Source organism: Lygodium microphyllum, chromosome 16 (genome assembly GCF_053477565.2).
Source record: "Lygodium microphyllum isolate KBCC chromosome 16, Lygodium_microphyllum_v1.1.10, whole genome shotgun sequence".
NCBI lineage: Eukaryota > Viridiplantae > Streptophyta > Polypodiopsida > Schizaeales > Lygodiaceae > Lygodium > Lygodium microphyllum.
Window position 1 is genome coordinate 71986145 of NC_141150.1, and position 144179 is coordinate 72130323.

General features: G+C 41.1%; 1 protein-coding gene across 7 annotated transcripts; it reads left to right on the top strand.

The window, feature by feature from the left end:
• Positions 1 to 21524: 21524 nt before the first annotated feature.
• Positions 21525 to 113173, top strand: LOC148022976 (uncharacterized). Of its 7 annotated transcripts, XR_015693575.1 has the most exons (18): positions 21525 to 21717; positions 21868 to 21927; positions 22022 to 22131; positions 66096 to 66215; positions 84209 to 84301; positions 84869 to 84911; positions 86627 to 86736; positions 87300 to 87433; positions 90746 to 90818; positions 90925 to 91008; positions 91687 to 91785; positions 92494 to 92579; positions 100064 to 100202; positions 100319 to 100522; positions 100869 to 101051; positions 101191 to 101394; positions 104505 to 104554; positions 108617 to 109537. XR_015693575.1 is itself a non-coding variant. In XM_087695926.1 (16 exons), exons 1-16 carry the CDS (start codon positions 21576 to 21578, stop codon positions 101323 to 101325), a joined length of 1815 nt encoding a protein of 604 aa, XP_087552052.1. In that variant the 5' UTR covers positions 21525 to 21575; the 3' UTR covers positions 101326 to 101811. The 7 variants fall into 7 exon arrangements, 3 of the variants coding, with proteins under 3 accessions (XP_087552052.1, XP_087552053.1, XP_087552054.1); XR_015693576.1 differs by lacking the exons at positions 104505 to 104554; positions 108617 to 109537 and adding an exon at positions 109600 to 113173; XR_015693573.1 differs by lacking the exon at positions 108617 to 109537 and having other exon boundaries at positions 104505 to 104796.
• The last annotated feature ends 31006 nt before the right edge of the window (positions 113174 to 144179 follow it).

Consider the following 144179-nt stretch of genomic DNA (forward strand, 5'->3'; position numbering starts at 1 on the left):
TGTAGAGGGAGCTCATGCTCAACCGCCAAGACCCATGGACCACTTATTCGTTCAAGCATTTCAAACAAGCATCTATGACTATCTCTCACCTAGCCGATGTGCCTTCGATCCTACCAGGGTGTAGTGATCTTACCTTGCTACATAAATGAGTTGCCTCCTCCATCAAGCACACCGGTAGCTCCAGGATTCTTGATGCAAGCTCAAGCATCCTCAAGCCTCCACCTCCAAGCTCCATCCTCCATGGCTACGTGCGAGAGAAGAGAAGAGAAGAGAAGAGAAGAGAAGAGAAGAGAAGAAGAAGAGAGGAGATGGTGAAGAGCTTCACCTCCTTGATCCCTCACCCTCACACACTCACTCCCTCACTCTCACACTCCCTCTCTCAAGCACACACAAGCAAGCAAAGAGAAGAGAAGAAGAGAAGAAGAATAGTCTCTTGTTGCCACACACCAAAGAATGAGCTCTCATTCACTTTTTGGAGTTTATATACATGGCCTAAAATCCCTTGGGCGATCATCCAATTTTTTACATGATCGGCCATTCTAGCAAGGCTCTTTTTTCCATTCCCTTCTACTTGGCCTATTTCTTTAGCCTATGTCCATCTATCCTTTTACAATTTGCACGAGGGATCCTGGCGCTCTTTTACAAAAGTCATGGGGCGTCTTTCACTTAAAATTTCACTTTTGCCTTTAACTTGATTTTAGAGACCGCCCTTGTGCCTTTTCTTGTTCTCTGTCCTACTTCTTCCATTTCATCCGCATTTCACTTCTTTTGCTTCTATCTTGAGTGGGGGTTATAATTACCCCCCTCCTAGACGAGTGCTAGTCCCATGGCACTTGCAGGGCTTTGTTGTTGTGAGGGTCTAGTGTTTCAAAGGGTGGTTGCCTAAGTGGATGATGGGGCCTTGTGTTGATTGGTAGCAGTTGAGGAGCTTGGCAATGATTGCATTGTTGGAGATCGAGGGTATGCTGAGTGGATGGTGGGGCCTCTGATTTTGGTGGTTGTAGCATCCGGGAGTACCCGAAAAGAGAAGATGTGCTCTACCTAGGGGGAGTGTCTACCTCACCGTGTAGTGCATCGTGCTTGTGTTGGTGAAACAGGGAGCTCGCTCTAAAGCCTGGGTGATGTCCCACACTTGAGGACCCCATGCGTGCAGAAACGAGGTGTGGTGGTTGCAACTCGGGGAGACAAGTCTAACCGTAGAGGCGAGTGTTACCTCCCTAGGTATGTCCTGCCCTTGAGGTGCCCTAAGCATGCGTAGTGGGGGATCAAAAAGGGCTAGGGGGTTAGCCACCGATCGACCAAGGCCATCGAACACGCCTAACTTGAGAACCCTTAGGTGCAATGACTGTGGTCTATATGCAGCTCATTGTGTCTTCATGTGATTCTCTTTTTCTATTTCCATTCTCTTATTTTTTTCCTTTTTTTGGAGTTACATAGTCATGACAGAAGCTAGTCTTCATCATCAAAGTGAGGTGGAGAAGGAGGCTTAATAGATTTGTTAAGGAATTGGCGGCTTTGGAGATAGCTCTCGAGGTCTAGGCAGACTTGAAGAGTGGTGGTGGAGAGAAATGGATGATTGCAGCGGGTGAAATGGCTATCCTTCATATCCTCTAGAAGAGCTAAGCAAAATGAAGGTAGTAGTATAGCTCTCATCATTAGTCGAGCCATTGCACAACTATCTATAGTATTAGGATCAAAATGGAGGGCTGGGAGGCCGCGCTCTTGCGGAGTGGGGTCTTACTTAAGGAGTATCCTAAGCAATCTAAGGTAATTACAGGTGGTAATAAAGGCGGGTTCAGGGCATGAAGAGAATTCATTGATGAAGTGGACCATGGTATCATACAAATTTTCTAAGGTGAAAATAAGGGCATCTTCAATACAATGCAGATTATAGATTATCGAGAAGTCATACCGTGGCCGTGGACATTGTGATCAAACCCTTCGAGGGTATGGCATGAACATTGGGTTGTTTCGCTTGAAGGGTTGAGTGTTGCAAAAGGCCATCCAAGTGTCCATGTTGACGTCGCATATCTGCCTTCTCCATGTAGGTTGGCCTTCGTAACTAGGCATCAACCTCAGCACTTCAAAAACTTTGTTTGGCCAAAATTTAGCATCTTCAATGCCCCATAGAGTGGGGTTTTGTTCTCTCTCCTTTAGCCATTTCTCCCCGAGCCTGCCTCCAATATTAATCACCTCCTCCACCACCTTGATGGGAAAAACTCTATGCAAGTCGATGGGAAATTGAAAATTAAGATCGAAGGGGTTCCTAGCCGTTTCTTGCCGTTCCTAGATCACAAGGTCGATGTGGAAGCTTGCTGGGAATTCGTCCTTGCATGGTGGGATAGGTATAGGTGGTGCTATTGCTGGTCTAGCATTCTGTCTTCTTCTTTTTTCCTCCACTATTTGTTTTCTCCTTTCTCTCAATGCCACCTTTCTTTTTGAGGAGGTATCTACTTGTTGCTGCTTATCTAGTCGTGGGAAAGGAGGCGGTGGGACAAGCTCTTCCTCCTGCAATCCCATTTCAAAGTTTATTTCAGCCTCCTCCTATTGCCTTGGCTCTTGTTGTGCCCTTCTATGAATCCAAGTGCTTCAACTTCTTGTGGTGTTAGGCCTGTCAGCAAGAGATAGTGGCGTTATTCTTTAAGGCTAAGGCCAGCTCCCACAAGTTGTGGTGGCATCTGCAAATTCACTTTCAGGGCATGCATGCTATCCCTAGCTTCTTCTTTATGGCTTCTATGGATTCTCCTTCCTTTGCTTGTGTGACATCTAGTAAGGTATTCAAGAAGGCATGTTGCTGAGTTTCAAAGCCCACTTGGGCGGCCTCTGCTCTACTTTCAGTGAGTACTTTGTCTTTCTCCACTTGAGCCAGACGACACGCCAAAGTTTTCACCCTCCTTTCATTGCGGGTTGCCCACTCTTCTGCTCTCATTGTCATCTCCTTGAAGCTTTCCCTTTGCCTCTGTGCTAAGGCTATTATTGCCAATTCATGTTCTTTCCACTTCTGAGTTATCCCCTCCTCATTTTCCAGGTGCTCGATCTCTCTCTCCAACCTCTCATGCTCATCTATCCCTAGCATCACTCTTACTGCCATGTCTTTGACCTCTTGATGATGTTCTTCCTCTTTGCTCTCTTTCTGCTTCTCTTGCAGCGAGCTCATCCATGCCCAGTTGGACTCCTCTCTTCAACTGAGCTTCCATGTCCTCATGCTACATTATTGAGAGTTTATATTCACGTTGTAGTCCAATCAGCTCTTGGTTCTCATCTTCGAGCAAGAATACTATAATTGTGGTGAGAATATTCATATTGCATATGACCATCTAGAAAAGAGAAGATGTGGAAATAATATAAATGAAAGAAGATAACATAACAATTATATGTCTCCTAGTAAAATCTAGTTGATAATGAGAATTTGTTGATTACATAGCACATGATGGATCTAGTATATGCAAACATCATCAGGAATGATTGAGGATATATGGTATGTGGATTTAGGTGTCTCCAACCATATGATGTCTCATATTAGAGAATAGTTCGGATTAATGAAAAATCCTAAAATTCCTAGTTTTGAGAAAATATGTGATAATATAGCACTCATTTGCTCATGTTAGGAGTGTCCCATTGTATATGCAAGATGGAAAAGTTGTGTGTTTAGTTGATGTGCCGCATTTGCCTAACATCACAAAAAACTTGGTTTTTGTTGAGCAACGATTGAAAGTAAAGTTTAACCAGAATGGCTACTTTGTAGACAATTTTAGGAATGGGTATAAATGGTTACAAAAGACACGCGTGTGGAAATGATACTTACCTTGGATGCAAATGTACCCAACCTAAAGGCCATTATGTTTGCACAAGGTGGAGGAGTTGCGGTTGATATTAACATTTAGCATAGATGTATTGGCCATGTAAATGTGCAACGGTTATGCAGTCACATTAAATTGTGACAAGCTTGTCTAAGTTCAAAGTGGCTAATATGTAGAAAGTAAATGGAGCATACCAACTTGGAAAATAGACAAGGCATGCATTGCCCCATGATAAACATGTAAGTAGGCATTTAATAATGTTGTACATTCAAATGTATGGGGTCCTAAAAATACTAGATCAATGGCTAGACAGAAGTGTTATGCAACCTTTATTGATGATCATACAATGAAGATATGGGTATATACTATGAAGGGGTAAAGTGAGGTATTCTCTTACTTTTAAGATTTTAAAAATCTAGTTTAGAAACAAATAGTTGTGTAGAGTAAGTGCTCAAGGGTAGATAGAGGGGGAGAGTGTCTCTCTAATGAATTCAATAATTTTCTGAAATATCATGGAATTCACAGGCAATTTACATGTAGGTAAACTCCATAATAGAATGGTGTTGCTAAAGGAAAGAATAGGCACATTGCAAAAATTGCACAAGCCTTGATGGCTGAAAAGAACATGCCTCATTATTATTAGGTTGAAGATGTCTCTATAGCTGTGCATATTATAAACAAGACTCCCACTACTACTACAATGCATGATGTGATACTTGAGGAGTTGTTTACTAGCATGAAACTAGATTTGTCACATGTTAAAGTATTTGGATGCATTGCGTATGTACATGTTCCTGTTGAGCTAAGGAAAAATTTGGATCTGCAAGCTAAAAAGTGTATATCTATTGGCTAGTCCTTGAGCAAAAGGGTTGCATGTATTATAATCCAGTTACACATAAGTGATAGGTGAGCAAAGATATTGTCTTTAATGAGATGAATAGTTTTTGTACTACTAACTTTTTTTTGTTGTAGATGATGTAAAAAAAGAAAAGGTGATTGTAGAAAATGTGAGTCCACAGTCACAGACATTGAGTGGGCTAGAAGATTTCTCTTCTAGTAGGTCTATTGAGAGACTATGGAGTGGTAGATTACATGCAAATAACACTCTTACAAGTGCAAAAAATGTATCGGGCAAGAAAAAGAAATGTGCTTGATTCACTTGGTGTACTATTTTTGTAGGCTATTCATATGTAGATGGTAAGTTTGATGGCTCGTATCAAAGTATGGATGAGAAGTTTGGTATTACAGTTGTTTGTATGCCTAGTGTAAGGAAAACCAATGCTAATGTAAAGCGATCACATAATACTCTACAAGTGCATATGTCAACGAGAGTAAGCTATCTCATTAAATAGGTTAATATATGATGGCTATATTACTCGCCATTATGCATATATGACAAAGGTTATAAGATCAATTGAGGCCACTTATTTTGAGGAAGCTATTGGTCATGTGCATTGGGGAAAAGCTAAGAATGAAGAAATGGTTGCACTGAATGTAAATCAAACTTGGGATCTGGTACCATTGCTTGAGGAAAAGAAAGCTATAGGCTACAAGTGGGTTCACAAAGTACAGTGTAATGTAGATGGAAGCATGAGCAAGTACAAAGTGAGACTAGTTACCACAATTTATGCACAAACTTATGGGATTGATTATGAGGAGACATTTACTCTAGTGGCAAAGATGGCAACTATAAGAGTTGTCATTGTAGTGGTTGCAACAAAAGGTTGGATTTTGCATCAAATAGATGTGAAGAATGTATTTTTGCATGGTGAGTTGCAAGAAGAAGTGTACATAGAGTAGCCTTTGGGTTATGAGAGTATGGTTCACCTTGATTATGTGTGTAGGCTATGCAAATCTTGGTATGGGTTGAAACAAGTATCAAGAGCGTGGCATGACAAGATAGCATTGTATCTCGTCTTTATTGGTTTTCATGTTGGAAATGCAACTTACTCGCTTTGTTGGCATCAAAGAGATAGAGGCATTGTTGTGATTACTTTTTAAGTGGATGATTTGATTGTCAGGGTTGATAATGTGCAAGAGGTGGAGCATGTGAAGAGTATTCTCAAGAAAAAATTTGACATGAAAGATTTGGGAGAGATAAAGTACTTTCTTGGCATTGAGGTGATAAGAACAACTAAAGGGATATGTCTCCCACAAAGATACTACATCTTAGATATGTTGACAAAGTATGACAAGGCTAATTGTAAACCAATCTTAATGCCATTAGATCAAAATGTGAAGCTAATTGTTGATATGGGTAAGATGTTGGAGGATCCTACAATGTGCATGAAGATGGTGAGAAATTTGATCTTCATCACTATCACTAGGCTTAATTGTAATTATACAGTTGGCTTGGAGAGTCAATTTATGGAGGTGCCTTGTAAGCCTCATTTGGATAGTATGAGACATACCTTGAGGTACCTTAAGGCCACATTGGAGTATGGTCTCTTTTATGAGACCGACTTGGTGGTGTAGTTATTTGGTTACATTGATATAGGTTGGGCAAGCACTGTGTCTGACAAGAAGTCCACTAATGGCTATGTATTTTCCTTTAGAAGCAAGGTTGTGACTTGGAGTAGTAAGAAACAAACCAATATTGTATTATCAAGTACAAAGATAGAGTATAGAGGTGTTGCTATGGCAACATGTGAGGTAGCTTGGATGCTAAAGCTACTTGATGATTTGAGAATACAGATAAACAAGAGAGTTGTCATTTATTGTGACAACATGAGCAACATACAGTTGGTGAGAGGAACCTAGTATTTCATGCATGCATGAAACACATTAAGATTCATTACCATTTCATTAGAGAGCTGGTCTTGACAAGTGATAGTTATCTCATATATGTGAGCATAGAGGAGTAGGTTGCAAATACTTTCACCAAGGTCCTAGGAGCAAAAAAAGCTTTGGTGATTTCAAAGCTTACTTGGAGTACAGATCATGGAGTTGAGCTTAAGAAGGAGTGTTAAGATCCCAAGCTCAACATGAACTGACAGTCACATGGATGATTGTTTTGGCATTCATATCACTGACATAGTTAGTACCTGTATTAGCATATCATTCTAGTAATAGTTTACAATTGGACATTAGTTATCCATGTACTCGAGTTACAAGATATCTATCCAATCATGTCTCTACTAAGCATGTTCGCACTATGGAATATCTTATGAATGTTGTACTCTCTCTTGTTCTTAGCAGACTATTATAGTGGAGAAAAAGAAGAAGAAGAAAATTTAGGATTTTTAGCTTTCTATCTTGTGTGCATTCTCTACGTGTTATGTGTCTTTGAAGAGCTTAAGCTCCCTCTCTCTTCCCTATATTTTCACTGCTCTACCTTGTGGCATTCTCTCTCGTGTGCATTATCTATGTGTTATGTGTCTTGGAAGAGCTCAAGCTCCCACTCTCTCCTCCCACATTTTCATTGATCTACCTTTTAATTGGTATTAAGGCATGCATTCAAGGAGCTTCTTCAGCATTGCATTCAACCCATGAAGAAAATCTTTGCAGCTTTCATGGTAGCCACACTATTGAGTGTAAATGCACATGTGCCTACCCACTCGTGTATTTCTATACTCGCATACATGTACACTATAGGTGGTGGTGACTATCACTATCATTTCATTCTTTATTATTTCAGTGACATTTGAATAAAGGAAAGGCTGGTCACACATTGTGACTGTTGAAGTTCCCATATCTTATGTGTGTATCTCTCTCTCTTGCTCTTGCTCCTTCCATCATAGCTCTTCCTTCTGCTTGTGTGTTTCCACTCTAGGCTCACTCCCTTCAATTGGTATTAAAGCCAACCATTTCAGGAGCTTCTTCATCCTTTGCTTCAACCCGGATTCAAAGCTTCAACTCAAGGTTTCATGGCAACCATTGTTTCTTTCTCTTGAGGCATGCATTGAGTATTTCCTTCTTTCGACTTATTCCAACTTGCTTCACGCTTGTTGAGGAGATTCTGGTCATAGATCAAATGTTGTATGCGCGCGTAGTGAGCACCGGAAGGTCCCCAAGAACAAAACAACTCTACTTTTGCACAAAAAACAAGAGAGAAGACTTGCATGACATGAAGCAAAATACTAATTGGGTACAATCTCCCCCCACTCCTTGTGTGAGTGCTCCATAAAGCATGTATTTGATATATTATTCATCTCCAAGCTATAAAAAAATAGCCCAATTTACAATTAGCACACTGTAGCTTTTGTGTTTGCTTTTGTCCCACTAAAGAATTAAAGCTATTGGACACCCAAAGAGTTGGGCGGTGCCCAAATACAATGTCCAATAACAAATACCTAAATCGTGCACCCATGCGCATACAAAATAATAAATAAATGTTAGGCGCTTCAATAAATAAGCGCGTCAAAATAAATATTGGCGCCACGCCTAAGATGCGCTCCCATCAAAAATGATAATTTATTCTAAATAACTTGAATGCACGCTATCGCCCAGTGCTTCCCAACGCCACTGCTGCCTGCTCTACACATCAACTGAAGCATTCACAATTGTTAGAAAATAATAAAATTAAACCGACAAAAGTGAATACCTAGCAGTCTTTAACTACAAAATAAATAAATTGGTTAGAACTCAATCCTAACCTTAATTTATTATGAGTGCACACTCTAAACTCATAAATGTCTATTAATTTAAATATGTATTTTGCGAAATCACCCGCTATGGAATCACCCACTTGCACATTAAATTAACAAGATGCCCAAAAAGGACAGGCGTCCCCATCGACTTTTTGCACAAGGAATCCACCTTGTGTATGAGCCCCGAAAATAAATAAAATTTTACGGAATCCACCGTGGAATATGCCTCCTAGCATTAGATTTCCAAGGCTTAACTAGTCTTTTTGAGTACATATTGAGCTGAGAAGCAATCATTTTATCCATTTTGGGTGGATATAGACCACATTGTAGAAGTCATGGACAACTATGGCAGCTTGATAACACTATCGTATGTTGACCATAACTTCTGTATACGGTATCAGATTTAGGTATTCTATAGCTAGCAATGAAAGAGCTCAACGAGATTAAAAATTAGGGCACTCGCAAAGTTGATTTTGTGCAATGTTTTATTCTTTGTTTCACATGGAACAAAATTGTTATGATTTGGATAGCAAATAATAAATTCCGTAATGTATGTTTGATGCTTCAAAGATGTTATTTTGGTGCTCACATGGTATGATTAAGCTTTTGAGACTGATTTGAGCTTGAAATAGCTCAAATTTCACTATCATTTCAAAGCTATAATAATAGGACAACAAACACTTATCATTGAAAAGCTTATGCTTAATGTTCATTGATGCTTTACGGGATACTCTGTGGATGTACCACTACTTGATTGTTATGTATACTTTCCAATATGCTATGGCATGCTTTTGAGTTGAAATTTGAGCTCCGTTACAGTGATATTGGCTATGGTTACATGACTTGGATACTTAAGTGGCTTATACAATTATGAGCTTGAAGAATATATTAGGTTTTATGCTTCTAGATGTATGCTCTATGGATCTTGGATGTCATTCACATGATGTTTTGAGCTTTGCTTGTTCCTTTGGCATACGACTTTTGCTTTAGTGGGAGCTACTTGGCTTTATGTACTGAGCTACTTTGACACTTGGATGTACTACAGAGCATTTGGTTTATGCAATTGAGCTTGAGCTTATCATAGTGAGATAGTAGCACTAATTGTGCCATGCACATGCTCTCTTGATAGTTATTGGATGCAATTATCCTATCGTGGGGGTTGATTTGATATCTTGGCTTGGACCTACTACTTATGTTTATTAGGGTGTTGTCAGTAGTATTTATACTAGGCGCTCCGCGCCTAGACTTGCCCCAGGCATGATACTTGTGGGCGGGGGCAGGTGCTGGATGCATGGCACCCGCCCCCGCGTTCTCTTTTTTTTCTTGTGGGGGAGGTGGGAGGCTGCCACGTGGCACCCACCCCCCACCTCTCGTTAACTAATAGTATAGATGCTTCTGGTTTATGTATTGAGCTTTTTACTTGGTGTATTATCCATCTAGCAATTCTTTTCATTTACCCTTGAGACCTACCCTATGCATGACGTCTATGCCTATTGCATGTATGGCTTCTAACACATTGCAATTGTGATAGTCTTTGGTGTTGGTCGTTCCTAGCTTCTTCCTTCTTGGTTACTCACAATTGGTTGTTGGCATATTGCTATAGTTTATTACAAGAACCTATCATTTTAGTTTTATGCATTCTATTTGTGGGCAGTCACTTGCACTTGACTGTCTTTTGCTTATAAGTTGTGGATAACTTGTTATTTTAGCAGTATCTTTAGTCTCCCAAATTTGCAGAGTACTACATCAACCCGTCGTCTTGCCCTTCTTTGTACTTTCTTAATCTCATTATGACTAGTGGTTTTTGTGATAGTGCTATCTTCAATATTGAAAAACTGGATGGGACTAATTACAACTATTGGAAGACCCAGACATGGTAGGTTTTAGTGTAGAAATTGCAAGTTTGACCATTCAAAAATGGGATGCCAAACCCGAAAACTGTGTAGGTGACAATTGGGATAAACTAGATGAGCTATGCAAGTCTACAATCATTTTATCGCTCTCTAAGCAGGTTCATTACAATGTAGTTGTTCTAAGACATGTCACGAACACGAACCATGCAGCCAAAAAGAAGTAGAGGAAGACCAAGGAAGCCCAAGTCAAAAAGTAAATGGAGAAGCTCATTCTGCCTAGGCAAGAAAAGTGGAGGAGAAGGCAAGCTCAGAAAAAACGTAGGAGAGCATCGAATATTCTAGCAAAGTTCTCTAAATGATGAAAGAAAGCATTGAAGATTCTAGCAAGCTGCTCTGAAGGATGAAGGAAAGCACTGAACATTCAAGAAATGTGCTCTCTCAGGGATGAAGGAGAGTCTCCGAAGGCTCTTGCAAGGAAAGCGGAAGGGGTGGAATGTAATTCATTTTATAAAAGATCCAGGCTCCCTCTTATGCAAGTTGTAAAGTCTAAATAGGCATAAGTGAAGTCTAAACAGACATAGGTGAAGGGATGAGGCAACTAGAAGGGAAAGATGCCTCATCCCTTCTAGTTTTTACATGATCATGTCTGTTTAGACTTCACTTCACTAGGGATGAGGCAACTAGAAGGGAAAGATGCCCGATCATGTAAAAAAGGAGACAGGTGCCCAAGGGATTTAGGGCTTGTATATAAACCTGAAAAGTGAATGAGGAGCTCATTCTTTGGTGTGTGGCCAAAGTGGTCTCTTATTCTTCTCTTCTTCTTGCTTACTTGTGTGTGCTTGAGAGAGTGTGTGTGTAAGGGTGAGGGATCCGGGAGAAGAAGCTATGCATCATCTCCTCTCTTCTTATTCTCTTCTCTTCTCTTGTGTGTGGTTATGGAGGTGGAGGCTTGAGGTTGCTTGAGCTCACATATTGAATCGTGGAGCTACTAGTTTGATCGTGGGAGGAGGATACTCATTCGGACATGAAGGTAAGTTCACTACGCCCCCGTAGGATCGAAGGTGCATTGGCTAGGTGAGAGATAGCCATTTTTTGCTTGCTTGAAATGTATGAAGCAATAAGTGATCCATGGGTCTTAGCAGATGAGCGTGAGCTCCCACTATATCTTGGTTCCATTGTCGGGACACCAATTCAAGCTTGAGCACTTGCGCGCCTCAAATCAAGGGTCGAAGTAGGGTTGCATCCCCGAAGCAATGCTTGATATAGGTAGGAGATTCGGGGTTTTTAATCTTCAAAACAAGTAAGTATTTTGGGTTTTTGATGAGTAGCCAAGTTAGTAAATCATTTCAGTATTTGGGTTTTGATTTTTGTTGTATTTAGAGTAGGATAGGATCAAGAAAACGAAGCGAATCGACTTAGGATTTTTACTGTAAAACAGGCCCGAACAAGGCATAAACAAGGGAAAAAAATGGGAAAAAACAGAGCTTAGATGTATTAATACCACAAGGGGAGTGATCAGAGAGGTCAAGACTAAGCAGAACAAGGGTATAAGGCCCCAACGGGCAACGGGGAAGTTCATTTGCACCTTCAACAGTTTGAGAGAGAGAGCTTGAGAGAGAGAGAGAGAGAGAGACCTTAAACTTTGGGCAAATAAATCGGCTTCCACAAGAGTTTGTTGAGCATATCAGGTGTATAGAAACCTTCAGGTGTATCCATTCTTGTATTTTGAAGCTCCTTCATGTTGCTGTGATCGAAATCATCACCATGAGTCAATTTTTTTGTCATTACTATTTGTGTGCCGTCAGAATTAGACACCGTCCGATTCCCAGAATCGAACAATCGAACATCTGATTATGTCCAATCAGACGTTTGGATTTCCTCTACATGTCCGATCAAACGCTCCACATCCAATTCCGTCTGTCGATAGGACATTCACCCTATCCAACTCGGAGGATTGAACATATCACAATCGGACACTTCAAAAATTAGACTCAGGCACTTGGTCATCAGCCATTCAAACATTCTAGAATCGGACTAGTCTAAATCGAATGCCAAAATCGAGCTAGCTTGAATCGAATGCATGAAAATCAAACAATTGAAAATCAAACGTCCAATTTTAAGGATAAAAAAACATTGCAAAATCGGACACTACAGAATCAAATCAAAAGTTTGATAGGAGAAATTGATAAATTTAGTGCATCCTGGGCGAAGCAGAATATCTCTTGCAATTAAGAAAGGCTCCGAAAGCCTTACACGTGCAATTGATCTTAGAAATTGCAATCAGACGGCTAGACACGACGATCACGTCATCTTTTAGCCCCTTTTAAATCAGTAAACTGACCCTTAGACCCCCATTTGACCTTGATCGAGTTGAGTAGCATAGTAGGGACCCTAGAGACTAGAGAGAGTGACCAGTGACTGAGTATAAAGCCCTATTCAACCGAGAACTTAGACCGGAGTGCAGAAGCTACATTCATTATCTTGTGTTTGCACCCATATTGTTTTCAACACTTGAAGTATACTTGGAAAAATAGAAAGCTTGATTTCGCACAGTGCACAGAAAAGAGCACCATGCACACACTGAGTGAACGTAAATTGAGGATTGTCTGTAAATGAAAAGGAACACACTCAAACTTAATGAATAGAATGAACCCACCAATAGGAGATGACCCCTCAAACCTAGATGGGTGATCAAGCAACCCCAATTTGTAGGACCAAGTGATCGGCACAACACTGAAGGCTAGACGCATTGAAGGAGCAATACCATTGGAAACGCGACGCTGCCCGACTTGATCGACCTCATCAATAATTTAGTGGAGCAAGAGATTGTAGATATCGCAGAATCATGTATAAATTGCGGAAATGACGAGCTTGACCCATGAGATTTCCCAATCGAAATCCAGCAGATGGTGGATGAATATGACACACAAACCAGGTTGTGGATCACCATGGCTAACTATCGAAAGACATCATAGCGGACCTCAAGGAGGAAAGAAAGATTGCGCAGAGAGCCTTGCAAAGCATAGTGGCATACAACCTGTTAGAAGATGGGCATAGAAACCCAATGTAAGCAAGGGAGTATAAGGACAGATGGGTGTGAATAGCCCTAGGGGCAGGGGAAACCCTAACCCTAACTGGCAAAGGGCTATATAAACAGTCTATGGGTCACTATCATTTAAGAGAGAGTGTACCCAAGTTGTACTCTAAGCAACTTAGTAAGCAAGATTTCATTCTTGTACTTTGAGCTCTTCTCTCCCTCTTGTGCACACATTCTACTATTGCAAACTCTAATTCTCAACATGGTATCAAAGCCATCTCTGATCTCCCTAGCTTCCCTCAGCATCAGTCATCACTAAGTGCACATTAGCTATCATTTTCTTCACTCTATCCTTCTTTCCTCCATAGCTGCCTACAACCTACCTCCATTGGAGGACTTGAGGAGGACAAAGGAGGCCATATTAGCCTGAGATTTCTTCTAGAGATCTTTTCCCCACATCAGGGGGCAGCTCCCTGTCAGTTCAAATACTGACGTTGTCCACGTGTGAGGCCAGCATTGTCAAGATTCGAAAAAACGGTGCAGTCTGGAAAGGCGCAGATCTCGGGCTGAAACACGGGCAGTAGGAGGCGCAATCTCAGCCACTATCATAGGGGTTTGATAGCCCCCCAAGTGGGCTATCTTTAGCTAAGAGGGCTCTGGGAAATTCTTCTTCTGCTGGCTGCTACAAGCCAAACCCTAACTGTGTTTTTTTGGGCAGCCATAGCCAACAAGCTCTAAGCTTGACATTTTGGGATTTTTACACTCTGAGCTTCATTAATAGTGATTCTAATCACTGAAGCAGAGTCTCTGAATCCTATTCCAGAGTCTAAAGCTCTTGGACATGATTAATGGACATCACCAAGCATCGGGAAGCCGACTTCCAATCGGGTTCCATTCAAGCACTTCACTAAGCTTGACAATAGTGTTCTCTTAACACTAATCATAAATCATCAGTTGAATAGCTTGCTGGGCAATCACTAAACCCAGTGAGTTTTGTATTCCTCTTCATATATTGTTGTAAGGTTATGTGTAAAATGAACACATAGACCATTATGCACAAGAAGTGTATTGCATACCATAAATGACATTGTCTCAAGTACTTTGGTCAGTAAAATCAATAGCATGAGTGTCATTATACTCTCCTCGGAGTCATCAACAAACAAGCATTGAGATCATAGACAAACCGTGTCCAACACAAGCTTCATCCACTAAGCCGTACCACAAGGAGGAGCCTGAAGTCCAGTCTAGGTTTACTTCATTAAAACCTAAAAAGACTATTAAACCACGGAAGAAGCTTACACATAAGAAAGGACCACCAAAGTCATACCTGGAAATATTACTCTTATAGATTTTTAGCCTTTCTCTTCATTGCACCTTTGACTTCACTTTGTCTAAATTGCTTCCGCATTCAGTGAAAGGTTTGTAAGGGACTAGACATTGCCCTTGTCCTAACAAGTGGTAAGACCTTCCCAATGACCACAACATATGCTGATGTTCGTCCTCAAATTCGAAAGTTTGATGGTAAGGATATCCATCCATGGCAGGTACTCATAAAATACAAAATGATGGAGAGAGGGTATTGGCCTCTTATTCACGGCAGTAGAGTTGTAAACTCTGCAAATATGATTGATATAGAGGATGACCAACAGGCTCAAGCAATCATAAATGCTACACTTAGATGAATCCATGATTCATCATGTTGATCAACTAAACACTGCTAAAGAAAAATGGGATGAACTTGAAAAGCTCTATGGAGCCACTGGCAAGAATACTAAAATCTTCCTTAAAATTGAATTCTTTAGCTTGGAATATCGTTCAAGAGAAGATTTGGGAAAATTCATTTCTCATATGAAGGGACTTATGGCACAGCTTACTTCTATACAAGCTCCAATACTTGAAGAAGATGCTATTGCTATTCTCCTAAAAGCTGTAAAACATGTGTTTCCTACTCTTGTAACCACTCTCACCAACATTCCAGATCCTACTTTGGCAAGTACCATTCAGTCCTTTTTGGATGAAGAAAAGAGGAACCACAAAGAAAGCAGTAACAGTCTGGCAACTTCAAATTCCCGTGAACAAGTATTGGTTCGTACAGTTCTCACTAAATGTTCTTTCTGTAAGAAAAAAGGACATCTTGTAAACAACTGCTGGAAGAAGTATCCCGAGAAGATGAAATGTAACAAATGCAAGAAGACAAGGCATATAACAAGTAAATGCCCCAACACTCCTGAAATACCCAAAGAATTGGTGGCCAACTATGTCTCCAATTCATCTGAAGTTCGACTGTTTTGACTATTTAAATCATCTACCTAAAACAATCTTGTAAGCCTGATTTATAAAGGCATCCCAAAAAGGGGGGGATCTTTTACATGCCTTGTAATCTAATGCCACCCTGGCATTGAGGGGGGTGGTTAGAAGATGGGCATAGAAACCCACTGTAAGCAAGGGAGTATAAGGGCAGATAGGTGTGAATAGCCCTAGGGGCAAGGGAAACCCTAACCCTAGCTGGCAAAGGGCTATATAAATAGCCTATGGGTCACTATCATTCGAGAGAGAGTGTACCCAAGTTGTACTCTAAACAACTTAGTAAGCAAGATTTCATTCTTGTACTTTGAGCTCTTCTCTCCCTCTTGTGCACACATTCTACTGCTGCAAACTCTGATTCTCAACAACCAGCAACATCAAACTAGGAGATTGCGGTAGGACATAGAAATGAGAGAAGTCCAGGCCTAGCAAATAGAAACCAAACAGGACTGAACACAAAGAAGGAAAGAGCGCTAGAGGTAGATTTAACGTTGAGGAAGCTTCTCAAGAAGTGACTAATAAACAACGCATTGGTAGAACAAAGTGCAGCACACTAGCAACATCATTCCTTGCAAGATTAGGAGTTACCCAGGGCTTTAAGAGCCAATTGAGAATCCTTGCACTTACGAAACAACTAGACAAGTACAAGCTAAGCAATGACTTGTACGGTTTCATAGAGCAGTTCGGCTAATAGCCTCACAGATCTCGCTCAACTCTCACAACCTTTGGCCTATGCTTAGGCAATAAGGGTAGGATGTGATACACAAGCTTAGATCCTGCGGAGCACAACAATTTCAATGACCTTAAGAGTCTCTTCATTAAGAGATTCTCGGAGGGTGGGTACTCAAATAATATTATAGTGCAGTTGATGAATGTCAAGCAGGGGGACAAAGAGGACATCAGAGACTATGTTACTCATGTGTAGAGTCTTCATAAGAGGATTCCCACTAACAAGTGATCCACCGAGAGAGCGTTGTCCGCAATACTCATCAACGGAACACACAGTGATGAACTCTACAAGGCCTTGGCAGGCAACTCAAGCTTGTAGAGAGATGCACTAGCTAGGGTCTTTGAAGAGGTCATACGAGTGGACGACCAACTTAAGGAGAAAAGTTCCAGGAGATCGAATCGAGACAAAGCCAGCTCTAGAATCCCAGAAAGGGTAATGATATTTAGCGAGTGGTTAGGCCCAAGTAACCAAGGTAAAGGAAAGGGCAGTGACCCAAGCCCGGAGCTACCAGAGATGAAAATGGAGCTGGCTGGACTACAAGAAATGATGAAGAGACCTACACAATCACATGTCCAATGCATGTATTGTGGTGGAAACCACCTTCCAATTAAGTGTTAGGACCCTAGGTCTCGATGTTGCGACAATTGCGGTAGGTTCGGCCATGATGCCATGCATCACTGCACACTGCCGAGAAGACTCTCATACTCATAGCGTTACAACCAGCCCTACCTAGGGAATAGGCCTCTCGAGCATTTCAAGCTCGTGAAAATGATTTGTTAATTAGAGATTGTATGAGAGAGATCTCCATAGGTGTACTCCATAATAGGGCTTCCTTGTAGACTCTTGTGTTTGTAGCTCACAACTCCTTACGTGAACACCACTTTGATACCATGAAAAGATTAGAGAAAGAGGTAGGGATCTTGAACTCTTGCAAGACACTCAACACACAAAGGATGCACACAAGATAGGAACCGTTTCAGCTCTTCTAGTTCTTGCGTTGTTGCAAAGACTTTGATCTCGCTATAGGAGATGAGCAATCACTATTTGAGAGCTTGATCTTCGAGAAATCTAGTTGGCAATCAAGTCCTTAGCTGCCTCAAGAAACTTGACAAACATGAATTCATATTTCTCCCAAGTGCAAGGCAGAGGATGTACTTCCATTGCTAGTGGCTTATCAAGGAGGCCTAAATCCAACCATTCGTAGCTTTTAGCAAACGTGGTGAAGGTAGTGTCTAAGTGTTTGATGTAGGTGACGAAGTCATCCCCCGTATTTGCAGCTAAGTTCTTATTCTTCTCCACTATAACATCTACCAAAAATAAGAGAGAGTACAACATACATACTATACAAGTGGTCCATAATGTGAACACGCTAAGTAGAAATATAACTGGATAGACATCAGTGGACTAATTGATGTTCAGCTCTAAAGTATCATTTAAATAATATGCTGATATAGGTATCAACCATGTCAGTGATGTGAATGTAGAAATGACCATCCAAGTATGTGAGTATCAGCTCATGTTCAGCTTGATATCTCAAAAAGTAGAAGTGAAAGCATCCAAGTATGTGAGTATCAGCTCATGTTCAGCTTGATATCTCAAAAAGTAGAAGTGAAAGCATGAGAGCTGAAGTAAAATAGAAGCAAGATCTATGGAGGTTCAGGCAAGAGAGAGCAAGGCGGTATGTGGAAACTCCAAGAGCCACAATGTGTGACTTGCCTTCCCTTATTTAATTGTCATGTTAAGAATAAAAACCTCTTTCATTTTTTGCACATTCATTCTATTAGAGCCCATATGTTGGCTGCAATGAAATATATAAACAATCATCTCCAAAAATATATATAGTAGCACTTTGATGCAATCACAATTAAAGAAACTATCTTCCATACCCATGCGAATGGCTCCAAGCTGGCAAGTGTCGAAGAGATGATGTCGTTGCCGTTTTGTTTAATTCAACTGAATCCACTACATTCAATGGAGTCAAAAGCACTATGTCGGGAATATCTCCCATGGCTTCACTTTGTTCCATGGCTACACCAAACTTTAAAGAGAACATAAGAGTTGCACAACAAATAAATCTCAAAGCTATTCTCACACCAAACTTCAAGACATAAGCGATAGACACATTCGCAACCACAAACCCTAGATGCATGAAAGAATATATGTACGCTATGCATGAGTGCTATCATGCACACATGGCACTTACCAAGTACTAGCCACGCATTGCCTAAAGGCCCTGCCAATGGATCTTCATTCATGTACATCTACACAATCTTGAGAGAAAAGAACATGTCCTATACAAGAAGGTGTCCCCAATCTCGAAATACTTATTGGTGCCAATCCCATTGGACTATATTTTGAGATGGCTTACAATAACTTACCAACTCACAATAATGAAGAGAGAGAGAGGCATATGTACCTTGATTGCTCAAACCAAACTACACAAAGCGTCCCAACATCACAAAGAAGAGGAGGACGAAAAATACGAAGAAGAATGAGAGGAGAGAGTGTATCTGTATGCATGTGAGAGAAGAATGAGAGAGTGAGTGAGACACCGTGAGGGAGCCACACATAAGCCACCTAAATATGAGAGAGAGAGAGAGAGAGAGAGAGAGAGAGAGAGAGAGAGAGAGAGAGAGAGAGAGAGAGAGAGAGAGAGAGAGGAGGGAGGCATATGTACCTTAATTACAAAACCAAACTATACAAAACGTCCCAACATATCAAAGCTTCAATCATTCTATGTATCTAATCCAATCGAAGTTACAAAAGTACATTAGAAAAATTGTTTAGTAATCAAGAGAGAAACATAGAGTAATAGAGAGAAAGAGGGACTATTAAAATGGTTTAAAAGTAGTTTTATAATTTGCAAGTTATAGACGATGTGTTTCAAAATGGAGATTTTCATCAACAATTCATTTAAGAAGTCTTGCAGGGATTACATATACCAAGCAAACCATGGCAAAGAAGCATTGGTTAACATTTCCAAAAACCTATTGTGAACCACTCTTCAAAGAAGCAACGTTTTCTAGTGCATATCAAGGGCGTGCCAGAAGATAAGCATGAACAATTATTCATCTGCGTTAACATTGCTGATAATCTATTAAGATAAACTTTCAAAGAAGTTGCATATCAAGAGCAATGTTCTTCGATGCAACCAAGCTCTCGTTCTTGTGAGCAATCAACTCACATACTCCATCCTCTATACGACCTACACTATTAAGAAGATCTTTCAACTTTTCTTCTTGATCGTCCGAAGATCCAGCACGCGGCCACCAATTTTTCTGGATATGTTCATAAATGTCACCTATATAACCCTTGATCCCTTCTAACTCGCCCTGTATCGTTACTCCATTAGCAAGGTACTCTTCATATTTCTCTTCCAACATTCTCTCAATCCTATGTAGACGGCCACCAATGTTCTCACAAATAGAAATCATAGCTTTTTGATGTCGAAATAGTGTCTTCACTTGCTTTTCAATCCCATCCAAGCGACGAATAAACCTCAAGAAACCAATGGAACTATCATGCCCTCCAACATAATTAAGTGCACGATGAATTGCATTCTTCCTTGTGACCTCCTTTATTTTGTGTACATTCATTTGCACGTTAGGAGTGCACTGTATAATATCTTCTACAAACATATTCTTCTTTCAGAAGCCTCCATACTAGGCAAAAAGCACGTGTTAGCCTTGAGGGATATATAAAATATTCTCAAAATTTACAAACAACAAAAACTCCCATATCTAATACTGCCAAAGTTCAACTAACCCTCTCTCTCTACTTCTCCCTCTCCCTCTCTGAAACCCTAACCAACCAACCAATGCACTAACTAACCAACACAACCAACCTACTCTCTCTCTCTCTCTCTCTCTCTCTCTCTCTCTCTCTCCACCAAACTAAATAACCAACTATTAATAGACAATAATAATGTAAATAACTAAACTAACCAACTAACCCTAAACTAAAGTAACCTACCAACTAAACTAATTAAACTAAGAAAGAAAGACATTGAGAGAGAATAGGGGGATAAAGAAAAAAATGAAGAAGAAGAAGAAGAAGAAGAAGAAGAAGAAGAAGAAGGAGAGATAGAGGAGGAAGAAGGACAAGAGAGAGAGAGAGAGAGAAAAAAAAGAAGAAAAAGAGAAGAAGTGAGTAAAAGTAACCTACTAACCAATTGAGAGAGAGAGAGAGAGAGAGAGAGAGAGAGAGAGAGAGAGAGAGAGAGTTAGAGAAGAAGTAGAGACAAAGGTGAGAGAAGAAGATGGAACCTGCTAATAGCTAACCCAACTAAGTAATATCATATAGATTTTTCTGTAACTACTTGACCAACTAACATACTAACTAAACTAACTAACCAACTAAGAAGAAGAAGAAGAAGAAAAAGAAGAGAGGGAGAGGAGAGAGAGTGTGAGTAAGTGAGTGAGAGGAAGAAGAACACGAAGAAGAATGAGAGAGAGAGAGGTTCTAACTACCCCAACGACCAATCCCACAAACAAAATTGTACCAAGCAAACAAAAGCACCAATAAATTAAACTGCACCAACCCATAACTAAGAAAGAGAGAGTCAAAGAGAGAGAGAGCAAGGGAAGAGAGAGAGAAGAAGAAGAAGAAAAAGAAGAGAGGGCAAGGAGAGAGAGAGTGAGTGATAGGAGGAAGAGCACGAAGAAGAATGAGAGACAAAGAGAGAGATCTACTCTCTCTCTCTCTCTCTCTCTCTCTCTAACTAACCAACCTACTAATGTATGTGTGTGAGAGAAGAATGAGAGAGATAGTGGGGAGAGAGAGGGAGAAGAAGAAGAGAGAGAGAGAGAGAGAGAGAGAGAAGAAGAAGAAGAAGAAGACAAAACCTACTAACCTAACCATCCAACTAACCAACTCTAAGAAAGAGAGAGTCACAGAGAGAGAGAGAGAGAGAGAGAGAGAGAGAGAGAAGTTCTAACTGCCCCAACGACCAATCCCACAAACAAAATTGTACCAAGCAAACAAAAGCAACCCATAAATTAAACCGCACCAACCCAAAATTGTTAAATTGTCCCCAATCATGTGAGAGATAGCAATTAATAGCACTTTGATTTGGCTTTCGGGAGCTCCATAGTGCTTCCACACTTTCCCGAACCTATAACTCAAATAAATATAAATATAGATATAGATATAGATAAGGGGCATTTTGATAAAATTTCAAAAAATAAATATAAGCAATTAGATACTCGTAAGGCGGACTAGAAAACACGGCAACACAAACCACCTGGGAAGAGAGAGGGAGAGATGGTCGTGTGGGGGACGGCGGACTGCAGCTTGTGTTCCTCATTCTCTTCATCATTTGCTATCGGGCCATTCCAGTATCCATCTTACCGCCATTACAATGGAAACCTTACCGTTCCAGCAGTCACAGCTTCTCTTCCTTCAGGTGATCACTACTGTGTCTCTCCCTCTCCCCCCCTCCCCGCCAGCACTAGCGATTCCTTCCGCTACAACGATGCTCTGAGATTTTCTTAATCTGTTGCACGACTGTGCCCCTTTCTCATCCGTTTGTGGTTCCATTCATCTCCATTGGCAGCGGTGCAAGCGCGAATATCAGTTGCTGCAAGCACTGGACGACTCGACCTTAGCCATTGTGGTAACATAGTTTGGTTCTCATTTCTTTTTCCTTCCTGTCCGTCTTTCTTTCGACGTGCCATACGCAGGAGCCTTGTTTTGTTCCGTGACTACAGGATTGGACGAAGTCCCTGCTCAAGTGTATTCTCTCACAGACCTGGTCGACCTCTCCTTGGCTGGCAACAATATCACGCACATTGAAGAAGAGATTCAAAGGCTGAAAAGCGTAAGTCTTACATTCTTCCATGAGCCGTCCAAACTGCAGGAAGATAAAATGAACTGAAAACCAACGGCTTAGAAGCCAAAACGCGATCCTCACCAACGAGTCGAATAACTGATAAGTATGGCAAGTGGTTCATTTACAGCATTTGAGTAACGTTGATGGATGTGAAAATGACTGAATAGTTCCGCCCTCATGCACAAATTACAAAATAACAGAACGCAAGTGTGGCTGTCTAAGTCTGGAACATATCCGAGTCACATGCAGCTTGCTGGCAATGTTTGGCAAGGCTGTACCAATCTATGGGTATTGCAGGACTCTATTAGTAGAAATACAAATTACTGCCATTGCGGGAATTGCTGAGTTTCCTCTAGAGAGGTTTCTTACCAAACATCTAGAAGCAATGCAATCACCACCGGGCGTATAAAAGAGCGACCTTAACTAAGAGGTCTAACAGGAGCATTGTGTCCTAGGCTCTTCCAACTGAGGTATGTCAGGTTACCTTCAGCATCAGACTCCATTTCCTCTTGGTTCTTGTGTTAGCAGATTAGTGAGCTCATGAGTGAGTTTGTGTGTGTTTGTGGGCTGGGCACAGGAGAGTGTTTTAGCTATTTTTTTGGTGTTTCATTTATGAGGTTTTGGTCATTTTATGCTGGCTGACTTGATTATTATTACTATATTCAGCTGCCTGACCTGATGCATTATTGGCATTATTTTATGCCTATGTATTCAGGCACTCTCCTCCTCAGTCATTATTATCCACTTGCAGAATTCCAATGCAAGTTCTGTTGGAGAGGGAGCCAGTGCCAATGCCTACACAGCCATTGACTCACTATTGCATGCGATTGTCTTGTGTTTGGTATATGCATTCCATTTGCCAAGCATATATTTGAGTTCTCTCTTTATAGTGTTCTCGTGATATTCTCTTTTTTCTTCTCCTGTGTTGTGTAGTCTATTATAGCAGCCTTCTACTCTTTCATTGCTGTACCCGCTTCTAACATGGTATTAGTGTGTGTTAGGCCTTGTGGTGCTGTTTTTTGCTGCTGCAGGTCTGCCATCATCTTCAATTGCTATTGTTGATCATTCTGATTGCTGCCCTCAGTTTCCAGCCTGGACGACCCCTAATAACTGCTGTATGCCCTGTTTCCTGCCCCAAAAACCTGCTCTTTGACCAGTTCTACTTGCGTTTTGATTTCCAGTGTCTGCCTGTTCAGGTTTTTCGGCTTCTCTAGGCTGGGCAACAGTATTTTCAGGCTGCTTTTGTTGTCTTTTGTCCTTTTCTGGCTAGTTTTGGTTGATTTCACCTTGTCTATTCAGATATTGCATTCTTGCAGCAGTCATGTTGTGATCAACTGTTTCTCTACTGTGTGTAAACTCATAATCAGTGCAATTTGTGCTGTGTTTGATTGTACTCTCCTATTTCTCTTCGTATTACACAAGCACATGTAGCTTGTGCTTCGTGAGGCTCATCTTGTGGGGATTGTGCTCTATAAACTCCCTTCGGAGTTTGATGGAGTAGCCACTACTGTGAAGAAAACTGCTAGGGTTTGCATTGAGGACACATAGAGTGTATGACCATGACAGAAACACAAAGAGACAGATACAGACACAGAGGGCAAAACTCAAACCCTAAATGCAAAACTCAAAACTCAAACACAAATAGAAGGGAGAGAGAGAACGCAACTCTGAAGTGGATGAATGCTGTAAATGAATGTAAGAGTGTAGAGTGTGCTCAAGGGCAGAGCAATGTTAGAGTGTGACGTCCACCGGAGACGGATCCCATGTCTGTGACCACTAGTTGGAGTGTAGGAGTGTTGAATAGTGAATGGCAGCAGACTGGTCACCAAAATGCAGCAATTTGGAGGCTGGAAACTGGTAAACGCAATAGTGTACTGCTGATCAAAGGCTGGAAATTGCGCATAGTCTGCTGTAAACAGCAGGTTGAAACAATGTTTGATGTAGCTGGCGATGATGGGATGATCAGATCGCAGCAGATAATGATGTTGCCAGCAGCTGACGTCAACATGGATGAAGGCACCAACAGTAGGAGCAAACACGGATGGAGTGGCAGCAGTCTCGAGGGATGGACAGCCATGTGGGAGAAGGCTGATGGTTGAAATTTGCACGTGAAGTGAGAAACCTGCATAGATGGAATAAGGCTGAATGGGGGCAGCCTGTCTATTTATAGATGTGGAAGGCCGCCCCAAAAATTAGGGTTTCCATTGAACTCTCTCGAACCGCTCCTTGTTTTAGGGTTTCCACTGAATTCTCTCGAACCGCTTCCCATTTTAGGGTTTTTACTCTAAAGAGTATTTTTTAGTGTGTTTTGGGGCTGTTTAAGAGGCTAATCAGCAAGTAATGCATATTTTAGCTCAACATGCCTTGTGGGCCGAGACATCCTTGACATTAGTAAGCTTTATATATATGTCCTCGATGTTGCTTGAGCATGAGCCATCATTGAGATTAGAGGGGAGACTTCCATCTCGGTACGGTGGCCATGATGAGGCATTTGTAGCTCCAGAGAGGGGTGATAGGAAGAAGAAGTCGAAGGCCCAATGTTATCATTGTGATAAGAAGGGTTCTTTGCACAAGGACTATAAGGAGTTAGTGGCTTTAGAGAAGACAGGAAGAGAAGAAGAAGCAGGGTAAAGACTCCTCTAATGCGTCATTCTTTTCCTTCTCCTCCTCCCACTTAGATCCTTTGGCCAAGACTAAGGCTAAGGCACGAAAGGGATTATCTTCTTCAAATTGAGGGAAGGCTCTAGATACTCCTCTTCTTGTTGCTTTCTATTGTGAACGATGTGGCCATCCCTCACGACTCTTTGGTGCCAGAGAGGGAGTGTGAGAGTGGTGAAGTGGGCAAGTGTTGGGGTAAGGGTCTATTTGACCTCCGTGTATAGTACACACACACAATTCAATTGTACATGTGAATGCACCCTTATATGCCCTAAGTATAAATACATTTTATACTTTGTGTACCAACACATATAGTTGGTACACTCAAATCTAATCGTACTTTCACTCACTCTCTCTCTCTCTCTCTCTCTCTCTCTGTGTGTCTCTCTCGTCACTCTACTCGAACTGCTGCACATCCCCAGCTAAGCTCCAACAACTGGTATCAGAGCATAGAGTGCACGTTTTCCGAGACCATAGGCTCTAGTTGTCAGTTGCAAGATTGACATGCGACAACTATTAGCTTGCGAACACCTCGATGCTGAGGAAGGTCAATCGAGCAGGAGTCGCGGGTTCTCAGCTCAGGTGACATGTAGACAGTCTGTGGCAAGCTTAGCTTGTGACCAGCGCGAAGGCGCCGTCTGAAACGAGGCGACCTAATGATAGACCCAATAGGAAACCGGAGCTCGTGTTGGGTAGCAGCGGGCCAGGCGGGCAGTTTGGGCGCGTCATGTGCAGGGCAGTTTGGGCGCAGGCGAGTAGTCGGGTGCAGGCAACCTGACGCCTGACAGTCAGGCATAGGTGATGGACGGTCAGGTGCAAGTGACGTGACGCTTGATAGGTCATGCGACCCTCCTGACGGGTCAATGGGCCCTCCTCCTACCATTTTTCATCAAATCAAAAACTTTATTTTCTTTCAAATCTCTTTTGAAATTCTTTCCTTGGACCGGGGTTCACACGTTGAAGCACGGGTCACAGATTTGTGCAAATCTAGCCCAAAAATTTGGGGCTTTTCTTGGTTTTGATCTCATCGATGCTTGACAGCGACATTCAGGTTAGAAATTGCATATTGAGTATGGTGACCTCAATTAAATTGGGGATTTTGCCAAATTTGTCAGAATTTCGCTCTTTTGAGTAAAATTTCTTGACATTGGATCCCAGAAAATTAAGGCTTTTCATGTATTGGTAAATTTTTGCTCGGCCTTTAGTTTGGCTGACATTTATGCACTTTTGGACTTGAAATTTTGGGGCTTTGTGTAGAATCTCGTAAATTTTTGCATTTTTTACCCGTGTGGTGGCTAATTCATATACAAATAGCAAAGATTTATTACTGTTTGAGGAAGAACTGTAGTGTGTTTGCTGGCTCAGCTTGTGCTTTTATAGTCCAGGGCATTTAGTCTTGTGTTCGTGATAAAATGGCTACAACTTCTTCCAATTCAGACATCAAGAGTTTGATGGAAATCAAACGGTTTGATGGTCATGGCTTTGACCTTTGGAAAGACCGTATGTAGGGCATATTGTTCCTAAAGGATTGCGAGGATGCTTTGCAGGATGATAAACCCGCACAAATGTCTGATGCAGATTGGGCTAGAGTAAACAAAAAAGCTGCAGCTTACATTACATCTTGACAGACATTAAGGGTTTAGATATATGTTATGCTGTATGGGAGAAGCTGAAAACTACCTATGAGATCACCACACCTGTTAATCATGTGCATTTAATGCGCAAGTTGGTGAATATGCGATTGGATGAGTCAAAGCCTGCACAGCTGAGCACTTGAGTGCATTTATAGGCATTTTAAATGAGCTCAAGGATGCAAATTTGGACTTTGATGATAAGTTGCGGGTGATCTTTTTGATCATGACACTACCTGATTCTTGAGAGACCTTGTGTCAGAGTGCAGCGATGCGGAAGCGTAGGACAAAGACTGAGAGAGAGAGAACACAGAGAGGAGAGAGAGAAAAGGAGACAGTGTAAACGCAGAAAATCTGCGGTGTAGTATGTTATATAAGAGTGCAGAAATACACAAGGGGGCAGAGGAAATATCTGCGTATGTCTCTGACTTGATGACCTCGATCTCCTTCAGCCTGAGCACAATCTGTTTCAGCCAACAGATCTCAAGATCAGAATCTGAATAATGAATGCTGGAGTGAGCCACGAAACCGGCTATAAATAGTCGAAAAAATAGGAAATAATTGGACCAAGTCAGTTGCATTAAATGCAGCTGACTGCATTAAATCTGATCGACTGTACCAGCAAATCTGGCCGACTGTACCAGTGCCTTGTCATACTGTTGACGTGGATTGCCATATTGCTGACGTGGATCTTGCTGTCCACCAACCTATTGACGTGGAACCTGTTGTCTGTCATGTGTCCAGGAATTGATTGCCTAACATCTCCTCTCAGATCTTGGACGGGTCAAAACCCTGAGGGATTTGGAATATTGCTGAAGAAGAGCCTGGGGAAGCGCCTTCGTAAACAAATCTGCAAGATTATTCTCCGTCTTGCAGTACTCCACATCAATGGTCCCATCTAGAAGCTTCTCCCAAATGAAGTGATACTGGATCTCAATGTGCTTCGTCCGGGCATGGAACACTGGATTCTGTATCAAGGCAATGCAACTCTCATTGTTGCACCGCAGAAGAGTAGGACGAGTCTGGGGGCAGCCAAGCTCCTCCAACAATCTTCGAAGACACACAACCTCACATGTGGTGGAAGACGCAGCCCGATACTCCGCTTTAGTAGAAGAAAGGGCTACTGTGGGTTGCTTCTTGCTACTCTAAGAGATAACGCTTGTACCCAAGATAAAACAGTAGCCTGTAGTAGACCGTCGGTGGTCCACATCTCTAGCCCAATTTGAGTCACTCCAACCTGCAAGAACAAGAGCAAAAGCATCTGTACCTATTGGATAATAAATTTCTAAGTCAGAGGTCCCCCTCAAATATCGAAGAATCCTTAGGGCAGCTTGCCAATGCACCTGTTTGGGTTCACTCATGAACCCCGCCAAAAGACCCGCAGCAAACAAAGGTCAACACAAGTGTCGAGAAGCCAAATCAAGGACCCAATCAATTGATGGTAGCGGAAAGCATCTGTCACAGGAGAATCGGAGTGTGAAGTGGCCTTCTAGTTCGGATCCATAGGAGTAGTAATGGGCTGATAAGTCTCCATCTCAAAAGTCACCAAGAGTTCTTGAATGTACCTCTGTTGAGAGAGAGATGAAATTCCCCTCTTAGACTAATAAATCTTGTGACCCAAGAAGAAATGAAGAAGCCCCAAATCTGTCATCTTGAACGTCTGATGTAAAGCTATCTTGGTCTCTCGGACCTTCTATGCATGATCCCTTGTCAGAATCAAATCATCAACATACAACACAAACAACACACGACCAACCGCGGAAGTGTGCACATAAAGTTGCGGATCGGCCTTGGAGCGTCCATATCCCAACTTCGAATGAAGAAATGAGTTTATCTTCTCGTTCCATGCACACAGAGCCTACTTGAGGCTGTACAAGGCCTTCTTCAACCTGTAAACTTTTCCATCCGAGGATCCAAAGCCAGGAGGCTGCTCAACATAGATCTTCTCCTTCAAGTCACCATTCAAAAAGGCCGACTTCACATCCAACTGATAAACATGCCATCTCCTATGGCCAGCTAAGGCAAGAACAGCTCGAATAGTCGCCATACGAGCAATGGGGGTAAAAGTATCATGGAAATCAATGCCTGGGCACTGAGCAAAACCTTTAGCAACAAGGCGAGCCTTGTGCTTGTCCAAAGAACCATCGCTAAGGTACTTGGTCTTGAAGATCCACTTGACACCAATCACCTTCTTGTGAGAGGGACGAGGCACAAGAGACCAAGTGCCATTCCTCCCAATAGCCTCCAACTTGGCTTCCATGGCCTTCTGCCAATGATCAGACTGCAAAGCCTCCTTCAGTAAAGTGGGCTCTCGATCTTGCATAACACGGGTCAGTAAACAATAGTTGGAGCAGACAAGCTCCGAAGAATGTGCCTGGTTCCTCCGTGACCGCTACAGTCCATTCTGCGGTTCTCACTCCTCAGGGACCCCCTCGATCCTTGAATCTCGGAGGTTGGCATAGGCCCAATGAGGAGGAGGATGAATCTCTCCCTGTCGCCCTCCATCTGCTGAAGACTTAGGAACATCCATCGGCGGAAGCTCCTTGAGGGTGGGCGGTGGAAGAGAAGACTCTGAATCTGAAGAAGAATCTCCATCAAGAGGCTCTGGCTCCAAAGAAACTGTCTCGGGAGCCCAACTCTCCCTCGAATCTCCAAGGACAAGGTGCTCCTCACCCCCTTCTGTGGCTAGTACTTCTACGAACCGAACATCTCGGCTCGTGTAGACATCCCGCTTAACGGGATCAAACAAACGATAACCTTGGGATTGGGAGCTATAGCCAATAAAAACCTATCGTCGGGAAGCAGCCCCGAACTTATCACGCTGCGTCTTCGGAATGTGCACATAAGCGTCACACCCAAAGATCCTGAAATAAGAGACATCAGGCTTAGTCCCGGAGTAAGTCTCAAAAGGTGTCATCCTGTCAACGGCCGAAGTGGAAGATTGATTAAGGATGTGAACATCGGTAGCCACTGCCTCGGCCCACAGAAACCGAGGTGTCTTGCGGTGCTCCATCATGGTGCGTGCCATCTCGATCACACTTCGGTTTTGTTGCTCCAAAATGCCATTCTCTTGGGGAGTATTGGTGTTAGCAAACTCCTGGTGAATGCCCCTATTTGCACAAAAACGAGCAAACTCATAAGACATAAATTTACCTCCCTTGTCTGAACGCAAGGTCTTCAGTCTCGCCGGCCAGAACGGTTCTTCTCAAAGAGAAGCCAATCCTTGAAATGAGAGAAAGCTTCCGACTTCAAAGTCAAGAAATAAACCCAAGTCATCTTGCTGTAGTCATTTACGATCAATATGAAGTACAAGCTCCCCTTTAGGGGCTCGGTCCTCATCAGGCCACAAAGATCCGTAGATACAAGCTCTATGGGTGAAGTAGACCGTCTAGAAGCTTTGTTGGGAATTGCATCTCGATGCAGTTTCCCAAGAATGCAGGAGACATATGGCTGATGGCTCATCACTATGTTCGGCAAGCCTCGGACAAATGACCCTCGCGACGCCTTCCGAAGGTACTCGTAGTTCACGTGGCCAAACCGAGCATGCCAGAGCTCGGACTGTGTCTGAGAAGTAAGAAGAAGAGAAGTAAGAGCTGAAGAAGACTTTAATTTATAGACTCCATTTTCCTCATACCTTGTAGAGAGAACCTTTCTCGATCCACGATTAAGGACGCGAACAGTATCACTGTCAAACTCCACCAAGAGGCCAAGAGCACAAATCTTCTGAACTGAAAGTAAATGATACCCCAATCCTGGCACATGCAACACCTCAGAGGTGTAGATACCACCATGTCCATTTGGAATAAGCTGCATCTCACCCTGCGCAGCAATAGATACAGAAGAGCTGTCTCCAATGAGAATATGCCCATGCGAAGGTCGCAAATGGGCAACACCAACGGAAGAAGGAGTCATGTGCTGTGAGGCACCACTGTCCACAATCCACTCTCAAGCTTGGGGAGCTGTCATCGCAGCATCAGAAGTTGTCGATGTAGAGTCCTCAATGACTGCTAAGTGTAGAAAAGCTGCTGATGAGGGTGCAGCCATCGCTCCAGAGTCCTTGGTGTCCTTCTTCTTGGTATCCTTCTTGTCTTTGTCAGGGCAATTCTTCTTCCAGTGACCGGTCTTTTCACAAATATGGCAAGTTGATTCCTTCTTCTTGTCCTTCTTGGATTTGTTGTCCTCGTTCTTCTTCTTTTGGTCCTTCCCCTTCTTCTGAGAGGCTTGACCAACCAATGCCTCCGATTTGGAAGCATTCTGTCCCTTCAATGTTCCTCCTGGTCCAAGACTATAGGAACCAACTCTTTCCACCGAAGAGTCGACTCCCGCCCTAAAGCAATAAGAGCGGAATAAAAAGTACCGAATCATGGCGGCAACTGGGATAGTAAAGTGATCGCCATGTCTTTGGAGGAAATAGGCTTCCCCGCGTTTTGAACGTGCATTTGAAGCTGACGAAGCTTGTTGATGTGTTCCCGAAGCGAAGAAGACTTATTCATGAACAAAGTCCGCATCTGCATCTCCAAAGAAACCCTCTTCATCAGGGTCAACCGGTTGTACATCTAGTCGAGCTCCAACGATATCTCACGAGCCACCGTCAAGTGCTCGATGTGAGCTATTACGGCTGTGGTGCAAGACAGAAACAGAAAAGATCGAATCGTGGCATTCAGTTTGTCCCAATGAGACTCTGCCTTGGTCAACTTCGCACAAGCATTGGAAGAGAGTTTGGACTCATCCCTCACTGAGGGACTGTTAATCATAAGACTCTAAAATGGCCAACATCATCACCCGCCAGATGCGGTAATTGTCTCTATCAAGCTTTTGATCTGTTGGAAGAGCCGGTAGGACAGGCACCTTCCTGTCCATGATTGCCTGGAACTCCGAATCAGTGTCTGTAGACATGTTAACTTGCAATACCTACACAAACGCAAAAGCAGCCCCCTCTGACTATGAAAACGCAGCCTTCTAGGAGTGATTCCTCTGTTGCCCAAACCTTTTTCACCCGCCGGAGGCGATGAAAAGGTAAAATCTGCAATGGAAGGCCTCAAACGCAGTCTTCCTCACCTTCAAACAGCAATAACCTGAAGCAAATTCACCGATTAGACTCCTTTCCCGCATGCCCACGCTCGCTTGAGCCTTGATCCGGTGCGTAGCCCTCCTGTCCGTCCTCGAAACTTGGAAATGCAGCCTTGTGTTGCGATGAAATCTCCTCTTTAGATAGGTTCAGCCCTTAGTCAGTCCATCTTCACCGCTTTGATACCATGTTAGAGTGTAGCGATGCAGAAGCATAGGACAAAGACTGAGAGAGAGAGAACACAGAGAGGAGAGAAAAGGAGATAGTGTAATCGCAGAAAATCTGCGGTGTAGTATGTTGTATAAGAGTGTAGAAATACACAAGGGGGCAGAGGAAATATCTGCGTGTGTCTCCGACTTGATGACCTGGATCTCCGTTAGCTTGTCTTAGCCAACAGATCTCAAGATCAGAATCTAATTAATGAATGCTGGAGTAAGCTACGAAACCGGCTATAAATAGTCGAAAAATAGGAAATAATTGGAGCAGGTCGATTGTATTAAATGCAATCGACTGCATTAAATCTGGCGGACTGTATCAGTGCCCTGCCGTACTGTTGACGTGGACTGCCATACTGTTGACGTGGAGCCTGCTATCCACCAACTTGCTGACGTGGAACCTGCTGTCTGGCATGTATCCAGGAAATGACTGTCTAACACCTTGGTGGTTTCTCTCAGCAATAATCCCAATCTCTCATATGATGGGGTGGGGGGTTCAATCTTGAATAAAGAAATTAGACATATGTCTAGTGGAGAAGGCAGTAACTCAACTTATAATGTAAGAGGTAGGGCTGAAAAAAAAAATGTAAATGCAGGACAAAGAAATAGAAGCAATAGCAAAGGAAAGGAAAAGAGTGGCATTACTTGCTATCATTGTGGACGGAAGGGCCACAAGAAACCTGATTGCAGGTATTACAAGAAGGAACAAGAGAGAAAGAAGAATGCAGGAGACAAAAAGGAGAATGAGACAGATACATCTGAGGCAGCCAAAGGCCAATGTGGCTTCCAGTGTGGTCATAGAGGAGCTTTCGTATACAAAGGCTGATGTATTATGTGTAGTTGATTATGATGCCCTTGTATGCCACATGTAGGATATGCAGATTACCAAGGTTGATGTGATTGATGCACTTTTGTTAGTTGATGATGGTGTCACTCAGACTTGGATTGTAGACTTTGGTGCCTCTTTCCATGTAACTCCTTGCTTAGAGTGTTTTGTTATGTTCAATGCAGGCAGTTATGGAAAGGCGTATCTTGGAAATAACCATGCTTGCAGCATTGATGGGATTGGCTTTGTACACTTGTCTTTAAACAATGGGCAAGAGCTTGTGTTGAAAGATGTCAGATATGTGCCTAGCATTAAAAAGAGTTTACTATCTGTTGGTCATCTTGACTTGAATGGTTACACTATACTGTTTGGTGGTGGTTTGTGGAAATTGAAAAAGGGTTCCATGCTGATTGCAAAAGGGACCAAGAAGGGCACTTTATATTGTTTTCACTGTAAAGCTTTGAATGATAAGTTTCTTGTAGTTGCTGAAATTGGATGTCATTTGGAGTTATGTCATAAGAGATTAGGCCATATGAGCCAGAAAGGACTTGATGTCCTTACCTCTCTGAAGAGGGTTGATGGAAAAGGCTCTAAACTTGACTTTTGTAATGAGTGTCAGTTTGGAAAGCAAATAAGAAATTCCTTTTACTCTGGTGTCTCTCATGAGTCCAATGTCTTGGACTTAGTGCATTTTGATGTATGTAGTATGCCTGTGAAATTGTAGGGTGGTGCTACATATTTTATCTTCTTTATTGATGATTGCTCCAAAAAGATTTGGGTATACTTGTTGAAAAAGAAAAGTGAAGTATTTGTTGTTTTTAAAACTTTTCATGCATTTGTGACCACTCAGACATGTAGAAAACTGAAATGCTTGAGAATTGATAATGGGGGTGAGTTCACATCTATTGAATTCAAGTCCTTTTGTGACTTGCATGGAATTAAGAGGGAGCTTATAGCCTTTTACAACCCTTCTTCAAATGGGGTGGTTGAAAGATATAATAGGACTTTATGTGAAAGAGTGCATTGCATGCTGTCCACTGCTACTCTCTCTCATGAATTTTGGGGAGAGGCACTCAAAACTGCGGTTCACATTTGCAACCGCTCTCCAAACAGGTCCTTAAATAATGGCATCCCTAATGAGGTTTGGTTTGGCAAATCGGCCTCATACGACCATTTACGTATATTTGGCTATGATGCTTTTGTGCATGTTCGAGATGAACTGAGGAACAAACTTGATCCAAAATTCACCAAAGGCATTTTCATGGGCTATGGTGACGAGGGTGAATTTGGCTACAAAGTGTGGTTACCTCAGTCCAAGAAAATTATTCGCAGTCGTAATGCTGTGTTTAATGAGGCAAAATTGCTGAAAGGTACTTTAGCCTCTAATGAAGATATGAAAAGGTTAAATTTCAGAATTTACAGCCACCCATTAATTCAAAGGATGAGCCTCATGGTGTTGTACCATAGGCTGAAACTGATGATCAGCCGGCTATTTTTGAGCCAGATGATGATGAACAACAAATAGGAGCACAAGGAGGTCATGGACAGCAAGATAGACTTGCTCATTATGAAAATTCAGGTGCTGTACAGCATGAACAACATGCTGAAAATGGGTTACAGTAGCCAATAAATGCTGAAAATGCCATACCTCCCGATGTAGACCCAATTCCTAAAAATGTTGATTGTTGGGTACGCAGGTCTACATGCGTAAGAAAGCAGCCACACAGGTTTGACCCCTCGCATTATGTGATACTTACAGATGAGGGTGAGCCTCTTACATACAAAGAAGCCAAGTCATGCCAATTCAGCAGCAAGTGGAAGCTAGCTATGCAGGAAGATATTAAATCTTTGTATGCTAATGATACTTGGGATCTTGTGTCATTGCCCAAAGAAAGGAAGCCTCTTTCAAACAAATGGGTTTTCAAAGTAAAGATAGTTGATGGGAAACCCAAGTACAAGGCAAGACGTACATGGAAAAGGATATAGATGGCAGCCCCATCATACTTGTTTTGTATGTGGATGATATGTTGCTACTTGGGAAAAGAATGACTAGCTTGGATGCTCTAAAAAATAAGCTGAAATCAGCCTTCTCCATGAAAGATTTGGGGAATACAGAGCATATTTTGGGCATGAGGATTCGCAGAGATAAAATGTAGAAATTGTTGTTTTTATCTCAAGAAAAGTACATTGAAAAGGTACTGGATAGATTTAACATGGTTGAAGCTAAGCCTTTTGGGGTACCTTTACCTCCTTATGTTAAGCTTAGTAAAGCCAACAGCCCAAAAGATAACGTGGAAGCAAATGCTATGAAGGGAGTCCCTTATGCATAAGCTTGTGGCTTTCTTATGTATGCTATGGTTGCTACTCGTCGAGACTTTGCTCATGCAGTGGGAGTTGTTAGCAGGTTTATGTCAAATCCTGGCAAAACACATTGGGAGGTTGTCAGGTGTATTCTTCGATACCTAAAGAGGTATTTGCTATGGGCAGGGTGCACTTAGTTTGCAGGGTTATTGTGATGCAGACATGGTAGGTGACTTGGACACTCGTAGGTCCACTAGCGGGTATGTCTTTATAGTTGTTGGTGGGGTTGTTTCTTGGTGTTCTAGGTTACAGAATATCGTCGCATTGAGTACTACTGAAGCTGAATACATATTAGCTATACTGAAGCTTCTAAGGAAGCTATATGGTTGAGCATACTTGCAGAGGATCTTGGCATGTCTATGATACTGCAATTTTGGGATGTGATAGCCAGTGTTGTGTATTTGGCTAAAAATGCCATGTATCATTCACGCACAAAGTATATAGATGTGCGATATCACTTTATTAGTCAGATTTTGGAAGATGGTCTAATCACATTGACCAAGATCAAAACACAGGACAACCTTGCAGATGTTCTCACTAAAAGTCTAAGCAAAGCTCAGCATGAGCATTGCATATGACTAGTGGGAGTTGGTTAGAGATTCACTTCGGACCTTTAAGTGGGAGGTTGTTGGGATAAAGGCTTGTTTGACCTCTGTATATAGTATACACAAACACTATTCAGTTGTACATGTGAATGCACCCTTATATGCCTTAAGTATAAATACATTTTATACTTTGTGTACCAACACATATAGTTGGTACACTCAAATCTAATCGTACTTTCACACACTCTCTCTCTCGCCATCACTCTCGCTCCAAGTGCTGCAGATCCCTAGCTAAGCTCCAACACAGGTGAGCCTTTTCTATATAGGTATATAGGTGCATAGGATCTAGAGATGACTTCCCTAATGCATTGATTGTTAAGTGTGGCAAGTTTTGAAATCTTGGAGTTGGGATTGGTATCCAGGTTCATGATGGGCTGTTTCTTGATAGAGAGTGGGATTGGCTTCTAGTTGAGCTCTCATGAGGGGACACTTTGGCGGTCTAGCCAAAGGCAAAGAATCCATGGTCATGTATGCTCCGAGGTATTATTGATAGGATGGTCAAGCTTGCTATTGTGAGGCATTGTTTGACAGACATAGAGAGTTGCTATGATTCTTCTATGTTTTGAGGTTTTGATATGATCAACATTGATATTAGGTTCTCTCTGAGGCACTTTGATGATGGCTTGATTACCCACTATGTGGGTGTCCATGGTCCTATTGTGGTGGTCTTTGGCGTATGAACTATGATGAGTTATTATCATTGTATCGTTGTATTGTATTAGATCACCCATGATCTCAGAGAGGGTGTTAGTAGATTAGTCAGCTCATGAGTGGGTTTGTACATTTGTGTTTGTGGGCTGGGCACAATAGAGTATTTTAGGTTTTTTTTTGGTGTCTTATTTATGAGATTCTGATAATTTTATGTTGGCCAATCTGAAGCATTATTGGTATTATTTTATGCCTATATATTTAGGCTCCCTCCTCCTTAGTCATTATCATCCACTTGTAGACTTTCAATGCAGGTCTCATTGGAGAGGGGGAACTAGTCTCAGTGCCCACACAACTCTAGCGACTCGTTGTTGTATGTAACTATCTCGTGTTTGGTATATGGATTCCATTTCTTGAGCTTATCTTTGAGTTTTCTCTTTGCAGTGTTCTTGCGTTCTCTTTTCTCTTGCATTGTGTTGTCTATTATAGTAGTCTTCTACACTTTCATTGTTGCACTCACTGTTGACACTTTGGCACAATGTAAATTCTGACATTAGATTCTCCATCTCTGAAGGTGAATATCCATGGTTGAGAAGGGGTTTCTCGTTGGCCTAGGCGTGGAGCAATTGTGCGATTAATTTAATGAAAAATGAATGAGAATAAAATAATTAATCAATGCACAACAACACTTAATCATGAATGAGAAGCAATGTATGAATGAGTCAGAGAAAGTACAATGCTCTAAGGTGATCACACTGAATAATGGGACATTTATCCAAATGAGGCATGGTGTCTTTATACAATAAAAATGAAACCCTAACAGCTTAACCGTCATAGGAAAGCTTAAAATAAGCCCTAACCCTTGTGTCACCTAGTGTCCTAGTAGTGCCAATTAGTGCCTAGGATACTAGGGACAACAACTACATTTAATGACAATTTAAATGGCTAGGGAGTGTGGATCATGAATCAAAGGGCATTAATGCGTAGGCCACAAGATGGAGATGTGATAGGGGCGGCAGTGCAGCACAACGTGGCCAGCAACTAGTGAAAGGGGTGGTTGGCTGGAGGCAATGATTAGATGTGGTGATGAGTCGGACAAGGCAAAGGCGACGGATAGGATGACAGGCAGCAAGTCAGTGGCATGACAACAGACAATAGAAGTGGTAAGGATGAAGGTAGAATGATGAGGCTAGACAGCACTATGGTTTGGCAGGTGGCACTTCAGCGTGTGCGGATAGGCTGGCGATAGGTCCATAGGGGCAGCAAAATGCTAGGCAATGAGGCATGGTGTGACGATCAATGTAGATGAGCAATGATGATGGCAGCATAGAGTGCAATTGCCAAAAAGTTGAGCTAGTGCAGTGGCAATGGCTCATACAACAATTGGTGGACCAGGAGGAGCTCAGTGGCATATGATCACGAGCGATGGTGAGGGCGATGAAGGTAAGTGGCTTTGATACCACTGTTAGCCCAAGCGTGGAGCAATTTTGCGATGAATTTATTGGAAAATGAATGAGAATAAAAGAAAAAATCAATGCACAATGATAGTAAATCACATGAATGAGTAGTGGATGAATGAGTGAGAGAGAGTACAACACTCAAGGTGATCACACTGAATAATGCCACACTTATGCAAATGAGGCATGAAGTGCCTTTAAATAATAAAAATGCAACCCTAATGGTTTAACCATCCCATCATAAGAAACCCTAAAATAAATATTAAACCCTAACCCTAGTGTCACTTAGTGCATAGGATAGTAGGGGCAACAATTGCATTTGATGATAGTTTAAATGTCTAGGGAATCTTGATCATGGATCAAAGAGCATTAATGCATAGCCTACAAGATGGCCTACATTTCTACATTTCACTTGGTATATCTATAGGTTTTATCATTATTTTTGATATTGGCCTTTCTTCTTGTTGTATCTATCCTTTTCATTGGATGATTATCATCTTTGTAAAAGAGCACTTGGGTAAGTGAACAATTTCCCCCTAATGGATACTATCCACGTGGTACCTTGCACTCTCATCATGTAGTATTACTCTTTGCATCTCATCGTATAGAGCACACATGAGCACCTTACTCACTTCAAATCCTCCCAAGCTATCTCCACCTATGGTTTTGCCACCACCATATGGTTATATCCTCCTCCATCATTTATCCTTCTTCATCATTCCTCTATCGTTGACACTCTTGTGGATGACTTTGTATACGCTCTCTATTGTGTGATTTATGAGCCAACCATCTCTCTTTGTCCCCATGGGCATTGCCACATTAAAGGGGAGAAAAGAAAGGTTCAAAGCAGTTAAATATCACCTTTGCAGGTCCTAGTAGGTCTCTAGGCAGCACAACCGATGTTTACCCTTTGTTCGGTGCCTTGGCCTCTCTGGGGTGGCCCTTTCAACTCTTAAAGTAAGATAAGCATTGTCTTTGAGTCTTGATAAGTTCTTAGGTAGCTAATGTGTACCCATTGATCGATGCCTTGGTTGCCTTGGTGTGGAACCTCTTGACATATACACAAGGTAAGTTATGCTTGCAATCTCTTTCAGGTTTCAGTTTTGTGCATGAGGAGGTGCTGAGCTCAAAAAGGTGCATTACACATTAAACCTTCATTAGCTCATTTAATAGCTTCAAAACTCAATTTCACTCACAATTTCAATGTCCCATAAGCAAACTCACCTATTTTCGGTTAGTTCCTCATTTATAAATAGAGAGTGTGCTAGGTTACTTGTATCTCTCATTTTGCAGGCTACCCTAGTTCATCCCAATCTCCATCCATTGAGTGCCTCATTTTACTCTTGCCATGGTGATCCTTAGTTGGTGCCCATTAGTTTGGTGACTCCTTTAGCTAGTGTTTCTTGTGAGTTTGCTGCGGCCTTCATCTTAAACTCTTGCATTGGCCATCTTGAGCTGTTGCCTACATCTTGGAGGTGAGGGACAATGACGAACTCGTTGAGGTTGAAGGTGTCGAGGAGGCATTAGACTTTGCATGACTAGAGAGAGGGTTTTTCCCATTGAAATTTTGGAAGCAGAGACTAAGGGTAGGCCAACCATGTTAGTAGGTGGTGCCATGGTTGCCGATTGTGGATTGGTGGCCATGGTGTTGAGAAACCACTTCTTCAATTCATACACTTCATTTAGGGTTTTGCATTGACAGTCCCAAAAAGGGTTGGTGTTCACATTTTGGTCACTTTTTCAGTGGGTGACCACATAGTGGTGCGCCACCCTAGACAACTTATGTCTATAAATAGGTAGTCACTGTAGAGTAGAAGCAGTAGAGAGAGAGCGAGTAGGCTCATTAATCGAGGTGCTCAATAATCTTGAACTGAAGAGTGTTGAATATAGTGAGATAGTGTGAGAGTGAGTCGATGGATAGGTGTGTACCAGTGTGGTACCCACAAAGAATAAAAGAATGTATTTATACTCAGGGTACGATACACTTACATCCAGGGTGAGTTCACATGTGTGAAGTAATATATACACGAGAGATACATGGGAGAGCATAAGGGGCCTTTACACCCAACAACCTCCCACTTAAAGGTCCGAAGCGAACTTTTAACCAACTCCCACAAGTCTAATGCAATGTTCAAGTTGAGTTTTTGCAAGACTTTTAATGAGAACATCTGCAGGGTTATCCTATGATTTGATCTTAGTAAGAGTGACTAGACCATCATCCAAAACTTGTTTGATAAAATGATACTAAACATCAATATGTTTGGTACGTGCATGGAACATGGCATTCTTAGCTAGGCATACAACTCTTTGGCTATCACATCTAAATACAGGTGTTTTGGTGGGCAGCCCAAAATCCTTGACCAAACGACCAAGCCAAATTGCTTCTTTTGAAGCTTCAGTGGCTGAAATATATTCAGCCTCAGTGGTAGAGTGCTACTATTTTTTGCAATCTAGAGCACCGAGAAACCGCCCCACCAGTCAAGGTAAAGATGTACCCGTGAGTAGACTTACGAGTATCCAAGTCACCTGCCATGTCTGCATCACAATACCCTTGCATATCTATTGTACCCTTGCCATAGCAAATACATTTTGTGTGTGTGCCTTAGGTACTGTAAGATAGATTTCATTGCTTCCCAATGTGCTTTGCCAGGATTTGATATGAATCTGCTTACAACTCCCAATGCATAAGCAATGTCAGGTCTAGTGGCAACCATAGCATACATGAATGATCCACAAGCTGAAGCATAAGGAACACCCTTCATAAAACTGCATGCCTTATCATCTTTTGGGCAATATGCTTTGCCAAGCTTAAGATAAGACGGAAAAGGTACACCAAGAGGCTTAGCATCAAGCAAATAAAAACGATCAAGTACGTTGCTGATGTACTTTTCTTGTGAGAGAAATAAGAGCTGTTGCTCTCTATCTCATGTGACATGCGTGCCCAAAATATGTTCAGCTGCACCCAAATCCTTCATGGAAAAGGTTGAATTCAGTTGTCTTTTCAATGCATTAATTTGGCTTTTATGCTTACCAGCAATAAGCATATCATCCATAGTAATAGGGAACGGTTGTCGCGAGGTCTTGGAACGCGGGAATGGTGTCCCAAACAGATGGGCCGAATGGGGACGCCAAAATGGGATGGGGACGTCCCCTGTCCCGTCCCCTTGTCCCGGCCGTCCCCTACCCCGTCCCCTTGTCACATCCCCTGTTAGAGGACGTTTTTGACCCCTTTTTTTTGGAGTGGGTGTCTTTTAGGGGGTGGTTTTTTTGTATGTTCTCTTTGGTAGTATACATTCACCCACACACACAGTAACATGGGACCGTTTTTGGGGATAGGGATGGGGGTAGGGACGGGACAAGGATAATAAATTGCCATCCCCTGTTACCATGAGAGGGGGCTCTAACATGGGGATGGGACTGGGACAGGAAGCTACAAAATGGGCATTCCTATTACTATGCCCACATTGTTTGCTAAGAATTGCTCTTAGCCACTTAAACAGCCCCAAAACATGCTTGTTTTAGGCTTATTTTAGCCAAAACCCTAAAACGGGGAGCGGAGCGAGAGAGTTAAGTGGGAGAGGATCTAGAACCCTAATTTTCTATAAATTGGTAGCCAGCCCTCCACTCTTTCCCAAATATCGTTTTTGTAGGTTTTAGGTGTTATCAGCTTGCTGCCCGCACCCGGTTCGCGGAGGACATCTTAGCCCTTGGTGTCCATCATTGTTACCTACAGTAAGGCGCTTGTTTCCAGCCCTCCACAAGCTGATTGCTGTTGTTTCTGCTTGGCGACTGACTGCTGCTCATCTGCATTGCTGTTGTACAGCTTGCCACGTCAGCAAACTGCTGCGTTTGCAGGCCCCAGCTGCTGCCCTGACAGTTTTCTTTCTCTTACTGCAATCGCTGTAGTCTTTCTCTCACCTGTCAACTGTCCTTTGCAGATTTCTCTCTCCTCACAGCTGCGTTTGGCAGTTTTCTCTCTCTATCTGTTGCGCTTGACAGTTTTTCTCTCTCCTCGCTATCGCCAGCCTCCACACTGTCTGCGTTTGCTGTCTACCTCCCTCTACAGCCTGTGTTTTTTGCACATTCTCTCTCTAAACTGCAATCTGTATCAGATCCAACTCACATTGCTGCGTTTGTTGGTGTTTCACATCTGGAGGCTGCCTTGCTGCGATTCGACACACTCTCCAGCTCATTACCTCTGCCATGATCCTTGAGATACAGGAGTTCGAGGTTCAGTATTCGTTCACTGCAGTGTGTTTGCTGCATGAGTATCGTATTATTAGTAGTCATATCATTTCATTTATTCAATGTGTTCATTGTCTCTGAGTTACCCTAACCCTAACCCTAACTGTGTTTTTTTATTAGTCTGTGCTTCGTCGTACGGTTTCTGTTTATGCTTCTGTGTTAGGGTATTTTCTTTACATGGTATCAGAGCCTAGTACTCTTTGAGAAACCTAGGCCTTTGATTTGACAACTCTTCGCAAGAAGCAAGAACAACAGTAGGTTCAAATGACTTCGAACACATCAACACCGATTCAGTCTCGAGAACAGCCTATGTCGAGAATCGAGCGAGAGTGGGCCGATCAGATTGCTCCACAAAGTTCCAACATGGTAGAAGACACATCTAAGTACATAGAAGAAAAGATAGGCAACCTGACCTCTAAAGAATATAAACTGATCATAGTCTATCGACGAAAGAAGATTGAGGAGCTCAACCGAAGGATTGCCCTTCAAGAAAAGCTTCTAAATGAAGGTATGCATGATTTTCACTCTTCAGATGTTATGCATAAGTCTGATGATGTTGCAGGGCCATTCGGACCTCCATCAAGGATGACCCCAACTCTTGGAGAGCAAGATCTGAAGTATTTTCCATTTTTTCCAACTCTTCCGTCCTCTCCGGTGCAAGGTACTTTTGATTCGTCTTTTGTGCCTTACAATATATTGGTAGAGATCATGTGGAAGAAAGAGTCCAGTCAGTTGACTACAGAAAAGGCCCTCTTGAGGACCAATGCTTGTATGCTAACATATGTCGAGGGGATTATAAGAAAAAGCCAGGTAACTCTTCTTCTGCCCTTTTTTCTTTTATGTCTATTTCTTATAATCAAAATGAATTTGGTGTTTCTTTCAATTCATTACATGGTGCATCATCATCTACACGGTTTCATTTTCAGTCTTTAAATGATAAAAATAAACAAAAAGAATTTGCACCTCATACACCTCACTTTCAAAACCCACCCATCCCACTACATTTTTCCGTTGCTTCACTACTTTCATTTATACCATTTACATTTTCATTTCAGACACATCATGTCACACCGCACATCACACCGGGGGGTTATGGAAACATAGACACATCCTTTAGAACCTCATCCTTCCCTTAGCCGGGTGGTGTTCCACCTACCTCATACATACTTTCGGGATCATTGCAGCCTGGGTATCCCCCTTAGTCTCTCCCGAGTGTGGATCAGTTGGCTCCACAGTTTGCCTCCATGGCATTGCCTAGTGGACCTTCTGGTCATACATGGAGGCATTGCCTAATGGACCTTCTCGTCATACTGCTGTGTCCTAGCCTCACTTTGGACAAGGCTATCGTGTCCCAGTGCCTCCACCTACATTGGCACCTTATGGAAATATTCATGTTTCAGTGGCTTCGCATCAATCGGCACTCATTGGACACTCACAGCCTACTTCTGCCTACCCACCTCTTCCCTCTTTCTCTCTCTTGTCAGATACACCCACCTCCACCATCTTTCCCACCATCATTTTACACCATCTACTCGATACCTCATGGTTTTAGCTTATCTTCTGCCAAGAATGCATTTAATGATAAGACTCGTTTTAACGGGTCAAAGTTTACTACTTGGTCGAATTTGATGAGACATGTCCTTCACTCACAGAACCTATGGGATCTTGTGCAGGGGTCGGAACCCCAACCTGATCCCGCATTTGTTCCATACGAGGTCGTCTGCTCATGGAAGGCTAGTAATGTCTCCGCTATTGTCAGGTTGATGCAGGGCTTAATGCTTGAGTTTCATTCTCAGCTTCAGCATTTTGACTTAGCATCTGAGTGATGGGTACACTTGATTGACCGCTATGCGACTGGGGATAGAACCCATCGTATTAGTCTTGACCATGAGCTTTAGCTTTTCAAAATCACTGACCGGGATGACTTGAAAGCCAAGTTGGCTAAGTATCGGCGTCTCCTCGCTGAATTCTCCACTACGGGGACTTGCAAGTCCTTTGACGATTAGGTCACATCGTTCCTAAATAAACTCCCCAAGAAATACTTCAATTTTGTGGAAGGAATAGTTTCAAAGCCTACCATGCACATTCTATGAATTTGAGTGTCAGCTGTTACGTTACGTACAATTGTTCGATCAGTTTCATATAAGTTTCTCTTTAGAGAGGGCTCTTCTTGCTCATTCTTAGAAAGGGCAACAAGGGAAGGGCAAACCAAACCAAACCAAACCTCAACTCAAAATCAAAATCAAACTCAAAAGCTAAATCAATCTGGGGATTCTCAAGGCAACTCCCAGTCACAACTTAAACTTGGGTAGCAGAATGTATCTAAAAAGAATAGGTATTGTCAACATTGTCAAAAGGTTGGCCATTTTGACGACGATGTCAAAAGATGACGTACCAATGAGACAATAGGTTTTGCGAGGAGGAACACGGAGTGAACTCGGCAAACTTGGAGAAGAGAAGTGAAGAGAGAAGAAACTCTGATGAATGGAATGATGAAGTTCTGAATCACGGAGTAAATGTGAAGGGTGCGGTAGCACAAGGAAGATGGTGAAGATAGCCAAGAACCACGAACGACAATGTTCTCCTGAAGGGGTGTGAGGATAATGGAGAGGCTGGAGAGAAGAGGTGACGGACTGAATGAATAGCTGTGAGAAATGAATGAGAGAGTGGCCTATAAATAGGCATAGTCAGTCTAGGATGGCGCCTCTTTTTGGGGCTGCAAACCCTAAACGCAAAATGTAGAAATAAAAAAACGCAAACTGTGGGTGAAGGGTTTCTCAACACCCCCTCTCAAGCCCAAAAAGGGGAACAAGAGAAGAGTGAGGTGGAGACACAATGCTACATGTTGAAGAATGCTCGTGTAGCAGGTGCCACTTGGACAATGTCTCTCGTGGGAAAATTGTTTACTTGCCCAAGCATCCTAGTACATAGATGATGAAAACATGCAATGCATAGGAGAAATGTCGGACTTTGTGTAGTGTCGAGAACCATAAGGATATGTCCGTACTCGATATCGGGAGGTGGTTCAATGCCAACCAAGTGACCAAGTCAAGAAGAGGAGGAGGAAGAAGATGTAGAGGATCCCGAAGGTCCAAGATTTCCATCGAAAAGAGAACCTGCAGTAAAGAACAATAAAGAGATTGAATTGGAGAACCCGTAACTCAACCTCGGGAGAGAAGCCACTAGCTCCATGCATCCATGTTGGAAGGAATACGAAGGCCTCGTCACTAAGTTGTGGTTGAACCTCCAAGGTCCCGATCTAGGTGGTACCTGAAGATCTTGGGTAGCAGTAGAAGAGATGACTGGTTGAAGATAACCACCCCAAGAAAGTAGAGGATGGGTGAAGAACTTCATGTGGAGTAGGTTCCCCCTCTGAGGTGGGAGGTGGAGGGGCCCTTGCTGAAGGCGAAGAAGTAGATGCCCCCTCTAAGGGCAAAGAAATAACATCCCCCTTTGTATCCCCCTTTGAAGTAGATAGGGAATCCAAAAACTCATGGATCACGGACTCCAAATGTTTGATGACTAAGGAAGTGCCACCGGTTGTGTCGAAGAAGGTATTTCGGGTGTCGAAGAGCTCCTAGGGGTAGCCTCTTGAACCTAAGTAGTCAAGGGTGGGGAAGGGTGGGGCTTAGAATGAGTAAGAGGTGGGCAATAATTGCTGTCTCTTAGTGGAGGTCATAGTGCCAATTGATTCTCCATGTGCTCGAAAGGACTTAGTGCGCATCAGATGCGTCTTATTGCCTTGAGCATAGTACTCTGATAGCTGATGTAGAATGATCTTTGTGGCCCGGAAAGGAGAGGTGGCACAAGGAGTGTCTGGTGGAAGACGCGTGTACTCCGGAGGGGTGGGGAGCAAAGGTCGAAATCGGCAAGCATCGGTGGTATGTCCGGTGATGCTGTAGTATGAGCACCTAGTAGTCTGGTCATCTGTTGGTAAAGAAGCCATGGATACCAGTGTATCTTGCTCAAGAAGGAAGAGGTCGGCCATCATGAACCACGAGGCGGGGTGTGAGGGCAGTGTGAGGCATCAACCACAATGTTCGCCTCAAGGGGTGGGAGGGTAGTGGAAGGGTTGGAAGTGAGCTGCAAGTGGGAGGAGGATGTAACTAGCAGTAACAGACTGCAACCAATAGAAAAACGCAGGTGAGGAGAGAGAAAAACTAAACACGTAGCTAGGACAGCCTACAGGAGAGAGAGACTAAAAACGTAGGCATCAGGTGAGAGAAAGACTAAAAACGCAGCCAAGACAGCCTGTAGGAGAGAGAAAAACTAAAAACGTAGGTTGCAAGAAAGAGAAAGACTAAAAACGCAGGTAGGACAGCCTGCAGGAGAGAGAAAGACTAAAAACGTAGGCATCAGGATTGTGATGACGTGGCAAGTTGTATAGCAGCAGGTTTGCATAGGAACAGTAGTTGCTTGTTTGAAATCAGCTCCAAACTGTGTGAAGAGGGCTGGAAATCAGGCGCCAACTGATGGTCACAGCAATGGACAGCTTCGGCTGAGATGTACTCCGAGAACGGGGTGTGGGCAACAAGCTGAAACACCTAAAATTTGCAAAAACGAGATTGTTTTTTGAATGGAGAGTGATCAGTAACAACAAAAATGAGATTGTTTTCTGAATGGAGAGTGATCAATAACAGTCGCTTTACTGTAAATAGTTGCAAACTGCGGGTGGAAGGCTGAAAACAGGTGCCAGACTGTAGATGACAGCAAGGGACAACTGAGACTGCGATGTCCTCCACGAAAGGGGTGTGGGCAGTAAGCTGAAAACACCTGAAATCTGCAAAAACGAGATGTTGATGCAGTGGAAGAAGAAGAGAAGTGGATGCCGAATCCGCCACCAGTCTTTGCCTTCACTGGAGTGGAGGATCTTCGCTGCTAGGCGAGAAGATCCAGCTCTGATACCATGTCAAAAGATGATGTATCAGCGAGACAGTAATGTTTGTGGAGAGAACACGGAATGAACTCGGCAAACATGGAGAAGAGAAGAGAAGAGAGAAGAAACTTTGATGAATGGAATGATGAAGTTCTGAATCATAGAGTGAATGTGGTACAAGGGAACAAGGGTGCCGTAGCACAAGGAAGATGATGAAGATAGCCACGAACCACGAACCGCAATGTCCTCCTAAAGGGGTGTGAGGGTAGTGGAGAGGTTGAAGAGAAGAGGTGACGGATTGAATGAATCAGCTGTGAGGAATGAATGAGAGAGTGGCCTATAAATAGGCATAGTTAGTCTAGGATGGCGCTCCTTTTTGGGGCTACAATCCCTAAACGCAAAACGTAGAAACGCAAAAACGCAAACTGCGAGTGAAGGGTTTCTCAACAGACGAGTGTCAATCAAAGGCACGAGGCACAGCACTAAAACCTAAGTATGAGACCCTAGCCCCTTAGTTAGGCAACCCGTAGGAGGAGAGGCAAGGTGATGGCAAGGGGCAGTTTAAAGGTCAAACTCACACTGCCACGGCATAGCCATCTCAGTCGACAATGTTCTCAACTCCAAAGGGCTTGTCTGACTGGTCTGCAGAGGCCCACATCGCCTCCGTAGAGGCATCCGATTTGCAGACCACATTGCCTCCATAGAGGCATCCGCTGCGAGTCTTGTCCACATTTGTGAGTTGCCTCCTGATGAGGTTACTACAGAGGCCCACTCGTCACAGCCGAGCAATTCAGCTCTTTGTCATGAAAATGGCATGCTCTATGCTGTTCGCAGCAAAGCTTCCTTAGTGTCTTTGGGTTGAGGCTGTTAACACTTCGGTGTACATCCTCAACCGGTCTCTGATTGCGGCTCTTCCTCAAAAGATCCCGTTTGAGGCATTTTTTGGCTCTCGGTCTGTTATTTCCCATTTCAGAGTCTTCGGATGTCGTGCGTACACATATATACGCATGATGACAAGATAGGCAAGCTTACTCCCCGAGCCGATCTCCTTATTTTGGTGGGATATTTCTCTGAAGCGAAAGCCTATCGTTTGTTCGATCCTCGGACAAACAAGGCGATCGTTAGGCAGGATGTCGTTTTTGACGAGAGAGATATTGTGCAATTTTCTGCACCAGATTCCGGTCCACTTCCTTCTTTCACATCATCAGAGATCGTGTGTACTGAGCTTGGTCTACTTTTCGCTCTTGACATTCCTGCAGTTTTTAGCTCCTAGGCCCCCTTCGCGAGATCTGCTACCTCGCTGGTACCAGCAGACCATGTGGGATTTGGGGATGCTACCACCGATTTTTACTCCAGAGGGACCTAGAAGATCTACCCGGCTTACTCCTCAGGCATCATTTGCAACGCTATTTACAGCTGATTACATAGCACATTCTGAGCCGGATACATGGCAGGAGGCTCTTCAGCATCCTCAATGGCGAGAGGCCATGGAAAAGGAGCTAGAGAGTATTGACTGAAATGAGACTTAGACATTGGTGGATCGTCCGAGCTATAAGAAAGTAATTGGGACAAAGTGGATTTTTAGGACAAAGCTAAAAGCTGATGGGACTTTAGACAAGTACAAGGCTTGCCTTGTAGTGCAAGGGTTTCGACAGAAGCACGTCATTGATTATGAAGAGACCTTTGCCCCTACTGCTCGGTTGACTTCCTTTTGGTAGGCACTCGCGCTCGCCGCTCACGACGGTTGGCCGATACATCAGATGGATGCCAAGAGTGCCTTCGTGAACCGATACTTGGAGGAGAAAGTCTATGTGGAGCAGCCACTGGGCTTTCCTTCAGGGAACCCTAGGGATCAGGTATTCAGCTTACAGAAAGCCCTTTATGGGTTGAAGCAAGCGCCGCGGTCTTGATTCCATAGAATGGATGAGTTTTTACAGACTCATGGATTCCATTCTACCCCTTATGACCCGAACTTATATGTTCGATTCACACCAGAGGGGGTTAGCTATATCCTGCTATACGTTGATGACTTACTCATCACAGGTTAGATTCTGTTGCCATAGCGGACTAAGCTTAAAGCTACATTTGAAATCACAGACCTTGGTTTGTTGTTCTATTTTTTGGGGATGGAGGTAGTTCGTTTTGGAAGATGTATTTTTGTGTCACAGCAGAAGTACGCACTTCAGCTTGTGGAACAGTACACTTTAAATCAGACACGGCCACTGGCCACGCCTCTTGATCCTACTGTCCACTTGTCGAAGGATACCCTAGGACAGCCCTTCGATGCACACACCTATCGTTCTGTTGTAGGAAAACTTCTTTGGTTAATTCACACTAGGCTAGATTTAGCTTACTCAGTTAGCATACTCAGTCAGTATTTCACAGCACCTAGGATGTCACATTGGATTGCATTGCATGTCTTCGTGTGTTGCGTTATTTGCGGTGTACTTTTTCTTATGGCTTGACATATGATTCTGGTTTATGTTTGCAGGGGTACACTGATTCTGATTGGGCAGAATTGCTCTTAGCCACTTAAACAACTCCAAAACATGCTTATTTTAGGCTTATTTTAGCCAAAACCCTAAAACGGGGAGTGGATCGAGAGAGTTAAGTGGGAGAGGATCTAGAACCCTAATTTTCTATAAATTGGCAGCCAGCCCTCCACTCTTTCCCAAATCTCGTTTTTGCAGGTTTCAGGTGTTATCAGCTTGTTGCCCACACCCCGTTCGTGGAGGACATCTCAGCCCTTGCTGTCCATCACTGTTCCCTACAGTCAGGCGCCTGTTTCCAGCCTCCACACGCTGATTGCTGCTGTTTTTGCTTGGTGATTGACTATTGGTCATCTGCACTGTTGTCATACGTCTTGGCACATCAGCAAATTGCTGCATTTGCAGCCCCCAGCTGCCGCCCTGACAATTTTCTCTCTCCTGCTGTAGTCTTGGTGCAGTCTTTCTCTCATCTGTCAGCTGTCGTTTACAGTCTTCTCTCCTCACAGTTGTGTTTGGCAGCTTTCTCTCTCTACTTGCTGTGTCTGACAGTTTTTGTCTCTCAGCTGTTGTCAGCCTCCACATTGCCTGTGTTTGCTGTCTACCTCCCTCTACAGCCTGCGTTTTCTGCACACACTCTCTCTAAACTGCAGTTTGCATCAGATCCAGCTCACATTGCTGCGTTTGCTGGTGTTCGATATCTGGAGACTGCCTTGTTGCGATTCGGGATCCGTTCGGAGTACGACACACTCTCCAGCTAATTACCCCTGCCCTGATCCTTGAGATACAGGAGTTCGAGGTTCAGTATTCATTCACTGCATAGTGTGTTTGTTGCATGAGCATTGCATTATTAGTAGTCATATCATTTCATTTATTCACCGTGTTCATTGTCTGTGAGTTACCCTAACCCTAACCCTAACTGTGTTCTTTTATCAGTCTGTGCTTTGTCGTACGGTTTGTGTTTATGCTTCTGTGTTAGGGTATTTTCTTTACACACACATCCATCCACTACATCACATGCATACATTTTCAAATGCTATTTATGTATGCCGTTTCCTCTCGCGTCCCACCCCTTGTTCGTGTTCCTTGCTTTTAGCTGTTCTTGACCCCGTCTCCGTCTTTGTTGCCGTTCCCCGTTCCATGTTACTATGATATTATCCACATAAAGCACAAGTATAATAAGACTTTTATCATCAATCTTCTTAATATATAAGCAGTGATCTGGACTACTCCTTTTAAATCCATATGAGAGTATGAAGGCATCAAACTTTTTATACCATTGTTTAGGAGCTTGTTTCAAACTATACAAGCTTCTTTTAAGCGTACATACCAAATGCTCCTTTCCTTGTATAACAAAGCCTTCGGGCTGTTTCATATACAACTCTTCTTCTAGATCACCATGCAGAAATGCTGTTCTAACATCCATCTGATCAAGTTCAAGATCCATAGATGCTACAATGGCAAATAACACTCGAAGAGTGGTCATTTTGACAACAGGAGAAAGCACTTTTTGAAAATCAATGCCCTCCTTTTGTGTATAGCCCTTAGCCACAAGTTTGGCTTTGTATTTGGGTTTGCCATCCACACATTTGATTTTATAGACCCATTTTTAAGGAATGGCTTTCCTATCCTTGGGCAATGTAACCAAATCCCAAGTATCATTGTGATACAATGGCTTCATTTCTTCCTGCATAGCTAGCTCCCACTTTTTCTTTAATTCACATGATAAGGCCTCTTTATACGTAAGAGGCTCACTTCATCTGCTAGTAAAATGTAGTCTATAGAAGGATCAAATCTTTGTATAGGTCTTCTGACACGTGTAGACCTTCTTACCCAATGATCTGTGTTATTAGGTAATGGATCCATATCCAAGGGAATGTCAATGACCTCATTATTTGGTTGTTGAACTGTATGTTCAGGTTGCTATAATACAATTTCAGGCTGTTGTAATTCACTTTCAGCATGCTGATTTTGGTGCTCAAGCTGATGTTCAACGTCCCCTTGTTGCCCATTTTCATTTGGCTCAATAATGATACGTTGATTATTATAATCAGCATCAAAAGGAGCTGAATTTTCAGTGGTTGATGGCTGCTTAAGTAACTGATTATGCTGAAATTTAACTTTCTTTTTGTTTGAGTCATTAGATGTGACATTTTTCAGCAGCTTTGACTCATTAAATACCACATCCCGGCTGCGTAGCACCTTTTTCATGCTTGGAACCCAAACTCTATAGCCCATTTCACCTTCATCTCCATAACCCATGAAGATGTCTCTATGAGATTTCATGTCAAGTTTGGTTTTGCTATCAACAGGTATATGTACATAGCATTCACAGCCAAAAATCCTTAAGTGGTCATATGAAGTAGGTTTGCCAGACCAAACCTCTTTAGGGATGCTACTTTCAAGTGCACGGTGTGATCAGTTGTAAATATGCACCGTGGTTTTAAGTGTCTCTCTCCAAAACGATTGAGAGAGATTAGCTGTGGACATCATGCATCGAATCTTCTCACATAACTTGCGATTCATTCGCTCAGCCACACCATTAGATGATGGATTATAAGGAGTTGTAAGCTCTCATTTAATCCCATTGACATCACAAAACGTATTGAATTCTTTAGATACATACTCTCCCCCGTTATCAGTTCTTATGCATTTTAATTTTAAGCCCTTTTGAGTACTAACCAAAGTATAAAACCTTTTAAAAGCATCCAATGCCTCACTTTTCTGCTTAAGCAAGTAAACCCATAGCTTCCTAGAATGATCATCAATAAAAGACACAAAATAACGGAAACCACTATGAGTTTTTATTGGCATGATGCATACATCAGAGTGGACTAAATCCAAGATACATGCCTTCCTAGAGGCTCCATGAGAGTATGGACTCTTTACATGTTTACCAAGAACACAATCATCACAAAAGTCAAGCTTTGAGTTTTTCACGTCAACCCTTCCAAGTAAAGAAAGTGCCTGCAAACCCTTTTGACTCATGTGTCCAAGACGCTTGTGCCATAACTCCATGTGTGACTGTACTTTAGCAACTACAACAAACTTTTCAGAAAGTGCCTTGCAATAGAGATAACACAGAGTCTCCTTTTTACCACCTCTAGTGACTAGCATAGATCCTTTCTGTATTTTCCACATACCACCACCAAAAGTAGTGAAGTAACCTTTGTTGTCCACATACCACCACCTCTAGTGACTAGCATAGATTCTTTCTGTATTTTCCATATACCACCACCAAAAGTAGTGAAGTAACCTTTGTTGTCTAGTTGCCCAACAGAAAGTAAGCTCTTCTTGATGCCAGGTACATACCTAACATCATGAAGAATCAATTCCTGACCATTTTCTAGAGCCAGGTGTATGGTGCCCATTCCTTCAATATCACATGCGTGATTGTTGCCAAGGTAGACTTTTCCAAGATTACCTTCTGTATAAGTAGAAAAACACTCCAGAGATGGAGTTACATGAAATGAAGCACCGCTGTCAACAATCCACCATTGTGACAAACCATCATGAGCTGACAACAAAGCATCTATCATATCTATTTTAGTGATATACATGTCCTTCACTGTCATAGCAAGCGGATCTGAAAATGCAACTAGCAAATCAACATCTTTATCCTCTTCTATTTCCTCAATAACAACACTAGATACCACATTTACTTTTTCTGTCTCTTTAGGGGTAGAGCTGCCATCCTTGTCATTCTTTTTGCCTTTTGCATTAGCCTGCTTCTTGCATTCTTGTTCGCTTTTAAAGTATCTGCAATCAGGCTTTTTATGCCCTTTGCGATCACACTGATAACAAGTTACATCTTGCTGTTTTTCTTTGCTTTTGCTGCGATTTTTGTTTTTATTTGCAACAATAAATCTTTTTTCAGTTCTTCCTCTTACATTGTAGGTTGATCCACTGTTTTTCCCACTTGCCTTGTGTCTAATCTCTTCATTGAGAATAGAACCACGCACACCATCAAATGTCAAGTTGGGGTTATTGCTCAATGATACAACCAATGCTTCCCATGAATCGCGCAAAGTCATGAGCAAGAATATAGCCCTCAATTTAGGATCAAAAGTTGGCAAACCTGCATCCTGTAACTAACCTAAAATACCAGTGAAAGCATTCAAATGCTCTGAGGTAGGCTTAGACTCATCAAGCTTCAAGTTGACCAACTTCCTCATGGGATGTACGTGATTGATAGGAGTTGTATTCTGATAAGTAGCCTTGAGTTTCTCCCAAACTACATAGGTAGTATCAAGCCCCTTTATATCAACCAAGATATTATCTGTGACGGCCATTTTAATGTAAGTAATGGCCTTTTTATTCATTTTAGCCCAATCCTCATCTGACAAAGCAACAAGCTTATGTTTTGCTAAAGTATCATCACAATCCTTTAGAAAGAGTATACCTTGCATACGAGCTTTCCAAAGATCAAAACCATGGCGATCGAATTTACTAATCTCAAAGAGATTCTTTGTGTCAGATGAGATGCACTGCCAGCCATCTTCAACAATACACAACTACAATAAGGGATTGAATGCTTTCAGCGAATAGCAAGGTTGCTGAATTGTAACAGCAAGTATGTACTCTTGTACTTCCAAGGTGTCCAAGAAGCAGATGTTTAGCTGCAATTTCAGTCTCAAGTACTGATTATAGCATATACATGAATCAAAATTGATACATTTGCATTAAAGACAGCTCCCACATCAGTAATACATCACCAAAATTCCCAAATGCAATGACCAAAATGCTGCATTTACCATTGTTTCATTGCATAGTGAGTATTCAGCAATACATGTACTAAGAGAAGCTGCCCTTTTTCAACATTTGAAGCATCCAAAACTCAAAAGACTCCCACTCAGCAGTGAATTCGCTGTAAATTTCACTGTCCAGTCTCAAATCGACTCAAAATACACCACCAATGTGAAAAGCCCCAAAATTTCTGTAGTGAATCTGCTCCAATTGCATCAATACATCTTCAAGAGCATCAAGTACGGGCTACTGTTGTAGAAATTTCACGAATTCTGCAAAAGCCCCAAATTTCAGGGTCCAAGAGTGGACAATTTTCAAGAAATTGGCTCAAACAAGTAAAAAATTTCACTTGTATTTGAAAATCCCCAAAATTTTTGAGATCCGTGCACTCAATGTTTGCAATTTATGGATCGAGTCACTAAAACATGTGTTTGGCACCAAATCTGGGAAAAGCCCCAAATTTCCAGGAGCAAATTTGCGGAAATTTGTGTTCTGTGCTTACACGCACAAACCCCTAGAAAAGAAGGAAATAAAAAGGATTGAAAATTTTTGATTGATTAAAAATGGGACTGTTGACTTGCCTGTCTGGGCCTTCGTTAGTCCCCGTCCAATTGTGTGATCTTCAGTTGTCATGTGGCTTGAAACTCTGTTGGCGCCTGTTGACGCCGCGTGCGTCTGACGCACCGTGTTGGTTACGTCGTGTGTTGGTTCTGGGCATTGGTTCGAGTCGCGTGAAGATCGTGAGTGCCTTTTGCCCCGATGACAACTTGTCGCCTGTCGTGCTCTGGTTAGCCCGTTTGGTTATGTCTTGTGCTAGTTCTGGGCGTTGGTCCAGGCCGTGTGAAGATTGTGAGTGCTTTTTGCCCTGATGACAACTTGTTGCATGTCACGCTCTGGTCAGCCCGTCTGGTCTTGACAACTGACTTTGCTTACTTGTCGTCTGCCTTCGCCTGTTACCTGCTCACCTACTTTGCAACAACTCGATTGACTTGTCATGCAGTCTTCGACTAACTTGTTGTGTCGCTTGCTCCTCAACAGCCCGCCAGACTGTTACGCCTGTTGGTCCCAATGACGATGACGACTACACTGTTTGCAGTGACTGCCGGCTTGCACCGTTGTGCTGTGATACTATTTACACCCAATAGTCACTTCATTCATTCTACCCACTCTCTTCACTCATTCTTTACCACCTTCTTGAGTCACCACCACCACTTCCCTTCTCTCACCAGCCCCTTCCAGTACCCTTACACCCCTTTAGGATGACATTGTGGTTCGCGGCTCATGGCTGCCTTCACCCTTTCTTTTCTACTTTAGGTGTTCTATTCCATCATCAAAGCTTGCATTTGAATCATTTTCCACCTGGTGTCACCATCATTTGCTTGGTGTTAGTATCCTTCTCCTTCAGACTTCACTTCACCTATGTTTTTCAGTCTGGAGGCCTTCTCCTTGCCTGGCGTCATCATCTTTAGCTTGGCATTAGTATCCTAGCCTTTGTCGATAGTCTATATCATCGGGAGTGAGTGATTTCATCATTTATCTATCATAGGGACTGTTGGGACCTGGGTTTTTGCAGCTCGGCTTCTCCTCCATCACTTGGCGTCACTTGTCTATCATAGGGGCTGTTGGGACCTGCGTTTTTGTAGCTTGGCTCATCCAACATCATTTGGCATCATCATTATCCACCTTGCATCAACAGCTAGGCTGCTCTTCCTATGTTTTTTACAGCTCCAACACTTTGGATTTGCGTTTTGCTGTCTGAGTTACTCCTCAGCATCAAAGGACTACGGTTCGCTCCCTCAACAGTTGGTGATCATCTTCCACAAAGGATTGCAATTTGCTTCCTTGATAGCTGTCTTTCACCTTCCAGTGATTACTTTAATAGCCCATTTCTTGTTTCGCACCCTTCACTGTGCAGATTCCCGTAGGTGCTGCTGCCTAATTCAGATAGGACAGTGCAATTATTTTTTGAGCTTCGGCTCCGTTGTATCATCTTTTCTTTTCATAGCATGATTCAGTGCATCATCTTCGAGTTTTTCTCGTGTTTCTGAGTTTCTCCTCTCTTAGTGTTTGCTGTACACATTGTGTTACTCGTCGCAAACCCTACTCTCTCTGCATTGTTGCTTATTTTGACATGGTATTTCAGCATATCTATTATTTTTGACATGGTATAAGAGCGTATCATCTCAGAGAGCTAAAGGCCCCATTCATCAGAGAAGGCAAAGATAGGTTGTGGGGTCCACATAATTTACTGATTTTCCCCTTCATATCATTGCATCACTAGGAGACAGAGATACCCTTCTCTTTCTCTCCCACCCACCTTTCCTTCTTTTTACAGGTTGACACTTCGGTGCTGTGACTTCTCCACATGCAAATGGACAAATCCTTGGGTGCTCCTCTTTCGATATCGTTGGAACCTCCACAGATGCTTGCCGCCATGGACCTTTGCTTCCTACTTTGCTGGAGTATATACATCTACCCCCAAGCACTTGTTGTGCCACCTCTCCCTTCTGGGACACAGAGTTTATTTTGCATCGGCTTTTAGATTTTTATGCTCAAGGAAATAAGATGTATTTGATGCACACTAAGGCCTTTTGAGTCACAGGAGGATTGACTAGTATCACGGCCTCCTTGCGACCTCCGCAATGCGCTATGGAGGTTGCTTCTACTTCTTCTAGGGTTTCATGAATGCCACCTCGACAACCCATGGTTTTGCAGTCAGCTCCCTCTAAAGATATTGATTGTTGGATACTGTCCCCTTGGTAGTGCACTCCTTCGAGAGAGAATGATTGTTCGACACCCTCCATTACTTCGGCTTCACCGTCCGCTCCACTGAGAGATAGAGACTGTTGCCCACCTTTGGCTCAGCTTGAGCCTCCCTTTTCTCCACCCTTGATCACTCAGGTTCAAGAGGCCACCTTTGGGAGTTCTTTGATATCTTTAGATACCTTCTTTGGCACGATTGGCGGCACTTTCTTCACCATCTGATGATTCGAAGTCCGTGATCCATGAGTTTTTAGATTCCCTCTCTTGTGGAGGGGGTTTTAGAAGGGGATGTACTCTCTTTGCCCTTAAGAGTGGGCTTCTACTTCTTTGGTTTCAGAGGGAGCCCCTGTATCTCCACCCTCTAGGGGGACACCTATTCATCTTGGTGTTTGTCACCCTCCATTTACTCTTTGGGGATGGCTATCTTCGAGCAATCATTTCTTCCATTGATACCTGGGATCTTTAGAGACCACCTAGATCGAGGCATTGGAGGTCCAGCCGCGATTTGGTGACGAGGCCTTTGAATTCCTTTCAGCATGGATTTACGAAGCTAGTGACTTCTCTCCTGAGGTGGGGTCAGGCTCTATAGTTCATCTTGTGCACTAGTCCTTAAAATAGATTACCTTTAAAGTGGAAATCTTGGATCTCTAGAATCCTTTTCTTCTTCATTGTATCTCTCTTCACTTCTCTTTCTTCATTCCTTTTTGGGCTTGAGAGGGGGTGTTTAGAAACCACTTCTTTAGTTTACACACTTTATTTAGGGTTTCACATTGGCAATCCCAAAAAGGACCAGTGCCCACATTTTGGCCACTTTTTCAGTGGGCGACCACACAGTGGTGTGCCACCCTAGACAACTTATGCCTATAAATAGGCAATCACTTCATTCATTCTACCCACTTTCTTCAGTCATTCTTCACCACCTTTGGTCACCACCATTGGTTCCCTTCTCTTATCAGTCCCTTCCACTACCCTCATACCCCTTCAGGAGGACATTGTAGTTTGTGGCTCTAATCGCCTTCACACTTCCTCTTTTGCTTTAGGTGCCATATTCCATTATCAGGCCTTGCGTTTGGAGCATTTTCCACATGGTGTCACCATCATCTGCTTGGGGTGAGCACCCTTCTCCTTTAGGCTTCACCTTCACCTACTTTTTTTAATTTGGAGGCCTTTTCCTTGCGTGGCATCATCATTTTGAGCTTGGTGTTAGCATCCTAGCCTCTGGTGATAGTCTACATCACCGAGTGTCAATGATTTCATCACTTGTCTATCGTAGGGGTTGTTGAGACCTGCATTTTTGTAGCTTGGCTCCTCATCCATCACCTAGCGTCACTTGTTTGTCATAGGGGCTGATGGGACTTGTGTTTTTACAGCTTGGCTTATCCAACATCATTTGACATCATCATTATCCACCTTGTGTCAACATCTAGGCTGCTCTCCCTACGTTTGATAGCTCTGACACTTGGGATTTGCGTTGTGTTGCTGAAGTCACTCCCTAGCATTAGAGGACTGTGGTTTTCTCCCTCAATAGCTGATGATCATCTTCCACATCTCCGACGGCATTAGAGGACTTCAGTCTGCTCCCTCGACATCTGTTTTCCACCTTCCAATGATTACTTCGATAGCCCACTCCCTGGAGGATTGTTTCATTCCCTTCATTGTGTAAATTCCCATAGGTGCTGTTGCCTAATTTAAACAGGATAGTGCAGTTATCTTTTGAGCTTTAGCTCCATTGTATTAGCTTTTTTTCTCATAACATGATTCAATGCATCATCTCTGGGTTCTTCTCGTCTTTTTGAGTTTCTCTTCTTTCTTAGTGTTTGCCATACACCCTTGGGGTTACTCCCTCCAAACCCTATTGTCTCTTTGGAGTCCGCACTCTCGCTTATTTTGACATGGTATCAAAGTATACCTATTATTTTTGACACACGGAAGAGGAAATAGGGATAGACTTATAAGTGTCAAAGTGCAGCGATGCAGAAGCATAGAACAAAGACTGAGAGAGAGAGTGAACATAGAGAGAAGAGAGAGAGAGAAAAGGAGACAATGTAAACGCAGAAAATCTGCAATGTAGTATGCTGTATAAGAGTGCAGAAATATATACGGGGGCAGAGAAAATATATGCACGTGTCTCCGACTTGATGATCTCGATCTCCATTAGCCCGAGCACAGTCTGTCTCAGCCAACAGATCTCAAGATCAGAATCTGAATAATAATTTGTCAACAATGTGCTGGAGAACTGCTATATAAAGCAAAAAGAAAAGGCATAAAAATGACCAGGTCGGCTGCATTAAATCCTAATTGTGCAAAAACCCTAACATAGTCTGTCCAAGGGATGAATCTACTTCTAACACCCCCTCTTAGATCCTTGATGAGGCATCAGACTGAGGGATTTGGAATGCTGCCGAAGAAGAGCCTAGGGAAGCGCCTTCATGAACAAATCTGCAAGATTATCTTTCGTCTTGCAGCACTCCAGATCAATGGTTCCATCCAGAAGCTTCTCCCGAATGAAGTGATACTGGATCTCAATGTGCTTCTTCCGGGCATGGAATACAGGATTCCTCACCAAGGCAATGCAACTCCCATTGTCGCACCGCAAAAGAGTAGGACGAGTCTGGAGGCAGCCAAGCTCCTCCAACAATCTTCGAAGCCACACAATCTCACACGTGGTGGAAGACGCAGCCCGATACTCCGCCTCAGTAGAAGAAAAGGCTACTGTGGGCTACTTCTTGTTACTCCAAGAGATAACACATGTACCCAAGATAAAACAATAGCCTGTAGTAGATCTCCGGTGGTCCACATCGCCAGCCCAATCCAAGGAGTTTATCTTCTCGTTCCATGCACGCAGAGCCTGCTTGAGGCCGTACAAGGCCTTCTTCAACCTGTAAACTTTCCCATCCGAGGATCCAAGCACGAGTCTGCTCAACATAGATCTTCTCCGGCAAGTCACCACTCAGGCTTTACATCCAACTGATAGACATGCCATCTCTTATGGCCAGCCAAGGCAAGAACCACTCGAATAGTCGCCATACGAGCAGTGGGGAAAAAAGTATCATGGAAATCAATTCTTGGGTGCTGAGCAAAACCTTTAGCAACAAGGCGAGCCATGTGCTTGTCCAAAGAACTATCACTAAGGTACTTGGTCTTGAAGATCCACTTGACGCCAATAACCTTCTTGTAAGAGGGACGAGGCACAAGAGACCAAGTGCCATCCCGCTCAATAGCCTCCAACTCGGCTTTCATAGCCTTCTGCGAATGGTCAGACTGAAAGCCTTCTTCACTGAAGTGGGCTCACGATCCTGCATAACACGGGTCATTAAACAATTGTTAGAGCAAACAAGCTCCGAAGAATGTGCCTGAGTTCTTCGTGATCTCTGCGGTCCGTTCTGCAGTTCCCACTTCTCAGGGATCCCCTCGATCCCTGAATCTCGGAGTGTGTCATGAGCCCAATGAGGAGGAGGCCAGACCTCTTTCCATTGCGCTCCATCTGTTGAAGACTCGGAAACATCCACTCGCGGAAGCTCCTCGGGGGTGGCCGGTGGAAGTGAAGACTGTGAATTAGAAGAAGAATCTCCATTAAAAGACTATGGCTCCAAAGGATTTGTCTCGGGAGCCCAATTCTCCCTTGGATCTCCAAGAACGGGGTGCTCGTCACCCCCCTCTGTGGTTGGAACTTTTACGAACCACACATCTCAGCTCGTGTAGACATCTCGCTTGACGGGATCAAACAACTGATAACCTTGGGACTGGGAGCTGTAGCCAACAAAAACTTGTCGTCGGGAAGCCGCCTCGAACTTGTCATTTTGCGTCTTCGGAATGTGCACCTAAGCGTCACACCCAAAGATCCTGAAATAAGAGACATCAGGCTTAGTCCCAAAGTAAGCCTCAAAAGGTGCCATCCTGTCAATGGGCGAAGTGGGAGATTGATTGAGGATGTGAACTGCAATAGCCACTGCCTCGGCCCACAGAAACTGAGGTGTCTATCGGTGGTCTATCATGGTGCGCGCCATCTCGATCACACTTCGGTTCTTCCGCTCCAAAACGCCATTCTCTCGGGGAGTGTTGGTGTTAGCAAACTCCTTGTGAATGCCCCTATCTGCACAAAAACGAGCAAATTCATTAGACATAAATTCATCTCCCTTGTTTGAACACAAGGTCTTGAGTCACTGGCGAGAACGGTTCTCCTTAAAGAGAAGCCAATCCTTGAAGTGAGAGAAAGCCTCCGACTTCAAAGTCAAAAAATAGGCCCAAGTCATTCTGCTATAGTAATCTACAATCAACATGAAGTACAAGCTCCCCTTCAGGGACTCGGTCCTCATCGGGCCACAAAGATCTGTAGATACAAGCTCCATGGTGGGTGAAGTAGACTGTCTCGAAGCTTTATTGGGAATCTCATCCCGATGCAATTTTCCACGAATACAGGAGACACATGGCTGATGACTCACAGCTATATCTGGCAAATCTCAGACAAACGATCCTCGCGACGCCTTCCGAAGGTACTCATAGTTCAAGTGGCCAAACCGAGCATGCCATAGCTCGGACTGTGTTTGAGAGGTAAGAGGTGTAGAAGACTTCAATTTGTAGATGCCATCCTCCTCATACCCTGCAGAGAGAACCTTCCTCGATCCACGATCAAGGCCGCGAATAGTATCACTATCAAACTCCACAAAGAGTCCAAGAGCACAAGTCTTATGGACCGAAAGCAAATGATACCCCAAGCGTGGCACATGCAACACCTCGGAAGTGTGGGTACCACCACATCCATCTAGAATAAGCTATATCTAACCCCGCGTAGCAATAGACATAGAAGAGCTGTCTCCAATGAGAATCTGCCCATGCGAAGGTCGCAAATGGGCAACACCATTGGAAGGAGTCATGTGCCGTGAGGCACTACTGTCCATAATCCACTCTCGAGCTTGGAGAGCTGTCATTGCAGCATCAGAAGTCTTCGATGTAGAGTCCTCAATGACTGCTAAGTGTAGAAAAACAGCTGATGAGGGTGCAACCACCGCTCCAGAATCTTTCGTGTCCTTCTTCTTGGTATCCTTCTTATCTTTGTCAGGGCAATCCTTCTTCCAATGACCGGTCTTACCACAAATATGGCAAGTCGAATCCTTCTCTTTGTCCTTCTTGGATTTGTTGTCCTCCTTCTTCTTCTTTTGGTTCTTCCCCTTCTTTTAAGAGACTTTACCAACCAATGCCTCTGATTTGGAAGCATTCTATCTTTTCAATTGTTCCTCTTGGTCCAAGACCATAGGAAACAACTCTTCCCACCGAAAAGTCGACTCCCGCCCTGAAGCAATAAGGACGGAATAAAAAGTACCGAATTGTGGCGGCAACTGGGACAGTAAAGTGATTGCCATGTCTTCGGAGATATGTTCCCGAAGCGAAGAAGACTTATTAACGGACAAGGTCCGCATTTGCACCTCCAAAGAAACTCTCTTCATCAGGGTCATCTGATTGTACATTTGGTCGAGCTCCAACGATATCTCTTGAGCCACAAGCAAGTGCTTAATGTGAGCTATCATGGCTGTAGTGCAAGACAGAAAAAGAAAAGAACAAATCTTGGCATTCAGTTTGTCCCAATGAGACTGGGCCTTGGTCAACTCCGCACGAGCAATGGAAGAGAGTTTAGATGCATCTAGCACCGAGGGCCGGCTGATCTCCTCCAACATAAGCTCCTCCAAATCATAAGACTCCAGAATGGCCAACATCATCACCCGCCAGACGCGGTAATTGTCACCATCAAGCTTCTGATCCGATGGAAGAGCCGGTAGGATAGGCACCTTCCTGTCCATGATTGCCTAGAACTCCAAATCAGCCTTTGTAAACATGTTGGCCTGCAATGCCTGCACAAATGCAAAAGCAGGCCCCTCTAACTGTGTAAACACAGCTTGTTAGGGCTGTTTTGGTCTCTGCCCGTACCTTTTTCACCCGTTGGAGGCGACGAAAAGGTAAAATCTGCAATGGAAGACCTAAAACACAGCCTTCCTCCCCTTTAAACAGCAATAACCTGCAGCAAATTCACTGATTAGACTCCTTTCCCGCACACCCACACTCGCTTCAGCCTTGATCCGATGCGCAGCCCTCCTACTCGCCCTTGAATCCTGGAAATGCAGCCTTGTGTCGCGCTGAAATCTCCTCTTCAGATAGGTTCAGCCCTTAGTCAGTCCATCTTCATTGCTCTGATACCATGTCAGAGTGCAGTGATGCGGAAGTGTAAGACAAAGACTGAGAGAGAGTGAACACAGAGAGAAGAGAGAGAGAGAAAAGGAGACAGTGTAAACGCAGAAAATCTGTAGTGTAGTATGCTGTATAAGAGTGCAGAAATATACATGGGGGCAGAGGAAATATCTGCGTGTGTCTCCGACTTGATGACCTCGATCTCCGTCAGCCTGAGCACAGCCAGTCTCAGCCAACAGATCTCAAGATCAGAATCTGAATAATAATCTGTCAACAATGTGCTGGAGAACTGCTATATAAAGCAGAAAGAAAAGGCATAAAAATGACCAGGTCGACTTAAAATAATGCCAAAATAACTGTCCGACTGCACTGCCCGAGTGCAGGCTGCCACGTGGCACCTGCGCAGACTGCTGATGTGGCTGCTGACGTGGCACTGTACTGCCTGCTGCTGACGTGTCCTCTGCCATATGCTGTACATTGTTGAATCAAACCCTAACTGTGCAGAAGCCCTAACACAGCTTGTCCAGGGGATGACTCTACCTCTAACAATAAGAAGGTGGTTGGGAGTTTGACTTGACATGGTTCACACGTTAATTCCCATCATGATCTCTTTCATGGTCTTGGCAGTCTTTGTGACACCTCATTGTTATGGTGGTCAAAACGCTGATGTTCATGGTCTTGGTTGTCACTTTGGTGGTTTCCCTGGTTCGTGATCCACTTGATATTGCTAATCATACTTGTTTGTCATGGATATTCCTTTGAGACCTACAAAAAAAACATAACCAATGTTGACCAGATGATGACTTCCTTTTTATGATGATGTCAACAATCCTGGATGTTGCCTCTCAGCAAAGTACTTCAATAGATGATGACATTAGCAAACATGGGTTGTAGGGAAGTTGGCAACACAAATCGCAGCAGGTGAAGGTGTAAGGCTGCAAACACAAGGGAAGATGATGGTGGCGATGTTGAAATGCAGCACTTGGAGCCTTCTTGGGACCTGGATGAAAAGGCAGCAATAGACAGCAAGTTGAGCATGATGCTCCACCACTTCAACAATGCCTGCCCTTTCACCTTGGCAAATTGTACTATGTGCGAGTGCACAATGGAAAAGAAAACATGAATATGGAGTGAGAAGAGAAGAAGTAGACAAGATGAACATAGGGTGAGTGAAGGAATAACTTTGATTGAACACAGATTACAATGCTGCGACTGTCAGCCCCTTCACTTGTGGAGATGCATTAGTGAGGGTGATAGATGGAGGGAGGTGATGATGATGATGAAGGAGGCTGGATGATTAAACGCAAGTATGGTGAGTGTGGAGAGGGGCAGGCTATATAGGCCTAAGGCCATCCAACTGGCCGCCGACGTGCTGGCTGACCTGCCTTGATGCAGGTTGGTCCTGAAAAAATTGATGCCAGGCCCATATGTGGCCATCCAAGTATACTGGCCCGCATGGTAATTGTCTGCACTGCCCAAGGTGGCTGACATGCCTGCATGGATGAAGAAATATAGGCTGCCCTGTCATGCTACCCATTGTGGACATGCCAGAGGCTTGAGACAGCCATAAGATAGGAAGGACCTCCACCAAACATGCTAGGAAAGACGAAGAGATGGTCAAAGACTATGTCAGAGCTCCTAAAATCCATGTTTGACTGAGACTGAGGTTCACAGACAAGAGATGACCAGATTGGAAGAAGACACAAAGACACGTATGCTAACAATAACACCACCAACACAAGCTTGACTATTACTAGTACCGGCTCCACCTAGTAGAGGATTATCTAGGGCTGATATAGGTAGATTCTAGAAGCACAAAGCTATGCAAAGTTGGGAGGCCTTATCCTTGAGCGAAGTGGTGCCCATGAGATTATTTGAGGATCCAGGCTATTATCTCTTACCATCACCAGAATCTCCCATGAGATTCACTGCATCAGGCTTGGGAAACCCCCCTCTCAAATCATCTGTCTGCTAGGACCTAGGATGGGTCTACTATGTGGGGGTCCGATGATGTGGTGGGTGGATAGCAGGCACATAGGCAGCTGATTCATATGTGGCAGCTAGCTCCTCCTGTCAAGACTGCTTGGACGTGCCTGGAGCATAAAGGGCCGTTTCTTTGCCCTCCATCATCTTTTTTGGATTGTCATCCTGTCTTCAACTTAATTGGTGCACACTTACACATATAAATGCCTGAGAATGCCGAGATTGTGGTTCACTGCTTCCTGATTGGAGGCTTTGTAGGTTTGCAGTATGGATTGCTGGAGCTCGAGTGTTGATTTGCCCTGGACAAGGTAGTGTGTTTATTGCAAGGATATAGTGTGGGAGTGTGCAGGTGCCACGATTTCCTATGGGCTGGAGTGCAGCAATGATTCACTGAATCACTGTTGGGCAGCCTTGTTCCTTGTATACATCATAAATACTGCTCTAAAACAGGAACAGGAGGATCATTTCTGCCTTGGTTGTATTGAAGACTAGTGTGTTTTATAGCACACTTCATTATTTTGACTTTGTTTCTCCTTGGGATCTAGGTGAAGAGATTTTTGGGCATCTTGCTAAATTATATCCTTCAAGCAATTTCCATTGAATCCAGTTCAAAAACCCTTTGTTGGATTTCAAAGACATCTAGTTTATCTTTTGATAGTCAAGAATAGCTGCACACATTCCCTATACAGGGTGACCGGCAAGTTATATCCAGGCATTTCACAAACAAGCTATTCCAAGTGCATTTTGACCAGTTCTAGTCCATTGATGTTCCAAAGGCTGCTGGTTGACAGGGTCATATAGTTGATGAATTCTAGGATTTCCTTTACAAGTTACCCTTACAAGCCAAAGCTGAGCTTGGATCTGGAAGTCTGATTAATATGCAAGTTATTATAGGCAGCCAATGAGGGTTACAGAGACTTCATAAGCTTGGATCTGGAAGTCTGATTAATATGCAAGTTATTATAGGCAGCTGATGAGGGTTACAGAGACTTCATAAGCTTGTGCCAATAGTTTTATAAAGTCACGTTGGTTTGTATTTCTATTCTTTTGCATGAGCTTCCCTCAATAATGTGATTTCATATTGCTGACACTTTGGCTATAGTTTTATTGTGATTTTTTTTTTCATGTGCTTGAGCTTGATGATTTGTCTGTAGTTTGCTGATTGGAGATTGATTATGCTGCTTGTCCGGTCATCTGTCCACAGGTTCGGAGGCTTGGGCTTTCAGGCAACTGGCTTTCCAAACTTCCTGCCAGCATTGGGAAATTACAACAGTTGGAGGGTCTTTGGGTACAGGGAAACTTACTTCAGTCTGTTCCAGAAGAGGTTTGTGAGTCTGTAGCGGTTTGTTACAACCTTGTGCTGTTATAAAGTGGTCCCTTTCAAATATTTTAATTTATGTGGGCAGATATTTTTTGAATCCATGCTAGTTTTTGAGCTTTTCTACAACACGTAATTTGCAGGCATGCTCTCCTGTTGTTTATTTATGCAGCTTTAAGAAAAAAAAAGGGTCAAGAAACACTTATCTTTTTATCATAGAAACCATCCATGCTGACTCCAGACCTTTGCATAGCTTACCTTTTATTGATGGTCTCTTTTATTCAAGAATGAGAAGATTACTGATGATTGTATAGCCCATCTAACACTTTCCTAGTGACAATTGTATATCCCGTTTAGCACTTTCTCGAATTTATCATATTATGGATGATGTGCAAAGATGCACTGCTTTGATGCTCATCTTAGAACCTGAGAGAGACTATTTGGTCTTTGATTAGTGTTTTGGAAGTAAACTCGGCTGAATGGCTTTTGTCAAAAAGGTTATCCTTTTGAAAAAGATTCAGATGAATAACCTTTTTCAAGAAGATTATCCTGTATGCTTGTGCCTTCTGCCTTTTGCAGGTTATTGGCTCATTAGCCTCAGAAATGTGCTACTGAAGAACCTCTGTTTTGTTCAGTTAATTCGATTTGCCATGTGAAGTACTCAGTTCTGTAGAAGCAAAGCTTCAATAAGTAGATCTGGAATTTCAGTTTTGAATCTGCTATGTATCATTAATATCAACCTTTTGTCACTGTAATTAGAATGCGTGCAGATAATTTTAGCCAGGGATATTTGTTTGTCATTCAGAATTATCTTTCTTTATGATGGTTTGCATAAGGTGCAACTAATAAGAGTATGACAAGGATTTGCCTTTCTACCTTATGATCCCATGACAAATCAAATGCATAGACAGACAAGCAAGAAACCTGTTTTAATGATATTTTTACTCTTAAACGAGTGGGTTGTATCTTATTTCCAGCAATTGAGTCTTCTTCTTTACTGAGTCTGAAAGCGTAAATGCAAAGATGCACAAGCAAAAATTGAAGAGGTTTATGTCACTTGAGGTGCCATAATTCAACAAAGGGATTAGGTTTGGTGCAGGCATTACAGTGTGTGGGCGCAGTGTCGTCTCACCATGGTCTTCTGCATGCAGGTTTATTCTTTGACCAGTATTCTGTCACCTTGCCTCTTCCAACTCTTGAATAGGTGGTTATCTTCTCCTGCACAGCTGCTTCTTTCCTCAGCCAACAATACTGATTTTGGCTGACAGAAAGCTGCCTTGGTCTGCACATCATCAATCCTCATTTCTGGTACGCCTTTGCAAGCTGTACAGGGGTTGCATGTGCGCAGTGGTTGACTGCATCACATACTGTCTTGAAAGTTGGACCTCATTATAAATTTTCTGAATCTTGAAGGGCCCACACAGACTTATGCCATCCGTTTGGAGGTTGGGTTTTCATTAGTAGCAGCCCTTTTCTTTGCATTTTGCAGGTTTCATTGAAGGACATATATGGTAGATCAGTATGATTGGCAGGATCATGTGGATTGGGATCGCGAGGACCGCTGAAGTGATGACCAAGACTGAGAAGATGGGCGTTCTGATCGTTGTCACCACGAGGATTGTTGCGAAGACTGCCAAGATCAAGATCTTTTGATTGAGATTGAGAAGACCAGCGTTCCGATTGTTGTGACCATGAAGATTGCTGCAGAAACTGCTGAGATCGAGATAGAGATTGTGACGTGGATTGACGGACTGACTGCGACTGGTTTCCCTCCTAACCACTTTCTTATCATGGCTTCAAGTGCACGATTGAGCCTCTTTACACTTGCTTAGTCAGTTGTGTATATGGCAGTTTTCTCCCATTATCCTTGAGACCTACTACATACACGACAGTTCTGCCTATTGGATGTATTCCACTCTAATACATTGAGTTTGATAGTTCTCGATACTAGTTGCATGCTTAGTGATTCCTAGTGGTTTGTACATATCCCACTTCTTGCAGGATATACCTGGTAGTTATTGTAATTGCAAGTTTATGCATCATTTATAAGGGCTGATGCTTTGACTTGACTGTCATTTATTGGCAGCTAGTGGTTAGCCCTACTTTTTGTTGATTTCATTTGTTTAGCCACTATCTTGGTCTCGATTTGGGCCTATTTTGCTCTCGATTACAGCAGCTTGTTTGTCTTGGGCTGTGCTTTTGTTTATTGCATTATGGTTGGTGGATCAAATAACAATTCTATCTTTAACATTGACAAGATGGATGGCACAAACTACAGCTATTGGAAGGCACGAATCTGGCAGGTTCTGGTGTAGAAATTGCAGATTAAGCCATTGAGACATGAGGGTGTAAAGCCCAAATACTTTGATGCAGAGAATTAGGTTGAATTGGATGAGATATGTAAATCTGCAATTTTCTATAATGTTGTCTCTAAAGGGTAAACCACATAGGAATTATGGGATCAGATTCGTAATGTCTATGACAAGTAGAGCCTTAGCTCTTAAATATATTGGTTGAAGCAATTCATGGACGTTCATATGGAGGAGAGTTTATGTCTATCCACTTAAATGAATTTCATTCTATTTTTAGCCACTCGTCTCTGCATGGGATTGACTTTAAGGATAATCTTCCTCCCATTTTTTTTTGCTGGTTACATTGCTTGAGTCATGGGACACATTTTGTACTGCTATGTATGCAAATATGCTTGTTGATGGGCTGAAATTGTAGGATGTAGAGGGTGCACTCTTGAATGAAGAGGCTAAGAGAAAGAATATTGATGCTTCTTTTAGTTCTCATGCTTTGACAATGGGAGGTAATAATGGTAAGAGTAGTAATGACCGCGGTGGGAGAGACTCTCAGTAGTCTCGTTCTCAGTCATGTGGATAGTCTCTTAAAAAGTCACGTGGTTGTAAGTCTACATTGTCTTGTCATTATTATAGGAAGCAAGGTCATATTTGGTCATAGTGCCATACAATGTGTGATGAGAGATAAGCAAAAGGAAAAGGGTAAAGTGCAGGGAAAGAATAATGATTGCAATATTGTCCTTAGCAAGTCGAGCATCAAGATTGAAGAGATTAATGTCATGGTGACTGATTATAATGATGATTAAATACTTGTAGCTTCTTCTCTTGATGTCTCCCAGTTGACTGATGTCTTGTCCACCTATGCTCAATATTGTTTGATTGATTCAAGGGCTTCATTTTATATTATTTCTCATTAAGAGTGGTTTCACTCCTATTGCAAGATGACAGTATTTTTCAAATTAGGTACTGACTTGGCATTGGATATTGTTGGTGTTGGAGATGTCCAACTGCAGTTTGCTTGAGGTAGTATGTTTACTTTGCATGATATACACCATGTTTCAGCTTTGACTAAATGCTTACTTTTTCTTAGACAATTGGATGATGCAAGCTATGTTGTATCCTTTGGAGATTCCTAATGGAAATCTTGTCATGGCACGAGGTACTAACTTTGACACTCTTTATTCCTTACTTGTATATGGGTCTATCAACCATGTTTTGATAGTGGTTGTGCAATACCGTATGTATCATTATGGCATCGTCGCCTTTGACAGGGAATGAAAATTCTTATCTCTTTTTCCCCTCGACTATTAAGTGTTTGATTCTTGTGATCATTGTCTTTATGGCAAGCAGACTCATGATTCGGATAAGAAGTCTTGAATTATGTGTATGGGTGAGTCTTGAGCTCTTGTTAATTCTGATGTTTGTAGATCTATGCCTTGCAATTTGTTAGGTGGCGTGAAGTATTTCGTTACTTTCAGTGATGATTACTCACATAAGGTGTGGGCATATCCCATAAAGTAGAAATCAGAAGCCTTGGCTACGTTTCAACGTTGGCTTACTTTTGTTGAAAACCAGTGTGGGTATAGACTAAAGAATCTACAATCTGACAACGGAGGTGAGTATGTATCTAAAGCCTTTAAGTATTTTTGTAATGAGAGGGATATTAAGCGCTAGTGGACTACCTTATGTATCCCATCCCACAATGGTATGATGGAGTATATGAATAGGACGATTTAGGAGCAAGTTTGTAGCATGCTTAGATAAGCAGGCTTTTCGTAGCACTTTTGGGCTGAGGTAGTTACTACTGCCGTACATGTGATTAATGATCCCCATGCATTGCTCTTGACTATCAGATTGTAGAGGAGGAATAGTTTGGAAAACCTCGATTATATACTCATTTACGTGTCTTTGGTTGCTAGGCTTTTTGTCATGTTCCCAAGAATAAGTGCAATAAGCTAGATCCTAAGTCTGTAAAATGTATCTTTCTTGGTTATGGAGATGCATGTAAGATGGGCTATTGCCTATGGGATTCGCAGAGGCTGGGAAGGGCATCTGCAGCCATGATATTGTTTTCTATGGGGAGAAAATGCATTGTAGCTTGAGCAGGTCCTTGAGGTACACATGGTGATATTTTAGGAGGAGCCCCTTGTTTCTTCACAACCAACTCTTGCAGCAGATGATGCTCTAGTGGCCCATGACCATGATGTTGGAAGGATGGACAGGCTCCATAGCTTGTTTTGCGGTGGTCTACTAGAGAGAAATGTTGGCTTGATTGATTTACGCTCTCCACGGATTATGTTACGGTGATAGATACTAATGAGTCTTTTGTTTGCAGTCATGTTTGTCATGCCTTGTCATCTCTTGCTTGTGAACCTCAATTTGAGTCAGATAAGGACTTTAGGTGCTATAATCTACCTGTTACTTGTTTTGATGGAGGAAGTAGTTTACTTTGGAGTACCTCAGTTTTGTGTGTATTTCTTGAGTTGTTTCTACATATGATAGTTTGCCTACACTTGCAAGTCCAAGTCAAGTTGTGTAGCCAAAGCTAAGACTAAGCATAGGATGGTCATCTTAACTATAGGAGAGAAAATTTCATAAAAGTCAACACCATGCTTTTGCTTAAAACCCTTTGCTATCAATCTAGCCTTGTATGTAGGCTTGGGGTTTCCAAGGGTATTTTTCAACTTGTACACCCACTTACAAGACAAAGCTTGCTTGCCACTAAGCAAGGAAACAAATTTCCACATACAATTCTTATGCAACGAGTCAATCTCAGACTACATAGCCCTCTTCCTAGAAGTGACTCTCACCCCTTGGGAGCGGGTCATGTAGTCAGAGTATGACTCACTGTAGGAAAATCATATGTGGGATTTAGTTTTGTTGCCTAGTGGAAAGCGTGCTTTGTCTTTCAAGTGGATATATAAGTTGAAGAGTATATCCTTGGACGTCCTTAGCTAACCTACAAGGTCAGATTGGTTGCTAAGGGTTTTAAGCAAGAGCATGGTGTTGACTTCGATGAAATCTTCTCTTGTGTAGTCAAGATGACTACTCCATGCTTGGTATTGGCTTTGGTTGTGCAGCTAGATCTAGATCTCTATTAGATGGATGTCAAGATGGCTTTCTTACATGGGGACTTGCATGATGAGATTTATATGCAGTAGCTTAAGGGCTTTGAGGAAAAAGGTAGGAAACACCTAGTGTGCAAATTGAGAAAGAGCCTTTATGGCCTTAAGTAGGCACCTAGGGAATGGTATTGCAAGTTCGATGCTTTTATGCACTTGTAGAGATGTACTTGTAGTGACATGGATCTGTGTTTATACATGAAGAAGGCCCATGATGGCAGCATGATGATTTTGGAACTCTATGTGGATGATATGTTGATTGCTTGGAGCGCTCATGATGAGTTGGATGCCTTGGAAAGTTAACTCAAGAAGAGCTTTGAGATGAAGGACATGGGATAGGTCTCACATTTACTTGGGATGCGTATCACGTGCGATCACTCTAAGGGGCTCCTTTGCTTGTAGAAGTGTATCTAGAAGATCCTTGAGCGGTTTCATATGCAAGATGTTAAGCCTATTGGCTATCCTTTAAGCCAATTGTCCGTAGTCTAATGGAAAGAAGGCCGAGATGGCTAATATGCTTTATCTATCTGTTGCAGTGGGCAGTTTGATGCATGTCATGATAGCCACTCTTCCTGATATAGCATTTGCAGTGGGAGTTGTGGCACCCTATATGGCTACATGTGGCCGGTGTCATTGGGATGCCATGATGGATATCATGAGATACCTTAAAGGCATTGCAAATATGCATGTATGTTGTAGTAGCTAGGATACAAGAGTCATGGGGTACATTAACTCCGAGTATGCAAGACATGTAGATAGTACGAAGTCCACCTTTGGCTATGTCTTCATCTTGGTTGGAGGTGGTGTTTCTTAGATGTCCAGGTGTGAAGGAAACTGCTAGGGTTTGCACTGAGGACACACAGAGTGTACGACCACGACAGAAACACAAAGGGACAGACACGGACATAGAGGGCAAAACTCAAACCCTAAACACAAAACTAAAAAACTCAAACCCTCAAAACTCAAACACAAAAAACTCAAACACAAACAGAAGAAGGGAGAGAGAGAACGCAACTCTGAAGTGAATGAATGTAAGAGTGTATAGTGTGCTCAAGGGAAGGGCAATGTCGGAGTGTGACGTCCACCGAAGACGGATTCCAAGTTTGTGACCACCAGTTGGAGTGTAGGAGTGCTGAATAGTGAATGGCAGCAGGTTGATCACCAAAATGCAGTAGTTTGGAGGCTGGAAATTGGTAAATGCAGCAGTGTACCACCGATCGGAGTCTGAAAAACTGTGCATAGTCTGCTATAAACAACAGGCTGAAAGAGTGTCTGAGAGTGTCAGGGCTTGCAATGCTGAAAACGCAGGCTGGCTGACCCTGGAGATAATGCATAGTAGGCTGAATAGTAGTCTGGGACAGTTTGGAGCAGTCGCCAACAGCTGAGAGTTGTCACCTACAGCAATGGACAGGTTGAAGATAATGTTGCTGCAGTCGATGATGGCTGGACAGCAAATGGAGGTGGGTTGTAGGTTGGAAACTGGGCGCCAACAGCAGCAGAGGGTGTATGGGCTGGTGTAACCTGCAAACAAGGGTGATAGCTGAATGGGGACAGCCTGTCTATTTATAGATGTGGAAGGGCGCCCCAAAAATTAGAGTTTCCACTAAACTCTCTCAAACCACTGCTCGTTTTAGGGTTTCCACTGAACTCTCTCAAACCGCTTCCCGTTTTAGGGTTTAACTCTAAAAGAGCATTTTTAGTGTGTTTTGGGACTGTTTAAGAGGCTAGTTAGCAAGTAATGCATATTTTAGCTCAACACCCTCTCTCAAGCCCAAAAATGAGCCGAAAGGTTAGGCCAGCCATTGTAATGTTTATGTACCCTAAGGCGTTCCACCCCAAATCAACCAAGGCATTGGACAAAGGGTGCACGTCGGCTGCTCAGTGGCCTACCAAGACTACAGAGGCGATGGTTATCTCACCAAGAGAATCCAAGTAGTCACCCTAGAGAGGATAGGGCATTGGACAAAGGGTGCACATCGGCTGTCCAGTGGCCTACCAAGCTCTACAAAGGTGGATGGAACTACATGGATTTTTTTTTTTTTTGGTGAATAAGTGAAGTAAATTTGATGGAATGTGGCCGATTGAGTAAAAGTTACCTAGAAGACGGGAGGAGAGAGTACACCCAACACGTCACAAAACAGTACAAGCTAACCCATGCACTCATGGTGTCGATGGTGATGAAAAATAGGTGATGAGGTATCCATGTGATGAAGAAGGATGGTGGTGTGGTAACAACAGCTGCCGGTGAAAACAACTTAGGATCCGTGTAAGTGGTGCTCTGTAGAATGAGATGCAAAGTATGCTACATGTTGAAGAATGCTCATGTAGGAGGTGCCACTTGGACAATGTGCCTTGTGGAAAAATTGTTCACTTGCCTAAGCGCCCTAGTACAAGGATGATGTAATCATGCAATGCAAAGGGTAAGGTACAAAAGGGGGAAAGAAGCCGATGTCGAAGACAAAGTGTTGAAGCCCGTAGAATACCAAGAAGGGTAGGAACCCCCTCTCAACCTGGATGTAGACGCTGATGAAGGAAGAGGAGCCTGATGTCGGTCTTCATATGGTGCAGAGAACCATAAGGAATGAAAGAAGATGAAGTGGATGTAGTGAATGAAGCACCCCGCTAGAAGAGCAAGGTAGAAGTCACTGCCATGATAACATCGAGAGAGATGTTGCACGATTCGCCTCGGGAGGGGAAACCGCCATGCTGAAAGAAGAGCAAGCACTCCTAGGATGATGAAACCATGAAAGGAACGGTGCGCATCTCCACGTCTCTAGCCCAGAGAGGACCAAAGCAATCTGCAAGTTAGCCCTACACTGAAAGACAAAACCTTGCAAAAGAGATGAGAATTTGCAAACACAGAGGCTAGTGGTGAGATGCTCCAAAGCAAAACAGAACAGAAAGAAAATCTAAATCAAAATAAATGCAATGAATGTGTATGTGTGTGAGTAAATGCAGCGGAAGACAAAAAAATGGGAAAACTAAGGATAATGAATCCTATGGGTCCGACTCTAAGAGTGCAAAAAATGAATGCTAGACTGATCTAGGGTATCCGAAAGAACCTAGAGGCATGGGGTTCGAAGAAGGTGTCAAAAGATGACGTAGCAGCGAGACAGTAGGGTTTGCGGGGAGGAACACGGAGTGAACTCGGTAAACATGGAGAAGAGAAGAGAAGAGAGAAGAAACTCTGATAAATGAAATGATGAAGATCTGAATCATGGAGTGAATGTGATACAAGGAAACAAGGGTGCCGTAGCACAAGGAAGATGATGAAGACAGCCACGAACCACGAACAACAATGTCCTCCTGAAGGGATGTGAGGGTAATGGAGAGGCTAGAGAGAAGAGGTGACAGACTGAATGAATCAGCCGTGAGGAATGAATGAGAGAGTGGCCTATAAATAGGCAGAGTCAATCTAGGATGACACCTCTTTTTGGGGCTACAAACCCTAAACGCAAAACGCAAAAACGCAAAAAACGCAAATTGCGGGTGAAGGGTTTAGGGTTTCTCAACACCCCCTCTCAGGCCCAAAAAGGGGAACAAGAGAAGAGTGAGGTGGAGATGCAATGCTATATGCAGAAGAATGCTCAAGCAGTAGGTGCCACTTGGACAGTTTATCTCGTGGGGAAATTGTTCACTTGCCGAAGCGCCCTAGTACAAAGATGATGAAAACATGCAATACATAGGAGGAATGTCGGACTTTGTGTGGTGCCGAGAATCATAAGGATATGCTCGTACTCGATCTTGGGAGTTGGCTCCATGCTGACCAAGTGACCAAGACAATAAGAAGAAGAGGAGAAAGAAGATGTAGGGGATCCCAAAGATCCAAGATTTCCATCTGAAAGGTAACTTGCAGTAATGAACAATAGACCGAGTGAATTGAAGAACCCAAAACTCAACCTCGGGAGAGAAGCCGCTAGCTCCGTGCATCCATGCTGGAAGGAATACGAAGGCCTCATCACCAAGTCGTGGCTGAACCTTCGAGGTCCCGATCTAGGTGGTACTTGAAGATCCTGGGTATCAGTAGAAGAGATGAGTGGTCGAAGACAGCCATCCCAAGAAAGTAGAGGATGGGTGAATAATTTCATGTGGAGTAGGTTCCCTCTCTGAGGTGGGAGGTGGAGGGGCCCCTGTTGAAGTCGAAGAAGTAGATGCCTCCTTTGAGGGCAAAGAAGTAACATTCCCCTCTGAATCCCGCTCTGAAGTAGATAGAGAATTCAAAAACTCATGAATCACGGACTCCGAAATGTCTTATGACAAAGGAAGTGTCACCAGTCGTGCCGAAGAAGGTATCTGGGGTACCGAAGAGCTCCCAAAGGTAGTCGCTCGAACCGGAGTAGTCAAGGGTGGGGAAGGGTGAGGCTCAAAATGAGCGAGAGGTGGGCAACGGTCGCTGTCTCTTAGTGGAGCGGATTGGGTAGCCGAAGAAGAGGAAGGAGTCGAGCAACCACTATCTCTTGAAGGAGCAGATTGACGAGGAGACGGTATCAAACAATCACTGTCTCTGGATGGAGTGGATTGTAGAATCGCGGGCCATAGTAGCCACTGTACTCGAAAATAGGTGGGAGAAGATTGCCACTAGCATTGCGACGGTCTCTAGGAGGTTGTAGCGCCAATCGATCCTCCATGTGCTCGAAAGGACTTAGTGCGCATTGGATGCGTCTTATTGCCATGAGCATAGTACTCTGATAGCCGATGTAGAACGATCTCAGTGGCCCAGAAAGGAGAGGTGGCACAAGGAGTGTCTGGTGGAAGATGCATATACTACGCGGGGGGTTTTGGGGAGCAAAGGTCGAAGTCGGTAAGCATTGGTGATGTGTTCGGTGATGCCACAGTAGGAGCACCCAGTAGTTTGGTCATCTATTGGTAAAGAAGCCATGGATACCATTGTGCCTTGCTGAAGAAGAAAGAGGTCAGCCACCATGAACCACGAACCGCAATGTCCGCCTCAAGGGGTGGGAGGGTAGTGGAAGGGCTAGAAGTGAGCTACCAGTGGGAGAAGGATACGGCCAGTAGTAAGAGGTTGCAACCAGTAGAAAAACGCAGGTAGGACAGCCTGTAGAAGAGAGAAAGACTAAAAACGCAGGTAGGACAGTCTGCAGGAGAGAGAAAGACTAAAAACGTAGGCAGCAGGTGAAAAAGACTAAAAACGCAGGCAGAACAACCTATAGGAGAGAGAAAGACTAAACACTCAGGCAAGAGGGCTGTGATGATGTGGCAGGCTATACGGTAGCAGGTCTGCACAGGAATAGCAGTTGCCTGGCTGGAATCAGCTCCAAACTGCGTGAAGAGGGCTGAAAATTAGGTGCTAACTAATGGAGACAGCAATGGACAGCTTCGGCTGAGATGTTCTCCATGAATGGGGTGTGGGCAGCAAACTGAAACACCTAAAATCTGCAAAAACGAGATTTTGATGTAGCGGAAGAAGAAGAGAAGTGAATGCCGAACCCGCCACTGGTCTTTGCCTTCATTGGAGTGGAGGATCTTTGCCTCTGTTTGAGCAGATCTAGCTGTGATACCATGTCAAAAGGTAATGTACCAGCAAGACAGTAGGGTTTGCGGGGAGAAACACGGAGTGAACTCAGCAGACATGGAGAAGAGAAGAGAGAAGAAACTCTGATAAATGGAATGATGAAGATCTGAATGTCCTCCTAAAAGAATGTGAGGGTAGTGGAGAGGTTAGAGAGAAGAGGTGACCGCAATGTCCTCCTGAAGGGATAGGCTAGAGAGAAGAGGTGACGGATTGAATGAATCAGCCGTGAGGAATGAATGAGAGAGTGGCCTATAGATAGGCATAGTCAGTCTAGGATGGTGCCACTTTTTGGGGCTGCAAACCCTAAATGCAAAACACAAAAACGCAAACTGCGGGTGAAGGGTTTCTCAACAGAAGGTGGCTACCATCGCGTATGTCCAGTAGCAGGGCTCTGCCAAGGGAATGCCTGACGAGGTGGAGAGGAAGGTGAGATGGGTGCATGAAGTGCAACAGGATTGGAACCTGCAGATCAATCAGCCAATCCCTCAGGGGTAGCGAAAGAGATGGGCCACTGAGGCTGTACTCAAGCCAGATGTCCAACATCAACAACAATGGGTGCTTAAGGAGCAGATGAAGCAGGAGCAGAGGGCGTAGCCCCACTGGACTATGCAGTCGCAGCGGCATGCTCAGGCTTTTTAGGTGGAAGACCTTGGGCCTTGGAGTGATATTCCTCGTCCACGTGGTCTGCTCTCTGGCAATGTGTGCAAAACCGGTTTTTCTTAGGGAGGAGTTGTCAGATAGGTCTAGATTCTTTGGTTCCATCTGAGGAAGAGGAGTCACCCTTTGATTGGCTTGCCTTTGCATCTAGCGAGTTCTTGCCACGAGAGGTTGTCCCTCTCGAAGAAGAGGCAATCAACCTCCTCTGCTCTGAATAAGGCTGTGATGAGGATTTTTTGTGGACTTGATTATACAGCCTTGCGTAACGCAAAAACTAGCACTCAAACTCGTAGAAGGTTGGCAATCTAGGTTGGGAGATGATGTGTTGAATGAAATTGAAGTACTTGTCGGGCAACTTATTCAAGAAGAATGTAACTTGATCGTCATCTGACTTTGGAGAGCCAGTAGTGGCGAACTCGGCAAGTAACGGTCTATATTCAGCTAGCTTGGCTTTCTGATCATCCCCTTCTTTAATAGAGAACTCTTGAAGCTCAAAGTCGAGATTGATGTGCCGAGTAGTATCACGAGCCGCATAGCAGTCGAGAAGGTGACTCCAATGCTCTGACGCGAGCGGGAAGTACTGCAATTGGGAGTGAAACTCAAGAAGCAATCCCTGCATCAGCTCAACATTGGCTGTGGCATTGCGGGCTCTCCACTGACGGATGTAATCAGGGTGGGCTAGTCGAGGGTCCGATATAGACTCTAGACCAATGATGAGGTCCCAAAGACCCTGAGATTCAAGCACTTGTTGCATGAAATTAGACCAAGTGGTGAAATTTGACCCGTTAAAACGTGTCTTATCCGTGAAGGCATTCTTGGCCGTTGCAATAGGAGTGGTAGTGCTTAAAGATAGATAGTGTGAAAAAGTGTAGTGTGGGTAGGATGGGGGAGTGGAGTACACTTGGGAATGGGCCCTAGAGTGTCCACCAGGCATGTGTGTAGTGTGCAAGGTGGATCCATAGGTAGGGATGGGTTGACTAGGCATGAGCATGGTAGCCACATGAGGAACCCAAGGAGGTGGGATGGGAACACGGTGAGCAGAAGATGGGAATCCCTGTGTAGGTGTAACCCAAGGAGAGTGTGAAGATGCACTACAAGTTGAGGATGGAAACCCTTGCTTATGAGTGGTCATGGGAGATGCGAAGCTGGGGATAGTGAGGGGGATGCCCATCACAGTCGTCCCAGGAGTTATGGGTGTACTCATGTGCTGAAAGGTGAGAGGCACTGAGTTAAAGGGTGGCATTTTCCCTAATGAAGTATCATGGTGCAAAGAGGTAGAGAATGGGGCGGAGAAGGAGCGGAAATGGAAGATCCAAACCCTAGGGTGTGATGCAGATGTGGAGTGTAATCCAAGGTTTTGGAAAGATGATGAGAGGTGTGATATAGAAGAGGGTGGAATAGGAGGGAAGTAAAAAGTGTGTGTGACATGCTCAAATGAAACAGAATTTGTAGATGTACTTGAAATTCGTTTGCTTTGTGAGCCCCCTCTATTGAAGTTCATATATGCAAAGCCATCCGGATCTTGTACCTCAAAAGAAGAAACATGCGAGGGTTTTGATTCATGCAACACAAAAGAATGATACAAACCTAACATTAGACCTAGTTGAGATGATGAAGATGGATTGCCAAACATTCTAGATGCTGTATGTCCTCCATGATCGGAGAGGTGGTTAACCTCACCAACCGGTCCGGATGTGGTAGCAAAATTGATAGGAGGGGTGTAAACATCACCGTACTTGTTGCGATAGTACTCCTCAAAGTCCTCTGTCATGTTAGTAAAATCTGGTGAAGGTGGAGTGTCGTCCTCCTCATCAAGTCCATAATGCCATCTCAAGGCCTTGAATGATGGAGAAGCCTAATAAGACATCATAGGAACTGGAGAAGAAGGTATCTAGGACATTGTGATTCGGTTACGAGTCGTATTGTGTGCCTTGCACAAAGACTAGCTCTCCACAATATCCGCAGGATACTCTTTACAAGAGCACCGGCTCTGATACCATGTGAAGGAAACTGCTAGGGTTTGCACTGAGGACACACAGAGTGTACGACCATGAAAAAAACACAAAGAGATAGATACAGACACAGAGGGCAAAACTCAAACCCTAAATGCAAAACTCAAAAACTCAAACCCTAAACACAAAACTCAAAACTCAAACACAAAAACTCAACACAAACAGAAGGAGGGAGAGAGAGAACACAACTCTAAAGTGAATGAATGCTGTAAATGAATGTAAGAGTGTACAGTGTGCTCAAGGGCAGAGCAATCTCGGAGTATGACGTCCAACGAAGACGGATCCCAAGTTTGTGACCACCAGTCGGAGTGTAGGAGTGCTGAATAGTGAATGGCAGCAAGCTGGTCACCAAAACGCAGCAGTTTGGAGGCTGGAAACTGGTAAATGCAGCAGTGTACCACCGATCGGAGGTTGGAAACTGTGAACAGTAGGTTGAAACAGTGTCTGAGAGTGTCAAGGCCTGCAATGCTGAAAACACTGGCTGGCTGACCTTAGAGATAATGGACAGCAGGCTGAACAGCAGTTTGGGACAGCCTGGAGCAGTCGCCAGTAGTTGAGAGCTATCGCCTACAGCAATGGACAGGCTGAAGATGATGTGGCTATAGTCGATGATGGCTGGACAGCAGATGGAGGCAGGCTGTAGGCTGGAAACTGGGCGCCAACAGCAGCAGAGGGTGTGTGGGCTGGTGTAACTTGCAAAATAAGGATGATTGTTGAATGGGGGCAGCCTGTCTATTTATAGATGTGGAAGGGTGCCCCAAAAATTAGGGTTTCCACTAAACTTTCTTGAACCCCTCCCCGTTTTAGGGTTTCCACTGAACTCTCTCAAACCGCTCCCCGTTTTAGGGTTTTACTCTAAAAGAGCATTTTTAGTGTGTTTTGGGGCTGTTTAAGAGGCTAATCAGCAAGTAATGCATATTTTAGCTCAACAAGGGTGTAGAAATGCATGGCTCTATCTACTATAGAGGCAAAGTGTATTGGAGCTATTGAGGCTTGCAAGGAGGTTCTCAGATTCTATGAGTGCTATTCAGTTGGCCGAGAATTTGGACTTCCATGTGAAGACGAATCATATTGAGGTGTGCTGCCACTTTATCAAAGAGATCGTTGAGGACAAGCTCATCGAGGTTGTCAAGATCTCAATTGACTAAAATCCTATGGATTTGTTTACTAAAAGTCTTTCAACAAAGCGTTTTGCCTTTCTTAGGAAGCTGATGGGCGTTGGATAAGATGATGTCTTTCCTCATCTTGTTGAACTTTATGCACATTCATACTCTGCCACTTTCTTCTTGTTCTCTTTTCACTAGGGGAATAATCGCCTTTAAGCGGGAGGTTGTTGAGGGTAAAGGCGCCTGTGCCTATGCCGCTTGTGTATTCACTACACTTATAGTATCTGCACACTTGTATGCTGCAGGTGATTTGAGCACCCATCATTGTCACTTCATTCTTTACTCTTTTAGTGACATTTGAATAAGGGAAGGCTGGTCACACATTGTGTTGAGGTTCTCACATCTTGAGTCTCTCTCTCTTGCTCTCTTACTCCATTTTCTATAGCTCACTTCATTGCTTCCACTTGCTCGTGCTCTCACTTGAGCTCCTTCCTTCAGAAAGTCCTCTTGGAACCCTAAGTCTGCTCACTTTGTGTGAGCCACTCTAATCACTAGCTTGCCCAACAGGGCCCAACTCTCATACCTTGGGTGAATGATCGGTATAGTATCCTTAGATTGGTGCTTGGTAATGGTCTGTCATGCCACGTTAGCAGGGGACATCTGGGATACATCTGAGTTAGACCATACAAAACTAGGTGATCCAATTATCTGATGCCAGTTGCTGAGAAACACCAGCAGGAGGCTGTATATAGAATGCTCTGCTAATAACACTTGGTTGACCACTTCTAGAGAGAGCTGGATGGTGCTCCAGTAGGTCAGTTTCTGATGGATGGAGTTAATCATTCTGATTCACTGATGAGCTGTGGTGATGTCTAACCCTACCTGGAAGCTAAGGTATCTGGTGTCTGCTCTCTAGCCACCCATCAAAAAGCCAAGATGGACTCCCCAGTCTGTGTTTGAGTCAGGGGTTCATAAGAAAACCGATTAACTTACACCATCTGATACTGTGGAGAACAGCTACAAGGCTGCTTGCACTCTCTCCAACATCACTGGGTTATCCTCCGTGTAGATATGGGCGCATCACTTGTGTAGTTGGAGTCTAGTAGCTCTGACTTTGGTGTGCCTGGCACTGTAAGAACTCGAATGTTGGAGGCTCTGAAATGAAGTAGGACATTGGGTCTGTGAAGAACAGGAAAAGAAGGGAGCTAGTGGGCAGTCCTGCCCCATTGTCCTCGGTGTAACTCCTCTTCCTTCTGCCCTCTTATGATCACCCTGCTAGGTTTCTGACCTGTACAATGTTGAAGCTCCCTCTATCTACAGCTGAGGCAGATTAGTCTCTCAGGTCTCACTCTTAGGCCTTGAAAGCCACTGACAAAAGTGATGGACTGCCACTAACTGAGCTTCTGTCGATCTGCCTCCTGGAAGAGGCAGACTAGTCTAGATGAAAGGCTCTCAGGTGTCACTCTTAGGCATCCACATAGTTGCACTCGTACATAGTACGAACTGGTTCGTACTATACGGTTTGTACCGTACCGTACCGTACGAATTCGTACAAAAAAACAAGCACCTTTTTTTTTTCCGGTTTGCGTGGTTGGTGGTGGTTTGGGTTGTTGACTGTTGTTGTTGTTGTTGTGGTGGTGATTTTGTAGCCTTGATCGATCAACCAAGAAAGGGGGTGGAAGCTTGATTAGACTTCTCATACATGTTTTGTTATGATTTATCCTAGAGCCAAAGGCCATACATAAGGTATTCAAGCAGTTCCAAACGTTTCTAATTGATGTCCTATCATTTTTCACAATATGTTAGTTCCATCAATAAATAAATTCAGCACCATTTGAGAATCATCAAGTAGCTTAATCCTATTGATTTTACGTTTGTTCATAGCTCATTTTGCACCACCCAACCCAAAGCAACAGTACACATTGCTAATAAAACTAGGCCAGAGGATAGCTTGGCCTAATGTACCTTCTGAGAGTACACGAATTAGTAAATGTACCATCGGTAGCTACTTTAGCCTTAGCAATGCCAAACAAAACCATAACAAAATTCATATATCTTTTACCAAAACCTTTGGTGGTTTGTTTGGTAACTATTGGTCTCACATGTCATTTTGGCCTCTTGTAAACATTAATAAAGTATCTCATATCATTTTATCTCTCTCTCTCTTTCTCTCTCTCTCTCTCTCTCTCTCTCTCAACCTTCTCTCTCTCAAGCATATATGCCTCTTATTTGTATGATCATTCATGTATGATGTATCTACTCCTATGTATGTACTTGTAAGTTGTAGCGCATGTTGCGCATGTGGCATATGCCATAGAGGTTTTGGCGTGTTACCCTCAAGTATTCATCTTACATACTCCAATAGCATTGCTATTTAGACTCTTAACATCTGTTCTATCATCTATAGTTCGAAATAATGAAGTTAAATTTTTTTTTTTTGTACTAATATCGTATCGTACCTTATAAAATCTAAAGGTACCATTTAGTACCGTACCGTACCGTACTTTTCGTACCTGACAACTATGGGCATCCATCCAGTGCTAAAAATCTCTTGAAGAGTAGTCAGAAGGGGATTTTTCACAACCTCCTAGAAGGTGGAGAAGAAAGCATTTGATGGACCATCCTCTCCTGGGCATTTCTATCCCTCCTGTGCTGACTCTTGCTCTGGGAACAGCTGGGACAAGGAGTAACCTGTCATGTCTATCACTAGGACCAGTATGGCAAACTGCTCCCTATACCTGAGGACTGTGCTGTCACCTGCTTCTGCTGAAAAGGTCTCTTGTAGAACACTATATTTATGTCCACTCACTCGGATTCAATTTGGACTCACCTGAACTGATCCCTAAGGCTGCAGATCTTTTGGGTGGTGCATCTTTATTATTTATTGGCTTGACAGATTGGAAGGCTGTAATGATGTAGTGTAGTTGTAGTGCATTATGCCCTTGGAAACTATCAAGTGAAAGCATAAGTTGGGCTTAGGCAGACTTGGATCTTTTTGCAAGTGTGATGAATTTGTTCTTTGCCTGATTGTTATTGACCTGGGGATGCATACATCAATCTTGTGTTTAGATATTGATTCCATTCATTTTCCTGAAGTCCTTGAAGCTCTAGTTTTTTTGAAATCCTTGCAGATGTTTGAGTGATGGTTAAACCTGTTCCTGGTTTAGTGTACCAAGTAGAGAATTCTGATGATTGGTTTGATGTTTTAATAAACAGGTCTCCTGCAAATGCATTTTAATGATTTGATTTGGTGGTTGCTGCGACAGATTGGTAACCTTGAGAAGCTTAGTGTTTGTGCATTAACAGGAAACATGCTGCATGCAATTCCTGATTCAATCTGTTGCCTCAGTAAGCTGCAGGTTTTTCCGGGACTTAATCTTGAAGCATATTGATTAATGACACTTCACTTTTGTGGTCTGCAGGAGATTTTGTTTTCTTCTTTCTCTGCATTGAAACTGACAGAATCCATTCTGTTTGCATGTTACTAGGGTCAGAATAGTGTGAGTGATACTAAAATTATGTAAGCATGTTCAATCTATCTCAGACCAAAATATTTTTTCAAGCCTGAATGTTTGTAACTCTTTTATGCACCTTGGGAGGTTTTGCTTTTGTTAAATATATAGATGGCCTTTGCTCTTTTATTCAGGGTCTACATTTGTTTTCAGCCAATTCTGACTGATTGTCAGACCCTTAGGGATACTACCTGGATGTTTTGTAGGAAATTTGGGAGCAGGTCCCTTCCCCATCCTCCTTGTGTTCTTCTTTCTCTTGTTTCTCTCCTCATATTTCCTATCTTTCATGTGTTCACTTCTATTTTCTTCACGTGGATTTGTCCCTACCATTGACATACTCAACATAGTTCTCTGAGACGCTTTCAATCAATCAGACACCTCTTGTATTCTCATCAGTCAGCTGTTTCTTTGCAGGTGTTATCATTATCGGGGAACAAATTGAAAGACCTTCCTTCAGGTATTCTGCATTCTTTCATGGAAAACTGCAAGCGTGCATGTATAATATGCTGCACTGGACTTACAAGTTTTCAGGCTTTGCTGGAAAGCATGCTGTTGCATTATATGGTTTATATGATATCGAAGTCTGGACATTCAACTTTGTCTATGAGACTTTTGCCTCACAGTTCATCATTAGATCACAATCATGTGCTAATTACAGCATGTGATTTAGAACTTGGTTCAAGGCTATCCCCTTAATAAATTATCGGTATACTTCTGCTGGTACAGAAAAATACTAGTGGAATGTTGCACGACCTCCATGCCCAATAAGTAGGAAAGCTAACTGAGGTCAGCCATCTCAAACATCAAATAATGTAACTTAGCTGAACCAGTGCTAAGTAGATCATCTACAGAGATGAGCACATAGCAAACCCCCTTTGAATCATGATAAATGTAAAGGTTGGGGTTGTAGGGATAGGTTTAGTCCTTAAAGAGCTTGTATATCAGATGGTGCCATGACCAAGGAGCTTGATTCAGCCCATAAAGAGATTTACACAGGTGGATTGGAGTACTTTTTCCTTATGGCCTGGATTGGAGAAGCCAGGTGGCTGAGCCATGTAGACCTTGTTCTCCAAGTAACTGTTTAGGAAAGGAATTCTCACATCTATATGATAAATTGGCCAACCGTGATGGGTGGCTAGACTCATTAGGAGTTTGAATGATGAGAGGTGACAGATTGGAGTGAACGTGTCCTTCTAATCTATGCCTTCTTTTGTTTGAAACTATGCACCACCAATCTTGTCTTGTACTTGTCAAAAGTACCATTTGTTCTGAACTTTGTGGGGAAGATCCACTTTGTCCCAATGACTTCATGATGAGGACATTCCATCAAGGTCAAAGCCTTGTTCCAATCAATACTTTTAAGTCCCTTTTCCAAGGATGTACAGTGTACACCACTCAGGGTGCTTGATGGCTTCCTACCACTTATTCAACTCACTCACTATGAGCTACATAACTATTGTAAAGTTGTATGTGTACAAGGTTGATGGATTGAGCCTAGCAGACCTAGGACCATCCAGGGAGGAATCCAGTGGAAAGATCCTGGAGTCTGGCATGGTTTTTTGTTTTATGAGTGAGAGATAATTGGTCTGCATGGACTCGATCAGGGGTTGAATTGTTTGTGGGTGGATCACGAGCAGGTGGTAAGCATGGTTTAGTAGGCACACGAGAGGAAGCATTGTTTGGACGGTGGAGTCTGTAAGATTTCTCTCTCATCAAAATTAATGTCTCTGTGAACCAAAATCTTGTTCATTGAGATGGAAAGCCTTTGATTCAGATGAGTACCCATCAATAATGAGAAGCTCCGATAGGGGTGCAAGCTTCCGTGCTTGTCATTTGGCATGAGCATGTATGCATGGCAATGGATATACTTATAAATAAAATGAACTATATGTACACTTTGGATATGCAGGTCATTATAGAAGTCAATGCTACCACAAACCAAATTGCTTTAGCATGCATATACTTGAGCGTGTCCATATTATCTTAGTCTAGTTCATTGACTATGAAATAAATATGAATATGCGTTCTTCTGTTTAGTACCAAATGGGAAGCTTGCAAACTGGCTCTCTTGACTAGCTGCAGTCTTCTCAATGTAGCTGCACATCAGATTTCTGATTTGATTTGTGGACCAATTATGCAATACCTTTGAATGCTCTTTACTTCTTACTGCAGACATTGGAAATCTGGCTGCACTCAGGGTTTTGGGTTTGAATGGGAACTTACTGCATTCACTGCCAGCTGGCATAGCGACACTATCCTCTTTAGAAGAGCTCTCTTTACAGGCAAGTCATTACTGGAGTTGTAAAACAGAGTTGTTAGTTATCCATAAAGAATTTTGAAGGAAAGAATTGTCATCAGACAAGCACTTCTTGCCATGTGAATTCTCAACATTGCATGGATTATTGAATTTGAACACTAATCAATCTGAAGGATTCACTATGGAGAAATCTCTCAACGAAGAAATTAACCAGAAACGTGTATCAACAAAAGACAAGCATTGAACTTGCAAACTTCTGACTATGAAGTTGTATCTGTAATAGCCAAAAGTAGCCAACTTTGCAATTTCATAAGTATGTTAAAGCTAGGTTTATTCACTTAAAATTGCAACTGATTGTTTTCTTTGTTGTATTCAATTACTGTGCTCTTTTATTCTACAAGAGAAAGTATAGGGCTAGGTGTGTAATCATGCTTCTCTCTTCACCTTAATTTAGGCTTTCTTTGTTGTCTCCAATTACTGTGCTCTTTTATTCTACAAGAGAAAGTATGGGGCTAGGTGTGTAATGAAGCTTCTCTCTTCATCTTATTTTCACCTAAATTAATCTATTTTGTTCACTTAGTGGTACAGGGTAACCATGTAATTTCACTCCCAGAGAATTTAAGCGCTTTGGGGTCTCTAAAGCATTTATCTATGGGAGACAATTTCTTGCCTAGACTTCCAATGTCAATTGGAGAACTTGACAGTTTGGAGTCACTCTCAGTGTAAGCATCTTTATACCTTTGTAAGCAGATATATCATGTTGTGGTCTCACAGGGCCTCAAGGTGTTTACAAAATCAGCTCTACATGCTTGTAATTTAGTGTTTTTCACGTGATTCCTCATTGAGTTGGTTTTATGTGTGTTGCCATGATTATCTCTACTGCCACTGTGTAAATACTAGTGCTATGGCAATCATAACTACTGTTATAAAGATTCGAGATACATGCTCGACCTTCTTATATACTTAAAAGATATATGGTGAATATTATGTTGGCGCAGAGAGAGAAAAAGAGAAAAGAAAGAGAGAGAGAGAGAGAGAGAGAGAGAGAGAGAGAGAGAGAGAGAGAGAGATTGACAGCACACTAGGCATTGGAAGATGGGCCAGTCCCGCCCCCCCCCCCTTGTGGAGTTATATTATCGACAAGGAGCAAGCTCCTGTGTTATACATAAACCAGTTCTTAACTTGTAGATCTTGGGAACAAGATCACGGTTCCTTGCACGGTATACAACCGGCTAACACGCACAACTTGGAAGTTGGCACCTTTTGATCCTTCTTGAGTCTCCTTCTCTCCTATACAATATGTGTAGGGATCTCTTGTTGGAGCTTGATTTCAGCAGAGCTTCCATAGCACTTGCACCTTCTCTTCTACACAATGTGTAGGGATCTCCTCTTGGAGCTTGATTTCAGCAAAGCTTCCGCAACACTTGCACAACTTGAGGATTGGCGAGCTTGAACTTACACAGATCCTTGCATGGTATACAACCGGCAAGCACTTGCACAACTTAGAAGTTGGCTCCTTTGATCTTCTTGATTTTTCTTCTTCTCTTCTACACAATATGTGTAGGGCTCTCTTCTTGGTGCTTGATTTCAATAGAGCTTTCGCAATGCTTTGTAAGACTCGAACTGCCTTTTCTCCTCCTCTTGCATGCATGCAAAGTGATATTTCCTTCACCTCTTTCACACCCAAGGAGAGCCTCCCTTTTATAGGCTCCAAGAGCTTCTTTTCTTGGAGAGAGACTTGAGTGCCAATATTAGAAAGGTTGATCTTCATGCAAGATGTGGCCGTTCCAGGACCTATACTGCAGCATCAATTTCGGAATATCTCTTTGTGCGTTGCTCGGACGGAAAAATGTCCAACACAAAAGTTGTAGATCTCGCTGTTTTTGATAATCTTCTCAGGTCATTTTTAGAGATTGGCTTTCTATCGTGAGATATTTTAAAAATGGATTCACCATGTCTATTTTAAGAAAAGCAGCTTTTTAAACTCTATTCTTAACTTATAGTCTATGCAACCACCTTGACCCATAGATAAGGAGAGTTCATTAAATTGCCTTGGGCCTCAACCTTAAGATTGACTTCCATACAAAAGCTTGTGTCATCTTAGACCTTAGAAAGGGAAAATCACTTTTCTCCTCACTTTCAGAGGATCATGTCTCTCGTCTTTCTTAGTGAGAGAATTACCTCTCTCGTTTTTCTTAGTGAAAGAATTACTTCTCTCCTTAATTCATTAAGAGAGAAAAGACCTTAAACCTTGACTTGTAAGGGAGAGGATGACCCCAAATGAATGCGATGCTCATTACACACAAGTAAACGTTCCCAGGCATCCCCGGATGCACACATAAATACATATACAAAATGCTAATGCACTTTCTCCTCTTAGAACTCAATCTATCTTCACTTATGTGTAACTCCTTGGCTCTTGTGTACACTCTTACACTTGGTAGATACTTCCTTTCCCCTTTATAACTTGTACTGCCTGTACCAGATATCCGTGTTAGAGTGCTCTGATCACCCCATTGAGTGATGCACTAGGAATACTAGTCTCTAAATGGTCTCATGGCCATGCTAGATCATCATCAACACTTAAAGAAAAGTAAGTCATTAATTTATTGATATAAATTTACTAAATAGAGAATGCGTGATAAGCAATCAATTTAATAACTACCATTACTTTCGGTTGTGCAACCACCATAAATGGGAAAGTGTGCACATGTGAAGTGAAACCTAGTGGTGGTTGCATGATCTATGGTTGGGAATTTTCAGGTCGCTTAACAACACAATATAGTGAACAAAAATGGTCTATACAATAGTGACACAGAATAAGGAACTAAGGTGGTAACAATCCCCTGTCCCCTAATCCACAAGAGATAACTATCTCCCCCTTAGATCGCTGCACCTTCTGCCAAAATTCCCAACATCAGCAAACACAACAAAACAAGAGAATGCAATGAAGATGTAACTTCTCTAATCAGTTTTATCCTAATCGGATCAAGTCCTTGAAATACACCTTAGCATCCCAAATCCTCGAATAGAAATAATATAACTTAGGATGGCTAAGAATGCAGAATGCAGCCTCTAGACAATGTTGGAGGAAATTCGTAGTGAACGCTCAGCCCAAATTAGCTAGGAACAGAACAGCCTTCAGATAGAAACAATCTGTCTAAACATCAACACATATTTGGTTGAAAAGGAGAACTGTACTTGATTAACTTTCAGGAGCAATTAGGTGCAAAAACTTGAGCAAAAAAGGGCTAGAGAGGAGAGATCAGCTTCACTTTCATGAAATTGAAGCTAAAACAGCCTCAACTGATGAGACGATGCAATAGATAGCTTAAAATGGCAAAATGAAGCTGCTGCCACCTTTTCTGGAAACAAAAAACAGTGTAGGATCCCCCTAGTGATAGTGATGGCAGCAAATGATGTTGTGTCGCGGTGTGGACTTTGGACAGCTTTTTTCTGAACTGAGAGGCTTTTCATGGAGTTCTCAACAAACACGATAAGTTTGTGGCTCTAGGATGGATCAAGACTGCTTCTTGACAATCTTAAATAGAAGTTTCAGCTTCCTGTCTGTTCAGCCTTTCCAGTTTGCATTCCAGCGTTTCAGTCTTCATCTTTTGATTTGTTTCATTTCATTGTGTTGGATTGGGCTACATCTAGCATACCAGATGCCTTTCTTCTCAATTTGGCTCCAAAATTCATAGTTATATTGGTCGAATTACTATGATATTGGTGGGTGTTGTTATTTGTGGTGTGGCTGGCTTGAGGTTACTAGCCGGTCAATCATGGGCTTCAGGAAGTTCTCTTTTCCTAGGAGTATTCATGTGGTTTCTTTAGCTGCTATTTAGAGCTTTATATTTGTTGTCTAATTGTGTTAATATACCAAATTACACAGAAAAAACCTTTTTGTCTATTAATGGTAGAAAGAAAATAATGACTACAATATCCTTGTCCCTTGGTATCCACTAGTTGTTACCCCACACCAGCCAGCAGTGGCCTAGCCGTCTTACACAGTACTTTCATTGATTGCTTTTCAGGTATGGTAACAGATTGACACAGCTACCAATCAGTATGTGCGATTTAAAACAGCTTCGAAGTGTTTGGCTAGAGGTCATATCTTTGATCCTTTGATATCCCAAAATGAGATTGTGAATTTGAGCTTCCTGTGCACTGCTGTACTTATCAAGATTTGTAGTTTTAAAAAGGTAGACTGCAGGGTAATCTCTTGAATGGACTGCATCTGCTGGAGTGCTTCTCCTCTTCCTCAAATCTTAAATCTATTGGGGTTGATCACAAAGTGGTAAGATTCAAGAACATTGGCATAAAGTTTCAGGATGTATATTCAATGGAAGGCAGTTTGATTGAAGTCACAGAATGCAAAGAATACGTGCTTTTTGCTTGAGTGTACAAATTCGAAGTGATAGAGAACAAAAGCAGGACATGCAGTAGGTTAATAGCAGCAGCTATGGTTGATCGTACATTTGCCTTCTTTTTCATTCATCATGCCTATCTTATGCATGCTCGGTCGAATTTCTCTTCACACAAGGTTTTAGCATATCGATGGGTTTGAATGCTTTGTGCGCCCAGTAGAATGTTGATAGAATCCACATCTTAATCGGCAAAACTATTTTGTTTTATTTAGAGGTGTGTATGGTCCCATTATGAACTAGAAATAGCCTTAGAAAATACGTAACTCTATCTTGGCTGCCTGTCAAAAACTGAACCTGTAGGATTTTAGTTTATACCTCCCAACCAATCAGATGCTGTGTGAAAACTCATTATAGATAATAGCAATAAGGGAAAATATGAATGCAGATTAGAGTATGGAAGCTATTTCAGTACAGTCCAAGCAAGTAGGAGATATTTTCTTGGAGCTGTATTTTTACAGATAGCATTGTTTATAATCCCTACTTGTAAAACAAAGCTTTGTGAAAGTATACACATTTTCTGAAATATGGATTCTTCTGACCTGTATCAGGATCATTCAGACAGACTCATGCAAAAATTTGGGAAAACTTTAAAGGTGTCCAGGATTGTTGGAACGGAACGTGCTGCTTTGCTTGGGGGATATTTTAAGGTGCGTGATATGACTGACCCTGGTGTGTGGGGGAGAGAGGGAAGGAGGGAGGGGGCTATGAAAGCAAGGTGGCTACAGTGGTAGCATAGAAAATATCACATCATAGATTTAAAAAAAAAACAACCTGGTATAATGCTAGTTACAAATTCATTTTCAAAGAGCTAGTGCGGCCAATACAAATGGGTGTCTGTTCTTCATAATGTCCACCATTGGTTTGCAAAGTAACGTTGAGAGGATGGTATGGATGTTCTCTTTCCCTTGTGGAGGGGAGACAAAGATGGAGTAGTGCTAGAGAATCCATCTAATCTGATCAAGTGGACAACTAAACAAAGCACATTTTGGAGTCTGCCTCTACTGCTAGTTATGGTGGTTAGGTGGGTGTGACTGAGTTTTTGTCTGGCAACCTGTCCAGTCATGATTGTTTTTTAGCTATAATGAAGAAACAATTATGAGTTTGTCTATGGATAGGAAATGATTGTAGCCAATACAGTGTTGTGTCTTGTCAATCAACATTTGTTCATGGATAAAGGAAGGAAAAGGAATTTTGGATATTAAGAAAATGGGGAGGTTGGAGATACAGATGCTCAAATGCAAATTTCCATGCCTTAGACACCCCTAAATGATGTAAGGAAACAGTCAAACTAATTAAGACAGGTTTGCCTCTAGACACTCCTCTTTCTGGTATGCTTGTGATGGGTGGTTGGGCAGCTTCAACAAGAGGAGTCGGCTGCAAATCAAACCCAAGCAAATGTGGTGGTGGTTGCTTTCGGAAGTGCTCCTGGAGTACCCAATTGGTATGCTGTTTCAACATATTACCTTGTTAAACATAAAAGTAAGTCCTAGAACATTAATGAACAAGCTTAATTTTGGCAAGAGTAGATATCACCCTATTTTTCAAGGTAAAATTTTATGTAGGCGTTTTAAACCTAAAAGTGAGTCCTAGAACATTAATGAATAAGTTTAGTTTTGGCAAGAGTAGATATCACTTTATTTTTCAAGGGAAAATTTGATGTAGGCTTAGATATATTGTTTGTTGCAAACAGGATTTTAGCCCGGTAAAGCTCAATTTTATGGCTGTTTGGTTTGCAAAAGATCTATCTCATTTTTAAATCCTCAAGTTGAGGTTGGCTTGAGATATAAAAGCTGAGTCATTTTAGGACTCATGGCCGATGGTGGATGATGTATGTCTGGATATTCATATGGTGGATCCCAATCGCTGATGTCAGTCCCTTTTCAAAACAAAGCATATTGAATGAGGGAGTTTATTGCTTTCTGCAAATGGATGCTACTGAAACACACTCCAGTTTCATGAATATTAAGTTTATGCACTTTATTGAATTTGAATCTCTTTGCAATGATTATTACAGACTGATTTGACTTCGATGAATGTAGTGTGTGAGAATTAGTAATAAAAAACAACCAAAAAGAACTCTAAAGAGTCTGGCTAGAATACCTAAGCCTTTTAAGCGCTTACCTGTTTTTAGAGATGCAACAAGCACAGTACCATGTGTGCTGCCACAGTACATATTGAAGTTGACACGTTATGGGCAAATGTTTGCCTTAATGCTGATGATGCAGAGAGAAATAGTGCAGGTGGGAAGTTTTGATGAGGTCATTTTCAGATGAGAAAACCTATGTGAAGTCTTTTTCTAAAGAGATCTCATGTTTGGAGTGTTAGAATTCGCATGTTCTATGGCTTTCCCATCTCTGAAGCTTCTATTAGGTGTTTTGTTATAAAGTTTGTTTTGATTGTCCTTCCTGTTGCTCGTATCCAGATCTGGTAATGCTAGACTTACAGGTCATCAGACAGGAGTCTAGGAAATATTTAGGCAAGAAAGCAATGAGGTAAGGGTCAGGAATTATATAGGCAAGATAAAGGAAAGGGGCAAGAAGTATGCCAATATAGGTAGCATTACTTAAGTCAAAACCATCAATAACATGCAACTTACTATTAGGATCCATAGGTTCGATGCTAAAGTAATGTATGGCAAGCGATGAAAGTGACCTTAAATGGTACTTCTTTGCACTTAGTTTAAACCACCTCACACACATCCTCAAAACCTCCATGCAACAAAAAGTAATAGAGGCCTAATGTTGTCTTCTTTGTACTTAAGCTTAAACCACCTCACACACATCCTCAAAACCTCCATGCAACAAAAAATAATAGAGGCCTAATGTTGTCGTCTAAAATGCCTCTGGCAACTGACACATAATGGCAACTGCATGGCTGAATGAATAACAAAATCATTCACAGTCTGAGTATGTTAAGTTAAAGATGAAGCAGCTGTCAAGGCAACTCCTTTAAAATTTGTGATGTAAAGGTTTAATTAGTCTTTTGTTACTTAGCCCTTGGTGCCTGCATTACAGGGCATTCGGGGATGATAGAATTGATCCAATGTACCTGCATCATAATCTATGGTTGCTCACAACTTCCTCATTTTAGAAACACACTCTTCGCTCCCTTTGCTAAATTGGCAAGTATGAGATGGATGATAGTCAATCCAGGTTGTGGCAAAGTGTGCCAATAGCTGTTTGTTGTGCGTATCCCTTAACCATTGAGCAGGCTTATACCTCTCCAAAGGTGATCTGAGCACAATTTGACTTTGAAGATCTAATTCACTTTATCAGTATGTCTATGTAACAAAATTCAACCAGCACCCATGGGCCATGTGTTGCCATGCAATGGACAATTTCACAAAGTTTCATGGATTGTATAAGGATAAGTATTTTGACCATGATCTAGATTGAATTGTGAAAACCATCTTCCATGCCCGCACAACAGAGTACTATCCAGTGAAGGGGAGTGCTCTCCTTCACATTTTTGGAGAAGGATTTTGATTATGAGTATAACCTTGACCTTGACCACCTCACTAACGACTTCTTGACTCTCCCTTTCTACCACCCATTGTGAGGCCGGATTTTTCTTGCCTTTATCCATTGACAACAATCTCCAAATGATCAATGTCTTTTTTGCTGGCCTTCAATTTGTACTGGTCTACATACTGCATAACTGCCTCAACAGACAATCATACTTGTCCTTCTGGGTGTGGATAGCATTGTAGAATTTGTAATATTTGAATGGAACAAAACACCTGAATACCCAGAATATTTGGTACCTTGAACCAGCGTTTTCTTTTATGAAAACACTAAAGTGTTAGAAACCTTCCTGAAAGCAAATAATGTAGTTTGTAGTACAGAGCAACAGTACATTGCTGCATAGGGGCAGAGATGGAGACCTCCTGTGGCATAGGTATGGAGTTTCTGGATCAGCACTTGGCTGGGGTGGAAGGTAAAGCTGTTTTGGATTCTGATGAGCAGTCCAGGTGTGTCTTGCTTGGGTGGAAGTGGTGGACTTCCCTTTGCATCTTTGGAGGCTTCTTCCGCTAATTTTGTGCTCTCTTGGGCAGGTCTTAGTGGAACCCTGCTTGGCCTCCTGCAACCGAAATCGTGCTTGTTTACTGTGGGATACTAGTAAAGTTCACCCGATTAAAATACATTTTCAAGCCCCTATATTGCATTCCTTGTTTTATGAGCTGAGATGGGGGACATTTGCAGGGCACTGTTTCAGATGTGGACAATTGGGACACTTTTCCTGAATGTAATTAGGGGATCACAACATCATATGGATTTAGACGAGGAGACATATATGCACGTGCAAGCTCCTCAATCTTTGCCTCAGGAGCAAAATGTATCTCCTCTTCCACCTACTGGGCAATCAAGACTTTAGGATTTGGGCGATACTAGGCCACTGGAGGAGTCTTGACCCTCCTATCGTGATCAAGCTTCTAAGGAAGCCCCTTGGGTAACAATGGTGAAATGTAGTGCTTGCTAGGACACTTACGTGGCTCCTATGGATGCCCCCTCGAAAATGTTGCTCAAACGTTTCAGAGAAGGGGAAAGGGATTTTATTACAGGCCACTCACATTTGGAGCAGGAGGGAAGAGTTCTCCAGATTCTGCCTTGCTTTTTGATTCTCGGGGAAGGTTGCTTCCACCAAGGGAAGCTCTTCGTGCTCAGCAATAGTAGTTTCCTCCCTGTGAATAGATCACTGGTTTGCAAAGAGCCAACCTTATAGATGTTATTTGTGGTAAAATGGAGCAATTTCAAGGTGGTAAAACTGCAGATGCAAAAGGAAAAGCACTGCAGCAATAGTTTTCCCTTCTCTATTCTGTCATGAGAGGATAGTGTTATGGAACGTTAAAGGTGTCTCATGTGGAAGCAAAATGTATAGACTGTGGAGGACTTTTTTTGCTGGCAAGTGGGATATAATATGCGTAGTGGAGCACAAGCAACATGCTATGGCCAGTTCCACTTATGTATATAAGGAATTCACAATGTTTTTTAGTGGTTGGGCATGTGGTAGATTTGGGGTCTTGTTCATTATTTGCTCTCCCTTGTGCCATTCTTTAATTTTCTAGCATGCTCAAGGTAGTTTATGATTGTGGAGATTATGTACGAGGGGGAGGCTCTTTGGCTGGTAGAGGTGTATGCTCCCAATACAGCTTGGGATCGGTGGCAGCTTTGGGTGGACTTGCATTGTCTCAATTTGGTCTGCGCCAAGGGTTTATAATGGGGGTTTTCAATACATGTGAGTTTGTGGAACATGCAATTTCGCCTCATTCTATGATGGATGGTCCCGAACGGCAGACATGGGATGCTTTGATAGCCTCTTCATTAAAAAAGGACATGTGGTCCTAGCTCCATCCTTCAGAGCCACGTTTTACCTTTGATTCTCTTCAACATACTAGAACTTGGGACTAGATTGGATAGGATAGACATTTGTCAATGTGATTCTTTCCTTTTGTTGGTGCTTAATATGTGAGTGGAGAGACATCACGTCCTCTTCGATCATTTTCCTTTGATCTTGGAAGTGATTCATCACCCGGTGGATGCCTTCAAGGCCTAGCTAGGGCGTATGCCCTTGAGATTCAATTAGTCCTTCCTATTGCATGATCAGTTCTTGGAATGCATGCTGCAATTGATAACCTCCTTTGGCTGATAGGCTCTATCTAAGGGGTTGGATGCATGGGTATTTGTCCAAAGTTTATGGTATTCAGCAAGTGGCTGCATTTAATACTGAATTACAGCATTTCCAATCCCTGTTGGAACACTTTGTGACCTTGCAATACGCCGAGGACTTCTTTGAGGAGCTGTCCAGTTACTCTAAATGGTCGAAATTTAGAGTGCAAGCTCTCCATGATGAGCAGCGTGCAAAGCGCAAGTTTCTAGCGTGTTGGATGCCTTATATGATAGTAATTGGCAAACTCATCAATTTTATGCTAGGCTTCGCCAAAAATATGCACATGAGAATATATTGTGCTTGTTAGATCCAAAAAATGAGTTGGTCACTAGTGAGCCTCATTCTATCATATAGATGTGCCTTTAGTATTATAAATCTTTGTTGGGTCCTCAAGAAATTCTTATTGATGTAGTTCATGTTGCCCACAATTATGTTTTGGGCATGGTGTATGACCAGGTGAAACTTAAATGGGCGGATTTTATGGAGGTTGATATTACTGAGGAGGTTGATATTGTCTCATCTGCCTTGTAGGAAAAGCCCGGGTTGAGATGGCTTGCCTAATGAATTATTCCCGACATATGTGGATCAGCTTAAGGACCCATTGGCCTGTCTTTGTCAACAAGTTTGGTGGTTAAGTTGCATGCCCTTAGATTGGAAGATTGCAATGCTTCGCCTATTACCTAAGGTTCCCTCACCTCAAACTTTGAAGCAATGAAGGCTGTCTTTGTTTTGGGGTCCTTATATTAAATTTTCTCCAAGATTATTGTGAATAGATTGCCAAAAGTTTTTCCACAATTGATTCATCCGCGTCAGTATGGTTTCATCAAGGGACACAACATTATGCACAATATTGTCAATGTACAATTGGAAATCGATTATGCAAAAGTCTCTCACCAGCAAGTTGTAATGATTGAATTGGATATTGAAAAGGCATTTGATCATGCCAGTTGGTCGTTTCTACGACACTTAATGTTTGCTATGGGTTTTGGATCTCAAATGATATCTCTTATTGATACAATCAACACTGATGTAGTGGCGTGTATCATGCTTGATGGGGGAGTGATTGAGGAGATTGCACTTATTCACTCGCTTCACCAGGGTCGCCCTCTTAGTCCCTTATTGTTTGCTTTGGTGACACATCTGATGCTCTCTCTATTGGATAAGTTGGCTATTGATGGAGATTGTTGGATTGACTCTTCCCAGTGGAGACAAGCTTTTGGGTTAGTCTCTTGCTGATGATTCCTTTATGTTCCTCAAGGTTGAAAGATCCAACTTGGATAGGGCCATGGAGACTTGGAGGCTTTTTGGTCTAGCTTTGGGCTTACATATCAATGCATAGAAATCCACTTTGATTAGTTGCATAGAGAGGGACTTGAATAGCTTGGGGTGGCAAGGGGTCGTGGTTCTTCAAATGAGATTACTCGCCACTTAGGTTATCCCATAGGGGTGGATGTGGATCCTCCAGCCTTGCTCGACTAGATGTCTTCTCGCATACATGATAAGTTTATGTATTGGAAATCGCAAGGTTGGCCTCTACATGTGTGATTGAAAGTGGTCTAATCAATCATGATCAGCATGATTTCATATTTTTGCCATTGCTTCCATGGATGCAAAAGTCATTGCTTGAGTTGGTGCTATTCGCTTCATGCTCTGGAAGAAAGAAGGAAATTGTATCGGCCAAGTGTGGGTATCCTAGCAATGTGTGACTATGCCAAGATGGTTGGGTGGTGTTGCCTTGTTGAATTTGAAAATCCACATGATAGCTTTGAGGTTTGCTCTTTTATAGACTTTATGTGTTCAACATTATCCTTGGATTGATATTGCTAGGTCTTTAATGGAGAATGTGGGCATTTCCCATGGGCATACTACTTTTGAGGCCTCGTGGTGGAATATCTTGAATTCCACCCAACCATTTAAAACTTCTAAGTCTATTCTTCTCACCGACTTGATTGCATCATGAAAGGACTCTCTTTGCCTTACTGTATGGTGCCCTTCAGAATTTAGAAAGGAAGCGAATTCTAATTGTTTGCAAACAAAGGTGTTAGCTACTTTTAGATTGCTTGATTGGCTCGACAAGCAATTGCAAAGGGCTAAATTTAATAGGATGGCGAGATTGGGCCTGAAGATGATCTAGGATGTTGTTATCTTGGGTGGGGTGAGGGTTTATTCTTTCTGCTGCACTCGCTAGTACTTCGAATTTGGAGGGGTTACATGTTACTCTAGTCGCCCTTGGAGGATTGCCTTCAGAGACACTCTTTCTTGCCTGCTCCTTTACCCTTATTGCCATGGCTGGATTGGGCTTGTGCCACCCTGGGATTTTCTAAAGTAATCAGCGAATGAAATTTACCACAAAGTGGTGGAGGATAAGAGATGGATTACTAAAAAGCTAACAAAGTTTGGTTGGTTCATGATAGTGTGGCTAAGTGGAGGGATTGCCTGCTTTGGTTATGGAAGTCAAAGATTCCTTATCAGGGGAAAGTTTTTCTTTGGAGGCTTCTCATTGGGGGACTCCCCACGAGCAATGTGCTGCAGGCCCGAAAGATCTCCCAGGGAAGATGCATCTTTTGTACTGCTTGTGATGAGACAACTGGTTCATTTTTTTATTTCTTGCCCGGTTGCTAGACAGGTTAGGGACTTCATTTTTGGAGTGTAGAGTTTGCTGACAGGTCAAAGATTGACGGTCCGATCTTGGATCCTTGGTAAGATGTCTTCCTTGGCCAGGTTGCAGTCTCATCATCCCTTCCTTTTTCACTACATGCGATGGACTACTCTTTGGCACATTTGGCAAACTAGAGATGCCTTTATATTTGATTTGGCCTCGAGTATCCGTGGGCATGTGGAACGAATGCGAGGCTTGCTATTATGGTAGATTTCTTCTATGATTTCAGTTGGCCTCATTATTGAAGAGGTGGCTGCTCCATGCATGGTCATTGTTCGCTTCACCCTTGTTGTGCCATGATCCCCCTCCTTTGTTCCTATGGATGCTTGCTTGATAGCTTTTTAGAGAGTTTTTGTTCATGCATTGTGCCCTTTTGTTAGCCTTCTGGATTCATGACAGCTCTTGTCATTTATGTTTGGGTGGTGTAAAGGCCTGATGTATATTGAAAAGCCTATGATTGTGGTTGGTTGGCAAGAAGGCCTGATGTAAATATTTCTATACATTAATTCAAACTTCTTCATGCAAAAAAAAAGTAGTTCATAGTGGTTATATTAAGAATCTTCTTTGGAAGTGTAAGATCCTGTGTGGGATTTTTCTAGGGGAGGACTGCTGCGTCGTGCAAGAATGGCTATGTCGAGACCTGATTTTGACATTCTATATGTGGTTGATAGTCGACGCTCCTGGTACACAGAGAACAAATTGGGCCAAATGGAGGAGCAAACATGTGAGCAGTGGAAGGTAACTACTCAATCTGTATTAGCGAACGTGTTTTTGGTCCATTCAAAGTGTCTGATTTGATTGCAGAAACGCCTATCGATGCTGATATTTATAGTCAAATCTTAATTTCTGGATAGGATTATTTTACACCCGATGGGCCATTTTATAATATGAGCACTAGGATGCCTGGAGATGGGAAGTTGAGCTCATACTATTATGAGGAGTTAAAGGAAGCTTTGAAGGATTACAAGCAGGTGATCATGCTGGGTGATTCAATGGGAGCATCTGCTGCGTTGCTTTTCTCACCTCTAGCCACTTCAGTCATTGCCTTCTGCCCCCAAGTAAGCAATTGAGAGAGAGAGAGAGAGAGAGTGTGTGTTTTACGAAAAAAAAAAAGAGAGAGAGAGTGTGTGTGTGTGTTTTCAATTCAATGGTTGCACAAAACAAAAGGGCGTTTATAAACTTGAAAGACCTGGTTACTTTTGAGTCTGCTGGCTCTGAAGGTTTTACTTCAAAAGACCTCTGCACTGATCTCTTTCTGCAGCCTCGTCACTAAAGGGATTGGATTGACCTAAGTACAATCTTTTTTGAAACTTTTTTAGGCTGCACTCGCCTGCAGTGGTCAGTCACCTTGTACCTAGTACATACATTATTTTTGACCAAAAAATAAATTTGTGAGCTTGGAAGGCAAACATTTTTCAGGTGGATCTAGCATCCGCAAGTATTCGGCCAGGAAGAGACAGATGTTGGCTGCAGGCTTACAAGGAGGAGCTGTTGGAGGCTGTCAAGAAGTCATCTGCTCACATCACAGTCCACTGCGGGAGTTGGGAGCATGACCTTTCTCAAGCTAAACTCTTGCCTGATTCTAAGGTTAAAAGAACCTAGACTAAGATTGTTTGATTGAGTTGCTCTTTCACGTTTTGGAGCTCTCTCTGTGAATAGTTTATATTAATAAGCTGAAGGGTTCTTTTGTTTATGGCTGGGGTACTTCATTCTGTTCATTTTCCAGGTGAACTTGGTAGTCCACCATAATGACAGCCACCGCCTTGCAAAAGCCCTTGATTTAGAAGGGTCTCTGCTCGCACTTCTGAAGTCCAAGCTTGAAGAAGAGATTGATGTCACCTCCAGTTCATTGCTGTGTTAACTGCTTGTCTGGATGGGGTGCCTGGGATTTATAAGCCTAGTGGATTGGGGGAACTTCATCGAAAACCAGGTATGATCACAAAACATTACATGACTAATATTATTATACTTAGCTTGCTGTTCAGATACCAAGGCTGAAACAACCTAGCATGGTTTTCTTTCAGAATGATCCAGTCTCTCTAAAATAGTAAATTATAAAAATTTCAAAGAAATTAATAAGGCTGCCCCTAGGTCTCTCTAAAATGACCAAATGCCCCTTAGCATCAAAATATATAACAACCACAACATGATTGTGAAACTGGTGTTGAATATTTACAAATACATGGACCTCACATACAAATCAACATTTATACACACACATTCAATCAATCTATGGCTTCTTCAAGTGCCTGGCATCTCAATTTTACATTATGATCCTTACGTGAATTGCCAAACTATTTAAGTTGGATACAATGGCTTGGTGCCTCCTTGTGTCTAGTATTGTAGTGCATTAATGTACATACAACAATATGATTAATTATAGATATTTGTTAAACTCTGTATATCAATAATGAGGAGTATTAGTCCCCTCCCTCCATGTGCTGTGTGTTTTACAATAGTTTCATGTTTGAAATATTTGAACTTAGGCCTAATAGTATGCTGTTTCATTGACGATCAATTTATATGAAGAAACAGAAGTGCATGTTTGTAAGGTATATGTCTGCACATGTGTGTGTGTAGAGAGAGGGAGGGATGCATGTTTATAAATAAAACTTGTTTACATTTATTAATTTTAGTATTCTTGTGTGGATGCACATAAATAAGACTTTAAATACTCCAAATGCTAGAATTATTCACAAAAGGCCTTCTAGCTAACTAAGTGGACTCAAAGACAAAGTAGAAAATAAAGTAGGAATCCAAAAGGCTACGAATACATATGGCTACAATGACAAGAAAAGGAAATGATGTAGGCACAATTGGGATGGTGTGGTTGATATCCATCTAGGGAGTGGTTACTTCACTTAGGCTCACACCAATATAATAAAAATCTTGGAACCAGCTTGCTGCAATAGCTATCCTCTAATACAACTCAAATGGCCACAAATACATGAGGAATTTGGGTTGAGAGAGAGAGAGAGAGGGGGGAGGGGAGGGAGGGAGGAGGAGACAAAAGAAGAAAGAAAGAAAGGAAATTGTATTCATGTCCTTTTAGACACCTTAAAGGTGTATAGAACAAAGACACAAATCAAAGTTTTTAGTCACAATCCACTTCAGGGGGTTATTGGCACAAAAAGAACCCATAGCAAGGTGCCATTGGTACTAACAAGAAAACTCAGTACTATAGTTATCAAAGTTATTCAACACATCATGACCCAAAAGTAAGTAAGTGTTTCCGTGCTGACTTTGCCACCTTGATAAAATGCCTAGTTGTTCCAAGATCAACTCATTGCTAAGGTTGTTTCTGAACTCCTCTGATGATTGTCGTTTTGATAAACTGCCCATTTTTCCCCCTTTATAGTTGCCTTGATCTTGGCAATTTACCTAGTCATGCTTTGAGTTGTGATGGTGTAAGTTCATCTATGATCCATAAGTTACTTTCCTTCAAACATTTTGATTGCTTTAATACTTCAACATTATCTTCCATGTTTCCAAACTATAAAGTTGTTCAATTCTTTTCTTGCTTGATGACTCACCATGGTGCCATCCACTTGAACCCTTTTCCTTCCAATATAGGTCTTAATTTGGTTTCTAGCTTGTATGATATAACTTGGAGTATTCTTGATACTTTTCATTAGTTAGTTTCTCTTGTGTTTCTTTATGCCATTCCTCAAGGTCTCTTCTATGTGTATGGATTGCAATCTTCTCTTGTAATAGATCCTCATTAAGTATTAAAAAGATAGTGTTTGCCATGCCTTCTTTATCTCTCTCCTTTTTTATTTTGATTTCCTTTTGCACTTTTGTCTTTATTTTCTCACTTTTATCTTTAATATTTTTATTGTTTACAGCTACCTCTATCGCTAGCTTTTCCTCTAAACTTGCCAATCATACGAGTCTTTCAAATTTAGATTCTCAGCTTCCAAGTTGGAAACTCGTTGATGCAAATGCTTTTTTCATGAGCTTGACTCTCTATTTGGCTTAGGTAGTGATGCCATGAGTGTTGAGTCTTGGGATTCATCTTCCTATCAAGGAAAGAACATAGGCCTAACCCTCAATCCTAGGTTATTATCCTTGCACCCTAGGGGGAGGTGATGGAAAAGAATAAAAATGGATTTACATTATTGCATGAACATGTCCTTATGTGAACCGGGAGGGGGGGATATATGGATGGGAAAGAAAAAGAAAAAGAAAAAAAGGAGAGAAAAAAGGAAGGGAAAAATGGGCTTCTCCATTGCTTTGATGAGGGGAGGGAGAGTCGAAGAGACACTATTGGGGATTGGAAAGGTCTAGGCCTAAATTTGCTGGAGATCAAGCAAAAGAGAAGATAGATAGAAGAAAGAAATACTGGAACAAGAACTCTTGAATATATTGTAGAGTACAAGAATGAGAGAAACCCAACAAGAAATTGCAGGACTCCTAGAAACTTTGTGTAACTGCAATAAATCCCCTTTAAGCTGAATACATCCCCCAAGATGATAGCTTAGGCAAACCTTGTTTGAGACAATAACTTAGTATCATTCTTTCAATTCCGAGAGAATTGCAACAGCAAGTATAGAGGAAACTCTTGGAAAAACTATATAATACTTTATCAAAATAGCTTGAATATGCATTAAATAATCTAGAACCACGTCAACCCTTTTTCTTTGGTAAAACCTGGTGAGATATCTTCAATTATAGCCACACAAAAGCTTTTCATTCTCACCTAGAGTAGTAGGTAAAGATATCTTCAGATCTGTTCCAAAAATAACCTCTTTTAGGCATGCCTTTTTGGGCTAAAGGTACCCACAAAGATGTAGAATCACTAGTCTTTTACTTCAGCCTTGTTAATTACAATAGTAAATCACTTGTTTATTTTTCCATCCTAATAACAATGGCTCAGATCTCTATTTTAATCATTTACGGTAGTTCATATATGGTTTTCATTGTTGCTTTTTATGCATTTTGGCCTTTCAAACTCTTGTTGTTTGCTTTTCTTGTAATCATTTTTTCTATGCTTGCCTGCAACTTGTTTTGATCATTACTTTTCATATTAACTCAAAATAGGGTCATCAGGGTGCTCAAATTGAAGCGAATGGACTTGTCAACAAGCAATTGTGAGTAGAAATACAAAAATTTCTTCAAAATACCTGAAAATGCCATTTTTTATAAACATGTTACTTTTTGATATTTTTGGCTTTAAAGACTTATATCACTTCAAATAAGTTTTGACACACGGGAATGGTCTCTAACAATTTAATTTTGGTCACTTACATATTTGACATATGAACTTTACTTTACATTGTCTTATACAATCCATTCCCTTTAAGCTTGCACATCCTCCAACATGTATTACTTACTCTTTTGTAGGTTCAAGATCTTCATAATCTTACATACGTTTTGAATCCTCTTCTTGATTGTCTTGCTTTGCCTCTTTATATTCAAGCTTTGACTCTACATATTCCTCTGATTCTCTATTCTTGAATATCTTGATTCTTTTATCTGCAATTGTGTTTGTGAAAGATACCCCATCATATAATCATGTAATCTCTCATGATCTTGCAATAAATCTTGCTCAGTCATACTCTTTTCCAACCTGCAAACATATTGTTTTTGGAAGCTCAATTCATTTGTTTAATTCTTCGGAATTTCACAAAACTTATTTTTGCTAAGAATCTTATGAAGTTTGAAGTAAAAGCATATTCGCTTGCAACAATAGGTAAGAGCTTTATCCTCTTAGTGCAATCTCAATCTCGCATTATAGGTAATATTTATTGAAAACTCAACTATCAGAACTCTTTGGCATTGCAAGACAGTAAATAATCCCTATTTCTTACATGATTGACACAAATTGTCATAAGTTGCATTGCTCTTTCGTTATCTTTGATCTTGATTCTTGCATATGGAGAACTATCATCTAAAACTTTAGTCTCGATACATGTCCCAGTAACAAATGATTGTCCTAAGATCATTGCCCATCATGAGGAATCTTTCACAAAGAAATGGTGATTGTCTTGTACACCTTTTATGCTATCCTCACGTTTGGATAGACAATATATAGGTCTCATGTAGAGTTGTTGGTTGCCCACATTCTCCATTTGTGGTTGATATTTATAGGCCATCTTCCATTCTCATAAATATTGCTCACCATGAAATTTATCTTTGAGTCATAATTTATCAATGCAACAGGTGGGGTTTCTAGCTCTCCAACCTTCACTATAGTCTTTGTGATAGCCCAAGCCCAATAGTTCTTGGAGTAATGACTCCTAGGTATCACCCCTTGAAGCCACTTCATCCTTTGTATAGTGCATAGGGCATACATCTCTTGTATCTTTATTGCATATCATAGTCTTCTCTGCAACACTATTCACCTTTTTTTCATAGGTAGTCTCTACATGTGCATCATCTTTAGAAACCAATTGTATGCCCTATAAACCTGCTTCCTCTTCACTTTGTATCATAGTGGGAGTTGACTCATCCACAAACTATCTTTTTATAATGTCTATAATTTCTTCATGGAACTCTCTTTTTACTATTTCAAGGATTTCACCCAATGTAAACTCAACTTTGTTGTTTAGATTCCTCTCTTCCAAAACCTTTCTAAGATCTACAGCTGTCTCTAGGTTAGAGAGAAGGTTGTATCTTGGTTGCTTTCCCTTTGGCTTTTCCATTAGGGAAAACATGGACTCCAAAAGGGCCTTGTAAGAAATGGATTAGGGGAGGATTACTGTTTTTAATCATGAGCTCGGATGCCATGATGAGGTTAAAAGAGCTTTTGGAATAAAACCAAGGTGGTTTCCATTTTATAACCCCTCTTCCATTGGTCTATCTCAGATTTCATGTCATTAGGAGAGTCATTAACTCTTGAGGTAAAGGGCCCTTTTTTGGTCCATAATCCCCCTAATGCCGTTCTTTTCTTGCTACTCTTTCTTCTCGTGTACAACTTGCATGTTGTGCTTTGGACTAGGTCTAGCAAGAAGTGTAGATTGCTCAGGTTCTATCATGCGACCCCCTCTAGTGACTCTCTTTGAGGTATTTAGGTTCCCATTCTCTCTTTTAAAAAAAAAATCTTCCACTATTACATTTGTTTTTTGTTGCTTTATCAAATAAGTATAAAACAAAATAGGAATCCATAGGGGAATCCCACCCCGTCTTCTCTTTAATACTTTGACTTGCATCATTTAGCTCTATCTTTGGCACTTTACTCTTACTTGCTGTGTACATGGCATGGGTCCATAACTTTGTTTTCTTATCTGCATTAGAAACTAGAGATCTTTCTATTTGCAGCCCATACATGGCAACATCTACGGCTGCATATGCATTCTACATTGTAAGATCTTGAAGAATCTTTTGCATACCTCTCTCCTCAAAGTTTGTAGAAAGAGGCATACCAATTTCATTTGCATGAATCTTCCCATCTTTCCAAAAAATCAAATTCTCTCTTAAAGTATCTCTGGATGATTGGCAATCTTTGTGCTTATGCTCTGTATTATTATACCATATGTAATGATGAATAAAATCTTCCCTAGCTAGGGTCTTCAAAGTAGAAGCTTTCCTTGACTCTTGAACCTTCGCAAGCTTGATATGTAATCATGCATATTTTTGATTAGTTCATCTATGGCATTGTCTTTTGAAGAATATGCAAAAGGCATGAGAGGCGGCTGCCTTATTACTAAGTCTGATTAGGCATAGGTCTAGCATGGCCTACATCTCTCTTCTTCTCTATCTCTTAGCTTAGATTCAAGATCTTGCATATCTTTCCATTTAGTCTTTATGCCATTCTCTCTAGTATCGTCCTCTAATAGCTTCTCTAGCTCTTGTTGCAACAGAGGGTCCATAGCTTATAAAAACAAAAGAAGTTTCTTTGTAAGCAAAGATATGCTCTACAATGTCCGATTGATCAAATTTAATCTCAAACTCTCTTTATAGATTTGGAGCGAAGAGATTCTTTGCATGTTTATGAACCCACTCTAGAAAAAATCCCTTGGTTACTCTGTCTGTATCCTATATGAAATACTCCTCTTTTAGGGCTCTCTTGAAATTGTTAGTAGTCATGTTTGTCATGCTTTATCATCTCCTACTTGTGAGCCTTAGTCTAAGAAGTTAGATGAGGACTTTAGGAGTAGGAGCTTTGACCTGTCTACCACTTGTTTTGATGGAGGAGGTAGCTCATTCTGGAGCACTCAATTTTGTCTGCATCTCCTCTGCAGTTGCTGCTTTCAGCAATTGCCTACATCTATGGAACATTGTTCACCCTTTTCCAGATATTTTTGGAGCATTTTTGGCATTTTTACCAAATGTTGTTCGACATATTTTTGGCCCTAGACTTTAGGTCGGTTAGATTCGGGGATATTTGGCTATTTATAGCCTCTCCCACTCGGCTCATTCATTCATCTTCCTCCTTCCCTGGTAGGTGCACACTTCGACTTCGTCATCTTCCTCCGTCTTCGGTGTTTCCGTCATCATCAACCTGCTGATCTGGTGCCCTCACTGACGTTGTGGGTTATGTGCATGGACTTATTAGTCTCCTTTTGCTTTTCCATTTGTATTAGCATTCTTTCTTGTTCAGTGCAAATTTTATTCTTCTTTCCTTGCAGTCTCTCAACATTTTGGTCTCATAGGCCAACTTGGCCTGTTGTAGACATTAATATAACTTTCTTTCTTCTTTCTTTCTTCTCTCTCTCTCTCTCTCTCTCTGTGTGTGTGTGTGTGGTTCTTTGCCTTTGTGTTTCCATTTGTTTTTATTGTGCACTCTCATATCGTATCACATGTTGGGTGCAAAGGCTCATATGCTACTCCCATGTATATATTTACTTGCACATGTGAATACACCCTTTTGGGTGTAAATGTATAGTACCCTAAGTATAATAAATGTATAGTACCCTAAGTATAATATATTCTTTTATTCTTTGTGTGTACCACACTAGTACACACCCATCTCTCAACTTTCTACTCTCTCTCTGCACTGCATTGCTGAATACACCTCGATTGACGCACACACTACTTGAGTGCTTCCTCTCGCACCCTTCAAACTGGTATGAGAGCTCCGGCAAGATTGTGTGCATTCCTTGAGGATTGGATGGGTCAGGCTTTGTGTATGTGTGAGCCAACAAGCAGTCGAGCTCAATCAGTGGTCAGTCTGACCAGACAGCAGCTAATGCGGCTGGCGTGAGTTGCAGGACGTGTCTTCTGACCAGGCGACAACGTTGAAGGCTAGGCGCAATCGATACATGTAGGTGACAGCCGTCAGGAGTAGCCGACAGACATGAATAGTGGTGGGCGGCACAACAGACAGTCACATGACCAGCGGCGCAGTCCCAGTAGGCGACTGGTGGCAGGTGACACATCACAGATCAACGGTTGGGCCATTCAACATTTTTTAAATTCCTTCCAGCAAGCAGGCCGCCTGTTCATTAACGGGGGTTCATGCGTGCAAGCACAGGGCTCAGATCTGTGCAGATTTATACTTGAAAATTTGGGGCTTTTCTTAGATTGGATTCTGGTCATGCAAAACAATGACATCCAACCCATAAATTGCAAACATTGTGTGCATTGGCTTCAAAATTTTGGGGGTTTTCTTATACAAGTGCAATTTTGCTCAGTTGAGCCAATTTCACTATGATTTGTGCACACTTGGATCCCAAAATTTTGGGGTTCTGCAGAAATTGTGATATTCTGCAATATTTGCCCATATTTGATACTCGGGATGATGAATTAGTGCAATAAGGGCAGATTTATTGCAAAATTTTCGAGGTTTTTCTCATCAATAATGCATTTTGGGCCAATTTGTGCTTTGGTCCTGAAATTACAGCAGATTCATTGCTGAGTTGGAGAAATTTGGACTTGGGATGTGTCAAATGTTGTAAAAGGCCAGCTTTCCTTGGTACATGTATTATTGAATGCTCATTATGCAATGAAACAATGTACATACAACACTTGGGTTATTGCATTTGGACGTTACGGTGATGTATTATTGAAGTGGGAGATGTCATTTATGCATATGTATCAGATTCGATTCATGTATATGATGTAATCAGCTCTTGGGACTGAAATTGCGGCAAAAAAATTGCTTCTTAGGCACTTTTAGAAGTACAAGTGTGTGTATTTTCTGTTATATTGAGCAACCTTACCTTGGCTGAAAGTATTTAGCATTTAATTGCAGTCTTTTATTGGTGAAGATGGTTGGCAGCGCATCTACATCTGACACAAGGAATCTTTTTGAGATTCGTAAATTTGATGGCAATGGCTTTGATCTTTGGAAAGATCGTACGCAAGGTATACTTTTTCTAACGGATTTTGATAATGCTTTGGCAAACCATAAGCTTCTTGCTTTGCTAGATGAGGATTGGGCTAAAATGAATAAGAAAGTCATTACTTACATTAAAATGGTTGTCATAGATGATATCTTGGTTGATATCAAGGGACTTACCATTGCTTCCGCAGTTTGGGAGAAACTCAAGGCTACGTATGAGAATATAACTCCTGTCAATCATGTACATCTCATGTGAAAGTTAGTCAACTTGAAACTTGATGAGTCTAAGCCTGCCTTAGAGCATTTAAATGCTTTCACTGGTATTTTGAGTCAGTTACAGGATGCAAGCTTATCTGCTTTTGATTCTAAGTTGAGGACTATTTTCTTGCTCATGACTTTGCCGGATTCATGGGAAGCATTGGTTGTGTCATTGAGCAACAACCCCAACTTGACATTTGATGGTGTGCGTGGATCTATTCTCAATGAGGAGATTAGACGTAAGGCAAGTGGGAAAAATAGTGGATTAGCCTACAATGTAAGAGGAAAAGATGACAAATGCTGTAAATAAAAACAGAAAATACAACAAAAGCAAGGAAAAACATCAAGATGTCACTTGTTATGAGTGTGGATGCAAAGGGCATAAAAAGCCCGATTGTAGGTACTTTAAAAAGAAGCAAGAATGCAAGAAGCAGGCTAATGCAAAAGGCAAAAAGAATGAGAAGGATGAGAGTTGTACCCCCTAAAGAAACAAATTAGGCAAATCTGGTATCTAATCTTGTTATTGAGAAGATAGAAGAAGATAAAGATGTTGGTTTGCTGGTTGTATCTTCAGATCCATATGCTATGACAGTGGAAGATATGTATATCACTAAAAGGGATATGATAGATACCTTGTTGTTTGCTCATGATGGTTTGTCACAATTGTGGATTATTGACAGTGGTGCTTCATTTTATGTAACTCCATCTTTGGAGTTTTCTTTTTATGCAAGAGGTAACCTTGGAAAAGTCTATCTAGGGAATAATCATGCATGTGATATTAAAGGAATGGGCACCATATACTAGGCTCTTGAAAGTGGTCAGGAATTGATTCTTCATGATGTTGGATATGCACTTGGCATTGAGAAGAGCTTGCTTTCTGTTGGGCAGCTAGACGGTAGGGGTTACTTTACTATTTTTGGTGGTGGAATGTGGAAGAGAGAAAGAGGATCTATGCTAGTTACTAGAGGTGGTAAAAAGGGAACTTTATATTATCTTCATTGCAAGGCACTTCTTGGAAAGTTTGTTGTAGTTGTAGAAGTATAGTCACATAAGGAGTTATGGTGGCACAAGCAACTTGGACACATGAGCCAAAAGGTTTACATACACTTTTTTTACTTGGAAGAGTTGATGTAAAAAACTCAAAGCTTGACTTTTGTGATGACTGTGTTTTGGGAAAACGTGTAAAGAGTTCATACTCTCATGGAGCCTCTAGGAAGGCATGTATCTTAGATTTAGTCCATTCTGATATATGTACAATGCCAATAAAAACTCAAAGTGGTTTTTGTTATTTTGTATCTTTTATTGATGACTATTCTAGAAAGCTATCGGTGTACTTGCTTAAGCTGAAAAGTGATCTTCACATCGTAGACTTGAAAGTGGCATCCTTGAAATGGTTTGATTTGGTAAACCTGCTTCATATGACCACTTAAGGGTCCTTGGCTACGAATGCTATGTACATGTACCTGTTGATAGCAGAATCAAACTTGACATGAAATCCCATAGAGACATCTTCATGGGTCATGGAGATGAAGGTTAAATGGGCTATAGAGTTTGGGTTCCAAGCATGAAAAAGGTGCTATGCAGTCGAGATGTGGTATTTTATGAGTCAAAGGCACTAAAAAATGCCACATCTAGTGATTTGGCCAAAAAGAAAGTGAAAACTTAGCATGATCAGTCACTTGAACAACCATCAGCCATTGAAATTTCAGCTCCATTTGATGCCGGTTATGATAATTAATGTATCATCATTGAACCAAATGACATTGGGCAACAAAGAGATATTGAAAATCAGCTTGGGCAACAAAATTAGCATACTAAAAATGAATCATAGCAGGCTGAACATGTATTACAGCAACTTAAAGATGCAGTTCAACAGCCAAATAATGAGGTCATTGACATTTCTTTGGATGTGGATCCATTACCTGATACCACAGATCATTGGGTGAGAAGGTCTACACGTGTCAAGAGACCTATACAGAGGTTTGATGCCTCTTTGGACTGCAGGCATTATCATGTGAGTTAAAGTAAAAGTGGAAGCTAGCCATGCATGAAGAAATGAAGTCATTATATTGTGGAAAAACTTGAATCTAGGATATAATGCTGACTATGGAGGACAAAAGTTGGTAACAAGACTCATAGCAACATAGACAAGAAGACAAACTATTGCTCGAGTGAATTAGGTTCCAAGATGTAGACTTGGACTCATAAAAACACGATCTTGAGCTGACAATAACAAACACAGAATGAAGTACAAAATACAAATAGCATTGCATTGGAAAGTGAACCAAGTACATGTCTTTATAGCTTTCCAGCTTCTCCACTCTCCTCACTGTGCTTATGGGATATAAGTCTCCTCATCATGCAACATACATCATTTGACCTATTTTCCAACACTTCCCTTCAAATGATGAATTCCTACACTTGTTGGCTTTTGGCTCCCCCCCTACATGATGACATGGCATGGGAGACTAGCTCATAGGCAGCCTAGTCAAGTCAAGCTTGAAATTTTACATTTTTAGCAAGGGTTTTTTTTTCAATACAAATCCACTAAGGGAAAGAAAACATCCATTATGGGAAAAACATGATCCACTATGGGAAATATATAAAAAAAATTTCTTTAGAATAATTTGTCAGAGTTTTTGATGGTAATGGAAGCATCTTCTTCTTCTTCATGCATAAATTAGCTTTGGTAGTGATCTTCTTGTACATGTTGTGCTCTCTTCTTGTGGAAACATTCACTAGCTACATGGCCAGTCTTGCCATGATAATGACAAATAATTTGGTCCTTGTTTCTGCTGGTGATGAATCCTCTACAATGTCCTTTTGCTGCATAAGTATCCTTGGTGCACAAGAGGTTATTCCTTGAGCTGGTTTCTTTTACATCTTTGCTTTTAAATTTACTTTCTCCATCAAGCAGTGAGTGCTCAATGTCTTTGAGTGAGAGACTGGGAACATTACTTAATGTTGAAACAAGGTTCTCATATGGTTCATGATTAACATTGGCAAGTACCACTGCTATTGCCTCATTCTCATCAATGTTCTTTTTAAGAGTTGCTAGCTGAGTCTTAAGGCTCTTGAACTTATTGATCTGTACAATCATAGATGAACTGCCTTTTACATCCAACTTAAAAAATTCACGAGTAATTATATCTTTGAGTTTTTTGCTAGTGTACCAAAGATTGTGTCAAGTTCTTCCCATGCCTTCTTTGCATCCCTGATGCTGTTAGAGATGTGTAATACATCAGCTGATAGACCCCAAGTAATAATACCTAGAGCTTTGTTGTTCATCATCTTCCATGCCTTTGTTTTAGGCCGGACTTCTACAACACCTTCATCTTTAGCATCCTCCTCCTTGTCATTTGCATCTTTTTTCTCATCTTCAAACAAGTCCCACAAGTCTTTGCGCATGAGGTGGTACATGGTCTTTTCTTTCCAGGCATGAAAGCCTTCCCCATTAGACTTTGCTATTTGCTCAAGTTCAGCCATTTTTAAGGTCTTACCACACGAGAATACTCGAGCAATGTCTATCCTTTTATAAAGATATTGATGCTTACAAGAAATTTGATTAATGAGGCTTTTCCAAATGAACCATTGAGCAATGGAAGCAATTTCAAGATGCTATCCTGAAATTCAAGAGTATTGCCTTGACGTTCAGCAAGGATTGTTTTGAAGGTATAGTAGTAAATCGGTACCAAAGACTTTTAGAGATAACTAAGATTGAGTTGATTTGATGTGCCAACAAACACAAGCATTGGCACTGAAGAATAGTATTAAGAGATACTTTGTTTGTAGCTTGTTGTGCTTGATTTCTCCCCTTCTTATTGATTTGAAGTGCTGGGAACTGGTTGAAGACTTAGATCACAATATCAAACACTTGAGTGAGCTGATAGGGGTGAGAAAATGAAGGGATTTATGAGCTTTGATGAAAATGGCTATGGTTGCCAAAGTAGAGTTTTATGAGGTCAACTGGCTTTTCTTCTCGTACAGGCCGCATATGCAATCATTGTGCAAGGTTTTACATGAGGAGAGAGCTTATAGGGCAACCTAGAAAAGTCCTATGGTCACAGGGTGACCCGCAACTCTTAAAGGCAAAATGGCTGTATGACAATAGACATGTTTGTTTGGTAGCGAGCTTCAATTTCTGCAATGCAAGCTGCTGGAGCATGCAATCTCAATCTCTAACGTGATGCAGTTATGTGCCCTGAGTAGGGGAAGAAATATCTAGAAGATTTGTAATGATATGGCTTAGATGAGAAGATTCAAGAGCTCCAACAAAGGTATGTGCTGTTTGGCTATGGTTGCCAAACAGTGATTATGAAGTTCAAGTGAAGGAATGGGGTCAAGCACTTGGACTAAGCTAGGGGTAGATGAGGAGAAGTTGGAAGAACATAGAAGGAAGCTAAGCCACGCTCGACTAGCTCTAATACCATGTGGGAAAACATGGATCTAGAGCATAGCGTTGACTATGGAGGATGGAAGTCGGTAACAAGACTCATAGCGACATAGACAAGAAGACAAACTATTGCTCCAATGGATTAGGTTCCAAGATGTAGGCTTGGACTCATAAACACAATCTTGAGCTAACAATGACAGAGACACAAAATAAAGTATAAAGTACAAATAACATTGCATTGAAAAGTGAACCACGTACATGCTTTTACAGCTTTCCAGCTTCTCCACTCTCCTCATTGTGCTTATGGGATACAAGTCTCCTCATCATGAGGCATACATCATTTGACCTATTTTCCAACATGTATCAGAATGATACTTGGGATTTGGTTCCATTGCCCAAAGATAAGAAAGCTATTTCTAACAAATGGGTCTATAAAATCAAGTGTGTGGATGGCAAACCCAAATACAAAGCTAGGCTTGTGGTTAAGGGCTATACATAGAAAGAGAGGATTGACTTTTAGGAAGTCTTTTCACTTATTGTCAAAATGACCACTCTTCGCGTATTGTTTGCTATTGTAGCATCTATGGATCTTGAACTTGATCAGATGGATGTTAGAACTATATTTCTGCATGGTAATTTAGAAGAAGAGCTATACAGTTGGAAGGCTTTGTTATGCAAGGAAAGGAGCACTTGGTGTGTAGGCTTAAGAGAAGCTTGTATGGTTTAAAACAGGCTCCTAGACAGTGGTATAAAAAGTTTGATGTTTTCATACTCTCACATGGGTTTAAAAGAAGCAATGCAGATAACTACTTATATATAAAAAAGGTTGATGATGAAGCCTTATAATACTTGTGCTTTATGTGGATGATATGCTTATTGCTAGTATGCATAAAAGCCAAGTTAATGCACTAAAAAGACAGCAAAATTCAGCCTTTTTCATGGACTTGGGTGTACTTGAACACATTTTGGGCATGTGTGTGACAAGAGATAGAGAGTAACAACTCTTATTTCTCTCACAAGAAAAGTACATCAGCAAAGTACTTCATCGTTTTTCTATGGCAGATGCTAAGCCCCTTGGTGTTCCATTAGCACCATACCTTAAGCTTAGCAAAACAGGTTGCACAAAAGATAATAAGGCAGTTAGCTCTATGAAGGGTATTTCTTATGCTTCAGCGTGTGGGTCACTCATGTATGGTATGGTTGCCACTAGACCTGACATTGCTCCAGAAGAAATTGCGGATGCTCGTTGTTGATGATTCTCCTTGCATGAAGGATCATATTGACATGTTGGAGGATATGAGGGATGAGCTTGCATCCCTTAGTAACATGATCTCTTTAGAGGAGATGGCTATGATTCTTTTGACTCAATTGCCATCTCCCCATTTTGATATATTGTACATCAGCCTTCTTACATCGAGGATCTATGAGAAGCTTCAATGGGAGGAGTTTGCCCCACTTGTTTTGGAGCACGTTAAGTGGACCAAGTAGGTTGCTAGTGGTTCCACCACCAAAGTTTTTGTTGCAGGTTTGAGAGGGAGAAGGGAGAAGAAAGAAAAGTCAACAACTATAAGATAGGAGAGTTCTTGAGGTTCTGACTCTGAGTCAGAGAAGCCTAAATGCTCATATTATGGGAAGGGGACACATCTAAAGGAGAAATGTTGGAAGATGTACCCTCACCTTCGTCTGGGAGTGAAGGATGGAGCTAAAACATTTGAACCTTTAGTCTCTACTTCATCGGTTACCCATGAGTCAATGTTTCTTCGTATTGTTGAGTTGGAAGGGCCTTCTTCAGTGGTTGCCTCATCTTTTGAGAGGCCTTGGCTGGTCGATAGTGGAGATCCCATAAGGTGATTTGTTGTAGGATTTATCCCCATCTAAGGGTTCATCATTGTTGGTAACATTGTATCGATGCTTATTAGTGGTGTTGGCGCTTTACCTTTGTTTTCTGACTGTACATCGAGCTCCCTTTCACAGGCCCTTTATGTTTCGGACTTGGGCTTCCCATGCCTCTCAGTTTATGGCCTTACTTGGCTTGGTATCCGGGTTGTCTTGATCGAGCAACCCGTTTGTATTGAGGATTCTTCTACAGGGGCTATTATTGAGATAGGTTGGTAGGACAGTAGGCTTTATAGGCTTCATTCTCCTTCGGTTTTGTAGGGTCCTCCGAGGCAGTTGGCTATTCCTACACTTGTTCCCACATGTGTACTATCTTTTCTACAGGTTCTTTTCCATCCTCCACCTATTTGTTTGGTGGTTCCCTTGTACTCCCCATTCCTTTTAGAGGGGGAGGATCTCGGTGATGCGGTTGTCGATTTCCTAGCCTCTAGTGTTGCAAAGGAGGTTTTCTAGGATTGTGAGGAGCTTTTTCATTGGCGGGCTTCATTAACATTAGCATTCCTCTTGCAACCCCAGGATCTGTTTTCTCCTTGGTCTTCCACCATATCTAAGATTTTAGAGGGGTGTTAGCAATCATGTTTGCCATGCCTTGTCATCTCATGCTTGTGAGCCTCAGTTTGATTGCCACTTGTTTCGGTGGAGGAGGTAGCACATTCTTGAGCACTCGATTTTGTGTGCATTTTTTGACACTTAATGGTTTGAGCAGTTTGCCTACACTTACTGGACATTGTCTACTCTTTCTAGGATTCTTTCTAAGCATTTCTTGCATTCTTACCAAATGTTGGTCGGCCATATTTTTGGTCCTAGATTTTAGGTGGGCCAAATTTGGGGATTTTTGGCTATTTATAGCCTCCCCCACTTAGTTGGCTCGTCCATTCATATTCCTCCTTCCCCGGTAGGTGCTCACTTTGACTCGTCTTCCTTCGTCTTCGGTGATGCTATCATCATCGGCTTGATCTAGTGCCCTCACTGACGTTGTGGGTTGCGTGCAGAGATGGATTAGTCTCCTTGCGCTTTTCCGTTTGTATCAGCATTCTTTCTTGTTTAGTGCAGATTTCATTTTTCTTTCCTTGGAGTCTCTATTTCTTTGTCTCTGTGTTTTCGTTTCTTTTTGTTGTGCATTCTCATAGAAATCACTTAAATGTATTTTCATAATTTCTATATATGAACTATATGTGGCTCGAGATTTGATAAGAAACAACCCTAGTAAGATATCTTGGCATATCATATACTAGTATATTGGCCAACTCTAGCTTCTCTGCATAGAAGCCAAGAGACTTGGAAATATTTCTATCATGAAGGTTCTTCATCTCTACAAATGACTGTTTGCAAAGCCTTGCTAATATCCTCTTCATGTTTAATCAATTCGTAAGTCCTCTTTTTTTTGTTATGACAATTCTTTAGGATGAGAGAGAGAGAGAGAGAGAGAGAGAGAGAGAGAGAGAGAGAGAGAGGTGTTTGATTTAGGATTGTAGAAATGCACACATAGGGCTTAGAGAAGAAGCTTGATAGTATGTAACAAAGTGTAGTGAGAGGTATTGAAGTGATTGGAAATATAAGGTGAAGGAAAAAGGGCTTCTAGCCAGGGAAAATAACCATGAGCCCTAATTGTATTTAGACATATCACTACCATAATATGATAACAAATCCTCCCTAGGAGTGATTTGGTAAAGAAAAACTGGTACTCATGTATAGGGAAATACCAAGCTAGGTGGACTACTACCAATCTACGAAGAAAAGTAAGCCCAAAGTTTTTCAAAAGACTTTGAACTTTTCACAAGTAAAAGCCTTTGAGAATATATACATAAAGGTTTCGTGTGTTTTGTGAATAGATAAAGTTGATCTCTTCTCTAGAGTCTCTCCTTGACATGATGATAATGCATTTCTTTGTGCTTTGTGGAAAACTAGTTTTCATGCAATTGTTAATGCACTTTGACTATTTGTGAAGATGGTTGTGTTTGATTGAAGCATAAAGGTAGTTATGAAAGGTGGCTTGTCCTTAGCTTGACATGCTTCTTGGTTAACTTTGATATACATGAAGTGCCAAGTATTAGCAATAACCGTTCATGGATGTACGCGTGTCATAATAATCTAGTTAACATTTAAAAACACATGTAAATTTGGTGGTAGTGATTTTCCCTTGGAATATAACATCCCAAGGTCACTTACTTATAAGTGAGATAGGAAATTGAATGCTAGGTTGTATAGTGCTTACATAAATTAAGCGTTTGATAGCTTGTTGATAGAGAAAGATTTCAAAGTAGTCTTCGATATTGTGAAGGCTTTACCAACTTTGTTTTGTGTGGTATTAATATGTTCTTAAGACTCAATCTCTACAAGAATGTCTCAATATACTTTAGGTATAACATAGTATCTCCATTGCACTAATTGAATTGAATGCCCAAATAATAGTGGCAAAGGTCTAATTTGGACGCCTTGAAATGTGAATTCAACTTAGTCTTAGAATCAACAATGTGTATCTCATTAGGACTAGTGGAAAGCATGTCATGAAGATAAAGCACAATGATTAGAGACATATCACTCTTATGTCTAACATATGGTGTTCTTAGTTGGATTGTTATGAAAATTACGTGTACTCATATATGCATGCATTTTCTCATATGAAGCTTGAGGTGCTAGCTTTAAACCTTACAATGCCTTCTTTAATTTGCACACGTCTTGCCTCTTTTGAACAAAATCATGATATTAGAATATATATACTTTCTCATTTAAATCACCATAGAAAAATGTAATATTAGTACCACATTGATGTATGTTTCAACCATTATGAGTTGCTAATTTATAAATTCTATCAATGGTTGTTATACAATAAGTAGGAGCAAAGCTTGTTAATGGTAATTGTTATGGGAGCTTTAGACTCTGCTTGAGGAACTAGATTAGATGCAAGATTTGTTACAAGAATTCTGATTACAAGATAATCTTATGTATGGGCACAGTGTATAATGATAACTTAAAAAGATATAGAAAATCCCACAATCCGAGACCGTAGGTATAAACAATAGAATTTGATAGGATACAAAGGATTCCATAACTTGGGATTGTATGTATGGATACAAGATATCAAAACTACAAGATTTCCCTCGATGAGGATGAAGATAATACAAGATAATTCTAGATAAGATCTCGTACTATGAGATTACAAGGTGACAGGACAACATAAGTATAATGGAAGACAAGACAAGACTAGATACCTTGACTAGACAAGAACTAGAAATGGAACTCGAAGTTACTTAGTTGGAGGTCTGGACTCCTTGAGCTTCCAAGACTAGCATTCGCAAGACTGAAAAGCTCTATGACAAGCCCCTCCTTTTATTGGTGTTGGAGGGAGGCTAAAATCTTGTAGAATGTTCCATGATGATATCATTGATGATGTAGGCGATGACATTTATATCTTTTAGAAGGTTCTATGATGACATGGCAAGGGCCGGTTTGAATGATTGACTTGGGGATGTCTTGGTAAGGGTGCATTAATCGACCTCCGGAGATTTTGGAGATGAAGACATGTTTGACCTCAAATTCTTCATGATCTTCAATTTGGACAGATAGTAGGGGATTAGATCTCTCTCCTCTCAATGGTGAGCTATAGCATGGCTCGAGCAAGGAAACATGGTAAATTGGGTGGATCTTCATAGTATTGGGGAGTTGAAGTCGGTAAGTGGATCGATCTTGGCTACGATAGTGAAGGGCTCAAATCTATTGTGGCGTAGCTTGGTGGAGGGCCTTGTTCTTTGGAGGTACTATACTTTATCATTGACTTTGTATACTGTATGTGGGAGAGGATGCTGGTCTGGATAGTGCTTATACTGATTTCAAGCCTTCTGGATTTGTTACTTAAGTTCTTGGTGTATATTTGCTAGGTGTTGAGCTTTATCTCAGACGATATGGTTCTTTATTTGATTGGAGAGATGCACATCCATCCTTGAATGCTAGCTATAGTTTGCAAAGAAAGGAGTTTACTTGGTAGATGCATGGATACTATAATTATAAGCAAACTTTTCAAAGGGCAACATCTCAAACCAATCATTTTGATGGTAGTTGATGGTACAAAGTGGAGATATTGTTTCAAGACTTGATTTACTCGTTCTGTTTGACCATCAGTTTGTGAATGATTAGTTGTGGATAACTTAACTTGGACTCCAAGGAGGTTGTAAATGCTCTTTTAAAAACTAGGTATAAATTGGGAACTTGATAGCTAATGATGTCATGTGGGAGTCCACCTAATTTGAAAATGTATTGGGGGAAGAATTTAGTAGTAGTTGTGCTTATGATGGTCTTGGTGGTAGGAATGAAATGTGCCATTTTTGTGAATCTATATATCACAACAAGAAGAGTCATATTTGTCTGAATTGGAAAGATTTGTTATGAAATCCATGGACAGAGAAAACCAAGGTTGTGTTGGAATGGGGCAAGAGTTACAGGAGGCCATATACTTTATGACGAGGTATCTTGGCCCTATTGTAGGTATCTTATGGTTTTATATATTCCTTAACTTTTTTTAACATTTGGGGCCACCAAAAATATCTTGAAATAAGCCCTAAGGTCTTATTAATCCAAAGTGTCCTATTATTGTGGTATCATGGCATTGTTGGAGTACTTTGAGTCTCGGCTTTCTTGGAGTGATGTAAAGTAGATCCTTATAGTATAACAATCCATTAGTTTCTTGAAACTCACAAACTTCATTTCCTTTTTTCTCTTGACATTGTTGGCCAAATCATCATATGGAAGGGCTTCATGGATTAACTGGATCAAGGTAGAGTCGTCTTGGTGACAACTCCTAGTTGGAGGTGCTTTGGCTTGGGTAGTATTGCTGATCATTGATCAAAAGAAGCTTCTCCCTTCTTAGGTGCTAGATAGGATCTTCTTGATAAAGCATCTGATTGGCATTGTTGGTGTCCTAGGCGATAGGTGATGACAAAGTCAAACCTAGACAAGAAGTTACTCCAATGCGATTGTCTTCGATTGAGGATGTGGGCTGTCATAAAGTATTCTAGATTTTTGTGGTTTGTATAAACGATAACTTAATGGGCTCTATCCTCTAGAGGATGACGCCAAGTATCAAAGGGATCTACAATGGCAAGGAGTTCTTAGTTATGGATTTCATAGTTTATCTTTGGAGGAGAGAATTTCCTCCAGTGAAATGCCACTGGATGCATATGACCATCATCTCTATGTTGGGACAAGATGGCTCTTAAGGTATAGTTTGATGCGTGAGTCTCTAAGAAAAATAGCTTGGTAGAATCTGGGTGGGTTAGGATTGGGACAATGGTGAAAGGGATCTTTAAGGTCTAGAAGGCCTTATCGGCTTCTGGGGTCCATTAGAACTTTGAGTTTCTTGTGAGTTTGGTGAGTGGTGTGACTATAATTGAGTAATCCTTGATAAATATCTTATAGAAGTTGTCAAAGCCAAGGAAACATTGGACATTGCGGACACATGGGTGTTTGTCGGTCAAGAATAGTCTTGATCTTCTTAGGATCCATGAAGATTCCTCTTTGGGAGACATTATACCCCAAGAATTCCACTTCTGTGTGATGGAAAAAACACTTTTTAAGTTTTGCATATAGTTCTTTTTCTTAGAGCTTTTCCAAAACTAATTTTACATGGTGCTTGTGCTCCTTGGGATCTTTTGAGAATATGAAGATATCATCCGAGTATATAACTACAAAATCATCTATATGCTCTTGGAATATATCATTCATCATATGCTGAAACACTATAGGAGCATCGGCGAGACTAAATGGCATAACAATATATTTGAAGTGACCATACCTTGTGCAGAAGATTGTCTTCCATTCATCTCCTTATTTGATCCGTACAAGATTGTAAGTCCCTCAAAGATCAATCTTTGTGAAGATCTTGGGTTTTCCAAGGCGTTCCAAGAGCTTTGGTATCAATGGAAAAGAACATCGATTCTTGATTGTTGTCTTATTGAGTCCTCGATAATCCACACATATTCAAAGTGACCCGCCTTTCTTCTTCACAAATAGAATTGGGGCTCCAACAAGAGACTTTGAGTGCCTAATGAACCCCTTGGCTAAGTTTTCATTAATGTTCTTGCATAGTTCATTTAGTTAATCAGGGGATAGCCTATAGATGAGTCTAAAAGGTGGTTAATCCCCCTCATGGAGCTCTATATTACAATCATATGGTTTGTGTTTGTGAAAGAGATGCATTTTTTTTTCAAAGACATCTTGGAATTCTTGATACTGGCTTGGTAGTTTGATTGACTCATCCTTACTAGAAATTTAAGGTAGCGTATGATATATCGTGTAGATCGGTTCTTGCCTTGGTGTGTGCATAAAGGCTTTGGATCATAGATATACCAACTTTCCTTGATTTTCACGACGTGTAATCTTTTGCTTAACCCAATCAATTTCTGGGATGTGTTTCTTTACCCAAGACATCCCAAGGATGATTGGATTTGTGGGATTGGATATGACATTAAAGCATACACAAGATTTTTGATCGCCAAGAGTTACTGTGAGTGGTCCAATTTCCTTGGTAATATCTCCAAATGCTAGAGATATTCTATCCACGTCTTTAGTTGTTGTTAGATTGGTCTTTTGGAGTACTCGAATCTGGTATCTATTCACAAAGCCATTATCAATGAAGCATGTAGAGGCCTCGGAGGCGACCAAGGCTTGAGGGAAAGTGTCTTTCTTAACAAGATCATCTGGAATGTGACAAGCAAAGTTTCTATGTGTGTGGTTGGGATCAAGAGACCCTTTCTTATATCATAGTCATATTGTACGGTCTCATTTACAATCAAACATTCTCGTTTTCTTGCTCGAGGATGGTTGCAACAACTCTTGGGGTTCTTGCCCTCTTATTGGGAAATTTAGGGAGATGTATTTGGGGTTTCCACAATATAGACATAAATGATTCTCTCTTCGTCTTTGCTTTTCTTGTGGGTTTGGAATTTGGTATTATCTATTTGCATTGGTTTGAACTTGGTTTCTTCTCTAGTTGGGTCTCTTATTGAGGTTGGGTTCCATTGGCGAGGCCTTAATTCTTGTCTTTCTTGCTTTCTCTCGAACAATCTATTATCACAATGGATGGCTTGCATGATATAATCGTTGAGTGTTTTTGCCTTAGGCATAGTGAGCATGAGGTTCTTGATGTTATCTCGAAGATCTCATTTGAGTTGCCTGATAAAAATACTCATGCCAAGTGAGATCACATATTAATTGCCTAAATTTAGATGCATAAGCAGAGGGAGGATGGCTACCTTGTCATAGCTTTCGAAGTTTTGTTTCCGCTACTCAATCAGGGTTTGTATTTTCAAATGTGGAAGTGAGCTCGCAAAGAAATGCCTCATAGTTATGAATCCAAGATTGGGGTGAACCATGATAAAGCTCGACCACAAAGCAAAGACCTAATGAATCCCACCATGAAAGCATCATGGATACCTTTGGTTGCATGCGAATATAGAGCTTTACTTGTAGGAATCCCATGAACTTCGGATGGTCACCATTGAGCTTCTTTGGCATGTTGATATTGGGTTCTCTTGTTGGGGGTTGGCAAACACGCAGAATCATTTGATCACTTCCTCTCTTGTTTTGCAAGTCTCGGGTTGGTCTTGCATATCTTGAAGTGCATGGCCTAGATGCATAGGGTGTTCTATTTGAAGTTGCACTTGTTGTTCATTTAAGTCTTTAATTAAAAGACCGTAGGTATGGATACAAGATATATCAAAATTAAAAGATCTCACTTGGTGACAATGAACAAGATACAAGGCAATATTAGGCAAGATCTCATACTACAAGATTAGAAGGTGGACAAGACAAGACTAGATACCATGACTAAACAAGAACTAGAATTGGAACTTGAAGTTACTTACTTGAAGGTCTCCACTCCTCGAGCTTCCAAGACTAGGATGGGCAAGACTGAGGAGCTCATTGGTGAGCCCCTCCTTTTATAGGTGTTGGAGGGTGGTTGAAGATATTGTAGAATGTTTCACGATGGCATCATTGATGTAGGCAATGACATGGCACATCTTCTAGAAGGTACTATGATGATGTCAATGATGATACATGGAATGACATGGCATATCTTCTAGATGGTTCTTTGATGATATGTTAGGGTTGGGTTTGCATGGTTGGGTTGAGGATTTCTTGTCAAGGGTGCGTTCCATGTGGTGTGGATTCATATAGCATGATCAAGAGTTAATCCATACACTTGATCATGGCATATTTGTGACAGTAATAGCCTTGTGTTGAGCGTAACCTCTTGCTATATACCTAGCCTTAGAGTAATCAATACTATTATCTCGCTTATGTTTCAACTTGTAAACACAGTATCAATAGCACTTTTACTAGCATGTAGATTATATCAGGACCAAGTGTCATTCTTGTCACTAGCATCGTACTCAAATTGCATAATAGCCACCGAATTTTTGAAATTAAGTCCACTTGTTATTAGCTTTTTTTAAATCAAATAGTGCATGATAGTTTGAAGCATACGATGCATTATGAAAGGTCTCAAAAAAAGTATGATTAGAAAGTGCATCTAGTTGATCGTCACATAATTTGCATCAAGCATTTTAGTATGGACTTGGACTTCTTAATTGGTGGCTCTCTCATCAATAATTATGCCATTTACATTTGTATTGAAAATATGCTAATTTGTGGATGTGTTAAAAAACTTTCATAGGTTGAAAAATTGCGTCATGGTGTTATGTTTGATTAGCAACCATTATTGAAGAGGCAATAAAGTGTCATTATATCTTGTGAGTATATAAACGTCTCCTTGCCACACTAAAGTAAATGTCACTTAACTTTAACAACGATAATGTTATAATTGACTCAATCACAATTTGTGAATAATATAATCTATAACCTTTGATTTTGGAATTATAACCAACAAAGAAACATTCTATAGCCTTGTCGAGATACATAAAATAAGCAACCAAAAAGACACAAGTGAGAAATAGATAGCCTTTTGCCATGCCAATCCTTATTTGGAGTCATAAATCACAAAACTTTGGGGTCAACACTTATCTAGCATATAAGTTGTGCATATAAGAGTCTCAAGTTAGAATAAGTGGTAACCTTAAGTTTTAATAATACAATCTTTCATTTTCATGAAAATCTATTCTCTCTCTTAACTATTGCATTTTCTTGGTGTATACAACATTGTACATTAGTATTTTATCTCGTGTAACTAATAATCCATTGAATCCTATAGACATACTTTCCCTTAATGAGAAGGGTGAGTGCTCGCTTTAAGTCTTGATAAAATTTTAGTATTATATTCAAATTGATTGAAGCAATTTGTGAGCAAGTCATTGAATCATTTTTGGAAAAGGAAACCTACAATATTCATCGAATATGCAACTTTCATAGATGTGTTTTGCAAGTGTAATCAAAGTGGAAAACAAATTCCTATAAGTGTAACAAATTAGTGAACTTTAAATGGTTATAACATGTATGCTAAAGTTTTGCACTTGAAAGAGTGCACAAATATATATTCTACACATTTATTAAAATTATTGAGCTTGTATAATCTACGATATTGTGAATATTGAACTTGTACAACCTATGATATAGTGAACATAACCATAATCTTTGAGCTTGTACAATTGTAGAACATAATGAACTAAGTTTAATGATTGTATCACCACATGAGCGATAATATACATTGCATCTATTATCCAGACTTGGAAATCAAGCTAATCTTGAGAAGTGTTGATGCTTATAACAAATTCTTTTTTATCTTTGGCACAAACAAAGAATTTGAAAGTATGAAAGCATTGCAATAAGTAGCAATAAACACAATTTTACCAATACTAAAAATATGATAAGGTGAGTTATTGACATGTGATAGTACTATCCTTAGAGGCAGACTTGAGAATTGAAAATTTTGTATTAAAAGGTAATATGCTTGGTGGCATCACTTTCAAAGTATGACACATTTGAATCCACTACATATACGCAAGAATCTTGTAGAAAATATTCATCATTGCATTGTGTACAGAATACTCACTTTTCATCCTCTTGCACAACATTTGTAGATTTTGAATTCGAAAAAACAGTGACTATAACTACTAAGCTAGTTTCTTTTTTTCAAAGTCTCTTTTGTAGCAAGTTTAGAATATACATGATTTCTTGCCTTATAGTTTCTATACAAGCTTTTATTGTCTTTTTTCTTGTCATCCTTATCATGCTTCTTTATTGGATCAATATTTGTGGATTTTCGCTTAACAGGCATTGGCCTATATATCTCTAAATCATTCTCGTAATTTTGCTCAATAGTAGGTGTTAGTACTTTAGCATTCACTACAATGAAATTGGAATCTATTGCATCCTCAATATCACATGTTTTTGTAGCACATGTAGTTTTCATAATCACAACTAGATATGCTTCAATTTCTTGCACAATTTCGAAAACCCTTTTGCAACCAATATATGACACATCATATAAGCTCATATTGGATGAATAGCTCAATTTAACTTGCCCTTGAGAGTCAATACATGGAATAAGATTTTTGCCAATCATCTCCAATGATTGCACTCGATATAAAAGTTGTTAAATAGAGAAACATAAGTATAAAATCAACGTATGTTATATAATACATCACAAAGTAGGTTGTCAAAGGTCTTAACTGCAAAAATAACTAGTATAAAAAGTGACAAACTATTATGAGTAATATCGATAGTAGTGCAAATAAAGCCTAAAACAAACTCAAATAATAAAATCCAATGATAATAAACTCAATGGGATCTCTGGCAATATTAGTTGACATGCGAATGTAAGTCTTATTGAAAATTAGAGGAGATAAAGGGAAGGGTGTTAATGACTTTGCTAAAGAGGGTGAAGTCCACTCTCATATGAGTTGTGGGATTTAGGGTAGTTGGAATGTATACACACACCTTGAAAAAGAAAAAGCTCGAGAGCACAAAAGTGAGTAAACTAAGAGGTATTAAGATAGAAGATTTACAAGGTTAACTTTGCCTTAGAGTGAATAGAGATATCCACAAGATTGGGGAAAGAAATCTCCTAGTTAGGGAAAAAAGTGCCTAGATAGTCCTAATTGTGTCCATGTAAATCATTAACACACACACACACAGAGGTAATTTTTGATGCCACAAAGGGACAAAGGGATGCAGAGTTTTTTTAGTAATGATAAGTGAGCGATAGATAACATAAATGCTATCTAAAACTTGACGTTGTGAAGCAAAGGAGTATCAAAAGGATAATTGATCTTGATTAGATTATGAATATAATGAAGAATATGAAAAACACAAATCAATAGCTAATATTGTGTCAAGTAGATAGAATAGAGCAATGATATAAACTAAAGGCATGTAGAGCAAAGAGACACACATCAGGTTTTTTAGTGAGGATAAGCGAGTGATAGATAACATAAATGCGATCTAAAACTTGACATTGTGAAGCAAAGGAGTATCAAAAGGGTAATTGATCTTGATTAGATTATGAATATATTGAAGAAAATGAACAATTAATAACCTAGCCCCAGAAAACATAAATGAATAGATCATATTGTCTCAAGTAGATAGAATAGATAAATGATATAAACTAAAGGTCTTGAGTTTTTTTAATTTTTTTTAACGAGCTATACAAGAACAAAGAAACGTCCAATGATGAAAGTACACAAAAACTTAATGTTTATTATAGTTATTGTAAATAGAATCATAATACAACACATAATTTTGAGTCTTTTGTGCTTTCACCCTTAAGTCTAACAAGAACAGAAAGAAGAATAGCCTTTAGGAAAATAGTAGAGGCAAGACAATCCTAATTTCACAATAGGGATGCCATAAGAGAATTATATTGCTTCATTAAGAAACAAACATTTCTTTTCTAAGTGCAACAAAGCAATAATCGAATGTTTTTTAAACAACCTTACATTAGATAAGTTGGAGGCTTCCAACATGAAGTCTAGAACATTGAAGAAGATGAGAGGAGTCACTTTTACTAAACTCAAAGATTGATTTCATAAGCCTAAGTGTCCCAAGTCTTAGGAAGTCTTTCTAAATCTACTAGGGTCTCAAGTGGCTAAAATTCTCATTCCAACAAGTGGTTGGTCTATCTCATAAGCAAGTGACTTATTGTTCTAGGATGATTTTTCTTCTTGATTCCCATTGAAAACCTTGTAATCCCATCTCACCATTGAAGTTGACATGATAAGGTTCTAGCTTTTCTCTCTGTGATGCCAACTTTCAATAATTTTTTTAAAAAATAGAGATCACCTATTTGGTAAAATATAGATAGTCACAAACCTAGAGCCATTACTTGCTATATTTCCACAATTGACCACCTTAAAACAACATGTATCTTCTTTAGAGTAAGTTATATGCATGTGTAAAAATAAGGGCCACATAATAGCCATGGTAAGGCTTTTCAAGTGCTATTGTGACAATTAGACTTTACCATGAATAGTGGCTAATCTTGATGTCCTTTAGCTCTGAAAAGTAGATCACTTTCTCCACAATTAGTTTGCCACATATCCAATAATTACAACCACGAATTGTGCTATTTATGTAATTCTTACGACGATTGTAGTCACTTTAAATGTTTTGGTTATTTCTCTAATCAAAATAGCAAAGATCACTCTCCCTTCGTTAACAATGGCTAGGAATTTCTCAATCTTACTTTCTGTCTCCTCTCTATATTGGTCTCCATTAACTCTTGTGACGATTTGTTTCTTCTTTAGATGGCAAGCTCAATATGTGCAAACATTGATAATGGATTGTTTAGTTAGATAGATTTGCAAGTCTACACTTAATATATGTATAGTTGTTATGATCTTCACATGGCCATTAATTTATTACTTATTACATTCAGTTTATTGCACGTAGCTATAGTTGGCATAGTTATAACACCAGTCAATTAGTATAATTAGTTATGTATTGCTCGACTTAGTAGATTACTTTTCTTTATATTGTAACTTATTTATACTTTGTATATATTGTATTATTTGTAAAAGAATAAGAAAAAAATCTTAAAGAAAACATTTTGACCTCCATCTTTTTTTTTTTGTTTTTGAGTGAGCTTTCTCTTGTGTATATAGTGTGTGTTTGGTGCAGTAGTTCAAAGCAAGTTCCTTCACCATGCAATTCGTGACATGGTATTAGAGTGTCACCATTGAGAGGCTAGTTTTGAAGGTTGAAGTGAAAAAGAAGCGAGGATTTGAACAAGAAAGTAATGGGCAAGAAGCTCTTTCTTTCTCTTAGATAGTGTATGGAGGCACCAGAAGTAGGGCATAGCAAAAATCTCAGATTTTTGTGAGTTTTAGTGTGTGAGTAGAGGGCTATTTATTGTTAAAGAATCCACATAGAACTTACCATTGTTTTTTTGGCCATTCAAGATCGTTTGGGTCTTATTTTAGACTCACAAGGTTGTGGACAACAGTTTCAAGGTATAGTATAATTTTTGTTGTATTGACAGAAAGTGAATACATTGATAATAGATTTTGAATTTGTAAGTTCTGAGGCGTTTGTCAAGTTACATATACCGTTGAGTAGCCAGTGAAAAATGTTGCTTAGTGTATTATTGTACACTTGTGAAAGATTGTAGAAGACTTGGTTTTTTTAATTGTTTTTGTGATAATAGTAGAGAACAATGAAAATCCCATCATTCAGAAGTTGAAGAAGAGTAATTACCTATCATGAAAGTTTTGTGTGAAGAACTTATTAAAAAATGCATATTCGAGTTTTTTTTAATTAAAGAAAATGAGTGAGAGTTGAGAGATTCTACAATGAGAGATGAGTTAAAGGAGTGGAAATAATGAAATGTAAAAGGTAAAAATATGATCTATTAGTTTTATGTAGTCCTTAAGAATACTATATTGGGACATATAAAAAATGTAAAAACTTTCCATATAGCTACGATAATCTTTGAGAATATAATTTTAGTAAAAATAACATCACAGAAGATTTAACTCATGCAAGAGTTGAATACCTTGAAGAAAGAAAATATATATGTAAATGAGTATGTTTTGAAGATGATAAGAATTGTAGATGCTTTAGTAGCTATTGATGCAATGCTTAATGATGATGATTTGATTTTATGTATCTTAGATGGCCTTAATAATGAGAAGACTCGGTAATCATGTATCACTTATGTGTATGTATAAAAGAAGTTTTTTTGTTTTTGATGAGTTGGTCTCTCTTATAATCACTGAAGAGATCAATATGTAGAGTGAATCATTTGAAAGAAGTGAACATGTTTCAATATTTTACTTAAGTTCAAGAAGGGGATGTGATAGATCCTCTTTTAGAGACCATGGTATGAGACGTGTTGGTGATATAATCAACAAAATATATTTAATTAGTGGTTTGGTGAAATATAGAGTTTAGGAGATTGTGAAAACTTTGGAGACAGTGAAAGCTCTAGAAAAAGAGGAGAATGAGAGAAAAGGTTATGGCAAGTCTAGTATTGTTTGCTATTATTATGACAAAACATGTTATATTGCAATCCATTGTTATGGTAAGAAGGATGATATCCATAGGGGTAAATTGCAGCAATAAAACTATGTATTGTCTTGACGATAGATTGAAGACAAATGAGTTTTTATTTGTAATTTAGCATATGATGTATACTGTTACAAGAAAGAGGACATATGATGATGTATTGTATGTTAATTCAGGTCCATCTAATTATATGACTAGTCATATTGAATGGCTTAGAGAGACGGATTTACAAAATTCAAGTTATGTATAGACGGATGATGATTCATGCCACTCAATTTCACACATGAGAAAGGTTTTCTTATTCTTGTATGACGGTTAGACAAATAATCTGTCAAATGTATGGTATGTATATTTATGACAAAGATTTTAGTATCTACTAGTCAGATGGTAGAGCAAGGGTTGTAAGTTCGATTTAAAGTAAAATGTTGCTTTGTGGATGATTTTTATGATAAGTATAAGTTGGGTACAAAAAGAAGTAGAATTGAATATATGTTCACTTTAGATATTAAAATTCTTGCTAGGAATACTATTATATACGCTAAAGGCAAAGGAGTGGTTGCAGACATTGAAATATTACACAAAGATATTGGATATGTAAATGTGCAAATAATGAAATTGATGTAGTCTAAAGGATTGATTACTTTCAGAGTTGTAGAATTTTTTGAACTGTGTAAAGCATGTCAGTTCGATAAGTAGACAAAATAACATTTTTTGTATGACAAAGATGTGAAGAGAAATATACTTAATGTTGTACATATAGATATTCAAGAGACTTACATAAAATATATATCTTGGTAGTAGCAAATATTTTGCTATTTTTATTGATGATTTATTGAAGAAAGATGTTGATATATTTCATGAAGAAAAAGAGTGATATATTTGACATTTCAAAAATTGCAAGGCTATTTTGGAAATAAAAACATGCTTAAGAGTTAAGTGCTTGAGGTTAGATGGAGAGAAATAGTATCTCTCTAATAAGTTTAATGAAATTTTGAGGTCTCATGGGATAAAGAGATAATTTGCTTGTAGATATATCCCACAGTAGAATGGGGTTGTAGAAAGAAATACTAGTCATATTGTAGAAGTCTCATGAGCATTGAGACTGAAAAGAATATGTCAAATTTTTTTTGATTTGAAGTTGTTGATGTTACTATCTATAATATGAATAGAACTTCCATATCAGTAGTTCTTTCATGGGACAATCCTTAAAGAATGCTTTACATGCAAGGAGCCCAATGTGTTACACTTCAAAGTGTTTGGTTGCATTGGGAATGTTTATGTGCTAGATGAGCTACCAAAAAAGCTTGATCCAAAGGTTGAAACACATATTTTTATTGGATATTCTTTAGGAGCAGAAAGGGTATCATTGTTATAACCCTATCATAAGTGAGTTCAAAGTGAGCAGAGATGTTATTTTTTATGAAATGAGCAATTGGTATGCATTTAGTGGTGATACATTGGATGATGATGATGATAAAAGTTATGTGTAGAAGGACAAGTAAGAATCACAGAGTCGTAGTGGACCACAAATATCATATGGTACTACATCTACAGTTAGCCCTTGGTCCAAGAGACTAAGGAGCAAACCCACATCTTTAGGTGCATCTAATAATAGTGTTTCAGATAAAGGCAAAGGGAATAAGAAACTATCAAATGGTAATGAGACATTTGCTAGTCATTTGGGGTTGATGGAGATTCAAGTGGTTCAGAGATTTTTGATGATGAGCTTGGTATTCCTTCAGTTAGGATATCGGATGTATAGAGTACATGGTAATGTAAAGGCTCCACTAAGTGATAAAGTGATATACATGCCTAGTATGGTCAAATATCCTATGAAAAGATTTGGTTTTGAAGGTTATACAGCTTATCATTATGCTTATATGGTAAAGATAGTTGAGGATATTGAGCATACTAGCTTTGAGAATGCTATTGTTCATGCTCATTGGGATGTAGCAATGGATGAGGAGATGACTGCATTAAAAGCCGATAAAATGTGGGACCTCATACCATTGTCTAAGGACAATAAAGCCATTGGTTGTAAGCGGGTCTAGAAAATTAAGCATAATACAAATTGTTCTATTAACAAGTGAAGGCTAGGTTGATTGCAAAAGGCTATGCTCAAACACGAGTCTCCAAGAACCGAGCCAACCATTATGAAGAGACATTTAGTCTATTTATTAGGATGGAAAATGCTACATGTAGCAGCCAAAGGTTGAGTTTGTAGCAAATGGATATAAAGAACGCCTTCTTACATGGTGAATTGCAAGAAGAGATGTATATGGAGTAACTAGTAGGTTATGAAGATTTAGAGCATTCTACATATGTGTGTAGGTTAAGGAATGTGCTCTATGGACTGAAGCAAGAATCTAGAGCATGGTCTGATAAGATATGATAGTATCTTGTTAACACTAGCTTTTCTATTTTTTTATGTTGATCACTTATTTTATGAGTAATAGATACAAGTTTGGTTATCATAGTCATCTATGTGGGTGATATGATTATTATAGGTGACAGTGATAGTGGGATTACTGAAGTTACAGACTTTACGAAGAAGAAGTTTGAGATGAAGAATTTGTGTGAGCTAAGGTACTTTCTTAGTATTGAGGTGATCAGGTGTGAAAATGGTATATGATTGTCTCGAAGATAGTATTGCTTGGATATGTTATCCAAGTATGGTATGACAGCATGTAAATTTCTTTTAGTGCCATTGGAGCAAAATGTGAAGTTGAGTATTGATGTTGGGGATGAGATAAAATACCCCATTATGTTTAGGAGGATAGTAGGGATTCTAATTTATATGATTATGACAAGGCTAGACTTGAGTTATGCTGTTGGTCTTGTCAGTCAACTTATGTAGATACTTGGAAAGTCTCATTTGGATACAATTAGATATATATTGAGGTATGTGAAGTCTGCTTTGTATTATGGACTTTTTAGTGGGGTAGATAATGATATTTATGTATTTGGATACATAGATGCAAATTGGGATGGTAGCATGTTTGATAGAAGATCTACCAGTGGATGTATGTTTTCCCTTGGTAGTGTAGTAGTTACGTAGAGTAGGAAAAAATAAATTATAGTTGCTTTATCGAGTATAGAGGTTGAGTACATAGGTGTTGCTATAGCAGTGTGTCAGGTGGTGTGGCTACAAAAGTTATTGGGTGATTTGGATGTATAGAAAGATGATCTAGTTGTCATTCATTATGAAAATATGAGCATTATACAATTAGTTAGGAACCTAATGTTCCATGCTAGGACAAAACACATTGAGGTGCATTACTACTTTGTGAGAGAGAAGGTACTTGTAGGAGAGATTGAGTTTGTATATGTCAGCACACAAGATTGGATAATTGAGATTTTCACAAAGACATTGGGTGCAAAGAAGCTTTGAAAATTTTGAAGCTTCCTTGGAGTTGCAGAGATACAATTGAGGATGAGTGTTGACATGGCAAACTCAATATGTGCATACATAGTAGAATGGATTGCTTGGTTAGATGGGTCCACATATCTACATTTAGCATGTTGGTGGTCATTATGATCCTAACATGGCCATTGACTTATCACTCGTTATATTTAGTTTGTTGCACCTACCTCGAATTGTAATAGTTTTAGTGCCAATCGATTAGTATAGTTAGTTATGCATTGTTTGATTTAGTAGGCTATTTTCCTTCATGTTGTATCTTATCTATACTTTTTCTACATTGTAATGTATATAGAAGAATAAGAAGAAACCAACAAGAAAATATTTTGGTCTCCATATCTCTTCTTGTGTTGTCAAGTGAGCTTTCTCTTGTGTGTATAGTGTGTATTTGACACAATAGCTCAAGCAAGTTCCCCCACCAGAGGATTCATTTCTTAAGGCTAAGAAGTCTTTAGTCTCCCTCTCTATTGTTTGAAACACTTTCTTTAGTATGTTTTTCAAAATAAATAAAAGCATGGTAATCAATTTTTTTCTTTTTTTAATGATAATGTATTGTTTTAGAAATCTTATTTCCTTCCTTAGTGCAAACATCTAAGGCCTTGGGTATTTACTATAACCTTGTATCCCTTGATCACAAAGATCTTGGAGTATGCATTTGTCTTGATTGCACATTCTAAATTTTGAAGCTAAAGTTCTTCTATTAATAGTCTTCAAGGTTCTATTCATTGCATCTTAAAGTTAAATCCAATGTCTTTGATGCTCAAGAACCATATCAATGCGGATTATGGATGGCGGATATCATGTCAACAAATCTTCACGAACAACTTCAATTCTGTTTGTTTCTACTTTTAGGTGGTGTGCCAAGATTGTGGGAGAGAAGGAAGGAGTCTCACTTGAAGCTTTCTTACTTGCACAATGGGGGAATACACACAGAGGTGGAGGCTGAAAATAGTTTTCCTCTTCTTAGTTGTGTAAGCCAAAAGAACTCTAGTACAAAGAAATAGAAGAACCCTATATATGGGTCTCAAACCAAACTCAACTAACTATGGTGGCATACTAACTGAGCCACGAACTAGAGTAGATAAGGATAGCTATCATATAGCTATTAATCATGGGCGGTGTACCAACCGTGTCTACAACTGACAAGTCGATGACATAAATACACAACGGTCACCCTGGCGTATCACGAGTGGAGCTCGATATCTCAACACTCCCCCTCGAGCTCAATCCCAATTCCTATACACCAAGCAGGTCTCTGAACTTGCGCAGCTTCTCTGCGCCCAATGCCTTCGTGAATATGTCAGCTACCTGATTCTCTGTGCTGACATAAACTAGATGAATAAGACCTAGTAAAACCCTCTCTCGCACATAGTGATAATGCACCTCAATGTGCTTTGTTCTAGCATGATAGACTAGGTTATTTGCCAAGTGTATACTACTCATGTTGTCACAATAAATGACAACTGGCCCATCTGTAGATTGATGCATATCATAAAGTAGCTTATGCAACCAAGCTACCTCACATGCAGCCATTGCTGCGCCCCTGTACTCAGCCTCTGTGCTGGATAAGGCAACTATAGGCTGTTTCTTCCTGCTCCAAGTGACTGCAGCACTCCCAAAAGAGAACACATATCCACTAGTAGATCGTCTATCAGAAATGCCACTAGCCCAATCAGCATCAGTATATCCATGTAACTGTATTTGAACCCCAGTCTCATAAAATAGGCCATACTGCAATGTGGACTTCACATACTTGAGTATGCGTGTAGCCACATCCAAATGCGGTTTCCTTGGAGCCTGCATAAACTGACTTACCAATCCAACAACATAGCTCAAATCTGGCCTGGTAAGAGTCATATAAATCAAGCTTCCTACTATGCGTTTGTACATAGTAGGGTCTTCTAGAAGCTCACCTGCATCTATGCTCAGCTTCACATTCTGCTCCAAAGGAACTGAAATAGGCTTACAACCTGTCATCCCATATTTGGACAGTATGTCCAATCCATACTGCCTCTGTAAGAGCTTATCCCACTTGGTGATCTAATCACCTCAATGCCCAAGAAATAACGCAGCTCTCCCAAATCCTTCATCTCAAACTTTTGCTTCAATAGCATTTTCACATGAAGGATATCTTCATCACTGTCACCTGTCATAATCAAATCATCAACATAAATGACAAGTAGTATAATACATTTCTCTGTTTTTCTCACATAAAGTGAGAAATTTGCCTTGGAAATCTGAAAGCCAATAGTGACAAGATACTGTCTTATCTTGTGAGACCATGCTCTAGGTGCTTGCTTCAAGCCATACAAGGATTTCTTCAACCTGTAAACAAACTTAGGATAAACAACATGCACATAACCTGGTGGCTGCTCCATATAGACCTCTTCTTGCGAATCACCATGCAAGAAGGCATTCTTTACATCCATCTGATCTAAAAACCATCCTTTTGATGCAGCCATAGCAATGATTGCTCTTACGGTTGCCATCCTTGCAACCGGACTGAATGTTTCTTCATAGTCAATGCCATATGTTTGTGCATATCCCTTGACTACTAATCTTGCCTTGTATCTGTTCACAGAACCATCTGCATTGTGCTTCACCTTATAAACCCACTTACAGCCAATTGCATTTTTACCTTTAGGCAAAGGTACCAATTCCCATGTAGCATTTACTTCCAAGGCATCCATTTCTTCATCCATGGCTTTCTCCCATTTTTCTTTTCCCATGGCTTGCTCAAAAGAAGGGTTCTGGTTCCTGTATCACTTTGACAATATATGCATAGTGAATGGGTGTAAATCCATCATATTTCAGCCTATCCACAGGATACCTAGCTCTAATAGACTTGCGCAAAGTAGGTTCACTCCCAGGTGCTCTCAAAACATCCCTGGTCTTCCTTACTCCAGATGTAACAATAGAAGGAATACCCAACTCATCATCAATGCTTTGTTCTGAGCCACTGGATTCACCATCCACATAAGAGTGACCTGCATTCACATCAAACATGGGATGATCAACCTTCTCTTTTCCTTTTCGTGATACCTGCATACCACTATCTGCATTACTTTGAGAAGATTCTCCTGATCTCAATCTGCCTGTCCATGGCGAAGAATGTGAACCACTGCTAGAGGACGCTCCAGGTCCACTAATATTTTGTGACTGTTGCTGTGAATTCTATGCAGCATTACCATTTTGTGCATCTACATCATCAATCACATTTACTGGTTTATACCAGCTACTCATCTCATAAAAAACATCTCTGCTCACTGTAAACTTACGAGTAGAAGGGTTATAGCATCTATACCCTTTTTGCTGCAGAGAGTAACCAATAAAGATGCACTTCTCAGCTTTTGGATCCAACTTGGATCTCAACTCATCAGGCACATGTACATAGGCAATGCAACAAAAAATTTTCAAATGAGAAATATCTAGCTTCTTACCAGTATAGCTCTCCTCTGGAGTCATTCCATGTATTGCAGCAGTGGGAGTCCTGTTCATTATGTAGACTGCTGTAGCAACTGCTTGAGCCCAATAAAAATGTGGCAAGTCTTTTTCATTGAGCATGGCACGAGATATCTCTCCAATATGCCTGTTTTTCCTTTCTGCAATTCCATTTTGTTGTGGGGTATGACTGCATGAATATTGTTGCTTTATGCCATGCTCCTGCAGGAACCTTACAAACTCATTTGAGAGGTACTCTCCCCCTCCATCTGACCTTAGGCATTTTATTTGCAGGCCTGTTTCTTTTTCAACGATAGCTTTAAGGGTTTTGAAATGCCCAGAAACTTCACTTTTCTTTTTCATAAAATACACCCAAACTTTTCTACTATAGTCATCAATAAAAGTGATAAAAATAATAACAGCCTCCAAGAGATGCAGCTTTAGTAGTCCACACATCCGAGTGGATTAATTCCAATGGCTTCTGACTCTCTTGAACATGTCTAGGAAATGGTTTCTTTGCCTGTTTTCCAAACTGATAGGATTCACATACCTTATGCATTTCTGTAACCTTGAATTTAGGCAAACCTGCAACAATATTTTGGGCCTGCATTGATTTAAGTCGCTGTACATTAACATGACCAATGCGTTTATGCCAGATATCAATATCTGCAACTACACCGGTCCCATGTGCAAACATTGTTGCACTCAATTCAGACATGTTTGCATCCAATGTAAACATTCTGCCCTTCTTCTTTCCTTTTGCTATCAAGCGACCTTTATTTTTCATATCCTCAACAAAGCATCCATGAGGATTAAATCTGACCTGCAAGCCCTGCTCAACCATTTGACCAACAGAAACCAGATTCTTGGTGATATTCGGGACATGAAATACATCGGACATGTATTTTTTTTTCCCATCTTGCATAGACAAATGAATTTTTCCAATCTGCACAATAGGATGTGCAGTATCATCACCAGTCTCCACAAATTCTGGTTTCTTCATTTTTCTTGCATCCTCCATCCATTCTGTATGACCTGTCATGTGGTTTGATGCACCCGAGTCAATATACCATACATAATTGCTTTCTTTTGCACTTGTCACAGAATTGTTCATGTGCTGCACCATAAACAAGTGCTCATTTCTGTCATCACCCTGTCTACTAGAAGATGCATAATTCCCTTGTTGCAGTTTTCCATTCATGATGTCATTCTGCTTTTTATAGCAGTCTTTAGCCATATGACCCATTTTACCACAGTAGTAGCATTCAACATTGCTGTTTGCATTTTGGCTTTTTTGCCATCCACCACGACCTCTTTGGCTCCCCCTGCCTCTAGAGTTACCACGTCCTCCTCCATAGGACTGGTTTTCTTGAGTTTGCTGCATATTCTGATTTCTACCATGGCCTCCATATCGGCCTTCTCTACCTCTGCCTCTACCTCTTCCAGCATTTGAGTAGAAGACAGCTTCTTTTGAAGTTCCTCCCGAAGAAGATGCACCACCATTTCTCTGCTCCTCAGAAATTAGAAGAGCAATCAACTCCTCAAAATCAGGAAATCTTTCACGGACGGAAATGGATGTTCGAAACTTTGCATAATCCTTTCCTAGACCATTCAAGGTTACAGAAACTAAATCATCATCTTCCACTGGCGACCCAATGGAAGCAAGTGCATCTGCAATCTTCTTCACCTTCATGTGGTAGTCATTGATGCTCATATTTTCTCTTTGCACATTATGCAACTCTTGCTTGAGCTGCATTTTTCTAGCTTGCGTATTTGTGCTATACATTTTTGACAAAGTATCCCATGCCTCCTTTGGCGTACTTGCATCTTGAATATGCACAATCATAGAGTCTGAAATGCTGATAGATAGCCAGTACATAACTTTTCTGGCTCTCTCATGCCATGCTTTAAATGCTTGCATTTGCTGTTGATTGGGAACATCAGGAAGAACTGGTTCTTCTTCATTTCCTGCAACAAATTCCCAATATCCTTTTCCCATAAGGAAATTCGTCATTCTAAACTTCCATGCTTGGAAGTTGTTCTTGTCAAGCTTTTCAGTGACAATCTGTGAGAGAGAATCAGACGCCATTACAGAACACAACAAAAAATTCTGTCACTGCAAAGAACACAGCTTCAGCCTCACAAAGGCAAATCTGCAAAACTGGCGAAAGTGGTATTTGACCACACAGTCACTTCCTAGTGACGATTTTGCATCAACAGGCAACAGGGATGATTTTGAAACTCCCAATGTCTCTGCGCACAAGCATACGATGCAATTTCTACAGTAACTTTTCACTGACCTGTAGAACAGTGGCTGCACAGTATTAAACTAGGCCTTTTCGTGAGTGCGTGCAGAAAACTTCCGCCTCCAAAACAGGCCCCGAAATGGCCTCAAATAAAAAAAACAAGGTCGCCAAGGGCTAAAGCCCTTGCCCACAGCATATACTGCCCTCTTGCTTCATCGCGAAGGGCGTCTCAACCTGAGACAATGCACTCCTGCACTTTCCGGCTGTGCTACCTGCAGAGATCTGCTCCCAAAACAGAAAATGAAAGCAACATTGCTCCTCTTACCAGAACACCGCGAGCTTGGCTTGCTTTCTTGAGCTCCTTACCACGAACAAGGCTCTGATACCATGTCAAGATTGTGGGAGAGAAGGAAGGAGTCTCACTTGAAGCTTTCTTGCTTGCACAATGGGGGAATACACACAGAGGTGGAGGCTGAAAACAGTTTTCCTCTTGTTAGTTGTGTAAGCCAAAAGAACTCTAGTACAAAGAAATAGAAGAACCCTATATATGGGTCTCAAACCAAACTCAACTAACTAAGGTGGCATACTAACTGAGCCACGAACTAGAGTAGATAAGGATAGTTATCATGTAGCTATTATTCATGGGCGGTGTACCAACCGCGTCTGCAACTGACAAGTCGGTGACATAAATACCCAACGGTCACCCTGGCGTATCACGAGTGGAGCTCGATATCTCAACATGGTGTACCTATCAAGAGTATGCTTTGTTGATAAACTCCATGCTCAATTACGCACGATTCTTGAAGAAAGTGCAATATGGGATCAATGCTATGTGATCAAACATGATGTATTGAAAAAATCATGCATAGGCTAGTTAGAGTGCCCATGCGTGGTTCAATAATGAAAACACAATTCTTAATTAGAATTTAGGTCCCTTATGCCCATTCATACCTCTCAATCAAGAAGAAATAATAGCACTTCTCTTTTCCCACCTCAACTTATAATCACCCATGAAAAAATGGTCATTTTGACTAAAGAACTATCCATACTCATGATTGTTGGAGTCCTTTATGACCCTCAAACTCACCTTTCCTCCTTACCCTCTTATCCCTAGGGTTCCTAATTGAGTGATAGAATTCCCTATCCTATGTATGTGCAAAGATTGTGCATGCTCATTGGATGGTGCACTCTTAACATTCTCTTGCATTTAAACTTTTCTTGCATATAGCTAGAGCGAGTCTTATGCCATGTAGGGGCGAAGTATTGTGCAAAGTAAATTAATCATTTCTAGGGCATGGGAGTAATTTTGAAGAATGGGAGATGATCCTCGAGTGCAATGAGGTGATAAGATATGTGACACGATGATGTTGATGAACCTAGTATCTCAAGAATGTGCAAAAATAAGAGCATAGAAACATTAGTTATTCGCCAGTATTTGCATGCTCCATAAAAAATAGAAGAATATCCTATCAAAACGTGTATCCTCAACCAAGATTGTCAACAAGTGTGTAAGGTAAAAACAAACCAAAAGCATTGCAAAATATCCTAGTCTTAGCGCACACATAGAATCCTACATTATGAAAAGACTATGCAATCAATTACATATGCAAACAAATTTCGAAGTCCTATCTACCATGAGAATCATAAGGGGTTTTGCACTTTTTGCAAAAATGCATGACATTGGGTATGATTGATACAAAAACAAAGCCATTACAAGGTGCCATCAACACAAAAACAAACCTAACTTTGAAAGCTAGAAAAGTGTCTATATATATCATGGCCAAAAGTAACTTAATGCTTTCTGAACTCCTCTTTTATGACTTTTCTTTTTTGATAAATGATCTATTTGCCCTCCTTTTTAGTTGCCTTCATCTTGGCAGTTTTACTTAGGCATGCTTTTGAGCTATGATTATATGTGATTGAATACTCCATCTTGAACACTTTAATTCTTCAACTTCATCTTCCATGCTTTCAAACTTGAAACTTTCTTGATTCTTTTCTTGATGATTTTCCATGGTATCATCCACTTGAACCCTTTTTGCATCTAGTGTTGGTCTCTAGGATGTATGTCTTTGAACATCCTTGCCGTTCTTCATCAGATAGTTTCTCTTATGTTTCTTGACCCCATTTCTATAGGGAGGCCTCCTAAATGTGCATGTGTTGTAATCTTTGTTTGCAATGTAACTTCATTAACGATTGAAAATATAGTCCCTCTCATACATTTTTTGATTTCCTTCTATACTTTAGTCATTATTTCCTTAACTTTATCGTCAATATTTATTATTAGTTATAGTTATTTTTATTTCCACCTCTCCTTTTTTCTCCCAGGTACTTGGCTCTTGATTTGGTTTGGGTGGTGATGCTAAGATTGTAGAGAACGTCATCAAGTACATCTCGCCATTAGACAAAGAGGTTAAGTTTAACCTTCATCCCAAGGCCTTGCCTTTGCACCATGGGGAAGGTTGTTAGAAAGACTAGACATCACACAAGCCTACATGTTAAACTAAAGAGACATATAAAAAGGGGGGAATGAAAGAAAAATAAAAAAGTACAAAGAAAAGATGGCTAGTTGAGGAGATGCAGATGGATAGGTCCATTGTATAGGGGAGACACAATGCTCTCTCTCTCTCTCTCTCTCTCTCTCTCTCTCTCTCCCCCCCCCCCCCCCCGTGAAGTAAGGTGGATTCTAACCCATATCTATGACGATTATTCAAGACAAATATGAGAAATTGTAAAAGTTAGTTTTATTGAAAAATTCAAGTGTTGGCTCTCTCTTCATGAAGTAAGGTGGATTTTGACCCATATCTATGATGATTATTCTAGAAAAATATATGAGAGAGAGAGAGAGAGAGAGAGAGAGAGAGAGAGAGAGAGAGAGAGAGAGAGAGAGAGAGAGAGAGAGAGAGAGAGAGAGAGAGAGAGAGAGAGAGAGAGAGAGAGAGAGAGAGAGAGAGAGAGAGAGAGAGAGAGAGAGAGAGAGTGAAACTAGATAAAAACATGGGAAGAAGGATACCTTATTCATTGTTAAGTTTAGTCTAATTTTAGGACTAAATTAGCATTAATAAACAATCACATTACTCTTTTTTCTCTATCTTTTATTTTCTTTGTATTTACTAGCCCTACTTTTAAAAATGTCATTTTGCTTAACAAATTTTATTATGACCTCTAAATGATTTTTTTTTTTTGCATTTGATTATATTTTCTTTTTGGGCTTTGATTATTTTGATTATTTTACTTTTTTGATTTCTATACGTTCTTTTATCGTTTTTTTTCTTCGTACTCTTTTTTTCTCATTGTTTAATGCAAAGCAAAGAAAGTGAAAAACGAGGCATCAAGAGAAAAATCACAAGGCGGAAAAAACGAAAGATACCCTACAAGAGAGTGGGCCTGGAAGAAATCTAAAATAACCGGAACAACCACCAGGAGTACAAGACACAACCATGGAAGCTACAAGAAGCCAAAAGCAAGAAGACACACCTTTAAATATAAAGGTGTAGCCAAAACCTCTGTAAAAGAGCACCAGGCTCTCACTTGTGTGAATTGTAAATGTAGATGGGCAGTAGGAAGGAAGCTAGGAAGATAGGAGAACAATGGAAAAAAGGGCGTAAGCGGCCATGCAAAAAGATGTAAAAAGAGGATGACCGCCCAAGGGAAAGAGGGTTTTGTATATAAAGTTTAAAAAGTGAATGAGAGCTCATTCTTTGGTGTGTGGCAAAGTGGGCTCTTCTTGTTCTCTTTTTCTCTTCTCTTCTCTTCTCTTGCTTGCTTGTGAGTGCTTGAGGGAGAGAGTGTGAGGGAGAGATTTTGTGAGGGTGAGAGATCTTGGAGGTGAAGCCCTCCACCATCTTCTCTCTTCTTCTTCTTCTTTTTTTTCTTCTTCTTCTCTTGCGTGGCTATGGAGGATGGAGCTTGAAGGAAGAGGCTTGAGGATGCTTGAGCGTGTATCACGATTTGTGGAGCTATCGGAGTGCTTGAAAGAGGAGACAAATCAATCAAGTATTAAGGTAAGCTCACTACACTTGTAGAGGGGGATAGTGTGTCGGCAATGTGAGAGGTAGCCATTAGTGCTCACTTGAAATGCTTGAACAATAAGTGGTCCGTGGATCTTGGCGGTTTATCTCTACATTTTAGTTGCTGGGACCAATGGATGCAAGCTTGAGTACTTGCACGCTTCAAAATCGAGCATCGAAGTAAGGGTTTCATCACTAATCCACTAGAGCTTAAGATAGATAGGAGGATTTGGGTCTTTAATTTGTGTTACAACTAAGTATTTTTGGTTTTTGATGGTTAGTTGGGTAGGAGAAATCAGTTTAGTACTTTTCTTTCAATTCTTGTTGCATTTAGGGTAGATTAAGGTTAAGAGATCGGTTGGAAAAGCATA

Coding starts and splice junctions, on each gene's coding strand:
- LOC148022976 (XM_087695926.1), top strand. CDS start 21,576: ATGGTCGTGTGGGGGACGGCGGACTGCAGCTTGTGTTCCTCATTCTCT. Junction 21,928..22,021: donor ACTCGACCTTAGCCATTGTG/GTAACATAGTTT, acceptor CCGTGACTACAG/GATTGGACGAAGTCCCTGCT. Junction 101,052..101,190: donor AACTCTTGCCTGATTCTAAG/GTTAAAAGAACC, acceptor TTCATTTTCCAG/GTGAACTTGGTAGTCCACCA.